The sequence below is a fragment of the Oryzias latipes genome, chromosome 19, assembly GCF_002234675.1.
Source record: "Oryzias latipes chromosome 19, ASM223467v1".
NCBI classification, from domain to species: Eukaryota; Metazoa; Chordata; class Actinopteri; order Beloniformes; family Adrianichthyidae; genus Oryzias; species Oryzias latipes.
The window spans coordinates 20,154,830-20,272,269 of NC_019877.2; the positions used below are offsets into that span (position 1 = coordinate 20,154,830).

At 41.1% G+C, this 117,440-nt stretch overlaps 3 protein-coding genes across 6 annotated transcripts; 2 read left to right on the top strand and 1 right to left on the bottom strand.

Moving 5' to 3' along the window:
• Positions 1-19,218: 19,218 nt before the first annotated feature.
• On the top strand, positions 19,219-22,897 carry LOC111946384 (manganese-dependent ADP-ribose/CDP-alcohol diphosphatase-like). The gene is made up of 3 exons (XM_023949256.1): positions 19,219-19,992; positions 20,633-20,755; positions 22,090-22,897. The coding sequence occupies exons 1-3, from the start codon at positions 19,419-19,421 to the stop codon at positions 22,380-22,382; spliced, it is 990 nt and encodes a 329-aa protein (XP_023805024.1). The 5' UTR covers positions 19,219-19,418; the 3' UTR covers positions 22,383-22,897.
• A 950-nt stretch (positions 22,898-23,847) lies between these two features.
• On the top strand, positions 23,848-42,597 carry LOC101161098 (dual specificity mitogen-activated protein kinase kinase 4). Of its 4 annotated transcripts, XM_011488449.3 has the most exons (13): positions 23,848-25,418; positions 26,830-26,865; positions 30,246-30,278; positions 32,508-32,610; positions 33,576-33,750; positions 34,763-34,882; positions 34,973-35,092; positions 35,595-35,646; positions 35,735-35,862; positions 38,356-38,433; positions 38,520-38,668; positions 38,788-38,833; positions 38,931-42,597. In XM_011488449.3, the coding sequence occupies exons 1-13, from the start codon at positions 25,316-25,318 to the stop codon at positions 39,042-39,044; spliced, it is 1,257 nt and encodes a 418-aa protein (XP_011486751.1). In that variant the 5' UTR covers positions 23,848-25,315; the 3' UTR covers positions 39,045-42,597. The 4 variants fall into 4 exon arrangements, with proteins under 4 accessions (XP_011486751.1, XP_011486752.1, XP_004080717.1 ...); XM_011488450.3 differs by lacking the exon at positions 26,830-26,865 and having other exon boundaries at positions 23,849-25,418; XM_004080669.4 differs by lacking the exon at positions 30,246-30,278 and having other exon boundaries at positions 23,850-25,418.
• Positions 42,598-42,660: 63 nt separating this feature from the next.
• On the bottom strand, positions 42,661-76,152 carry myocd (myocardin). The gene is made up of 12 exons (XM_023949498.1): positions 75,740-76,152; positions 72,351-72,416; positions 59,649-59,833; positions 58,681-58,785; positions 58,301-58,596; positions 56,643-56,772; positions 56,023-56,559; positions 54,300-54,794; positions 52,462-52,608; positions 52,075-52,197; positions 47,762-47,819; positions 42,661-46,050 (listed from the first exon to the last, which is right to left on the bottom strand). The coding sequence occupies exons 1-12, from the start codon at positions 75,792-75,794 to the stop codon at positions 45,434-45,436; spliced, it is 2,814 nt and encodes a 937-aa protein (XP_023805266.1). The 5' UTR covers positions 75,795-76,152; the 3' UTR covers positions 42,661-45,433.
• Between the last annotated feature and the right edge of the window lie 41,288 nt (positions 76,153-117,440).

Consider the following 117,440-nt stretch of genomic DNA (forward strand, 5'->3'; position numbering starts at 1 on the left):
GCAATCCTTTCTCTTGCTGAAGTCTTGAGTTGTTTCCATTTTCTGTCATGCTCCTTGGTTTACACTAGTCCCACACTCAATGAAAACTAAGAGGTGTCAACGAGAAAACCCTTGAAGGAAATTCCCTCCATGGATTAGGGACTGTGCTAACCACATCTTTCCCATTATTCCCATAGTAAGTATTTGATTACTCCATCAAAATCCAACTATTTTTCTGGTATTAATTCTTTCAACCAATTCAAAGTTCCCTATAACCCTTGTGCTTTCTTGTGGGGTCCAGATGACCCCACCCTTACATTAACACGTTATCCATACCATGACAAAGGTGGATAAAGGTGGAGAAGATTTCATGTAATCCATGGAAGATCACAAATGATTGAGGAGAAAAGGCTCAGCGCACTGTCTTGTGGGGTCCAGATGACCCACTGCCTCCAAGGAACGTTAGCGTTGGGAGTGGGGTCATTCTGATTCCAATAGTTAGGCCTTTTAACCCTGGTTGGACAAAGGTCATCAACAACTCCCTGCCATCATCTTCTGTCCTGCATCATCCTTCTAGGTATAAATGGTCTGTTGATCTTTAGTCTCCAGGTCCTTTCTCCACGCGTTTTCTTGGTCTTCCTTGTTTTCTCTTCCTCTGGGGATTCCAGATCAGGGCCTGCAGGGTGATACTGGATGTTGGTTTCCTCTGGGTTTGGTGGATCCAACTCCATCCGATTTCTTCTTCCACTGGTGCATGTTTTGTTCTCTTTTACAGCTCTGTGATGCTGTCGGTTTCCAGCTGGTACATTTTGAGGATTCCTCTCAGACATAAGCGGATGAACGTCTGGAATCTCTTGACGGTGGTTGTTGTTGTTCTCCGTGTTTCAACTCCAGATAGCAGGATAGATTTACTGATATAAAGTCTGTTTTTCTTCTCTAATCATGTTGCTTTACCTATGAGCAATGTTTGTACTTTTCAGAAGGGCAGAAATTCCAACAGGTTTCTGAAGACCCGGTTATAAAAAACTGTTTTATTTTCAAATAATGCTTTTGAGAGACTAGAGAGTTTCTGACTTTAGTGAACTGGAATCACATGTAGTTGCAGATCATATGAACTCAATGTAAATGTGATGGAGTCACACTAGCTTATTGGCTCAAAGCGTCCACTGAACAGAACTTTTAAAACAAGACAATTTTAAAATTTTAAAATTTATTTTACATGTCAAATTTGTGGCAAATACACAGATTATACAGGATAAGCCCTCTCCTATCTAAAAAATGTCTTGAACTGGTGATTCACGCTTTTATTTTTTCCCGTTTGGACTAATGCAACGCACTCTATGCCTTTCACAGCAGAGTGTGTATAAACTCCAGTTGGTCCAAAATGCTGCCGCCAGACTCCTAATCAAGACCAGAATGAGAGATCATATAATTCCAGTTTTAGCGTCTCTGCACTGGCTCCCAGTCCGTTTTAGAATAGATTTTAAGATTTAAATGATTGCTTTTAAAGCACATTGTGGTCTGGCCCCTAAATATATAGCTGATCTCCTTGTTCCTTATGTACACAATCCAGACAGAAGACCAAGGGAGACAGGTCCTTTGCTATAAGAGCCCCAACACTCTGGAACAGACTCCCAGAAGAGATCAGGCTCCCTGAATCACCTACCAGTATTTAAATCTCTTTTAAAAACTTACCTTTATAGGTCTGATTTTATTGCTTCTTAAATTTAAACTTCTATTATTATTGATTTGATTGATTTTTACCGGTATCACTGTTTTGTGTGTGTGCTGTGTTTTATTTTTCGTACTATATACTGTTTTTAATCCTGGTCTTTTGTCTAATGTTAATTTTACACCACTTAGTAAACTTGATTTTGAAAAGTGCTATATAAAAAAAGTTTATTGCTATTATTAAAAAATAATGGGCTAAAGACCTTTTCCAAAATAAAATTAAAAATAGCCTACATAAAATAAATTAAAATAGTATTGGACAAAAATGAGAAGAGTGAAAAACTGCAGGTTTTTATTCCAGAAGCTGCTCTCATGTGCGACTGCAGCATCTTAGTCCAACAGCTGATCTGTGTTTCCTGCCGGGTGTGGTGGCGCGCGCCTGTAATCTGCGCTCATGGAGGCTGAGGCTGGAGGATGGTTGGAGCTCAGGAGCTCTGAGCTGCAGTGGACTGTGCTGATCGGGTGTCTGCACTGAGTTCGGTACCGATATGGTCTTTCTGGGGGAGCCCGGGGAGACCAGGTCGTCTAAGGACGGGTGAACCGGCCCAGGCCGGAAACGGAGCAGGTCAAAGCCCGCGTGCCGCTCAGCAGTGGGATCACACCTGAGAGTAGACGCTGTAGCACAGCCTGAGGAAACATCCAGACCCAGCCTTTTGATCTACTCTGTACTCTTCATCAGACTATTCTGACCAGAACTCCCACAGTTGTTGATCCAGCAGCTCCTGGAAACTTTAACAAATCTCCTCTTTTTAGTAAAAAAACACTGTTTCTTGTTGCTCCTACACCGCCCCCTGCTGGACTGTAGAAGGAACGACGGCAAACATCTGTTTTTTGGAACATTTGTACAAAAAGATCATTTGAACATTTAATACTTGATTTCCTTCCTGATGTAAATATTATAGTGTGTTTTATATTATGTATATATTATCTTTTACTTTAAGTTGTATTTGTCGTTGTGCCATATCTTTGTGTTACTCATTACTGCTACTGTACTTTCAAATAGAGAGCAAATTGAGTTATTTTATGATTATTGCACTTTGGACTCAGATATTTTAGTTTCTTTTCTGTTTTTATTCTGTTTCAGTGGACTGTCTGAAATCCTGCACATATCTGCATATGTGTGTTTAGTTTTTTTTTTCTTGAGAGGAAAAAGTGTTTCCTCAAGCTGAAATAAAAAAAGCAGAAACAGTGCAGCTCTGATCATGTTCTTGTTGAATTCTTCTACAATTGTCTGTATTGCATGTTGAGACACATTTAACAGACATTGCATACGAAGAAAAAGTGATGCTAGACGATGTTCTCTAATTTCAGATTCTGCCTCCTTTGTACAATTAGTTTCATCTGTATCTGTGGATGTAAAGGTTGAGCAACTGGTCAATGCAACTGGTCCAGGTTCACCTGTATTTTCATGCCACAGTTGTTGATCCAGCAGCTTCTAGAAACTTTAAGATGTCATCTCTTTTTATTGAAAAACATTGTTTCTTGTTGCTCCTACACCGCCCCCTCCTGGATTATGGAAGGAATGACATCAAACAAAACAAACAGCTGTTTTCTCACTAAATGATGAAAAACAGCTCCTGTCCACTGTACCTGCTTGGTGGCGTCGTCATGGCGAGACACGTGAGCTGTGCTGCACAACTTCTCTGCTTTGATGATACCCGATGCTCGCATTTTTAACCAACATATCTTCTTTGTTCTTGTGCTGTTTTCACTTTATTTATGGTCAACTTTGATCATTTCTGTTGAGAGTTCTTTTATTTATGTACTCAAGTTGTGAATTTATTTCATGTACCTAAAACCCTTGTGCTATCTTAGATGACCCCCCCCCCCCCTTACATTGACGTGTTCTCCCTACCATGACAAAGGTGGATAAAGGTGGAAAGATTTCATGAAATCCATGGACACCAGTGAGGTTCACAAATCATTGAAGAAAAAAGGTTCAGAGCACTGTCTAGTGGGTCTAGATGACCCAACTCCCAATGTTAAAGTGCCTAGGATAGCACAAGGGTTAGGCAGTATTTCATCCCTGCTGCTAGGAGGCGCAAGTTTTGTTTGTTGAGTTTAGGAGAAAAGAAGACAACATGTTGTTGTATATACATGAAGTTCCTGTGAGCAGTTCAAAAATAAAACCTGTTCAAGTGGAAAAGTTGAAGTGCCTCCGTAAACTTCTTCCTTTTGAGTTCAAGTGTGTGATACAAAATTCCAACAAATTCCAAAGTTTTTTTTTAAGTTTCAAAGTTTGTAACATCTTTCAAATTTTCAAATGATTTTTTTTTTGTAATTTTCCCCACTGCATATTTCTCTTTGAACGTAGCTCTAGTTTTATCTTTTGGGATCCGTTGTCAGTCACTTAGAACCTCATAAATGTCTAAAGTTTCTCTCAAATGTTCAAATGTTGCAGTGTAGAGACAGGTCTGTGATTTGTGACGCTGTGCTTATCCTCAGACTCATACATTGGAATAGCTTTTGCTCTTTTCATTCTGTTAGGAATTCAATCTGACGTTTATTTTTTGACTCAGGGGTCTGCAACCTGACAGAGGTCACCATGAGAAAAAGGAGCCTCTGGGAGCAACACTGTCATAGACCAGCAGGTGGAGCAGCAGTTTGCATTAGAGAAGTCAGTTCTAATATGTCCAACCATGACAGTGGATAGTGACAGGGGGGCTCACTTTCTTGTGTGAGGGACGCTCATGGCAGCAGGAGTCCAAGGGGAGAGAAAGTGAAGGACTGTGTGAGGCCGGACCACAGACTGAGAAGGATTATCTTGTTGGGGTTTTGCTTGACATCAGCAAGTCTCTCCTCTAGAAAACACTTGGGGACGAAAACAAATTCATAACTCCAAACATTTCTGAGAGAGGCCACAGGTCAGCACAGATGGAAAGCAAACTTGGAAGGGGAAAAGCAAAAAGGCAAACCAAATTAGTCTGGTTTATTCCAGGAAGAAAAAAAACGAGAGAACTGCATTTTAGTAATAATGGACTGTACAAGATAATCTATATGTGAGATGTGTTGTTTAATCCTCAGCACTTTGCCATATACACAACATTTTTAGGTCTATCTGAATGTTGCTTCAAGACTTTCTCTGTAACATAGTGGTCTCTTCACAGGTACACTGTCTGTGCTGGACTGCAACATCTCTCCAGGTCTTGGACATGACTTTCTGACCACAGAGGTCAACATCTTCCTCATCCTTGTGCATGAAAGTCATGGAGAGGATCATCTGACTCAGAGGTCTGCACCCTCAGGCTCCAGAGCCATATGTGGCTCTTTAACCCTTCTATTGTGGCTCTCTGGTTAAAAAAAAACAAAAGATCAAGTTTTAAGGTTGGAAAGTTGGTAAGTTGTTAGCAAAGTAAAAAGTTTGGGGTTTAGAGTGCTGGGTAGAGAGAAAATGTTCATGCATCAACGGTAGAGCTTGACATGCTTGACAAGTTTCTGCTTGTATGTTTGTGAGTTGATCTGTGTTTGTATTTGTGGATCTGTAAAGACATGTGTGAAGGTTTGTTAAGCCAATAGGCACGTTTATTGTGTTTGTGGATGTGTTTGCTGTGGACAGGGTCAGCACTTTTGGTTCACATCTATGTGGAAGTCATACTGAGAAATCTCCAGCAACTTGTTGCCTCTTTTGTTTGTAACTGCTCTCCTTATGTTTCCATAATCATCCACCAACTACTTTTCTCGCTTTTCCATTCTTTTAGCCATCCCCCCCCCACCTACCCCACTCTCCATAACAAAGACAAACTATTTATTATTGCTAAAAATATTGCTGCCGATAATAATAAATGAAGATCCACTCTGGAGTCACAGAGCTGGCCCAACCTTCTAGATTCCCTTAACATCAGTTGACCTCAATTTATTTTCATTATGAGTCACAGTTGGAGTCCCTGCATCAGACACGGAAACTTTCACAAATGCTGTTGAAAACATGTTTGATAAGACCTGAACAACAAAATAAGCTGGAAGCCACAAATAAAGCTAGTCAGAGCTAAACTTGCTAAAAGCACGTTTACCAGAGCGTAATGTTCTGGTTAGGCAAACAGGTTAAAACCCAGAAAGGACTTAAAACATGACCGAAAATGTTCCAAAACATTTAATGAACCAAGGATTAGGCAAAAACAAGAACACAACAAGACAGCTCTTTAAATAACGACCTAAATATTAATAATTATTGACCTCTGAAAACATAGAAGAATGTTTCTGCTGTCTGAATAATCAGCTGTAAAAATGGTGAGTGAGCTTCAGGAAAAGATCTTAAAAGGCAGTTTCCTTTCCAACACATGTATAGAGCTCTGCGTCTCTGTCCATGATCACTGCAGGCTTTGGACTGATTTTCAGCACTGGACAGCTCCCGTGTGGCTTCACAATTGCTGCAGAGTTTGAAAACAGCTCTTGTTCTTGCTCTGTCCTCTGAGAGTCATCTCCAATGGATGTTAACAAAGAAAAGAAAATATAAGAGAATATACAGAAAGAGACATAAATATAACTTTTAAGTAAACTTAACACAAAACGAGTGAGCCAAGAACAGGACACTATCTGGTGGGACAGTTAGGAATTAATGAACTTTCTTGGGTGAAGTAGTGAATGAGGATAAAGCCATGAGAATCATTAAATCTCTGGATCCCAACGACAATCTCCTTGAGTTCCATGAGTCATTTAAGAATCAAAATTACATATGAAATTCTGGATCTGAGCTTAGAGAACTTCATACAGAAAAACTCTCTCCGACCGACTCATTTGTGTGGAATCAGAGCAGCTCAGCAGTTACTGGGAAATCTGAACACACTAAAACGTACTGAAGTTTTTCATGATGATATTAAATTAGATGATATCATCATGGTCAAGCAGAAGTGTACATTTTATAAATGAAAAGTTATTGATTTTGGTTTGGCCACGGACTAATATATGAATGTAAAAATGGGTCAAAATGAATGAGCTTTTAGATTTGATATGAGAAGTTGTAAAATAGGATGTGAGAACTTGTGCACCAAAAATCTGAATCTGTGTGTAAAAATCTTCAGCTGTAAAGTTTGATGAACAAAATCCCAACTGACGTTTGCATGTGTTCATTCAGAGTTACAACCTCCAATTGGTGATAACAACTGCTGGAATCTGCTGCTACGAATCACAGCTCGCTACAACTGCGCTCAGACTTTTGACACGTTCCTTGTAAGAAATTTGTGTCAAAACGGATCTGTGTCCGATAATGGAATATGGGGGCGAGGGGGGGTGTCAACCAATCAGAGTGCAGGACTCAGAAGACTTGGTAAAGTTAGAAAGACCTTCACAGATTCAGACTTCCAGCCTCAATAACTCTTCTAATAAACGTTCAAATGTGACAGCAAGTATCTCCATCATTTTGTATGAACACAGAGAGTGAACTCCATTTACAGCTGGAGAAGAACAATTCTCATTAGAAAGCAGGAAAAAACATCTTTTTTCTTTGGAAATGCATTTGTAGTTATTGAGACCAGAAGCCCTCGCTCATGATTTCCTCACCATGAGGCATCTTTCAGAGGACAGTAAGGAGATTTATGCTGCCAAAGAACAAAACCTCATGAGAGAGGCCCAGTTTTCAGGAATGAAGGTAAAGTCTCCAGCAGCTGATGGTGCCGCTGGATGTGAGTGAGGTGCTTGAGGAAGAACTGCAGGATGGAATGTCAAATGCTTCAAAATCACATATCAAAATCTGTGAGGCGCTTCCTGCTACCATTAAAGATGACCTTCAGAAAACAGAAGACATCCTCCCCTGTGACCAAGAATCTCTGCATGGTTCAGGCTTTTCACTTGAGCACATTTTGATTGGAAAACAGATGACTTCTGCCAGTGGAAAGAACACTAGTGACAAGAAATCAACTGACATTGAGATCCAGCTTCAAGAAGAGGAAAAAAACTCAAAGAAAGTTTCCAGGAAGCTGGAAGATGTGGAAGGAGCTTCAGAAGAACTTCCTCTCCATCAGACAGACACAATGACACAACTGTTGAAAATGAACTAAAAACTATTGCTGGGGAAGGTCCATCACCAACAGAAGATCAATCAACACCAGCTGCTTCCTTAGAAGAACTCCTAAACAAAACATTGGAAGAAATTCCTCTCCTAGTTGTCTCGCCTAATATGCTTTAGAGACAAAACAGAAAAGAGCAGAAATAGAAACAAAAGAGATTCTACTTTTTAAAAAACAATTTCTTCCTCTTGACATTTGAAATACAGCAACGTGTCATAACATGACCCAACCTGCTGATGATGTCATCAGGTCAGGTGACATCATTACTAGGTTAGGTATTACTTATGATGGTGATGATGATGATGATGACTGATGATGTCAGAGTCTTTGTGACATCATCTCAGAAATCTTTGTTTATAGACCCCAGGACTTTAGAAAGTTGTTTGACAAAAACAGACGTTTTTGAGCAACTTCAAGCCTTTTTCAGTAAAGCCGCTGAAACTCTTCGTTTCTCACTTTAGAGCCTTTTTCCCTGAAAGTCATTTGCAAATATTTACTGTGTTTTCATCACCAACACATAATATTTAGCCTTTTATTCTGGAGAAAATGGCCTATAACAGGGGATACAAGAAAAACTTTGACGGCCAGAACTTCTGGCAGAACCCTCACGGTGTTGGAAATCCACACCGCCCTCACCGACATCATAAACAGGATTACCGAAATCCTAATCCCAATCCCGCTGTGCATAATCAACATGTGCAGCCGCAGCCAAATTTCCACCACGAAAATCAGCAGAAACAGTCTGATAAGGACTTAGTCATCGCTGAGCTTAGAAATCAGCTCAAACGCGCCCAAGATGAGAACATTGGGATGGTCCAGCAGAGAGTAGATTACATGGAGGAGATGGAAATGGAGCACAACGCCTTCAGATCAGAACATCTGGCCTTGCAACAAAAAAGCCTCCAATTGGCTAAAGAAAACAAAGAACTTCTGGACCAAAACAAAGATCTCAAAGTGTTTTCTCCAGACGAGGAATCTTTCACGGAGATGACAGAAGAGCTGAAGGAGCTGGAAAATGAGGCTCTAATTCTCCAAACCCAAAGAGACCAGGACACAGAGAAAAGGGTCCGTTTGGCAGAACTGCAAACAGCTTTTCAAGACAACCAAACAACCACAAAGATGTTTCAAGATGCAAACTCTTTGCTGGTTGTTAACATCCAGGAGCTGGAAAAGGAAAACCACCAGCTGAAGAGTCAATTGCAAACAGCTTCCCTTAGAGGGGATGAAGATGAGAAGCTGAACTATGTGGATGAACTCAGAAGAGCTGTGGAAGCCACCCAAGTAGAGATGCAATCGTTCATTGATGCTAACTGTCAGCTGATTCTAGAAAGCCAACAGCTCCAAAAAGAAAACAATGAAATGAGGAGACAACTGGAAACTGCTTCCCAGCAAGAACTCCTGATGAAAGATCTGAGAAATCATCTGAAATTCAATGTAGATGAGAAGATGCGGTTAAACAAGCTGCTGTCTGAAGAAGCTGAAAATGCAGATGAACTCAGAGAAAAACAAATTTACCTGAAGAATCAAGAGAAGGAGCTGGAAGCAAAGATCAGAGAAAAAGTTGAAGTAGAAGAAAACCCAGATCTCAGGAATGAGAGCCAGACACATGGAGAAGAAACAAGAGAGGAAAGAAACCAATGTTTGGACATGGTGGAAAATGAAGTGATGGAAGGAAAGGAACACCAGGAAAAAGAAAGTGAAGAAAGAATAGAGCTGCTTATTGAAGAAATGGAAGAAATAGCAAATGATAGAGAAACTGAAATTGTAAACAAAGTTGAAGACCTGAACAAATGTCAGCAAATACTCCAGCAGGAAACTCCAAAGAATGTTAAAAAGGAGAAAAAACAGAAAAAGAACCACAAAGAGAAGAAAGTGAAGAATAAGAAGAAAGTAGAAAAAGTCAAGGAGCCTAAAGAAAAACCTGAGAAGAGGTCCTCTATCACAAAGTTTTTTCGTCGACTGTTTGGCTTCAAGACATAAATGCAGAGAACTGGAAGGAGGCTGGAGGTCGTCTAGACATTAATAGAAGGGTTGTCATGGTTACAGGGGGATGGGGTATCAAATAATTAGGGTCACACAGGCAGAAGTGTATTTTGTAAATACTCCAAATCAGGGCTGCTCAATCCTGGTCCTTGGGATCTACCACCCTGCCTGTGTTTTTGCTTTTGCCTTCCTTCCTTCTTGCTGCTGATTTGCTGACTCAGGTGTTTCCATGTTCTGACTTACTCAGCACACCTGGTCCAGGTACCAGCAGCAAGAAGTGCAGGGAGGGTTACAAACTCCATGACCTTAAGGACCAGGATTGGGCATCCAAAGTCAACTTTTTCTTATAAATTAGGATTATAAATTTGCTCTTAAAGCAAACAAAGAGGCCTGTTCTTCAAAACACAATTAGAACTCTAGAAATATTTCCAAATCTGTTCATGTGACTGATCTAAAATGTAATCATAACCTTCATATTAACATGTTTAAATAAAAAGCACCTTTTAGAACACTGTGGATGATCTTTTTTCTCCACAATTGTGGAAAAAGAACTAAAAAATGGTCAAATAAAAGGAAAGCTGTTCACTATGGGGTGTTTGAAAAAACAGGGCGGCACGTTGGTTTGTTGGGTCAACTTTATTACCTAACAGACCCATGTCTGTGTGGGTTTTCTCTGAGTGCTTCAGTTCCCCCCCCACTTCTCCAAATTCTTTTAATTTTTTTATAGATGGCAGGGATTTTTCAAAGTGTTGAAAGCATTATCTGACCAGACATTCACCTTTGGATTCACTGAATCACTTGTCAGGTACAGATACATGCTGCCACACTAAACACTGGGTTAGATTAGGGATTTGGACGGTTTAGTACACAGAGATTTAGGCTGTGAATGTATAATTGGTGTTTGAAAAAACAGGGCGGCACGTTGGTTTGTCGGGTCGACTTTACGTCCTGACAGACCCGTGTCTGTGTGGGTTTCCTCCGAGAGCTTCGGTTTCCCCCCACTTATAATAATAATAATAATACATTTTATTTATAAGGCGCCTTTCTGGGCACTCAAGGTCGCCGCACAGCATGTATACAGTATAAAATACAATAAACACTTAAAACAACAACAACAATTTAAATAAATACAAAATTAAATAAAAAATATAAAAACGTGAAAAGGTTAATGTTTAAGTGAATAGGCCATTTGGAAAAGATGAGTTTTTAGCTTTGATTTGAAATGTGGGAGTGTGTCAGTGTTGCGGAGGTCAGGGGGGAGTGAGTTCCAAAGCTGGGGAGCAGAGCAACTGAATGCCCGGCTCCCCATGGTGACAAGACGGGCAGAAGGGACAGAAAACTGGATAGAAGAAGAGGAGCGGAGGGAGCGAGCAGGTATGGAGACATGAAGGAGGTCAGAGAGATATGGAGGTGCAAGGTTGTGAAAGGCTTTGAATGTGTAGAGCAAGATTTTGTATTGAATGCGGAATGGGATGGGGAGCCAGTGAAGCTGTTGAAGAATAGGTGTGATATGGTTGATGGAGGGAGTGCGTGTGATGATACGAGCTGCTGAATTCTGAACCATTTGAAGTTTATGGAGGGTTTTTTGTGGGAGACCAAATAGAAGAGAGTTACAATAGTCCAGGCGGGAAGTAACAAGACTATGTACCAGTACAGCAGTGGACTGAGTAGTGAGGGAGGGACGTAGACGTTGGATGTTGCGTAGATGGAAGTAAGCTGATCTGGTGACGCTGTTTATGTGAGAAGTGAAAGAGAGACTACTGTCTATACTGTTAATTCACTTGTGTTGACAAACTAAAGTTTATCTACACACAAAATAATCAGTCACCCAATATTATTGGTAGCAAATGAAGAGGTTGAGCAGGCCTGTGGGTTTCCTCCGAGTCCTTCGGTTTTCCCACCCAAATTATAGGTAATTGGCCAAAACTAAATTTCCCTTCCCTGAATCGCCACCTTATCGTGGTGGAGGGGTTTGAGTGTCTGAATTTACCCCCAGAAACAATGCTGTCAGGGGCATTTGCCCCGCCCTTTTTAGAGTCAAGTCAAATGCATCATGCCGGTGTAGCTCCTGGGGGACTTCAGGCAGGACTAAGGGCGATTCAAAAGATCCTCATGAGAACAGAAACAGAGAAGATCCAGTTTCCATGTCCTAAAAAAAAATTCTAAACCAAATCAAAAGAAAGTGATGCAGCTGGTGGAATGTGCTGCTGCAGTCTCCTCTGTTAGAAGGAGACACATCCACTGAATCCAACCACATCCAGGGAGATGGTTGGATTCAGGGTCCCTCAAAGGATGAATATGGATGGATGGATGAATATGGATGGATGGATGGAGGGATATGGATGGATGGATGGATGAATATGGATGTGTACGATGTATGTGTAAGTTCTGTCGCACCAAAATAAATATGTAGGGAACACAACAATTTTGTTAAACCACATTGTATGCTTCCATCCAGACAGTGGCGCCACCAGGTGTCGGCCAGGGCCGCACCTGGCCACCCCAGTGGACACCACAGTGGCCACCCCAGTGGACACCCCACTAGTCACTATAAACTTTGGCAGCATCAGTTAGGCATTTCATCCCAAATGCACAGCCTGCAGGCGGCAAGTGGCTCTGATCACCTAAACTTGCCCACACCCCCTTCCCTCCCTGTTGCCTTTGCGTGCGCATACATCTAAAGCTAAAGACGAGCCGCTGGATGCAGAACACGAATAAGACTGTGAGGGGGATCTTCCTTCGAGGTTCACTTCCGCGTTCGAACCCTCAGAGCCTCCAGAGCGGGTTAAAGAAAAGTACCAGTCTCAGTTCTTCAAGAGGAACTTTCTTTATTATTTTCTCCTTAACTCCAAAACGGCGACTGACCGTGTTTGGATCTGTCCACACCCTCACACGCGCCCCCTCCCCTTCTTGCATCGTGCACGCACCGGTTTCAGCACACACACACGCACGCACGCACACACACATCCCAAAACATTACATTTCTTTTTACGCCTGTTAAATATTTTCTGTGGTGTCTTTTAACAATCTGTTTACTGTACTTTAGATCACCTGATATACATTGTGTGCAAATACAATTACAAACACACCACAGCATCAGCATTAATGACAGAAGATAATGAGGAAGACAAACATGAGACGGCATCAGCCGAGGGACCGCAGTATCATTGGTCAGAGAAGGAAGGCAGAGTTCAGCAAAAGCAGGGGGTCCACCTGTTCCTGGACCAACTGGTGAAGTTAGAATTATGTTGCCCTAATAATAAAACTGTTTCATCTTTATTAGTCTGAACAGAAATGTCAGATATAATTAATAATTACAAAGGAAGAGTATTATTATTATTATTACTATTATTATTATTATTATTATTTCAGAACAACTGATTTGACCTTTTGTTCATTATAGATATCTCTTAGTCAAGGGTCGAACATCCCAAGTAGACACACCTAAGTGTTACGCCCCTTTTAATGTCTAGGGGTACGTCAAGGGCATAACATAAAAACTAAAGGTTTTGGCTACCAAATTGAAATTTAACAAAAAGAGGAAACGAATGTCTCCATACAAAATATAACAAATGTATTTACAAATAAATAAACAACAACCAACAATAACTAAAAGCGAAGCAAAAAGGCTTCAGGGTGAACCAAGGCCAAAATAACAAACAGAACCACACCTTACTGAAATCTTGTTTTCTTACCTGTACAAAGGAAAAGGGGAAATAAAGACAAACACTAACCTCCCTGGACTAAAAAAAAGAGGAGAAAATACGTACTAAAGAAAATGGCAGTTTAGCCCTACAGCTTCACTTAACTACAAACCAAAAGACTAAACAGAGTTGGCACAAAATCACAAAAACGACAAAATTGGCACACGAAAGAACAAATTTTTTAGTAAATACGATTTATTTTCCTACCTAGACCACTCGATCTCTGAGGCTCCGCCTTTCGCTCCTTGTGGGTGCATTTCATGACATCAACCTAGAACCGGTATAGGTACAATAACTGTTCAGCCTACAACTACCATTCGGGGTCTTTCTCCTAATGATGACGTCACATTATGTGATTGGCTTTACGTCGGTCTGATGACTTTTAAGATAGTGATTGCAGTCTATTACCGTTCCACAGGGCTAACACCGTTCCTTTACACGCTAACACCGACACGCTGACAATGTTGTCCGTGAGAGCCGTTCATCGTGATAGACAATGTGTCCACAGTCAGCTTCAGGAGACAGGCACACTTTCAGTGGCTTGATAGTAAGCACTTTATTTAAGGGTACAGTTGTGTGTACAATACTGTCTATGCCTGTTCTCAGCAGCTCTGTAAAAACGTCACTTTTGGTTCATACTTTGTTTTCCACAGGTGTAGCTACATGGAGCAAGTTTTCTGCATCCTACAAAAAGGATTTTTATGTGATGTACAACATTGGAACCTGCTGTGGGTGTAGACAGTTGTACAAAAACAACACACCTGGTAAACAGAACTGAATAGTTGGATTATGTCATCAAAATTAGTTTTGATTTGAATAATTATAAACCACAAGCAGAGTGTTGAGATCATTGATCAGTAGAATTGTCCCTTCTTTTTCTGCAGGATATGTTGGAACAGGGAAGAGAGGAGTCCTGCAAGGGATTTATTCTGAGGATCCTATTCCGGGATACTGCAGCCACTTTTGCAGTCAAATGCAATAGGTACACTTCAGTCGGACACAGATGTAGACTAAATTCACTATTTAAAGTAGTTATGTTATTGATTATAAGAGCATTTTTATGTGTGTTAATTTTTTGTTATGTGCTTTACATTTTATTATTTGATAATAAATTCAATTTTTGCCATTTTTACAAACTAAATTTATGTTTATTTTTACTCCCTTTTCAGCACATCATCTGTGGCCAGCTGTGGAGACGAGCAGAAATTTGGATCAAAGACATAAAGCATTTGTTTTAGTGCTAATTCTTTGTTTTTTGTTGGTTGTTTGTTTCAATACCTTGAAAAATACATAAAAATTGAACAAAAGAATAAGGTGTGTGTGTCTTCCTTTTGTTTTCTAATTAGTACATCAATGCTTTCAACGTGTTTTGAAAAGTAAATTTAAAATTTGCAATCATAACTGTTATTAATTGACATTTGGGCCAATTAAACCAGACTGCACACCAAAATTATGTATTAAATGTTTCTCATTCATTTACCATGTTGGAAAAATAAGTCTATATTGCCAATGTATGTCCCTATTATACATGTGGTGTAACAAACAATTATGTCAGACACTACTTAAAATTCATAGTGGCATTATTGGTTATGAGGGAAACGAACTTTAGGCTACAAAATGAAATGTGAAATGAAAATACAGAGCCCTGGCAGATGTCGACGCTACGTAGCTATGTAGTTTGCCCAAGTTGTGTTACCGTAGTGTGATGTCATCATTGGACGGACGCTATGTTTGTGTTCTTCAAAACTTTATTAACAATTGAGGTATCATACATAGAATAACGAACAGTAACTATATAAATGTTACCTCGAATAACAATCACCATTGCCGATCATAAAATATTAATAGAACATAAAATAAACAAATGAACATAATACAGACAATAAAAGGAAAGAACATGAACCATCCAAATAGTTTAATACTTGTTAGGGGTTCTCATTAAGTTTATAAAACCAAATAATTTTAAGCCATTCTTCTGTTTCAAATAATTGAGTCATTGGAAACAAAAACAGATCTTGTGGTCTATTAGATGTTAAGTCGGACACTATGTAGTTTGTGTTACAGTAGTGTGACATCAGCATTAGTTGCAGGACTCCGAGAAGGACCCCGAACGGTTATTGTAGGCCAAACGGTTATTGTACCTATTCCGGCCTCAGCACCGTGTTTGTTTCTCCCACGAAAACAGACAACATTCAAACTTTGCAAAGATGGATTTGTGCATAGAAAAGGAACACTACTAGCTCTACGGAGAAAGTGTGTGTTAGCCTGGGCGAAACTTTTAACTTTATAACTTTTTAACTGTATTATAATAAAGTTACAAAAATAAAAAATGGTTTTGCATGGTATAGGCCCTTAAAGACAAAACCTGATTTTTTATATTACTTCATTAGTTTCGTTTGAAGTTTCAGACTGAAGATGAGGGGGTGTTTAGAGGGATGATGGTGATGAAGAGAGAAGTGAGGGGTTAAATACAGAGGGAGGGGAAAAAAGAGGAAGAAACAGTCATTTCATTCATTCTAAACAATTTTTTGCCATTTGAAACATCTTTATTTAAAAAATAGTTTAGTTTAAATTACTTTTTAAATGATTCCCTTTTCACTCAAAGCAAAGAGATACATTTAAGGTGGTAAATAAACCTAGTCTTATTTGATTTGCATTTTCAAATTTGATTGTAATAACTGTCCATCTGTGAAGAAAACATTAAAACAGAAAATCACCTTTTTTTGTTTCCTGAGTTCCTTCAACACAACACCATTAACAACACAGCAGTCAAACTCAAAATGATGGAAAAGTTGAATAGTGCTATATAAATAAAGTTTATAATTATCATTAAAAATATTGGGCCAAATACCTTTTCCAAAATAAAATTAAAAATAGGTTACATAAAATAAAGATTTGCCTTTCATGAATTAATATAGTATTGGACAAAAATGAGAGGAGTGAAAAACAACAGGCTTTTATTCCAGAAGCTGCTCTCATGACTGCAGCATCTTAGTCCAACAGCTGATCTGTGTTTCCCGCCGGGTGTGGTGGCGCGCGCCTGTAATCCGCGCTCATGGAGGCTGAGGCTGGAGGATGGTTGGAGCTCAGGAGCTCTGAGCTGCAGTGGACTGTGCTGATCGGGTGTCCGCACTGAGTTCGGTACCGATATGGTCTTTCTGGGGGAGCCCGGGGAGACCAGGTAGTCTAAGGACGGGTGAACCGGCCCAGGCCGGAAACGGAGCAGGTCAAAGCCCGCGTGCCGCTCAGCAGTGGGATCACACCTGAGAGTAGACGCTGTAGCACAGCCTGAGGAAACATCCAGACCCAGACTTTTGATCTACTCTGTACTCTTCATCAGAATATTCTGACAAGAACTCTCACAGTTGTTGATCCAGCTGGAAACTTTCTGGAAACTTTACGAAGTCTTCTCTTTTTAGTGAAAAAACATTGTTTCTTGTTGCTCCTACACCGCCCCCTGCTGGACTAGAGAAGGAACGACGTCAAACATCTGTTTTTTTGGATCATTTGTACAAGAAGATAATTGGAACATTTATGTAGACACATTTGATGTTTTTCCTGATGTAAATATTATAATGTGCTTTGTATTATGTGTATATTATGTTTTACTTTATGTTGTTTTTTTTGGTTGTGCTACATTTTCGTGTTACTCATTATTTATTTGTTTTTATTTATTTAATATAGGGACAGCTCATATTAATAAATATTTCTGTCAATATGCCAGAATTAGCCAAAGAGCTATTTTTTCATCTACAGTCCATGGGTAGATGTTAAAATCCCCCTAAAAGATCAAAATAAAATTACATATTTACATGACATTACATATATATATAAAACAATGCATTCAATAAAATTAGCAGTTACCCTAAAAACAAATTGGTGATAAAACAATCCAAAATCAGACAAATTTAAGAACATATGCACACATAAAAGACGATAGTAGCGAGGATCGGTGATAGGAGGTTTACTCAGTGTTGACAGCCCTGATTGTCAATAAGCCATTTCTTTAATTGCGTCTTGAATAAATTATATGTGTTTTGATTTCTGATAGTTACGGGTGTGAAGTTCCACTCGGTAGCAGCTCTAACAGAAAAAGCAGTCTGACCAAAAACTATTTTTCTGAAGGGAATGATACAGTCTCCTCTGACTGCACTCCGAGTTCTGTTGTGATCAGCTGTCCGCATGTTAACAAACGGGTGAAGAGGAGGGGGATGATAAGCCATGAATGATTTTGTACATGAGACAGAGATTTGAAAATGTGAAAATGTTTTCCCAACTCAGTAATCCATTTTTTTGTAATGTTGGACAATGGTGAAATATGTTGGGTATTTTAACCAAAGTTTTAACAGTTTGTTTGTATAATGTTTGGAGAGGTTTTAAAGATCTATTGCAAGCCTGTGACCAGACAGGCCAGCAGTGCATCAGAAGAAAAAGTTAAAATTGCATAATTTTGACAGTAAGATTTTGTGATTAACAGTGTCAAAAGCCTTCTTGAGATCCAGGAAAACAGCACCAACAACCCCTCTCGGTCCAGCAAAATCCTGATATTTTCTGTGAAAAAGCAGGTGGTGGTCTCCGTGAAGTAATTTGCTCTAAAGTCAAACTGCATAGGATGGAGAGAATAGAGTGTGGTGTTGAGGTGGTTTATAATTTGTTTATCTCCCAGTTTTTCTGCAATCTTTGACACTGTCTGAAGAATACTAATGGGTCTGTTGGACATGGAATTCTTACTACTACTGTCTTTTATCTATTTTTTTTAAGTCGTTTATTTATTATTTTATATGCTGCTTGCACTGTGGGGTGAGAGAAAAGCAATTTCATCTGTGCTGTATGTCTTAAGGATGCAGCATATTTGACAATAAAGCTGACTTTGACTTTGAAGGTCTCCACTCTTAAAAATGGGAGAGACAAGGCTGGTTTCTAAGTGCTCAGGAACGTTTTTTGTGAGAGGGACAGATTGATGATTTCGGTAATGGGGTGTGTCAGTGATGAACAGAGGTCCTTGAGCATCACTGTGTCCAAACCAAAAATGTGTTTGCATCTGGATGTTATTACTGCTACTGTGCTTTCAAACAGAGAACAAATTGAGTTATTCGATGATTATTGCACTTTGGACTCAGATATTTTTGTTTCCTTTCTGTTTTTATCCTGTTTCAGTGGACTGTCGGAAATCCTGCACATATCTGCATATGTGTGTTTGTTTGTTTTTTACCATAGAAGAAAATGTGTTTCCCTTAAGCTGTCAAAAAGCAGTGCAGCTCTGGTCATGTTTATTTTGGAGTAAATTATTTTTAAAAATAGTTTTTTCCTGCTTTCCTACTTTCTGTCCGCCACAAACAGATGAAGCTTTTTGCAACAGCAGCATCCTCAGAGCGTTATAAAGGGCCAGCAGGCACCACCTAATTTTATTGAGGCATCTGATTGGCCAGTTAATACCTTTAATGATTTACAGGATTGAAAAATAAAAGAATAGGATTAGGAAGATCTTGTTTAAAAAGATGTATTAAAACAAGAACGATTATTCTGACAAATATCTAATAATAAAAATATACATAAAACCAAAATACTATTAAAATTATATAACAAATACTATAAATAATTATAAATATACTAAATAGTATATAAAATAAAATGTACATCTATGGGATTTTGGCTTCTTGGAGCAAGTTGGTACTTCCTGTCTGGAATACCAGAGGAGAGGGTTAGTCAGTTCACCTCTCATATACAGTCTTTGACACCATAGACAGCATATTTGTAATAATTTCTATGATTAGACCTGCCAACAAAATGTGACCCAGCCTAACAGTCGTTTTCTATCATTTTATTTGATCAAAAGTTCATTAGCCTAGCAGTTTTATTTTGAAGGAGGCGACGGAAGCAACTTCTGTAATATCCGGTCTGAACCGGAATGGCTGTCATTTAAGAACTTTCGGAGAGAATGTTGTAAACACAACGACGTAGCGACTGTAGGGTCTTGTTTTTGGTTCAGACATCAGCTGCGGATTGAAGGGCTCCGGGAATGGACGAGTGTCGTCTTCAGGAGCCGCTGTTCACCTTTGGGGTCATCGCTGACGTCCAGTACGCGGACATTGACGACGGTCAAAATTACAGCCGCACAAGGGATCGCTACTACCGGAGCAGCTTACAGCTGCTGAGCAACGCCCAGGACGCCTGGAGGGAGGCGCGCGTGCAGCCTCTGTTCGTCCTCCAGCTGGGAGACCTCATCGACGGCTTCAACGAACCCCGCGGCGCTTCGGAGCGGGCTCTGGACGCGGCGCTCCGGCGGTTCGAGACCGGCCCCGCGCCGGTGCACCACGTGTGGGGGAACCACGAGTTTTACAACTTCAGCAGGAGCGCGCTGCTGCGCTCCCCGCTGAACAGCAGGCTGCACGCGGACAGCGGCGCGGGCGCGGCCCCGGTCCGGCCTGACATCTATGCGTACCGGTTCACACCGGTTCCGGGTTTCACGTTCGTGGTGCTGGACGCCTATGACGTCAGCTTGCTGGGGAGGGAGGAGTCCAGCGAGGAGTACCGCAGTGCCATGGAACTGATCCGGAAGTACAACCAGAACCAGGACCTCAACTGTCCCCCAGGTATGATGACAGCAGACCCAAGCCGGAAACCGCAGCAGACATCGACCACCTGATCTGTTGAACATAAACAGATCACGTTTATGCTGAGGATAAATGTCATATTAGTTAAAAAAATAAAAATCCAAATCTTTTTCGGGTTTAAATTAGGCTTATCTGTCAGAAAAACAGACATTTAGTAAAGGAAAATGACTGATGAGCAGAACCTTTGTTCAAAAAGCATTCATTTTAATTAAAGTTCTACTCCGACCATCTTTTGATTTATTTTCAAAGCGTTTTCAGTGGTCTTTCAATGATGAGATGCTGTTTTTAGCTAAAACCAGAAAATCCTGTTCCGTTTTCGAGGCCATAGTTTCTGCAGAGCGGCAGGAGTTTATTAGAATCGATGCACAAACAGGTTTTTCTGGTATTTACAAAAAGCAGCATCAACGCTTTAATTAAAAGATTAAATGATGATCGGAGTGGGACTTTAAGATGAACAAACTCAAACTTCAGTCTTTTCACATTTTATTCACGTTTTGACTAAACCACAAACCCGTCACAAGTTTGACTTGCTTTGTTCTTGTCCAACAAACCTGAAAGAGTCACATAAAAAACGGATTGATTTCATTTTTACCAGCAGGATTTCCTCTTGTCCTTCCAGCCTTTGAAGACCTCAGGCAGCGGTTCACCAGGTTCAACGGAGGCTTCAGTAAGGAGCAGCTGGACTGGCTGGACTCGGTCCTGACCTCTGCAGATGAGAAGCAGGAGCGAGTCACCATCGCCAGTGAGTGCAGCTGTTTTCCACAGCCGTGCGTCCCGTCGCCCTCAGGGTTAGACTGTATAGAGAGACCCAACTCCTGAGTGGGAGAACAAATGTCTTTTGGGCTACAATCAGACTTTTAGACAAAAAGTAGTAAAGGTTTGTGTTTAAAACTGGGGAAATATTCAGAGGAAACTTGGCTGCAGTGCTTCCAAACCCCCAGGCCGCAGACAGATACCGGTCTGTGGGTCACCTGCTACCGGGCTGCACGGAAACAAAAAGCACAACTTGCATTCATTCAGTTTGTTTATCATGTTTATTATAAGACTGTCTCCACCACATCGGTCTACGACTCACTCTAGACGCTCGTCTTGGCATTCTCCTTGTTCACGTGTCGTCCCAAAAAAAATAAAGGGAACTCCACAAAAACACAACTTAAACCTGAACAAATGAAATCGTCTTTTTTTTATGCTTCATTCTTTACGAAGCTGCACATGTCAAAATGGGATTCTGTACTGTTTCTTCAATGAATCTTCACTAACCAGAAATGTTCTTTTTTTATGGAATCCTCTTCAGTAAACTACCTTAAAACTGTCTTAATCTAGGCTCCTTGTGGGCTCGTTTGTTTTCTGGAAGCTAAAGAAAATCAAATGCCAACTTCAGAGCCGATCTGTGAAATTCTAGTCTGATGTTTAAGACCCACTGATGAAAACTGTGTTTTTGGTGTTTCTAACATGTTCATGTGGCGTTTTTCTTATTATCGAGGAAATATATGAAGAAAATTGAGCTCAAAATAGAAATTCTTGATTATTTCTTCATTTAAATGGTTGTGTATCAGGAGCAGATGAAAAACGGCTGTTGGAAAAAGGTCATAGTTGTGATGTCACAAATACGCTCTCAGCAACAGGGAGGGGAAGGGGGGGTCGGGTTGCTTTGTGCCCACAGTCCAGCCCAAAACCTAGAGGTGAATTTCGAATGAACTCCTGCCGCTCTGCAGAAACTATGTCCTAGAAAACAGCCCAGGTTTCTCTGATTTTGGCTAAATCCTGAATTACAGATTAGTTTGACAAACTTCCATCCAGAACAATTGGAACGGTTTTAACAAACCAGTGAGAACTTTGCCAGCAGACCAGGACCTCGGTGTCGATCTGCAGCCTCCTTCAGAGCTGATGAGGCGTCAGGACTCTGGTTCTGATCCCGCTGTGGGTCTTCGAGTGGGTTCTGATGAGTGTTCTGCAGAACTGGAGGATCTCGGTCTGCCGTTTGCTCTCTGACGGACAGAAAGCTGACTCATTTTTTCTTCAGGGAGTCTTTGATCCGACTGTTGACGGCTTTAATGTCTGTCCCCGCCCCCCCAGGTCACCTCCCCGTCCACCCCTTCTCCACGGACGCCGTCTGCCTCGCCTGGAACTTCGAGGAGCTCCTCGCCGTCATTCACTCGCACAAATGCGTGGTGTGTTACATGGCGGGACACGCCCACGACGGAGGATACCACCACGACAAGGACACAGGGGTGCACCACCTGACTCTGGACGGGGTGATTGAGACTCCGCCCTACAGCGATGCCTTTGGGATCGTCTCTGTGTATGCGGACCGGATGGAGCTGAAAGGAAGTGGGAGAGTGCTGGATCGGCTCTTCCTGTTCTCGTGACCACAGCGCCGCCGTGGAGGAGGAGCCATTACGGAGCAGCCCCTATGGTTTTTAGCCCATCAGCTCTTCCACAGATTTACTCAAATCCTTTAGATTGCTGCTTTTCTTGAAGTTGTGGGTCAGAACCGACCCGGGTCTGCTGATGTCTGCAGCCTCACGGTTTGTTCTGACGGCGAGAATCCTGCCGAGTCAGCACCTCCTGAGTCACTTTAGAGGAAGACAATGTTCCTCACAGAAACATTTAATTCCCTTTTAGCCTCGAAATGTTGATTTAAACAAGAACAATATATTTATTTTCAAACGAAAGCACTTTTAGTAGAAGTGCTGCTTTGATGAAACTGCACTCATGAGTTATTTTCATATTTAAAAAGAGAATTGTGTGAACTGTTGCCTTCTGCAGTTTCCTGTGATGAACTTTTCCAAAAAGATAAGTTTTTATTTAAAAATGAATTGAAGTGAGTTCATATGTTGGTGATTATTTGATCTGCAGCAATAAAAATGTTTTCTTTCAAATATTTCCACTTTTACTTTATCGGGTTTAGAGTCTGCCTTCATGTGATGCATTCAGGTACATCGAGCAGCTTGAACAACAAGTTGTGCCAAAAAGAAAACTACCAGATAGGGAGTTACAGTAGTAAAGTAGGGAATTTCTAGTTTATTAGTTTGTTTTGATCATTTGGTGGAGGAACTCTCATCCGGCATCACAAAATGAAAGTCTGGACATTTTTAAGTCCAATTTGATCACGTTTTATGCTTTTTCACAGTTTTCAATTTACAGTTTGACTTTTCAATCTTTCTGCGAAATACTGACAATAAGAAAGAAAGGAAAAATCGAGCACATCGAACCAATGAAATGTAAAGATAACTACAGAAATGTGGTAAAATACAGAGAAAAATCAACGTTTCTGGTTGTTTTCATCATGAAATGCATCTCAGAAAGTTTAGTGGTAAGTTGTAACGACAGATAAAAGTGATTTAAATGTCAATCTTTGGGGGTTTTTGTAAGTGAAGCAATAAGAAATGAAAATTGATTTAAATTTACAAGTATATTTTTTTAAAGATTTTTTCTTAAAATAATAACTAGTAAAGTAAAATAAAAACCTTAAATATCACCAAAATGAACAAATAACTACTTTTAGTACCTTTCATTGTTACTGGAGTACTTTTTACGCAGGAGTACCAGTATTTGAGTTTTTTTTTACATAAAATCCATCTTTTAGTCATGTAGATGGCGATGCAAACAATAGGGGCTCAACAGATGAAGGACAGTACTTCATCTATTGAGTCAAGTAACTCAAATACCGGTACTCCTGCGTAAAAAGTACTCCAGTAACAATGAAAGGTACTAAAAGTAGTTATTTGTTCATTTTGGTGATATTTAAGGTTTTTTATTTTACTTTACTAGTTATTATTTTAAGAAAAAATCTTTGTAAAAATATACTTGTAAATTTAAATCAAAAGAATGTATGATGAATTGTAAATTTCTCAAATCTTGTTACGAAAAGTATTTTCATTAAAAAAATCAAGCCGAACAGGTCTGAGTTTGATAACGGAGTATTGATCCTTTTTCTCTGCACAGACAGTCTGCAGACCGGATAGAATGGGTCGCCTGCAGCCGCCGTGCCGTTCCACCGTCCTGCATGTCTGTTCCTGACGGCAGAACTCAAGAACGGACTTGTCCTGTTTGTGTGAAACTGGGTTCTTCCTGGAAGGAACAATGCAGTTTTTCAGGACAAACGCAACAGCAGGAGGATTCAAAAGACACGGAAATTAGAGTTCCTGCAGAGCTGCTCCAGTTTATTTTTTGCCTTTTCTTTGCCGTATTTGTATAAAATTCAAATCTAGAGCCAAAAAGCTGCTTTAGAAACTTTAAAAATCACATCTAACATTAAACTGAGTGAGTTGTATTTATTCTATTGTCAAGTTCAGATTCATTTCCATTTTTAGTTTTTTCCCAACATTTAGTTTCAGAAAAGCTTCAGAAAACTGATAAATATGTGAGCCCAGATCAGTACACTTTCACCACCATGCTTGACAGAGTTCATTATCTATCGTTCTAATGGACCTAAACACAAAGACCAGTTTAATTTTTGATTGTTTGATTTTACAAATCCTTTATCCAGCAGTCTGATAAACAACTTCTGATTGGCTGATTTACAATGAGGAGGAGGATGAAGATACCAGAGACCCGCAGACTCTGAGACGAAGATTTCTCTACAGTGTGACGGAGAACAGCAGGAGAACTTCATTTGGAGTTCTGTTCTCCTCTGACTCACTTTGAAGTCCAAAGGGTTGAAAAGTTTGAACAATCCTTCACACTGTTGTGTCGGCCTGGGTCGTCTTATTGATGGTGCCTTTTCCTGAATGTCCCTGAATGCTGCAGAACTTCTTCAAAAATGTTTCACTTCATCAGCCAAAATCTGCACTCTCTGCATTAGAACTCACTTTGTCTAGAACATCAAATAAAAAAATAAATAAAAAAACGACCTGTCTTTAAAGATAATGTTGCTACTCTAAAGTTGTTTTATTTGGTCAAAGTTTCTTGTTAAATATTAAGTAGACGTCACTTGAATTACAAGTATGACTTAAAAATACATTTTAAAAGTATGCCATATTCCAAATAAAGAAAAAATATCCAAATCTATTTTTTTTAGCAAAGTCCAAAAAGGAGAAAAATGATATTGTCAGTGTGTATGGAGCTGTGAAAAAAAAACATTCCTCTAATATTTTTCCATAAAAGGATTTTTCTGATTAAAGATTGTTTGTCTAAAGTCAGGCACTGGATTTTTCCACAACCCCTGAAGGCGGCAGCGCGCAGACGTGGCCGTGCTGCAGCTGCTGCGTTGCGTTCAAGTGACGCAGAGTCCCGTCTGGAGTGCAGAGGACGAAGTTTCTCTAAACTGCAGCCCGAGCGCTGCGGCCGAAACGCATCAATGGCGACTCCCGGTCCTAACGGCAGCTCGGCGATCTCCGGCGGCGTGGTGGGATCCACGTCGCACCACTTCCACCAGCAGACGCAGGGCAGCAGCATGCAAGGTAACCCGCCCCCAACTCTCGACACCGGGCTTCGGTTGAGGGAAAGATGGCTTGTGGGTTCCAGAGGCGAAAAAACAACAACACAAACACACGGGGAAGAAACCCAAACACGTCAATTAAAACCTACGATAGGCGCATTTCCGGTAGGATCTTTTCAAAATAATAGACTTGTGTTTACGTAAATGAAGTAAAAAAAAAGATACGATAACAAAAGTATCTAACAAAATTATTAAAGATATATATAATGTTAGGGTTATTACATTTATGATGTATTATCAATCTTGTGTTTAGTTTTTTGTGTAATAATTTGGAACTTATTGATGATGTCAAAGTTATGGATCCGTCAATGGTCTCAGTAATATGTTGCTGTGATGTCATGTAAACAAAAATTAGTCAGGAATGTAATGTGGATTTTTTTTGACATTTCTTTTGTATATGCCCCGTAATTTACTGTTACAGTTTATTCCCACAGATTTAAAGTTCAATCTGTTTCCTGGGTTTGATCTTTTTTCCATCTATACATTGTGTTTGAAATTGTTTTTCTTTAAATTGTCTTTGTTTTAAGCATTGGGTCTTTTAACTTACCCAAAAATTAGTTGGTTATTCTTTGTTTTTTTGTTTAAGATTTTTTTTTAATGTTGACTTTGTTTCTTTAACTGTGTTTTCATCACTTTTATAAGATGTGTTAAACAGTTACTATTTTAAAACTGATAGGACGCGTCTTTTACTTTGAAGGGCCGCACATCAGTTTCCGTTCGTACTCCGTATTTTGCGCGGGCTTCATCTTGCTCGGTGAGGCTGTGAGGCTACAACATTAGCGGCTCCCGGGTCACCCAGGCCCGCTGCAGCGCTTTCACGCGTCTCACTCCCGAGTTTATCTTTTGCCCAGAATCCCTGAAGTGTCAAACTTGAGAGCACGAGACCGACGCGCTCGAGCCGGCTCGTTCGTTTAAGAATGCTCCAGGAGGCAGCAGGCCTACTCCAAAAATCTATTTCACTCCCAGCTAGGCCAACTTTGCTCCCCCGCCCCGATGTCAAAGGCAACAACAAACATTAAACTGAATTAAGTTTGAAAGTGGGGAACATTTAAGCAATAAACTGGCTTATTTTCGTTTTGTTTTGTCCATCTTACTGCTTGTTTTATCTTTCAATGTTGCCTTTAGGGCCATTCGGTAAATTCTAGTCTGTTCTTAATGTGAAGAAGCTGAGTTTTATGAATCTCCATGTACATCTAGTGTTGCTGCTGTACTTCCGAAAATGTCGATTTTAGTTTCAATGAAGTGATTTTATTTTGAAAATAGCAAGTTTTGTGTTCATTCCGAGACTTACTTAACAAGTCTTACTGATTTTTTTTTTATAAATCAATTTGTGACAGACACCTCGTTTCAAATGTTTTATTTAAACCTTGCAGAAACCAACACCTGCTGGAGATGTCAAAATGAAACAGGTATTCCTTCCTATTATACGATCATCTTTTTTTTAAAGGACTATGTTCAGATCACGTTTTGGTCCATAAATTCATGTTTTCTTTTACAACCCCATCTTTTCCATCTATTGCTCATTTTCTTTAAAATCAAAACTGTCTTATTATTTTTGTGAAAGCCTCCATCTCCTCCTGTCTTTTGCATGCTTTTCCCTTCCTGTTGTACGCTGCAGACGCAGCAGGCAAACCTGCGTCTGCGCAGACCTTTCTGCTGTGTTGGAAACACGCAGCAGTTGGAAATATGGGAAATATCCAAATCACGGTCCATTTAGAGGATTATGGGTAGGGCCCTGAGGATTGTTGATCGATGTGGTTTATTGGGTCAACAAGCAGGTCAAACACCAAGCTGGAACATCATTGTGTGTTTTAGGTTTACTCCACTTTGCCCTGGATTGTAAAAGCGAGCTGCTAGTCACATTGGACAACATGGAATCAGCAGTTTCTTTGCTTTATTATAAATTTAAATAAACTTAAGGCTTTGTCACAATTGCTCTTACGGGTCTGCAGGCGAAAAATGGGCAAACCTGTATGGTTCCGCAGGTGGCCCACACGAAATGTCAAATTCGTAGATTGCTTGGTAAACCTGTAGAGCAAAGATTCTGCGAGCAGCAGGTTGTAGCGAACACTTAAACAACATATGGGGGGGGCACACAGATGCATTTTTCATGTTTTCTCCCCCCTCCAATCCTGTGCACTGCTCAAAGGGCCTGTTGGTGCTATTGTAAGTGCGCAGCCTTGCACGCTCCAATTTAGGAAATTGGACAATAAAGAGTGTAGTTTGTGTGGGCATCTTACGGTGTCTTACGAGCACTTACATATCACGCGCAGGATTAACCCTTGTGCTATTTTGTGGGGTCCATATGACCCCATAAGACAGTGCACTGAACCTTTTTTTTTTTTTCAAATGATTCTATATCTTCACTGGTGTCCATGGATTACATGAAATCATCTCCACCTTTATCCACCTTTGTCCTGGTAGGGATAACACGTCAATGTAAGGGTGGGGTCATCTGGACCCCACAAGATAGCACCAGGGTTATGGAGCCAGAACATGCATCGTACTGACGACTAGAGTGTGGCATAAGGGCGCCGAATGACAGTATCACCAGCTTACATCATCTTTACAAATATTTCAGGATACACTTACCACACGCACAACAATGGTGCGTTCATTTTCACCACCTCCCTAAAAGTGGCCTAGAGGGAACTGCAAGACACACCAGCGCTTCCCACCAAAAACCCACAGCACCCGTGCGGGTGGTGATGGGGGAGTAAAGTGCTGCACAAACCAGCGGTTCTCCGGCTCGTCTGCACCACCCACTGCTCTCTGAAGACCAAATAGATTCATCAACACCTAGGAGACCAAGGAAACTTTGGGAGATGTCACTTTTGTTCGTCGCTTCTCATCATCTCTATGTTCCCAAGAATCAAAAGCCTCAACGAGGCTGTAAAAAATTGTATTCAGCAAAAACACAAGTCTCAAAACAAAAGAAAAAACGGCTCACAAAAGGTCAATCAGCCAGGCTGAGACCAGAGGAAGGAGATCTGCTGCTTCTGGGGAGTCAGCCCATCTATAGGATGAAATTTTAACCCTACACACTTTCGTCTGGGATGTCTGTAAAAGCGACAGGAATCCATCTCTGCTGCTCTCCTGGCATAGGAGTGAAGGGAAATGAAGACTGCTGTTGCTCTGATGGCTCCACAAAGTGGGCCTCACTCCAATTTAACTGCACAGCCTCACCTGTCTTTTCAAGTCCTGCCCATTCCTTTCCTGTGCTGTGAATCCGTCTTTGAGTGGTCCAGTTTCTTGTCAAGAACCTTCTTGAGATTCTATTCGACTGATTCCTGCCACATCATCTGACAACTCCTGAACCTGGTCCCTGAACCCTTTCTCTCTGTTCCTCTGAGAAGGAATCACTGCTAATGGATGTTGGAGGTCAAAGAGGCAGTTGTCTCAGCTGAGCAATGCAGGGTCAGTCAGGAAATGTATGAGAAAATGAACTAATTCTTTTTCAAAAGGTTTAAAGGTGTGCAAAAGTCTAATTTAGCAGCAAAGAAGAGCCTAAACATGCACCAAAGGGTTCCTTCACAGAGTTTGTGATCATATCTGTCCTCGAAATCTTGTGAAGTACATGTTTAATTCTATCTTACTTTTTTTAACATTGTGAGTAAAAAAATGACCTGGCTATGTCCCCTTTTTGTTATTAAAAACTGTTATTTCCGTTAGATCATGTCAGAGGAGCTGGCATGAGTGTGTGAATGTGTGCGTGAATGGTTCAATGGGACCGTGACTGTAACTGTAAAGTGCTTTGAGCCTTCGAGGAAGATAGAAAAGTGCTTTACAAGTAGACGGCATTTACCATAAGATGATAAAAGCACCCATCAAATTTGCGATTTTGTTCTTCTCAAAAAAAAAGCACTGTACATGCAGCTGGCAATGACTTTCAACACAACCTCGCAATTTGAGGACACCACAAGAAGAATCAGCTCACAGGGAATCTGTGACTGTTACCATAGAAACCTGCCACTGAGTTGTTACAATCTTTTGGGACTGAAATCCCCCCAGGGCTGCTTGGTCCAGGTTAATTTCCTAATCATGCTGACGTAAAGGCTCTTCAGTTCTCAGAACTACAAATGAGGGTCAGTGTTCACTTGCCAGTGAACCTTGGTGCAGTTCACTTCAGTGTGAATGAGAAGGTAAGGGGGCTTTTACACTGGCATGCTTGGTTAGTCTCAGTAATTCTCCTCAGGTAGTGTTGTAAATCAGAATTGAAAGCTCTTCTGATCTCAAATTTGCTTGCTAATGAGGGTCAGTGTTTACTTGCAAGTGAACCCTGGTGCGGGTTACTTCAGTGGAAATGAGAAGGTAAAGTCACTGTCACAACAGCATATTTGATTGGTCCTACAGTCGGTCTCCCCTATTAGTATTATTTAGCAGGTGTAAAAGCTCAACGGGAACACAAGGTTAACAGACAAGTAAAATATTAGAACTTTATGAAATCCATGGTTTGTTTTTTACGACAAAAAGAAAAATCATACCTGTATTCTGTACCTCATTTATAATGATAGAAAACCACCAGCAACTGGTGAAGAGTTTAGTAATGGTTTGTTTCAATTTCACACATAACTTTCACCTTACAGTTATAAAGGGCCAGCACTTTAAAAATGTAAGTTTTGTTGTAGTTTCATATTGAAATCTTACTGAAGCATAAAAACCAAACATTTATTAACTGCTTGTTAGAGATGGATCATTTATGATGGTTCTGTGCAGACTTGTTGTGGCTTCACTCCCTCTCATAGTGTTCTGGAGAACATGCAGTAAACTGCTCTTTTTTTTACCTCAGGGTTTCAGATAAGCCTGTCTGGACTTCCCCAAAGTAAGCGTCAGACCAAACACACTGTCCTCTCTCTGTGTGGGAACCTTCAGTAGTCTAAAGTGGTTTCCTTCCCTCAAATCGACTCACTGAGTCGGGTTTGAGACTCCAGATTCTTCTGTAGTGCATATGGGTAATGGGATTACAGAGGTGTGAAGGAGCCACTGTACACTATTGGAAAAGCCTGCGTGGTGTCCTGGTAGCGGGGGAGTCTGTCCACTGTCGTCTGGTTTATGGTCAGTAGAGAATGTGCGTGTTTGCTGGTTGGGCAGATGAAGACGACTCAACACTCATTTTCAGCTGTTGCCTTAAGCCAAATGACGCTGTTCTCTGGACTTTAGCACCATTCAGTTACAAAAGATGCGTTCCAGGGATTCTGTTAGTGCTGTTGGAGTGTTGAGTCCCTTTCATCTCATGGGAGCTCCTTTGGGTTGAGTTGCACATTTTAATCACTGGAGTTGTTGAACGCGGTGTCACCATTCTGCTTCCTACCCTCCTGTTCTGTTGACCACACCCTGCATGGATTTTCTTTAAAGCAAACATCTCAACCATGTGGTTCAACATCTGGTCCTTTTTGTTCAAACGAGAACGTTGCTTGTCTTCAGCTTGCATCTGCACTTCCTCAGTTCCTCTACAAGCTTGAGATAACCCAAGTAAAGTTTGATGTTTTTAGATCATGAAAGTTCCAAATCAAGCCCTTTCGGGGTTATCTCAAGTGTTCTGCATCATGGCATTACTGAACCCAGACGAACGGTTTCTCGCTCCTGCGTGTGTTTGATGAACAAACGCACAGGTGTGTCAACATTGTGGTTGAGGAGGATCCAAATTCAGGTGAAGCAAAGTCTAAAGCTAAAGAACGAAACCTAGACATGAGGAAAAATCTAGACAAAATCTTAGAACAGAGGGAAAAAAAGTTGATAAAACCAAAAAATTAGAATGATTGGATCCAGTTTATTGTGTTTTCCATTCACAACTGTTACCGTTTACTGTGCGGTCTGCAGAATGGTATGTCCTGGTTAGCTGGCATCTAACAACCCACCTGTTAATGATGTGGAGGCATCCAGCCCGGCCTTTTGTTCTGAGGGTGTTGCTGGGGAACTCCTTCTCTTGTCTGTTCTAAGGTGCCTCCATGTTCCAAGGAGGTCTTTGGAATGCCCCTCCTCTTGTCTGCCTCTCCTGAGGGGTCATAAGGAGGCCTCTGGACACCCTTAACCAGATTTTACCCTGTTAGGCTATTGACTGTATAGGAGAACTGGAGTATCTACTGGCTCAGTGAAGTCAAAATCCCATATACAGTACAGGCCAAAAGTTTGGACACACCTTCTCATTCAAATGAAAGAGAAGGTGTGTCATTTGGTCTGTACTGTCTATAAAGAACTAAACAGCTCTTACCCAGTCATTTATTTTGTCAGAATAGCCATTCTTGCTCTTGCCATTCTTTTTTGTTATTGTTGCTAATCTGTTTTTTTTCAAGATATGTGTTCTGTTGTGTGAGTTATTTGAGTTATAAACTGGCCAATCAGATGCCTCAACAAAACCATCTGGTCACAAATTGAACGTTTGAAAAATTTGATTTACAGATTCTCCTGAGGCCACTTTCAAGTTTTAGGGGTGTGGACTTCGAGCAAGCTCACTCCTGATTGGCAAGAGTGGTTGCCATAGAGATGTTGACTCAGACCAACTCGGACCAATCACTGTGTTATCTGGCTCCGTATTGAGAAAAAATGGTGACTGAATTGACTGGAGCTGGAAGTAAACCATTTTTTGTAGGTGATGTCACACTCACTTGGCCCAGTTCTTTTATAGAGTAAATGGGCTAGAGTTGTCTGTAAAAGGTATTTTTCACTCCCAACCTTCTGCATGCCCCCTCCTCTTACTTGGTATAGTGTGTCTTAGGGCGTCTGGGCATTTTTTGAAGGGGGGTATTGTAAAGGTTGTGGTTTCATTACAGTTTGTGTTTAGGTTATTGTTAGTTTTCTGGATCTGTTTCTGTATACCTCGATGACAACTCTGTTTAAGTCTACGTTTATTACAACTCTTGCAGATAACTGACCCTTTTCACATGAAGATTCAGTTCTATGCCATATTTTTTAAAAACTTTATTTAATGAATTTTTTTTAGTTTCTGTCATAAAGTTCCTTTTCTCCTGCACTTGGTTCCTCCACAACCAGAGTTCATATGTGTAAAATGCATGTTTGGGCAACCTGGATGTGTTCTGCTTTGTCCCGGCAGGCAAACGCAAAGCTCTCAAGCTAAACTTTGCCAGTCCTCCTGTGAAGCCAACATCGCGGCTCCCGCTCCAGCCCACAGCTCCATCTTTCCAGAACCCTCACATGTAAGTGAACGCACACTAGGGTTAGGGGGCAGAGGGTTATCGTGATGCAAGATAAACCGCATTAACCAGGCATTATGATTTATGAATATGTGTTATGTCCAGAATCCCTGGACAGCAAACCCAGCGGCAAAACCGCAACATAAGAAACACAAACGGCTAACGGAAAAGCATTAAAATTCAGCTATATTTAATGTGACTCCTCCAGCTTGGGGGTTACTGCCCCAAGTGCTCCCAATACCACAGGCACCACTGGCACCTTCACTTTCCATGCTTTCTCCAGTTCTTCTCTGAGTCCCTGGTATTTCTCCAGTTTCTCATGTTCCTTCTTCCTGATGTTTCCAACAGCTTTCCTGTGTTCTTTATCCACCACTACAATGTGTGGTTGGTTCTCTGTTACCATCCTGTCAGTTTGGATCTGGAAGTCCCACAGGATCTTTGCCCTCTCATTCTCTACCACCTTCGGAGGTGTTTCCCATTGTGACCTTGGGATTTCCTATCCATATTCTGCACACATGTTCCTGTATATTATTCCAGCCACTTGATTGTGGCGCTCCATGTATGCTTTCCCTGCCAGAATCTTACACCCTGCAGTTATGTGCTGGATTGTTTCAGGTATAGGCTGTAAGCACAGGCTACACCTTGGGTCTTGTCTGGTGTGGTAGATCTGAGCCTCTATTGCTCTGGTGCTCAGGGCTTGTTCCTGAGCTGCCAGGATGAGTGCTTCAGTGCTGTCCTGTAGGCCAGCCCTTTCTGGCCATTGGTAGGACTTTTTGATATCAGCCACTTCAGTTATGGTTTTGTGGTACATCCCATGCAGGGGTTTGTCCTCCCATGAGGATCTGTCCTCCAGCACTGCATCCTCTGCCCTCCATTGCCTGAGACATTCACTGAGCGCACTTCTACTGTCCTGCAGCCTCTTCTTTGCAATCATTAACTTCATCTCATTTCCTCCTTTGGTTCTACAGAGAACGTCTTCGGACACACAGTATCGAGTCGTCTGGAAAGCTGAAGTTCTCTCCTGAGCAGTACTGTGACTTCACAGCAGAGGATCTGAGAGACCTTGGGGAGATTGGGCGCGGGGCGTACGGCTCAGTCAACAAGATGGTCCATAAACCCACCGGTCAGATCATGGCTGTGAAGGTGAGTTGCTTTCTCCACTTTCCCAGGGATTACAGGTGAATTACAGGAAATTAGCCAAATTTGCTATAACCTGGCACAGTACATCTTTTCACGATTCACATGATCAAAGTGCTTTTGTGCATTGTCCCTTTATTTAAAATAAATAAACTCTTAAACTTATTAAAATCCATTCATTTGTTCATATCCTTGAGATTGCACACAATGAACAGGCATCCAGGACCAACATTTCACCTTAAAGTCATTTAATTGCTTCTGGTCATTAGAGTCAATGGAAAGGAATTTCAGAATCATATCGACCGTTTCAGTTGACAAAAACTTGATTCTGACCATTGTAACTGATGACTGGAATCTACTTCTTACCTCTGAAAAGAATAGCTCCAACCATATTGGATCCTTTTACAGAGTGCTATGTTTAATGAGTATTTTGACTCATTGTATCGGATTGTTTGTTGCTCTTGGTTCAGAACTCACAACAGTGAAAACTGAAAGCAAATAAGCAATGCTGATGGTGTCAGCAAGAACACAGCATTGTTGTATTGGTTCATTTACAGTGTATATGCAAAAAAGGAGTCCAGGAAAGGAGTACCACATGGCTCTATTTTAGGACTTCTGATGTTCTGCATGTATTTTAATGAAGTTCCTTCGTGAGTGATGTGGACAAATACAAATGTGTTAAGCAAGAGATGGACCTTTATAATGCAGAGGCAAACAGACTTGCTCTTCAGCTTTTGCTTCAGAATCCACTGGAGTTACATTATTTGCACAAACGGTTAAAGAGTTACAGTTGTCTAAAGAAAGTCAACACTGAATCTAAAGCTTAACTATTACAAGGTTAAGTCCACAATCTGGACTCACTTTTTTACCTTTGATTTATTCCAGAACTGTCCCCCAATACTTCTTTTTTACAGAAATGTTATCAAATGTTAAGGCTGGACATAAAAACTTCATTTTTTAAAAGGTTTTCTCTGCTTTGTTTTGTCCAAAAGTCTTTCAGCTCTTCCTGTCTTTGCAGAGAATTCGCTCCACCGTAGAGGAGAAGGAGCAGAAGCAGCTGCTGATGGATCTGGATGTGGTGATGAGGAGTAGTGACTGTCTTTACATTGTCCAGTTTTACGGCGCCCTCTTCAGGGAGGTTTGGCAAACTGAATACAGCCTTCTTACAAAATAAAATGGATTTAAAATTTAATTTCCCCCCAAAACAACCTGTGAATTTCTGCTGTAGGGGGACTGCTGGATCTGTATGGAGCTGATGTCTACTTCATTAGACAAATTCTACAAATATGTATATTGTGCGCTAGATGACGTCATTCCAGAGGAAATATTAGGCAAAATAACATTAGCAGTAAGCAGTTTGTTTTCATGTTTTGTCCTCAAATTTTACAACTCATATTCTGGAAAAGTTGGGACTTCAAAATAAAAGTGGATAAAGTTAATGCTCAAAGACTTCAGATTACACCATTCAATATTTTGTTCACAACCAAATGTGGAAAATAGAAAACATTTGAATTGCATTAACCTTCAGCGGTTCTCTAGTCTCAAAGATCTTTATAATTGAAAAATCTGGACTACTGATGGTCATTTCAGCATCTGAACTCTTCAAGCCATGCTGCCCTGGTGCTGCACTACTGTACATGAGTCCTGTCCTGAAACACTCTCTAGAACATCACATTTGGACTTCTCCAACCACATAACATAGGGGTTGGATATTTTAAATCAGTGTTGCTCCACTGAACATACCACCATATTGAAGACCAAACACAATCCCAACTGTCCCCAGAATTTGGGCTACTGTTCCAAGTTAAAACATCTCAAACTGACCACTCGTTTGTGTTTTGTCTAAATAGACGGTCAAAGCACTGAACCACTTGAAAGAAAACTTGAAAATAATCCACAGGGGTAAGTTACTGTTTCCATTACATCAATATCTATCTTTACTGGTCAACGTTGTCCCTTAAGATTGCATTGTCTGACTGATTCTTCACAGACATTAAACCTTCCAACATTCTCATGGATCGAAGGGGTAACATCAAACTCTGTGACTTTGGCATCAGCGGTCAGCTGGTGGACTCCATAGCCAAGACCAGGGATGCAGGCTGCCGGCCGTACATGGCGGTAGGTAAAGCCTTAGTCAATGACTAGATACTGCAGGCCAAAAATGGATAAACCTGCACAGGGCACACAGGTGGACTGCAGAAAATATCAAGCTCGTAGATCGTTCTGTGAACCCGTAGAGTGAAAATGTTCCTGCATATTTTTTCTCATGCTGCGGCTCATGCAAGTGTCTCGTCGGTGTTGGTTCATGTGAAACTGTGGTTTTCTTGTCTGCTATCTCACTGTTAGAAATAAGAAAATGAGACAATAACAACATAGTTTGATACATCACTAGCACACACTTTGCATGCGGTCAGCAAGGAACCAGTACCCGCACCTTATTAATGACTAGATTGTGGTGTGAGGACACCGTATGACAGCATAATTTTGTATGTCTTAAGTGTGTAGAACTTACATTAGCCTTAAGAATAGCTCAAGAGACACCACACCCATGACTTAACTGAGGAGAATCAGATCCTGAGCATGGTTGTAAAGGCCTGCATACAACCAGGCTTCAAGCTCCTTTTTGTACAATGTTTTAAACTAAGCAACATTCAGTGATACTGTATATGCAATGACCTTCTACACCCATTACTGACTTCCATCTTTTTTAAAGAGGTTGATAGATTTACAAGTAACAACCTTTTATTGGAATTGTCGTAAAAGTATGAAGTCTCCAATAAAAATTGTGTTTTTCTTTTATCACTCATTTTTACTCATGCAGTAAGTGACTCCGCCCCTCCCACGAACAGTTCTTGCATATTTAAATGATTTACTGCCATATTATGATTTATTTACATAGAGACAGTTTATATAAATTTTAAACAAGCGAAATTTCCTGAAAATGTCAACCCAAAAATGTAAACTCTCGTTATGGTTTACACTTTAAGTTCATTTTTATTACTAAATTACCGTTTTAAAAATAAAACAGAGATGGCAAAATACCTAATAAAAAGCTGCAAAGGTGAAACGTCTAGTTTTATTTTATACTTTTTATCTTGTCTACCAGCTGAGAATTAATGTAAAGTCTGTTTTTTTATAAATGTCCAAAATTACGGGTTAGCATATTGTTTTTTGTGTTTCATTCTTGTCATTTTTGACAATTCGAACTTGCCATAGTGACACTATACAGAGCATTCCAAATTGTTATACAAATTTTAAAAGATAAAAAAGATAAAATTGATAAAACTACTAAAATGGAGACAATTTTCAGGTCTTTAAAATCTATCAAATTTTGTGGAACTCTGTTGTTCTACATTATGAAGCAGACAAACATTTCTAAGCAATATGCTAACGAAAAAGGATCTCTCTGCTGCTGGAAAATTACGGCTGCAAAGGACCCAGACTTACACAAAGACTTATTTGAACAGTTTGTTCATTGACGAGTGCCGTGCAACCCTAGATGGTCCAGATGGATGAAATAGTGGGTGTTTGGTGGATGGACACCATCTCCCAGTAAGGCTGCGACATCAGCAAAGAGGTGGTGGAGTCGTGTTTTTGGGCCAGAATCATGGAGAGAGAGCTGGACGGCCCCTTTAGGGTCTGAAAAGTAGAACTCTGAAAAGTAGGTGTAGTTTCTGACTGACTACTTTCTTCAGTGGTCCAAAAAACAGAACAGTGCTTTCCGGCACAAAACCCTCTTCATGCATGACAACACACCATCTCATGCTGCAAGGAATACCTCTGCACCATTGACTCTATGGGCTTAAAAGAAGATAAACTGATGGTGTGGCCCCCATCCTCCCCTGACCTCAACCCTGTTGAGAATCTTTGGAGCATCCTCTAGCAAAAGATCACTGAGGGTGGGAGACAGTTCACATCCAAACAGCAGGTCTGGGAAGCTAGTCTGACACCCTGCAAAGAAATTCAAGCAGAAACTCTCCAAAAACTACAGTGGATGCATGAATTGTGAAGCTGCTACAAAATAAGGCTCCTATGTTTAAATGGAACTGGACTTGTTGAGACGTTTTTGATTGAAATAGCTTTAGATTCGAGTAAATATGACCTCCTAATGCAGCAAATTCAACAAACGACCATTTTCAGGTCTTTAGAATCGATCAAATTTTGTTGTGCTTAAAAATGCGGAACAGTCCATTTGAAGGTTTTTATTGTTAAAAGAAGTACTGTTATCTATGTTCTATAACATTTAATATATACTCTAATTGTTAGTGATTTGAAAATTATGCTGACTTAGAAAAATCATAGAAAAACATAATTTGTATAACAATTTGGTAACTTTTGCAGTTCCTTTTGTACACATTGGGTGTCAGTCTATACACAGGATTTGTTGACCACTCAGTTAATGTTCTTGATTTTGTAATAAATTCCTGCAGCATAGAGCAGAATTGATGATATATTTCTTTTCTTCTATTTCTCTTTAAAAACCACATAAAACACATTCATATATTACATTAAATTTCAGATGCTAGTAGCTGACCATAGAGAGTCGTAAGTTAAATGGGCTTGAAATAAAGCCCTAAGCTGTCTTGTCACTGTACTTTTTCCTTTTTTCAGCCTGAAAGGATAGATCCAAGCGCTTCCAGACAGGGCTACGATGTGCGATCCGACGTTTGGAGTTTAGGAATCACGCTGGTAAGACGATTCTCCGCTCTTGGGCTGTGGATGGAAAAGGGGAGGTCGCCATCAGCTCTACTGAACTCCTGTTTGTTTGTTGTCAGTATGAGCTGGCCACAGGACGGTTCCCTTACCCCAAATGGAACAGTGTTTTCGATCAGCTCACTCAAGTGGTCAAAGGAGAGCCCCCCCAGCTCAGTAACTCAGAGGAGAGGCAGTTCTCCCCCAAGTTCATCAACTTTGTCAACCTCTGGCAAGTTTATATATCGTATATATAAAAAAAGATAATTGGATATGTGCAGTTCAGCATGCAATCGCAGACGTTTGCTGTATTTTTTTGTCTTCAGTTGATATATTTGTCTTTTCTTCCAGCCTTACAAAGGATGAATCAAAAAGGCCAAAGTACAGGGAGCTTCTGGTGAGCTGGCATGAACCGTCAAACAGGAATTCATCTTGTTTTAGACGTTTCAATCAGAATGAGACGCTTCCACGACGTTTGTGTGTCTTTCCTGCAGAAACACTCCTTCATTCTGATGTACGAGGAGCGCTTTGTGGACGTCGCCAGCTACGTGTGCCGCATCCTGGATCAGATCCCCGCCTCTCCCGTCTCACCTATGTATGTTGACTGATGCCCGGGGGGAAGGGGCAGGGTGGCGTGGGGGTCGCTCTGAGTGCAGTGATTGGTTGGGACACTAAGCTTTGGGATGCTCGTCCAACATTGCTTGCTGAGGGGAGGGGGGGGGGGGGGGGGTCCAAAAACCACAAAATATTTTAAGCCAGAAGAACTTGAGGACGTTACGCTCTCTTAGCAAAATGCAACGCCTCCTTTTGCCTGACCGAAGGAGGAACACGTAAATACTTGAAATCACACACACACAAAAAAAAACAGTCTACCAAATAAAATGTTGTAAAACGCGCAAGCCTTTAGAACAAAACAGCCTGACTGTCATTTCATCGTGTGTGTTCACCATGCAGACATACTCTCACATGTGTTGAACTAGAGGAGACTTTGGGGGCGTGGCTTAACCTCCTTATTTGGCCTCTTCTTGCCCTGAATATGCAATCTGTTGGAGCTCAGTTTAACTGTTTGTTGGACAATCCATGCTCTGGTGCTGACCTCAGCGCGTTTTTTCCACCTGTTGGTATTTAGTCACAAAACTAAGCATGATGGTGAAGCAAAAACACGACTCGTTCAGGCTTCCAGCTGCTAGAATCTCACTGGCGTTCGTTGAAACCGATCTATGAGGATGTTTCCGACTTGGTCGATGTTTGGCTGAACGGGACAGCTGAAGACGAGCTGAGCAGCCTGAAGCCCCTTTTGCACAGTTGTCTGCTTTAGTCTTCCTGCCACATTGAGTTTGTAGAGCCCTCGGAGTGAAAAACCTTTGAAGTGTTAGACGTGCGGCAGAAAATTACCACTCATAAGAAGTTTCTGTTACTGGACACTGCAGAAAAGATGCTGTGTGCCGTCGATGCCACGAAGACTTTCCTGGCACGTTTACACCGGGGCTCACAAACTAGCGTTTTGGGCTTCCACATTCAAACCTCGTTTTCACGAGTTGCAGGTTTTTAGGTACATTTTTGGGCTCCATGTACAAAACACACGGTCCTCGAATGAAAGTTAAACCAGTTGAACTTTGACCAATCAGAGACTCGGATTTGGTTGTGATGTACGGATGCCGTCATTTTCAAAACACAGAAGTGCCAAAAACGCTAAGAACCCAAGTTTGGACTGACTTGAAGGTGCTGCACTGCTGGAGAACTTTTTGCCATAATTCACCTCATCAATAGGCCAGAAACACATAGACGTGTTTGATTCTCTTATTTTTATTTTTCAACTTTTCTATTAATTTGTTTTTGATTTGCATTTAAAATCTGAAACGAAAGCCAAATAAAGTCACTTTTACTGTTAAAGCCATATTTTTCTTTTTCTTGAAAGCTGCCTAGCAGTTGCTCAAACGGAGAAACGACACGAAACAAGGAAAGAATTGTCTGCAACATTTGAAGCAACTGTTTGATTTAGCACAGGATTGTCTGTCAAAGCAGGGCCACATGGCGGTTACGGCGTTCTGTCCGCCACTTCTGGAGGCGCTGCAGAGATGAGACACAGCAAACAGTAAAGGAGGCAGAAGGAGGCGACTGTGTGGAAGGGCTCAAACTTATCCACTCTGTTCGTGGGGATTTGACTTAAAGGATCTTCTAGTGTCTTCACCAAAACTAAATACTTTTAAAGAGCAGTTCTGTTTGAGTTCAACATCAAAATTCAAGTATTTTGGCCCCTGTTTACAGACAGCTAAAGGTGATAAAATGTTTTTACTACTTTACAAAATAAAAATAAAAAAAACCTATTATATATTTGTAAAATATTGTTTTTCAAAAGACTATATAATAAATTAAGGGTATAAAAACATTTTTTTAAACTACATTTTTATCTTTTGCCATTCTTTGAACATATTTAACACTAGAGTTCATTTAAAGTGACAGAATTTGACCTAATGAAACTTTTAAACAGTTTCAATTAAATGTGGACTAACCAAAGTAATTTTTTTAGCTTTGATGGAACTCAAGTTAGTTTTACTTTTATTTTGTTTTAAAAACTTATTGGAATTAGTTTTTTGATTGAGATTTCATTTCTGTAAAAGAAGCAGTTTAGTTTTGTGACTAAGGCAAAGCGAACAAACGCCAGAGGGACGAGCGCCTCGTCATCTGATGGTCATTTTCTTTATTTTTATGTAAATGTTACAATAAAAATCCATCTAAGCTGCTGCTCTTGATGTTCTCAGAAGTTGCTCCTGGTTTGTAAAGGTGTTGCTCAGGTGGAGGGGTGAACCTTCTTCCTCTGTGACATCACCGCACAGTTTGAGTGAGCAGTTTTTCCATAGTTTTAAAACCAACAGGCTCCACCGCCGTACGCCACATGAAAAATGGAAATCTCTGCTCACACTGAGCATGCTCCAGTTTTTCAACACCCGACTCATATCTGCCTCCATGTTGAACAGGTCACTGTTGCCAAATGCACTAAAGGTGTCAGTGAGGTTTCTTGGTTTGATCACTGACTGTATATGAGAACTGGACTGAGTGACCCCTCCCCCCGGCGTTCCAAACAGGAAGCACAAGGGGTTATAAGAAGCCAAATCCCATAGACTTCTATTGGAAACAAACAGCTTCTACTCAGTCATTCTGTGAGAATAATCGTCTTCCACTTTTTTTTTCAACATGTTCAGGATAATCAACATTTTTGTCATGCTTTTATCTGTAGTTCGTCATAAGATGGTCAATCAGACACTTCAATAAAAAGATGATGTCTCACGTTGAATGTTCTAGACGTTTGATAGATTTCATGTAGCCCGCTTTCAGTGGTAGGGGTGTGGCCTTCCAACAAGCCCTCACCTGATAGGTGAGAGCGGTTGCCATAGAAACGTTGACAGAATTTAGACTAATCACTGCTCACAGATGTCGTCGCGAAAAAAAACGGACTAAATTGACTCTCGTTGGATCCAGGAGTACATCATTTTCTATGGGTGACGTCACAGTCGGTCCAGTTCTAATATTCAGTCAATAGGTTTGACTGTCGGTAAGCCACGCCCACCAGAGACATTTGTAGGGACATTGGTGTTTGAGTGCAAACGACTGTTTTCATTGAGCTGCTTTATGAACAGCAGTTTTTAAAGACAAGGTCACGCATGAACTGATTGCATGAAAGATGCACCAAAAGTGAGCAAACTCCAGATTATGGGATGGAAAGCTTTTGTCTACAGGTCAAAAGGCCACACACTGCTAAAGTTGACTTGATGTTACACGTGGCTACTTTGATGTGGTTACTGAGGGCTCGATTTTGGAGCGATATTGTATGCAGTTGTATATTTGAAAGAATGTCATTGAATATTTTTAATAATCCCATTAAAAGAATTTGTAGAAGTTGATGTTCATTGCGATCCAAAATGGAAAATGGTCATTTTTCCGAGGGGTGGGGGTCTCCATTGCCTGAAAGGTCTCCATGTCTGATCACATCATGTTTGAAGAAACTTTACTTCCATCTGGAAAACACCAGTTTCCAGAGTCCGTGTTGTATAAATTGCAAAATATTAGAATGTTCATATTAGAATAAGATAATATTAAGGCGCAATGAATAATAATTGTATGTTTATCAAGGGTTACAAATAAAGTTCCCATGAAAGAAGATGGAAACCTGTGTGGTTGTGTTTCTTAAAAGCTGGACACACAAAAAAAACAAAAACCCAGCGATGATTTAAAGCTGTGATGGATTTATTGCTCATCTTTCTGTCATATACAAGGATGCAAATAAAAATGCTGGTTTTTGAAAAAAAGCAAAGCAAAAATGGAGCCAAAGCCGGATGGAAGCTCCTGTCAAATTGAATGCAAGATGGCACAAAAACATTTACACGATAAGACAAGTAGTAAAATATGAACTTTGACATCAAACCATATAACTCGTATTTAAAAAAAACAATAAATCGTCTACACAAAACGCCATTGAAATGTGTTTTTCAGAGGAAACTAATGCCGTACACTCTTATTCTGGGAAACTGCTGTCACAGTTGTATTACTTTTATATTGGCTCGATGGATACAGTTTACAGGAAGTAAGTCCTGACTGAATGTCACACCACAATGGCAGTTTATAGACCGCTACGGCTGCTGCTGCGGTCTGCTTTTACAAATAGAAATAACATTTCATCTTTAGAGACAACCTAAGGCCAACCGAAATGTCTGAAATTGGACTGTTCATTTTCTCAAATGTTTGGTTTGGTGCTTTCGTCACCAACATTCAGACTACTGGAAGAGGTTGAAGCTGACGTCTGTCCCTTTTAGCTCCGCCCTTTCTTGTCCAACAGATCAGATCACTGTATTTTCTAATACACCTGCTGATCTCTGAATTTTAAGAGATTGTCTTTAAGAGCAAAACTGATGGTAGAAAAGTTGTCAATATAAAAAGTGGTATTTTTTTGGCAAATTAACAAAAATGAACTAAAAGAAATGTATTTTTGTAAACCTCATTTATGTACTGAAAATGACAAACAGGGATAAAAAATGTGAAATAAAGGCACCAATATCAATAATATCCATATGATACATTCTCAAAAGTTCGCTTTCTTTTCTCGGTCTGTGTTGTAGCCATGTTAACACGCAATTACAATTCTTCATTTTGAAACATTTTTAACTAAAACAGAACCATCCCTAAAGGTTTGAAGGTTGAGTTTCACGTAAAAAAAAGCATATTTTCAAACAATGTTAGCCGTAGCCACCCTGTATTTTCTGATCATTTGGATGGGATGAAGATTAGCCAAGCTGACCTTCAGAAGCACGTTTTTAGTTACTTTAATTCACAGTTTTGTCATTTCAGGTATTTGCAGTTCGGAGCTGCAGGTGGAGACTGACAGAAGGTTATCAATCAACATCTGTACACTTTATTATTACACTTTATTTTATCATTTAAGAAATTGGGAATCTGGAGTTTAGAAAATTTTACAGGGGTACCCAAATCCAAGCCTCAAGGGCCAGTGTGCTGCTGGTTTTTCCAGGTGTGTTTAGCCGATAAGCAGCTGCAATGGCAGGTTGGGTGGAAAACATGTAGGACTCCGGCCCTCGAGGCCTGGACTGGATCTGACACCTTTTTGAGGTCAAATGTAAATAAATATTGAAGTGACTCTGTAAAGGTGGTTGCCCATTAATGATTGTCTGTCTAGTTGTTTTTGTTGAACAGGCTTAAAAACTGTTAGTTACTTTCTGAGATCATTTTTATTATAATGAGTCACAACTTTGACCGTATTGAATGTTTTAATATGGCTAGGATGAAGTTTACTCTACAAAATGATTGGAACTATTCTAGTTTGAATACAAATACTTACAGTGGGTTAATCCCATTAAATAAAAATAAAAGAATAATGTTTCTTCTTCAGGTAACAAAGAACTGTAGGATGAACAGGCCATAAATGAAGTGTTGTTCATCCTACTGTGTTGTATATAAAAACTAGTTTATATGGAAGTTTCTCCTCAGTTTTGCTGGTTTATCAAAAAGGACAGTCAAAAGGAATGTCAAACAGGATCATGCATAAACATCTATTCAAACAATAAAGGATTGGTCTTAAAGCAAGCCTGCTGGTGTTTGTGACTCCACAAGTAAAAAAAAAGAAGTTAAAAAAGGCTTAATTTAAATATCCGAAGTTTATTGATTTGTTTAAAACTTTTTCAAAAAATTGTGTTTCATAGTCGTGCCTGTCAGGTTTGGCTTTAGTTGCATTAAAAAAACCATATAAAGGGACTCAGCAAATAAGGCTCAGCTTAATAACAAATAAAATTCATAAGACCGATTATTTTTTTGGAAATCTCACTTCCTCTCCAAAATGTTAACCTGTGACAAAAAAAGTGAATAGTAAAGAGTAATAGATCAAGTTTCTTCAAAAGCTTAGAAACATTTCTATACACATACTAACGTCAAGCAAACTGTGAAGGAGTACAAAGCCAGAAGTGCACAGTACATTTTGTTTATATTTACAGATTTCTTAAAACATCCGATTGATGGTTCTTGTCCTCTCCCACACCACTGACAAAGTGTATCGGTGTCAGCTCGTCTGTCGATACGTTTGGTTGTGGTATTTACATTTGTGGCCAATGAATTTGGACAATAATTTTATCATGAAGGGATTTTTTCCAGTAACACTCAGAAAATAAATGGTCCAAATGTGTCTTCAAGTCTAAATGGTGTAATACTGATAGCGTAGAAAATGTTAAGTTACCGTCATTGCCAGTCTTGCTCATTGTCATCCATTGGTTGCTCATTGGTTTCAGGATATGACAAGAGCATGCAAATATCATGCCATTAAAGGTCAAAATTCACTCTGTAGTACACATTCTGATGGCCATCAACCTTTAGATGTCAGTAAGGACTTTTTTGCAACTCAGACTGAGGCTTGAATTGGTGAAATTCAATAGTTCTAAGGGATTGTCATAGCTGCTTTAAGCCACCAGACTTTTGATGACCGTGTTTGTTTTTTCTTTCACCAGTGCTCCAGATGAAGGTCCATGGCAGAGTTCAAGTTAATGTCTGTAACGTCCAGGAATTCTGTGTTAAAAATGCTGGGCACATTGGGCTGAGCCACGCTGAAGGCGTTGGCGGAGTTGGGTGGTGTCAGGTCCAGCCACTCCATAGTCTCCCATGGTGTCTCGCTGAAGGTCATGCTGACCATGCCTTGGACCTCAGGGATGGATGACATCTTGTTGCCAACAGGAGACAGAGGACTGTCCATCACATCTCTGTTTGTCAGGAGCTTGTCCTGCTCCAGATGATGAGGGTGACAGTGATGGCTTTGGGGGCTGCTGTAACCGTCAGCCTCTCTGTTCCTTTCATCTTCCTGGCTTCGGTCTCCTTCAGTCATTTTTCCCGTGCTCACTTCTCCTGCTCGACCAACGGAATTGCCGAGCAATGTCTGCAGATGGCTCTCAGTGTTGTGATTGGCAGCATGGTCATAAGGGAACTGGACAGGGGAGTGGTGGTCGTAGTGCCAGTGGAACCTCGGGATGAGCACACCGGGACACCCTGGGGACACAGTAATGTGAGGCACAACTTTGGTTACAGAGGACTTCTCCCTTTCTTCTCTGGCATTAGCTGGCATCTCTTAAAGAGAAAGAGGAGGGGGGGCAGGGTCACAGCAAGTAATGGCATTTGATTACAAGGTCTCTAAAGCCAGACCAGACAAAACCTGATGAAGAAAACCTAACAGTGTTGCCTGTCACCCACTTGTCGTCAAGCAGGGATGCTATTTGTCTTCTTACAAACATGTCAGCATTGACCGAACCTACAGACCATGAAGCTGGTATTGAAAAGGTGGTAACTTTCCAATGACTCCTGGCTGTTGGGCTCAGAAGTTAGACAGAAAACCAACGATCAAATATACAACTGTTAAGATTGATTGGGTAGAGTTGAGACATCCTACTCAAAGCCTTAGTCACAACTGCCTTTGTGATCAAGGCTGCCCACGCAGGTAACCCGCATGAAAAAATTATGGTCGCACAGCGCCCGCTGAGCCCGTAAAGCAAACATGTTCAGGATTTTTTTTTTCTGCGGGGATGCTACCATCGACAGGTCGTACCAAACACTTAGACAACGTGCAGGAGTAAGTAAAGAATAGGTAAGACGGAAGTGTGTCGTACAGATATTTCCTTTTTTCAACACCCCGAAACCCTGTGTGTTCTGCAAGGGGCCCGTTAGTACTGCTCACAAGATAAGTGCATGCTCCTTGTGTGGAGCCTGACTATTAGAAATTAGGAGATTAGAAGATCAGAGGGTAGTTTGTGTGGACATTCCACAGGCACTTAAGCCTTATTCACAAGTGCTCTTACGGGTGAATACGGACTGTATGTGGGTCACAAATGGGCACATTTTAAGATTGTAGAACCATCTGTTGAGCCCCTGAGGCAAAAATGTCCATGCACATTTTTATCTACGGCATGCTTCGGGCATCAGGTTGTACTGAACGCTTAAGCAACACGTAGGGTTAAGTAAGGGGGAAGTAGGTGAGACGCAGGTGTGTCACAGCACTGCTCAGGCATCCCATAGTGCTGTTCAAGTGAAAAGTGTATGCTCGTCGCACGTCCCTTGCATGTAGCCTGGCTGTTAGAAATGGGGAAATTAGACAATCGGAGCATAATTTGTATGTTTATCCTACAGAATCAGAGATACTTTATTGATCCCACACGTGGGAAATTTGTCACCATAGCAACTGACAGCAAAGGGAAAAAAAAACACTAAGATCACATGAATCTTATCTAACAAGGATTATTTCGTGGAGTTCATCCATCATTGTTGCAGATAAAAGTTTGTCTTACAACAAATGTTTCAGTATTTTTCCCGTTTGTTACAGGAATCTTACGAGCACTTGCGTATATCACCCCGTGCATGGGCGCCATGCAACATCATCCTCCATACTTACATTATCCTTACAAATACTTCATGATACACTTACTGCACGTACAACAATAGTAAATTCCATTTTCACAAGGTGGCCGTACGCGCTTCAAGGGCCGATAGACACACTTCCCCTTCATAGGCAGCCACTTCTCTCTATGACCCTCCACGGGTCAACCTTAAAACCCACAGCACGGTATGGCTCAACCCCCATACAGGTGCATGTCACTAAGGCTTAGACAGGTTCAGTGAGTCGTGTCCTGCTGCTTTTATTGATGCCTAATATTTGGGCGGCTTCATATAACAATTAATTTCTGGCCTATTCTGAAGCTGAGAGTTTGCACCAGTAAACTCCTGATACGTGAGGATTTCACTCCACTGCAGGATGAAATATCAGCGTTGAGTATAGACTTGCTCTTACCTCCACTCTCTATCAGCACATCTAGCAGCTCGTCCATTTGCTGGCTGCGGGTCAGTTGCTGTCAAGGTAATAAAAACAGGTTATTTTAGCAGCTTTTTTAAGATCCAAACCAAGTAAACCTCTTTCTGTTAAGTGTAGATCACAGGAATCTTATATAACAAGGATTATTTCGTGGAGTTCATCCATCATTGTTGCAGATAAAAGTTTGTCTTACGACAAATGTTTCAGTATTTTTCCTGTTTGTTACTTTCCTGCCCTCTTAGACTCCAATCGATCGTGACATCCATCCTCCCCAAGTCTAGTCCTGCAGGAGGTTTCTATTCTTCTTTTTAATTATATTATATTACATTATATTATATTATATTACAGTGGTATGAGAAAGTTTGGGCACCCCTGATAATTTTCAAGATTTTTCTTCTTAAATTATTGGTTGTTCGGATCATCAATTTCAGTTAAATATATCATATAGCAGATGAACGCAGAGATATTTGAGAAGTGAGATGAAGTTTATTGGATCTAAAGAAACTGTGCAATAATTACTTAAACAAAAATAGGCAGGTGCGTTAATTTGGGAACCCCTGTTGTTTTATTGATTTGACTACCTTTAGCAATAATTATTGGAACACAGTATTTGTATTATAAGCTCATTGACCCTTGACCTACATACACATGTGAAGCCAATAATGAGAAGAGGTATTTAAGGTGGCCAAGAGCAAGTTTTTCTCTTCTTTGCATCTTCTCTGAAGAATGTCAACATGGGAACCTCAAAACAGCTGTCAGATTACCTGAAAACAAAGATTGTTCAACACAATGAGTTATATCGCTAGAGGAGACACGCCCGCTTGGGAAGCCTGGCCGATGGTGGCGGAGAGCGACGCCATCTTGGTGAGGTCATCGGTGACCACATGACAATGCTTTCTATGGCCTTTGGTGGGATCTAAGTAGCTTTTATATACTTTATATATATTTATAAAGTATATATATATATATATATATACACATCATTTGTTGTTGTTAAATAAGAGAAAGAGGCAGCCTTAAAAGCTCAAACTTTAATGAAAAATGCATAGTTGCAGGACTTCTTATAAATAAAAGAATTATACCAAAGAATTTTTAAAAATAATTTTTAAACATGTAGAAGGTTTAGACCTCTTTGACATGTAATTTAAATTATTTAGAAAAGCACAACAATAAGTCAACAGTAAGTCAATAATAATAAATGATAACAATAAGATAATAATAAGTCAATAATAATAAATGATAATAATAAATCAATAAGTCCAAAAGTGAACAACAGATTTACCCTAAAAAAAATATATATATATATATATATATATATATATATATATATATATATAGATTTACCACACTGATTCATGTGAGTGTTCAATTTGTGTAACACAGATGGTGCCGGATTTCAAGCAAACAGTCTGGCCAGTCTTATCAAAATGTGTTTCCACAAAATGTTTTGAACATAGCCAGACTGTATTGCTAGTTGGTAACCACAGTGATCCATCTGGGTTAGCTTTTTTTATTGCTAAAGCACACTTTTTCCTTAAGTCAGAATACATTGGAAACCTACAAGAAAAGTTCAGTCTCTAAGTCATAAATGTATAAATATTACAATTATGGCCTAGTCCTAGTATGCTGTATATAGGTTTAAGAAAATAAAGTTTACATTTATTTCGACAGCAAATTATACGTACATCATGCAGCATGTTGATAATAGCCCTGCAGCATCATGCATGTCAAGTTGACTATCAACATGTGTACTATTAAAAAAAGAATATGGTATTTACCTGTCAAATGTTATTCCTTTCTTCTTCGTGGACTAATTTCTGAGATTTTGTCAGTTGAAACCCGCACAATGAACTGGCATTTTGCAAAAAATGTGTTTACATGCATGTACTGCAGCAGTGACTGGACCTCACCAAGATGGCGGTGCTCTCCTCCCATGAGGAACCACGTGATGTCTCCTTTAGCGATATAACTCATTGGTTCAACATCATAGTTTAGGTGAAGGAGACAAAAAGCTTGCTAAGAGATTTCAGCTGTCAATTTCCACTGTAAGGAATATAGTGAGAAAATGGAAGGCCACAGGCACAGTTCGCTTGAGGTTTGCTAATGCACATTTGGATAAGCCAGCTTCATTTTGGAATAAGGTGCTGTGGACTGATGAAACTAAAATGGAGTTTTTTGGACATAACAAGGGGTGGTATGCTTAGTGAACAAAGAACACAGCATTCCAAGACAAACACTTACTACCCACAGTCCCATTTGGTGGCGGCTCCATCATGCTTTGGGGCTGTGTGGCCAGTGCAGGTACTGGAAATCTTGTCAAAGTTGAAGGTCGCATGGATTCCAGTCAGTATCAACAATGTTCAAGAATCAGTGATTAAGTTGAAGTTGCGCAGGGGCTGGATACTTCAACAAGACAATGACCCTAAATACTGCTCTAATTCTACAAAGGCATTCATGCAGAGGAACAAGTGCAAAGTTCTGGAATGGGCATCCCAGTCCCAAGACCTGAATATCATTGAAAATCTGTGGTGTGATTTAAAGCGGGCGTCCATACTCGGAAGCCATCAAATCTGACTGAACTGGAGATGTTTTGCAAAGAGAAATTGTCCAAAATCCTTCAACCAGAATTCATTATTGGAAGCTATAGGAAGCGATTGGAGGCTGTCATTTCTGGAAAAGGAGGATCTACTAAATATTGATGGCACATTTCTGTTGGGGTGCCCAAATTTACGCACCTGCCTATTTTTGTTTAAGTAATTATTGCACAGTTTCTTTAAATCCAATAAACTTCATTTCACTTCTCAAATATCAATGTGTTCATCTGCTATAAGATCTATTTAACTGAATTGATGATCCAAACAACCAATGATTTATGAAGAAAAATCTTGAAAATTATCAGGGGTGCCCAAACTTTCTCATACCACTGTATATTATATTATATTATATTATATTATATTATATTGCATTACATTACATTACATTATCCTCTGATGTAATCAGCTGGTTACGTTACTAGATATTATTGAAATACAGCAAATTGGCCTTGTTAAAATGGTCTGGACTGAACTGCACAGTCATTATCTGAAATGTTTGGAGGAAAGAAAAATAACAACCATAAAATTAAACTGAGTCGGATGTTTCCTGCCTTAAGAATAAGGTCAATGTTAAGAATTGGCAAAATAAGCAACAACCAAACTGCAAAGCTAGAGGCAGGGGGAAAAACAGTGATCAACTGTCACTCAGCAGTGGTAGGAGAACAACCGATGATCAATGATTGAGATTGGAAATCGCAGAATTCAGCCAGGCTGAAGTGCCTCATAAAGCTCAGTCATCTTATATTCTGAGACCAGTTATCAGCTTCAACTAATACTTTAACAACCATTGGAAAACCTAAGGGGGGCCACAGGATAATTTAGAATATCAATGATCCATCCAGGAGAAGAAACTGTGGCTTTACACCTCTTTTGAGGCTTCATAGATCAGGATTCATAAGAAGTACCCACAGATCAAGACTCTGTCGTTGAATTGAATGATACTTTATTAATCCCACAATGGGGAAATTAGGTCATGAACAGCCTATTCTTGATCTTCAGATTATCCAAAACCTGAACCAGAAGGAGATGGATGGCACAAGCCGTCATCAAATAGCAGACTTTCTGCTTTCCAAAGCTTTTCATCAGGTTTGAAAACTTGTTTGAAAATCGTCATTTCAGATTGGGAGAAAGAATCAATTTTCTTTCTTCAAACACAAACATACATTTAAATTGTGTAATTGATACATCTATGTATAGATGTATATCTCTTCTGTTTGTCTTTAGCATTTTTGTTTGATTGCTTGAAACAAATCAATTCAAATCAAAATCTGAGAAACTAAATGTTCTCATTGGTCTCTGATTGTTTCCGCAGTTTTACATCTTTCTTCAGTTGTGGAAGCACCCCCACCATCCTTAGGGATTTATTGGCAAGAACCTGTCAGCTGATTAGTATAATCACTTCCTATACACACCCTAAACTTAAACTCCTAATAAGAAACAATAGATTATTATCTGTGTTAAATCAAATTTTAATCAAAGCTGACATTGGCTTGATAATTGTCTAATCAGAACATTGAAAAAGCAGACCTTTGATGAAATGAACAAAGTGTTGGAGGAACAGAAAAGATGCAAGACTGGTGATGGACATCCGAGAGACAAAAAAACAAGACAGGACAGAGCTGGAGATACAACAACGCCACAACTGTAAAAACCCTCGCCAGCCATCTGTGTTGAGCTTCAGCCCAGCTTGGACTTTACCTGCTTGACTGCATCCTCATAGCATGGGGGCTGTCTTAAGTCATCTGAATCTGAGCTATGGAAGGCAGGGGGACAGACCTGGCATTTTTGGCCAAGATGCCTAGGAGACGGCAATATTGACATCTATATGAGAAATAAGCGAAAAGTGATGTTAGCATTTTGTAGGGGAGCTCACCGAATCTGAGCTGCAGAGAAAAAGACCACAAACGAGGCCCTCATACTGGTGTTACGTGATCACAAGAAAACTTAACTTTAGACGAGTTGGCGTTGTGAAAGACAAAGAGAGGAAAAAAATGAGTTATTAAAGAAGACAAACAAAGAGATGGGTGAGCTGATGTGCATGATCCTGAAAGCAGCCAATGCTTATCTGGTCAACCAGATGTTTACCTTTGGTTGTAAGCTCTGGCTCTCTGCCTTGGTTGAGCAGTTGGGGTTGAGACCACAGTCAGCAGAACCAGGAAAGACCGCCTGGAGGCTTCTTTGGTCCGAGGAAAAAGAGCAGTTCCCCTGCTGAACAGCACTCCTCTGCTGCATCTGCAGGAGCAAAGCACAAATGCAGCATTTAAGACATCAAAGAAGAAAGTGAAACTCATTAAAACAGACGTGTAGCGACATAGACGAACATGGAATTTAACACACGTCATGTTTTTGTAGAAAAAACTAAGGCAACCACAAACTCAGTGTCTTTTATTGCAGACAGGTATTTTTGTGCAAATCAACCATTCTGAAGGGGTGGAAACACCTTATGTTTTTGGTGTTATTGACCAAATGACAGCGAACAACACGCATAATAAAAAAATATTACAATAAATCATCCATATTTAACAGATTGCAAAACTAAAAGAAAATAACATTGCTTCAGTCATGGTGTACCGCAGGGATCTGTCCTAGAACCATTCTTTTCTCATGCTTTTTGACAGGTTGAGAGGTTTGAGACACTAAATCAGATGGAACCACTCAGCTGGTTTTAGGGGCTCTCCTTTAACCCTTGTGCTATCTTAGATGACCCCACCCTTGCATTGAATGTGTTCTCCCTACCATGACAAAGGTGGATAAAGGTTGAAAGATTTCATGTAATCCATGGACACCAGTGAAGATCATAAATCATTGAAGAAAATAGGTTCAGTGCACTGTGTTGTGGGTCCAGATGACCCAACTCCCAATGTTAAAGTGCCTAGGATAGCACCAGGGTTAAAACGTTTTTATTTTTTTCTCTGAACTCTGCCAAATGGGTTTGCTGGTTTTAAGTCAGATTTTCTGTTGAGAACCCGAAACAAGTGTTGAAAAATTTTTTTGCAGTTGGAACTTCTTTTCTTCTCTGAGCATCTGCTAAAACCACATAAATATTAACGCTAGAGGACCATCGCTGGGTGATTTTCACCCGAGCAAAACTATTTACCTGAATTTCATTATGTTGTATTTTTCTGAGTGTCATGGGTCCCTGGGTAGCTTCACCATTTTTTTTGACATCTTTGAAGAGTGGGTGTTTCCCCACCCCAATCCCCACTTTTTTCTACTGGCATGATTTCAGGTGATTTTCACCCAACAATAAGGAAATACGGTAAAATACGTTTTGGCTGGGTTTGATAGTGTTAGAGTTTAAAATCAGGCAATCATGCCGCATGTCAAGGTTGACAACATTTAGGCTCACCATATTATTTACTGTCCCTTGTCGACTACAGCTGTCGTTCTGTCGAAGGATTAGTGTCTGGATTAAAGGGAAGACATAGACTACTTCCTGGTGAAGACATCATGTCTGCTCTATTGACTTTAAACTTGCATTCATAAAAGGATCTTGGTGGCTTAAGCCTGATGTTAAAAACAGGTGGCTGGTGTAATGGCTGCTTTGTCCCTTATCTTTTATATCTTGAGCCTTGATTTTTTTTCTACCTCCTAATTGTGAAGATTGGATAAGGCCTAAAAAAGTCACCAGATGCTCAAACAGTTGAACATTACCTTTGTGTGGTTTGTTTCAGTTAAATGTGGAAAACACCCAGGTGAATAGTTTAGATTGTTTCTCTACATTACTGGTGTCAAACTCCAGGCCTCGGGGGCTGGCGTCCTGCATGTTCCACAACAAACCTGCCACTAAAGCTCATTTTTGGCTAAACACACCCGATCCAGGTAACCAGCAGCAGATGAGGCAGGATTTCTGGAAAACCAGCAGGATGTTGGCTCTCGAGGCCTGGAGCTTGGCACGCCTGCTCTAAATCAAAGGTTTGTACCTGCATGTTGCGTGCTCTGTTGCTGCTATGACTTTGGGGGTGACTGCAGCCGTCTCTCCCCATCGACGGAGTCAGCAGGTAGGAGTTGTTGGGAGACGAAGGCTGTGAGCGACTGGATGGTTTTCTGATGGGAGAATCTTGCGGGGAGCACTGTGGACTGAGGAAGGCAGACATGGTGGAGGGGCTGCCAGCGGAGAGGCCTGTTTCCATGCACTGTGGACCCGCGGGACACCCCAAGGTTGTGATGGAGTTGTTGCAGTGTCCCATGCCCTCCATGCAGGCATCAGGAGGGTTCTTGAGCTGCTTTGGAGATGACAGAGGGCAGCTTGAAGACACGGACTCCTGCTTGACCGTCACCCCAAAGAAGTGTTGGCCCATCATGGCTGGAGTTTGCTGCTGGTGGAGCATTGAGGAGTGAGATGGAGGAGGGATGGTGTCATGTGTTGCTCCGTAGCAGCGCTTCCTCTTGTGAAGCTGCATCTTCAACTCCTCAACCTAAAAAAACACCATCACTGGGAAATTAGTCCAATTTAATAATAGTTCACTGTAGGTAAAAAATGTTTAAACTTTTACCGTTTGTGTGTATGTGTGGTTACAAATTATCTGAAAATTAATACAATCCCTCAGAAACACTGTGTTATTACCAACAATTTGAGTGTTACTCCATGTTTCTCCCAATCTTTTTAAGGTTTTTTATCAATTGGAGCCAAGTTCACATTGAAACTATAAGTATAACAATTTGCCTAATTTTTAATTCAGATTTACTGATTTATGTGAAACTACATGACCTAACTGAGATAGACTAACTGCAGTAAGCAGATAAATCCGTGAGAGGAGCTAGAGGGACTATAGGGGATATACTTTCCACAGACAACTGATTCACTAAAAGGAGGACCTGTTTAGTCTGTGTCTTATTTTCCGGTTGTATTAGCACGTTTTGTTTTGAAAAAAAGCATATCATGAAATCCAGGAGATGCCTTCAACAATGAAAAGACCAACAATGAGTTGATCAATCAGAATCTTGAAATGCCAAATCATCACTACTATAACTCTTCAAGCCATTTCTCACTTCATTCGTGTACATTTTTGACCCTATGTTGTTTGTTTGTACACATCTTGCAAGAAATACTAGGAATCTGGAAAACTTCACCTGCTCTGTTCAGTACCTCTGAGTCACAGTGATTGAAGTTTTGGCTAAAGATGTTCTGGATAGTTTTTAGGTCAGTGAGTCGGATCAGTCAAAATGAACCAATATCAAATGTGTATCAGAATGCCAACCCCAAATTATTATATGAATGGAATCGTTAAAACAAATGGTAACAACCCTATTAGCAATGTATTGTCGCACAAGAAACATCATATGGTACTCTGTCTTTATGATGTGTAGTACATAGTACTACACATCATAATCATACATCATACTCGCAGCACAACCAAACCACTCAAGACTACAGGAAATGTTGCCTTGGCACCAATCTTTAAACAGGCCAGCTGCTCCAGAATGACACAAGTGATCACAGCGACCAGATATACTGTACTTCAAGGTCAATATTGAAGAATACATAGTGGGCTTTGAGAAACAAGAGAAAAGTGAGATCTTGAGTGAATACATTCAAATGTCAGAGAGTTGGAATGCAAGTCTGTTTGATTCCCCCCAGGTTAATAAAAGCTATGTTTTTTATGTATTCCATTCATGAAATGGTCTCCTCAGATGCTCCCTCACCTGTCTCTGTTCCTGGTGAAGCTTCCACGTCAACTCATCGATCACCTTCTGCTTCTCCACCAGCATCTTGTCTTTGTCAGCTTCCGCACCTTCAGCGTCTCCACCCTCCCCCGTCCTTTGTGTCTCCCCACCAAGACTGCTTACTCCCCCGTGGCCATCCTCCATGCCAAACTGCACTGGGGATGGCTGCAGGCCGAACTGCGTCGGTGAGGACATGGGAACGTCGCTGAAGCTGTCTGGTAGTGAGCCGCTGAGAGACAGCTCTGAGGAGGCTGGAGAGATGGGTGGGGTGGACGAAGTGCTGGGGTAGGGGTAGTAGCCCCCCTGCGACAGAGTGCTGGATGAGGAAGGGGACTGGTATGAGCATAAAGACCCAGAGGGAGTGACAGGGAAGGTCAAGGTGGCAATGTCGGAGGACCCTGTGGGTGATGCTTCTACATTTGGGTCCTTGAAGGGTCGCAGCCGCTCAATCAGGGCGGTCTTTGTGCCTGAGACAGGCATGCCACGGATACGCAGGTGCTGCCTGAGCTCAGAAACCTTACAAACAACGAAGAGCAACTTCAATAACAGGCAAAGGTAAAGCGACGAAGAGTGTATCATCATTCTTACTTGATACCCACCTTCAGGTCGTCTAGATTGGCTGGAAGTGGTCCTGGTTTGACGGGTGAGACACTGCTTTGGTTAGGATACGTATTCTTGATCGGGGAGGAACCGCCTGAGTTACAAGCTGATATCTGCTCACTGGCCGCTCTGAGGAACAAAGAAAAAAGTGATTCCAGCTCAGCTTTAGCATTTGATGCATCTGTACAGGAGATGGCCCTGGAGGCTTTTTCACCTACTTCAGTCTTACTTACTCTTGTGTGGTGTATAAATGTTCACTACGGCCGGTCACTTGTGCCATACCAGTAGAAAAAATAAATTGGCGTAAGCATTTTTGCCCTACGGGTTCAGCTGAGTGGTCTGCGACCTTGATATTTTCTGTGGGCCACCTACATGCCCCTTAAGGCTTGTCACTTTTTCACTCACAGTTTCAAATGTAAGAGCCATTGTGACCAAGGCTTCTATTGTCTGATTTTGTTCAACAAAGAGCTCGATAATGAACAAATTCTCAAGCCTGCTGTCTTAGGATCGAACCATTATTGTTTGACAATCTTGCTTCCCCGGCGTCCAACAAGAAGACTATCCAATGAAAATATCTCAATGTTGGCACTTAGCTTAAAAACACTAACAGATTAGGTAAAAGAGTTTAGCTTGAATGAAATTGTCCTACTTGGAACCTGACAAATAAAACAATGAAATGGGGGAACGATACAATTTGTAGGCCAGGACATTTATTTAGATCTGGATGATACTGATGCAGGATTCAAAGAACAGGATGTTTGGAGGAAATTAGCTTATGGAGTCAATGGGCCAGCAGAGGTGTGAAGGTGAAAAGTCATACTTTTACATACATAACCCTTCAAGACTTTCTCCTTGTTTTGACTGATTCATCCAACCAGTCACAGCAGACATTTCTTTACTATTAACTGTATAAGAGAGAACTGGACTGAGCGTAAAGAAAATGCCTTACTTCACTTACTTGCTCCAGCGAAATAAAGCCAATTCAGTCGCCATTTTTCTGCAATACAGACGTCCCCATGTTGGAGACAGATGACAGTGATCGGTCCGAGTGGTCTGAGTCAATGTTTCTATGGCAACTACTCTTGCCCTTCAGGAGAAGCTTGTTGAAAGTCCACACCCTTTCCACTGAAAGCGGCGGAGGAGAATCTGTCACTTGGGAGAATCTGTCAATTAAAAGTTTGAGGTGGGGGCCAGCAGGCACCACATGCTTTTACTGAGCCATCTGACTGGTCAGTTTATAACTTGAATGTCTTGCGATAACTAAATAGATTTAATGAAAAAAACCTGGGATCAGCAAGAAGATGTTAGGAAAAAGGTAAAATAGCAAAATTGGTTATTTTGACCAATAGAATGACTGAGTAACAGCTGCTTATTTCTCTACAGAAATCTATGGGTTTTTCGCTATTTGGAGCAAGCGGGTACTTCCTGTTTGGAATGCCAGGGGGGAGGTATCACTCAGTACAGTTCTCTATACACAGTCAACGGTCACAGCAGACATCTCTTCACCAAGTCTGGATCTGCTGGAGGTTACTTCCTGTAAAAGGAAGTCATTCCTCTCCACAGTCTCTCGTGTTTTTGTAAAAAGATGTCATGGATTGTGAATTGGTGTCTAACATATAAAGCGAAAAACATCAAATCTTCCACAGCGGTTACTCACTTTTGCGAGTGGGAATGTGGGTGAGGCTGGTAGCTGAAGGTGGGCTGCCTCTGGTGGCCATGCGGGGTAAGAGCATTCTGCTGCTGCTGCGACTGAGAGTGTTTCTGCTGGCTCAGGATCTGCAGCTGCAGGAAAAGCTGCTGCTGCTGAAGGAGGCGGGCGTACGCCGAGTCCATGGGAGGAGGGGACTTTTCTGCCTTCTGATCGGGAGGAATGTACTGGTGGTACTTGAGCTTCTTCACCTTTGGCTTCACATCTTTGGGTTTTTTGTGTCGGTTCTTGTCTGATGTTTTGGACTGTTGGGGTGAGAGAAGACTTTCCATCAAAGTGATAGATGATGGAATTGGCTGAAGTGAATTGTAGATCTTGGACCGGCTGACCTTGGTTATTGTGGAAGCTGGTACTGGGGGACTCGCCTGGCTGTTGTTGCCAGCAGACAAACCTTCTTCCTGATCTTGATCAGCTGGGTCTCTGCTGGCTCCGCCCTGTCAACAAAATATAAAGAATCAGCAACAAAAACACCCAAGCAAACATTTTTTGAAAAGGCACTGAACCTTTTGCTTGCTGTGGGATTAAATCAATAAAGCAAATACATTTATTTTCTTCTGACTTCATTTTGGTTAAAGTTACAACACATCTGCATTCATATTCATCCATGATTTAAATTTTTGAGACTGAGGCAAAAAACAATTTTCCATAGATTTCCCCCAGTGTCTTAAGGCCTCTCACACTTCGCATAGAAACTGTCATAATTCCAGTTCCAACAAAACAAAGTCAATTCAGTCGCCATTTTGCCATGACACAGTCACCACTCATATACTGATGATACCAAAAATCGTCAGTTATGAGTGATTGGTCAGAGTCTGTCTGAGTCGTAGTTTTCTTGGCAACCACTGTCACCAATCAGGAGTGAGCTTGTTGGAAGTCCACACCCCTACTACTGAAAGCATGCTTGGGAGAATCTGTCAATCAAAGCCTTCTCAAGTTTGATGTGAACTTTTAATGAGGCATCTGATTACCAGTTTATAACTCGAATAACTTGCAATACAGAAAAATACCCCGAACAATTTGGATTAGCAAGGACGGGTGAAAGAAAGGTATCACAGCCAGAATGATAATTCTGGCTGTGATACAATGACTAAGTAATATCTGCTCATTTCTCTATAGAGGTCTTCTTTAGGGTTGCAGAAATAAGATATTTATCGCCAAACAGTTTCCTCAGTCTGATTTGCTGATGGATGACTGTTGAGTTACAGAAGCGCTACAGAAAAACAGTGAAGTGAGCAGCTGTAGGATCATCACGTCGGTTTGTTGGAAGCCTAAAGATCTTTTTTTTAATTTTACTTACCAGTTGTGCGTTGGTAAGGGCAGGTGAGGAGGAGGAGGAGGCGGTGCTGCCGACAGGCTCAGACGAAGGGCAGGCTGAGCCCTGAGACTCGTCACTGTGGTGATGCTCTGGAGACAGACTCTCACTGCTGCTGTCCTCCTCAAAGGCGTACGAGTCTTCCTGCTTTGGGAACTTACCATGGTTCACTGAAAGAAGATCAAACAGGACAGTTTGGATTTGTTAGTGAATCCTCGAGGATCAGATTTATTGATAGCAGGATTACTTTTCCAAATAAACCTTTGCTAAAAGTCCTGAGTGAATGCAACTTTTAGACCAAGTCCAGTTTTTTTGGGCAAAAATGTGCAGCATCAACATTTTATACAGAAGAGTCATTCAACAACTTAAACAAGTTGGATGTTGGAGCACCAACATGTTTAATACATTATATTTATAGTCTAGATCAGGGTATGCACCCTTCAACACTTAAAGAGCCATTTGGGTGGATTTCTCACTGACAACATCCCAGTAGGAGCCACAAAGTCTAACTTCACCCTTTAGAAAAATAAAACACTGATTTGTATTTATGTTATTATTCCTACTATGATAAATATCAATGAACAGTTGTGTTTTCTGCATGAATAAAACTTAAAGACAACACAGTCTTTGTCCAAAATATGAAATAGTTCATAAATTTTGAGAGTGGCTGATGTGACTTCCCTTCAAAATAAAAGACACCCTGTGTTACACAGGATCGTCTCAACGCCACAAATGTAGTAGTAGGAAGTGTGATGTCAGCAGTGATTAAATGAAAATATTTTTAATTTATTGTTGGTGCATTTCATCCAGAAATGTGTAAATCTAACAAACTAAAATTAAATTATTGCTTATCAGGTGCACTTAAAATCCTTTAATTTGTTCAAAAATAGAAAATCTGCTTTATAATCCGGTGCTCTGAAATCCTGGTCAATGACCTCCATTTAATTTTGATGTCAAATCTGTCAAAATGTTTTTATGCGACTTCTAATGTGTACTGTGCCTCAACTGTTTGTGAATTGGTTAGTTTAATTTACTAGTTACTAACATTTTACTTTAAAGTTACTAATTAAAATCAAAAACCTTTTAAGTTTTCTTTATTGGAGGAGACAAAGAGCCAACTGCGGTTCCGTGGCCGCAGGTTGCAAACCTGCAGACCTCTGGTTTAGATTATTTGGCTTTAGTGGACTGATTTGGACCAGATAAGGGTATAATAATCTCAAATGTTATTTTTTGTTTCAACTGAAATGACAGTAAATATTATTTGATTTTGAACCATTACAAAAACAACTTTGATCATGCTTTCCAATTAAATTGACAATAAAAAGATGTTTCTTTCATTTATCTATTTAAGTTGTTCATTAAAGTACCGTCCACCTCCACATAATGCATCTACATTGGAGCAGTGTGGACAGACACAAAAACTGCACTGAGGTTTTATTTTGGTCCAAAAGTGCTGTCAAACTGAAAGTTCAATGATTTTTGGTCAAGTGTCTGAAGAATTAAGGCACTGACAGGTTGCATGATGCAGTGGTGGTTACATACAAATGACAACTGGTGGGTTTATTTAAGACAACTGACACCAGGAAATTTGTACATGTGTGCAAATCTGGTGTTTGTTCCTTTCCATGCATGCATGGTACCAAGACCAGCTTTTAGAGGTAGACCAGAGCACAGTTCAGAGGACTGTGGCATGGAACATATTTGATTTTTTAAAATGTGGATTTTTTAAGAGCCACTGCAATGAAAAAGAGTGTATCTGGTGTTTTCAACATTTTTCTTATAGGGTACAAAGAAAACTAGGCTCATAAATGCATTTCTGAGTATTTATTTTTTCAAATCTTTGTGAATAAGGAGCAGACAAAAAAATGCACAAGCTTCCGGCTCTGCTCCATTCTGAGGCATCCACTTCTAGACAAACAGATCCATGTACGTCCTTGTTTTCCTCGTCTGAGCTGGACTCTGGCTCCAAACTGGATCGTAGGATAGCTCCAACATTGCTATTTTTGTTACGCTGCTAATGTTAACTTGCGGTTTGGAGGTTGTAAGCTAGCGGGTAAGCGTGTAGACAGATGGGTGAGTTGGGCCTTCTCCACGGCAACAGTCCCGCCCAAAGCTTTCTGATGAGCGTAATCATTATTAAAAGACCACTGGACAAACTTTAAAAAAATGGATCAAAAATGATCAGAGTGGGGACTTCAAAGACAAAATTGAAACAGTGGTGCAGCCATATTGACTGCAGTTAACACCACCCAACTGAACATATTCTGAAAACTCCCCCCTGTAGGACCAGCCTCCTGAAATTAGGCTCCTGTTTTGTACATGAATGGACACTCTGAAGCTGAAGGGGAACTGACTGAATGAGTTGTTCACACCAAACTGCAAATAACAGTGTGCTACATCCAATGAAACACACTTTTAGCTCTGTAGGGTTGGTTTCTATACGCAGACAACCCTTTTTCTTTTCAAAAGGCTCATGGTAAGGCAAGGCAAGGCAAGTTCATTTGTATAGCACAATTCGTACAGAAAGTAATTCAAAGTGCTTCACAAAACAGGAAAATGCATTAAAATCACAATACATAACAGTGCAAAGATTAAAAACATACTAATCATCACAAAATTCAAAGAAAGGAAAGAGAAAAGAAAATGAAAAGAGGTGTGGATAAGGACCCTTCAGTTATAAACACGGCTAAACAGGAATGTTTTGAGTCTGGATTTGAACCTGTCTCACAACCTCAGGGAGACTGTTCCAGCTTTTAGCTGCACAAGACTGAAATGCTGATTCCCCTTGTTTAGTCCTGACTCTGGGCAACCGCAGGAGGCCGGTCCCTGAGGTCCTCAGAGTCCGAGATGGTTCATATGGCGCTATCATGTCAGAGATGTACTTTGGTGCAAGGCCATGGAGAGACTTGGAAACAAGCAGAGCTGCTTTAAAGTCTATTCTTTGAGCTACAGGATGCCAGTGCAGAATACTGCAAAGTAGAAGGTAAAACAGTGGCCTACAGGCTGGATATTCATCAACAAAGTGAGTGCTGAGCCAGGAGAAGTTGGAAGAGGACAATTGTGCTCGGTCGCACAAATCAGTACAGAACTGGTGTGAAGAGGAGAGAAGAAACTAGCTGCACAACCTTACTCTAGGGTTACATGGCCGGCAGTAACCAGCTGTTCTCACCGTGTCACACAGCCACTACAAACATTTTGATCATATTGCATGGATGAAAATATACGTGGAAAAAGTGAGAAAAGTTGTGGTTCTTTTAATTTTCACAGATGTATCATGAATAAACCACGTGAAGAACACGTAAATCAACGTAGAACATGAATCATGCGTTATTATTATGTTGTTTATATGCAATTTACTAGTGATTTGTGCATCAGTTACATAATTTTAATGTGATATCTGCGCCCTGTAAGTGAAACAAAAGTTATACATCGGTGGTACAAGTGTAAAAAGTCTTTCAGACATATGTGGAACAGTCTTGGAAAGCCATAAATTTGCAAATGCATCTTGCAAAAATCATGCACAACTGTTTGTGATTTATGTAACAACTGTGTATAAACTACGTAAAATATGCGTAAACTAAACAAAACTTTAACTTCACCAATTCACACTTTTATAGGTACTTACAAATTAGAAATTACTTTCAGTCCAATACTAAACAATTTCAAGATCTTCCAGCTGAACATGATCTTTATGACATTCTCAAAAGTTCCCCTGGCTCCAGACATTTGGTTTCTAGAATAGTGCATTTATTTGATGACAGCAACATGGTGAAATCGACAAAAATGAAAGATCCTTGGAGCGAGGAGTTGGGCAAAAAAATATCAGAATCAATGTGGGAAAAGTGTTTATCCAAGATTCACTCTTGCTCTGTTAACAGCGGACACCAACTGATACCATTTTAAATCATCCATCGGCTCCACTACTCCAAAGAACAATTGCATAAAATATATCCTTCAATTACTCCCATTTGTGATGAATGTAAAATACCTGAAGGCACATTGGCTCATGCTTTTTGGTCTGGTCCCTCATTGGCTGGCTTTTGGAAGAGAATATTTCACTGGTATTCCAAGGCCTATGGTTGCTTTATTCCACCTGATGCAGAGCTTGCCATTTTTGGCTGCATACGTCCCAGAACTATCCCGACTGTAATGCAGCAGCCACTACAACTTGGGTTGATGACTGCAAAAAGACAAATTTTGCAAGAGTGGAATTTTACGGCTTCTCCCTACTTTACAGTGTGGCTCACTGACATGCTCTCATCCACATGGAAAAAAATTCGCCATGTCAGGACCGCTTCAGTTAATGTTCACAACAATGGACACCATTTCTAAATCACTTAATGGTGATGAAGTTAAAATAATTTAGCTCTGTATTGAGACTGCATTTTTCTTTCTTCTCTTTATGCCCTATTTGGACGACTTGTAAATATTGTTGAATAAAGTGTAACTGGCAATTATTTATTTACTTGTCTTTTTTCCCCATTCTGTTTTGTAATGGTCAAAAGAGCACCTGAACTGTTTGTTTTGCTTGTCTGTGATTTTGTCAATTTGACAAAATCTACGTTGTGGCTGTTTGACACGGCCTTAAGAAATAGTGTCTACCGACAGTTTTAATAAAGAGAAAGCAGATTTCTCAGCTTCAGGTAACCAAGGGTTTTCAATTCAATGATTTGGATGCAAAAACATATTTTGTGGTTTCTGTTTAAGTAACCAGATTACTCTATAAAGTTAAGTGTAATCGGATTCCTAACGTGAATGTAATTTCTCCCCTTGAGTCTGCCACCATCCCCCTCAGCTTTGAGGTGTTACGGCGTGCGGCTGAGAGGTTGATTGGAGCCGCTGAGAGCAGCTATCTGATGGAGCTGCAAGGACAGAGCTGCTGGGGGATGTGGGAGGGGGTGGAATCCACACGTGACAGCCCGGACGCGACCCTGGTTTCAGTCACCGGACCTGGGTTGACCCGCTGACCTCACAGCCCGAGAGCCACTCACTCCCCACCAGCTCCTGCTTTACCAACACACACTGAGAGTGTGAAAGAGCTCACGCTCCTCATCGTGAGAGGGTGTCACTAGATGATTGAGTTGGCAGGATTACAGGAAATCAGCGCCACATGCACTTCCGCTTCTCAAGTGACTCTTTAGGGGACGGCTCATTTCCAAAATTAGCCTGAGAAGCTGAAGCGGGCAGATAGAGGGGTAGGGTCAGGTTGAAGAACCAGATGAAGCAGCAACAAAGGAGGAGGCAGACTGGCGTGCAGGCAGGTATGCTCATGCACGAGGACAGACTTGAACTCTGACCTCTGAGGGGAAAAAAGACGCAAATTCAGCTGCTGCTCATCTCAGTAAAGACTGTCTTCCTGACGCATTGTGTTTACTTAAACTTAAGGAGGCAAACATCAAACCTCCGAAGCAGCAAATCTGCAGACACACATAAAATAGAAAGAATAAAAAAAATAAGAAATAAGAAAATAATAACACAAAATCTGCTAGGAATTAATTATTTAACTAATGATCAATAAAACCTTTTTAAATGATAGAGGCAGGTATTTAAGTAAAGTCCCACTCCGGTAATCTTTTCATTTATTTTCAAGGTCTTCCCAGTGGTCTTAAAATGATATTTATGCTATTTTTAGCCAAAAACAAAACACCCTTGTCGTTTTCTAGGATATAGTTTCTGCAGAGCGGCATTAGTTTATCAGAAATTTGCCTCTAAATTGTGGATCTATTTGTCTGCAAGTGGATGCATCAGAATGGAGCGGAACAACATTAAAGGACATCCACAGGTTAGGGTTACATCCCTACAGTTGGATTCCAGTTTATTCTTCATCAAAACTGAGACTTAGAAAGGTTAGCGTTAGGGTTCTTTCACTTTGCTAAAACAGAGATCTCTTTCAATTTCTTGCTTGAAGAAAAAGGTAATTAGATATTGTTTAGACATTTTTGTTGTAAACAATAAGATTTGATCAGTGTTTGTTCTTCTATAGTGGTTTTAACAGACCCCTCCTCCATCTTATTATGTAAATGACTTATAAATGTAAAAAAACCCGATAATTTTCCCTTGAAAACACGGAAAGTTTTGTGATTTTTCTTCTTACATGTGCCATCTTTTTTGGATTTACGTCATTTTTACTCCTTTTTTTATTTTTTAAAAACATAACCAGCTAAAGCATTTTTAAATGTCTGTTTTTGCTGCCTTGATGTGTAACGGTTGCTTCAACACCACAATGAGTAACGGAGTTCCTCAGGGTTCTGTGTTTGACTTTCACACCTTAGATCCAGTCAATAAAAGGGCCAAAATGGGTTAAAAATTTTTTTTCTTAAGTTCTTTAAAGATCTCTGCTGTTGAGCTGTGGAGAATTAATCTGCTCCTCAGTGCTCTTTGTCTTCATCATTCCTATATGCGGCCTCATCATCAGGCAGCTCAGCTGTAATTTCCTCCTAAACGTGGCCCTCATGGCTGTGTTCATTCTCTCAGAACTCATGTCTGTGTTTGGGGTCAGGTCTGATATCTCCCTCCGCCACGCCGCAGACGCTCTGAGTGCTAGAAAAATAAACGCAGACGTGTAATGAAAAGGCGGCAGCAGCAGAAGCAGCAGGTGCTGCTCTGCCCTATGCTGAGTCCAGAAGAAATAATCAGGACTCGAGGGTTACCAGCCAGCAGCGGGAAATCAAATCAGTTTGATGGTCTGAGTGTGTAGAAAAAACTGGTTTTTGAGGCAGCAGAACAGAAGAAAGTGCTTGGATGAGGACTGAAAATGTCTTGTAGATCATCCTTTCCATTATAGGGGAAGAACAGAACCCTGTGAAAACCACCACCAGGATGACGGAGCAGCTCAATCACGTCACAAAAAGACCTTCAGCTGAATAAAGATGAACGTGTGGCATGAAATATTTTTAAATATTTGAACTTAGCTCATTAGAAATGTCGGTTTTGAGGAAGAATCAGGGTTCAAATAGAAAAGAGGAAAAAACAGCTACAGTCGAGACAATAGGAAGACAAACCTTCGGTTGAAACTGACTCTAGAAATGCAACAGGAGGGGGAAACTAAAATAATTTAAGCATTGAAAGAATTAAAGTAAAAGAAAAAAAACCTTCTAGGACATAGTTTCTGCAGAGAGGCAGAGGTTCATTAAAATTCACTTCTGTGTTGTGGGCGGAACTGTTGGTGCAGAGCAACCCCGCCCCCCCTCCCATCAACCATCCATTAACATGTTCTCCTGCTAGCTTACAGCCCCTAACAAGCCCAAACAACATTAAAGGTGCAACAAAAATGGGGAGCAACATTGGAGCTATCCAGACGTACAGTTTAGATCCAGATTCCAGCTCAGATGAGGAAATCAAATACACCATAGATCTATTTGTCTACAAGTGGATGTATCAGAATGGAGTGGAGCTGGGAGACTTTGGCCCGCCCAGCGTACCTTCTCCATCATCATTACAATCTTTTCCCAATGGCATTTTTCCATCTGCTCCAGATTCACAATGGTTTGATTAAAGGAATACTTAGAAATGCACTTTTGAGCTTAATTTCCTTTATATTTGTCCTCCGTCATCAGAAAAAAACAAACCATTTCCATCGGGGTGTGTCTTTATGAGAAATGAAAAATGAATCAAATTTAAGGTTGTCGGTCATTTTACACGAGTGAACACCACATTTGGTATGTGAAAAGCAAAGTAAAACCTTCAATATAATGATGTAGGCACCAAGAGAGACCCGCTGGCTTTCAGAAATACTCCAGATCTGAAACTACATAGACAGGATCTGCAAAAGGGTAACTGTCTGCTTGACCTCTGACCTTCTACTCCCACTTAACCAAATTCACTTTTAAAAAATAAAAAAGGAAATTACATCAAAAGGACTTTGATCTGTGTACTTGTCCGCAAATTCATCCTGAATGAAGCATCAAAAGCTACAAATTGAAAGAATCTAAGCAAAGAGAAGCAGCTGAGAAAAATAATCTTCAAAACAAAGAAAAAAAAGTGGAAAACAGGAGGGAGTACATCAGTATTATGCAATAAGCGACACATCCTTCACAGTTGTCTTTCAAAATAAAAGCCACATATCTTTAGCTAAAAAAAACTTTCTGTGTTTGGAGTTTTTTTTTAAGCAACAGTTCTTGAAAAGTTTGTGTATTTACCTTGTATGTGGAGCCACATTAATAGTAAGAAACATGCATTTGAGGGATGGACAGCTGATTATTGGAATAATTATAAATCTGCTGCACAGCTGAGGTTTCTGCAGACTCATGCTGTTGGAGCTTCGTTTACCTGCAGCTGCAGCCCATCATCAGAGACATGATGGGATGCAGCTGCCACAGGGGTCAGGAGGTCTGACAACAGTATGCGACACAACTGCAATATATGCATCTGGTAAATAACTCTATATAGTAGAGAAATGTTGAAAAGTAGGTATTTAAATCCACTCATTCTTTTCCGGCTCCTTTTTGCTGTTTTGTGTTTGATAGTTTGAAGATATTTTGCAAAAAAGTACAAGACTAAGGAGCCTCACTGAGTATTTAGATCTTAACACTAGTGAGCTTGTTCACTTCAGTGATGCTTGCAGGACTAACAGCTCACATCAGAAATCTCAAAAAGTGTCAAATTTCAGGACAGAGAAACTAGATGATCTACTGCTGCAGCAAGACGCGTCTGAAGCTACGTCCACACCCATGGTGTTCACACTGGACAAGCAGGGAGGGGCTTCTTCTACGTCTTCTACCGTTCTACCAGCACACATCTGCCAGATGGAGGAGTGTTGGTGCAAACTGTCAAAACCGTGCAAATTTGGCAAATCTTGCTCCAGGATTTTTCATTCACAGTTTTGCTCTGTTATGTTAAATACTTGGTGTGATGGAATTCCAGCCAGACATAAACCACAAATATTGATTTCTCCTCCATGATCAATTCTCAAATCATCGATACTTCCATGGGTTAAGATTCCTCGCTGCCAAATCAGAGTCCCTGATTGGTCAACGTTCTACTGATTTAACTTTTAATGTTAATGATATTTGCTTAATAATGTTACAGTTAACTCTTCGAACTGGTAAATGTGGACCTGTAAGTAGTAGGAATGAACTCATCTACAAAAATGTCCATCCTTGTTGTCAAACCTTCCTTTACTGAGAGAAAATACCTCAGTCCAAGTAACCACATGCTTAGCACAGTTTTTATGACAATGAAAGTACATTTTCATAGTTCTTCATAACAGCTGCCCTACCGCAGCTGGATCAGGTGTGTCCAGCTACTGATAAGCAGAAAGGCAGGGAAACAGGACAAACCCTCGAGGCCTGGAGCTCGGCGTGCACTGTCAGGGTTTTGGGACGACCACTGCACAAGGATGCTGCCTCCTGTCAAGCTAACCAGCTTCTCAAAGGGTTTGCTAAACATCTGAGACTCTGTTGCAGATGAGGAGCGAGTCAAGGGTATGTGAATGTGATCATCCCACACAAGAAGCAGAGGTCCTCTGACACATTGGAATAGGACAAAAAGGAAAGCATGTGAAGTCGTGTCTGCACATGCTTTAGTGAGGCCATACTCCACAGAAGCAAGAAGACCAAGAAGTGAGAGAAGAATGGATGATTAAACAGTTGTGGTGGAGCGGAACAACTATTGACTCTATACCAGAAATGATCAGTAAGCAGCGATTGGTCTGAGACATTGTTTCTATGGCAACCACACTCACCAATCAGGAGTGAGTTTTTCGGAAGTCCACACCTCTACCACTTGTAAGGGGGCTCAGGAGAATCTGTCAAACAGTTTGAATGTTCAACGTAAGACAACCTACTTTTAGGTGGATTATTGATAATTTAGGATTATTGAGAAGATGTTAAGAAAAAGTAGCAGATCAGGAATGGTTACTCTGACCAAAAGAATGATGGAGCAATGGCTGTTTCTTTTTCTATTTGAGTCTGTTGGATTTTGGCTTCTTGGAGCCAGCAGGTACTTCCTGTTTGTAACGCCAGGGGGGGGGGGAGGGGTCACTCAGTCCAATTCTCACATACAGTCAATGGTGAAAACCAGAGAACTAAAGGAGAGTGAGACTCCCTGGAACCCAGCCTGTGAGGGCAGAATATAACTCCCAACATCCTTCACTCTGTCACAGCAGAAATAGCTTCAAGCATGATTGTACGATAGGGGGGAGGGGGGCACCTTAAAGCACAGCGATACAACTCTGTTATCTTCCTGAGGAAACATTTGTGCGTGGACTCCTCTGCAGGCCACACGGCAGTCAGGCTGGCGGGGCAGGGCGGATTCTTCCACAGTCTAATAAACACCAGATGTTCCCGGGTAATATATACACCGCGGACGCCTGCAGCAGCACAAACACCAGCAGGCAGGGCCAGCATCGGCAGCAGGAGGAGCAGGATGCTGCGTCTCCATCGGAACCTGTCACTTTTGGGGTGTAAATGTGAGCAGGAGGGCGGGTGTTCCAGAGAAAGTCCCCGCAGACTCTTTTCCACCTTTGCACCGCAGCTGTCCAGGCATTAACAGCCAGTACAAGCGTCTTTCTTTTAAAGTTGGTTTCCTGTCCACCAAACATGTTTCTCTCTGCTGCTATATCTGTGGCAGACTCTGAGGAACTGATAGGGTCTCGCTGGCCTCTGGATTCCGTTCAACCGCACCTTACAGCATTTATCTGGACGCCAGAGCCTCTGTGAAATGGCAAACGGTGCCAGAGATATCCCTGAACAAAGCCCTGCTGAAGCAGTGTCCGTGTTCCTCCTGCAGGCAGGAACCCACAGAAAAACCTGAAACTCATCCGTTTTTCCTGCTGCTTCAAAAATCGTGACTCACTTCTTTAAAACGCTGCAACATGTCATGCTGCATTCTCGTGAAGATGGAGAGTTCAATTGTCACGTGTCGCGTGCTGGCGGCCCCGGCCACTCTCATCAGAGGACACCATAAATCCCAGGAGTGTTCTTGTTTTAGGAGAACGCCTCCCCTGGTAAATACCAGCTCAAGCTGCACTTCCACTTGTGTGGGCGTGTCTGCGCTTTGATGCAGTGCCGTGCTGTAAACAGGTATGCTCTCTAAGAGCCAATCAGCTGCTGAGTCTGCTCAGAGCTGCAGCATTCCTGAGCGGTCAGTCACAGACCCTGAACTCTCTGCACGTCTGTCTGATCTGACAAAACATAAGAAAAATCCACCAAAATATATACTTTTCCTCCTTCTGGGGCTACATAATCCTTCAGACTTGTGCTTCCTTGGTGAAAATCTCATTTATGGTTGGTGGAAAAGTTGTGTACCCATAATTGACGCACATTCATATGAGATAACTGCCTGTTAGAATTCATCTCTATACATTTTCTAACTCCTGGAGCATCAAAAATCCCATTTCACTTGATGCTGATGCAGCGGGACATGTTGCCATGGTAACACACACCATACAATTATCCCAGGATGTTTCTCTCCACTTATTATTTCATAAAATATGAAACTGTCGTTGTCACATGAATGTAAAGTATGTTTGAATTTCTTTTCTTTTTTCCCTGACTGATGGAATTAAACAGAATAAGAGCACCATGAAGAATCATCACTGAAGGCAAACTTTCCTTCACACTGACATAAAACCTTTCTTTGTAAGTTTAGCAGTAAAAAGCTGCGACGGGGTGAGAGCAATACAAATTCTCATTTCATGTCATCATCAGTGGTCCTCCCGAGCCGCGGGCCAGTACCGACCAGTACCGGACACTTGGTACCGGGCCGCAGAGAATAAAAGCATTACTTACATTTTTCTCTGTTTCATTTTTCATTTGAAGTTTTATTTTGAAAAACTACTGGATTTTTCACCACATCCAACTCATTCTTGACGCATGTCAAGTCGCTCTGTCACGTGTCCAAAATCCATTCACTACCGCTAAACTGAAAGTCCCCAGGTTTGCAAAGCTTAACAAAAAAACGAACGTTTTTTGGAAAGTTTCTTTTTGCCTTCAACTTCAAAATGAAAGAAAACTTAAAAATTTAACAGACAAAAACCAGCAGTCTTTCCTCCAAATGTGGATTCTTTTCGACAGTTGTGAATTCACGTTTATTATTATATTTAAAAATGTACGTTTTAAAAAAGCGTATTTAGAATTGTAAATTCTATTTATTTTATTTAACCGTCACACCTTTGAATTTGCACGAAGTTGAAGATGGTGTCTGATTTTTAGCTTCCACTTTGAAAAAATTGATATTACATTTTAATGGTTCTTACAAGAAATCTAGTGTACACATAAAGTTTAAATCAGCTGCAGATATGTTACAGAGGATAAAGATAAACTTTAGGAGTTAAGAGAAATGTATAAATACTGTAGACATGTTAGGATAAGAAGTGGGGTCTGATTCTTTCGAGCATTACACGCATTTCCTAACTTTAAACACTAGAGGTCTCTGTTTGTTATAAAAGCTCTGTTATGCTAAAACACAGGTCGTGTGACCTGCATCTTTATTAGATTATCGTTGGAGTAACATAAGGTTGGAGCTCCAGTTTGAAGTTGTTTTCATTTGTCTTCGGGAAATCCGAACACGCTGCCGATAATCAGGACCAGACAGAGAGGAGAGCTGACCTTTCACCTCCCTATCTCACTGCTAATTGGGGGATACTTCCTACAGATACTCCCCTCAGCCTCCCTGAAGGCGAGTGTGCGTGTGTGTATGTGTGTGTGTGTGTGGCAGCTCTGGGGGGGGGGAAGGGGTGGTACTCACGAGGCATGATGCCCTGGTCTACCAGCTGCTCTCGTGCCCTCCTCTGCTGAAGTCTGAACTGTAACACTAAAGTTTGAAGGAAGAGGAGGGAAAAGAGACATGGAGAGGCAGGTGAGGGACCAGAACCAGCAGTTTCAGAGCAACACATGACTGAAGCCCCCACTCCCCGACTACATCCCAACCCGAAAGGCCGAGGCTGATGTGCGGTGATTCCACCGGCATGTTCTCCGCCACAGAAGATCTCCTAAATGTTCAGAGCAGGATGTAGGGGCCGATAAACACAGCTCCTGGCTTTTAAACAGATCTGCCGTCCGGTGTGTGGTCCACGTGCACGTGCTCCCCCGTGCTGTGTGTGTGTGTGTGTGGGAGCGGGGGGTTATAAACACAGAGCCTCCTCCATGTCTGTGCCTCTGCTTGTGTCTCTTCTGCGCCCCCCCCCCCCCACTTTTATCTGAAGGTCTCCTGGTCTGATTGTGAATCTGACGCATGAGGACAAAATGTGCCCCCCCCCCCACCGCACATCGCTGCCCTGCTGATGAAGACGCTCAGGTGGTTTTCGTCCAATGACACAAACGGGGGGGGGGGGGGGGGGTGTACAGTCCCATCAGCACCTCCATTATGTAACTGCAGACCCTTCCCTGCATCCCACATCTGCTTTAGTTTACACTGAGCTGGGGGGGGGGGGGTGCATCCAGCAGCAAGATTGCGATGAGGTCAAAGTTTTCTGTCATCTTCATGAAGCTGCAGGAGCTTCTGTCCAGGACAAAAAGCTGGAAGAATCCATGGAAAAAATTCCAAACTACAGCGTTCCTGGATTCTGCTGAGGTTAGATTGCTGCCAGGTAGAAGCCTCATTCTTCTTCACGCAGCAGCTTCTGACTCACGCTTTTTAAAAAAAACTGTGCTTTTTACTGACAGGTTATTAATAACCCAAAGCCTGGCTCGGAAACCTAAAACGCTGGTTCCAGCAGGAGAACAAAGGGCACGAGCCGACCGTCACATTTACAAGAGCTCAGATTTACAGCGTGTGTGAGGTACGGCCTCACGCCACCGCCGTGAACACAAACCAGGGAGGGGATGCTCTGAAGGAGCGCTGCCTCCCCTTTTACCCTTTGAAACCAGGAAAAAGTTTGGAGACAGCTGAGAATTCTCCCTCTTTTTTCTGTTTTGAAAGGGCTTCCTCTCTGTCCTGTCCTGGGTTGGTTGCATCGTCGTTGTGTGTTTTCTTGCGCTGGTCGGTGAACAGGATCTCCAAGAACCTTCTAAAGCTGCTTGGTCGTTGGTTCTCAGTGCATTTTAAAAACGCCTTCAGAAAATGTGTCACAAATGTGATTAATTTTCTTAAAACAAGCAAAATTTCCAATAGGTTGAAAAATGCTCTTAACCAGAACTCTTATCCCAAGAAAAAAGTTTTTCTCACGTTTTCTCAAACTCAGATTATTCTGCTACTGAAAAACTTTCTGGATAGAAGATTATTTTTCTTTTAAGACAAAATGAGATATTTTGTCTTAAAATCTTTTTTTATTATGTTCATAAGATTCAGTTTTTGCCATGCGGAGCTGCTCCTCCTGCTGCTTTAGCCTGCAGTGTAAATTGTTTGGTGCATTTTATAAAAGCCAGTAATGCAGCCTAAAGCGCTGACTGGACTTATGCCCTGGAAAAACGAAACATTCATACAGATTTGATAGTTTCTAAAGCTTAATTTTCATTTAACTCCTAATAAATAGTTGTTTTTCTTGTGTACTATTTGCAGATTGATTTGCTGTAGAATTCTTTGAAGATCATAAAAAGGATAATCAAATCCTTTTGCGACATCATTGAAATCTGTATTTTAGGTTGGTTTGGCGCCCTGCAGTGGACTGGTGACCTGTTTAAGGTGTAGCCCGCCTTCACCCAGCAGCTTGGTTGACTCCAACAACCCCGTCACCCTGAAAGGGATTAGTGGGCTCTGAAGATGGATGGATGGAGTTGGTTTGGTTAAAATCAGACAAATAAAGTTGTAGGTTTTATCTTTGCCAGGTAAAAATTCATCGTCAGTGTCACATTTTATACTACCTCCTCACGTTAAACATTTTCTGTAAAAAGCATGTGATTCTTACATAAAAATGAGAATTCACCTCCGAGTTGTGGCCGATGGCCCAGAGCAACCCCGCTCCCACTTCCCCTCCCCGTTACTGAGAGCTCTCTGTTTACAAGCTCTCCCGCTATCTTACAGCCCCTCACAACCCCAACCTAACATTACCATGGCAACAAAAATGGCCTCAAATATCGGAGCCATTCAGCCTCACAGTTTAGATCCAGACACCAGCTCTGACGAGGAAAACAAAGACAGAAATGGATCTATTTGTCTGGAAGTGGATGCATCAGAATGGAGAGGAGCGGGAAGTTTCTGGCCCCATCTGCATTTTCTACTAAAAAAATATGATAATTTTACAGCTGACTTTTTTTTGGTCTGCTCCTTAATTATGACAATTTGACTAAAGAAATAGTCAGAAATGCAGTTTTAAGATTAATTTCCTTTATATATATATGTCCTCCATTATCAAAAAAAAAAAAAAAGCCACAAGCTTTCACCAGAGTGGGTCTTTAAGACTCCGTCATGGAGTTTGAGCTCAGCGCAGCAGAAGACGGAGGAGCTCCTGAAGGAGAAGTTTATCTTTATCCTCTCCTGGGGCGGAGGCGAGAAGGCGCCTTTTGTCGGGGGAGCTCCAGCTTTAAGAGGACTGTCCCACACCCTCCCTGTCTGTCATCAGCAGTAATCGCGGGGGACCTCACTTCTCTGACACCCCCTCGTGGCTTCACCCATGCTCTCATGAATCAGCTCGCTGGTTGTTATCGGCCGTGTGACTGAAACATCAGGCTGCACACTGCATCTGTGGCGCGTTAGGGGTGCCCGGGTTACAGCAACACAGTCTGGTAGCCACCGTCTCATGCCCCCCCCCAGCACAGATGCCGCTTTCCGGTCGTTCCGAGCAGCTCAGAGGAAAAGCGTCATTTGCCTCTCCATCTCTGTAATTACCACGCTCGCAGCCATGCTGCTTCTCCTGCCTCCTTCCTTCAGGGAGGGGGCAGTGTTGGTCAGACTGCAGCGCCGACAGGCTGGAGCAGGGAAAAGGGACGGAAAAAGACTTCTTTGAAGCGCAGGACACATGCATGCCCTCCATTATCCACATTCAGATGACCTCTGACCTCCACATGGCTGTTTAATTCCAACCCCCCTCCCCACAGCAAGGACGCCGGTTGTGGAGAACAAGTGCAGCAACCTGTGACAACATCCCAGATCTAAATCCATTACAGCTGAAGTCACCCCCCCCCCCCCCCCCCCTGCACCTGCCACTCTCACTGCCAGCCCCCCCCCACAAAGACAGCAGAAACAGGAAGATTCCCCACCTGATCTGAACTTTCTTCGTATGAGGATGGAGTGCTCAGAGCCCAGCAGAGTCATAATGTTCACAGTACAGTTCCAGCGCTTGCAGGTCGCAAAAAGCAGCCCCCTTGACGTTGACCCTGGCGACCTCCGCTGCTGCCCAGACGAAGAAGAAGAGGCCCGCTCTGCCTCATGGAGGAAAAGAGCTGTGGAGAGCCGCTTTCTGCCTCCTCTCCTCTCTGTGAGTCTGTGGGCCGATGAGGCTTTGGTCCCATCCAGCTGAGAGCTCTGAGCACGCCAGGGACAACACACAGATATGCCCCGCTCAGGGAGGGGCCAACCAGCCAGGGTTCCCTCCAAGCCCCTCCCACGAGGCCCGAGGCGCAGCAGGGTTCGGCTGATGACTCCTTCCTCCCGCGCCACCAGAGTAAATATATCTGCCTATCAGCCCAGCTGACTGTCATTAGGGGGGGCAAGGGGATTACTGTAGATGACGAGAAAAAGATCAAGATAGAGACTTGCAGTCTGATAGGGGAGCACAGCAACTGTGTGTGTGTGTGTGTGTGTGTGTGGGGGGGGGGGGGTACAGAGAAGAGGGCGGGAAGCTTCTGGCTTGCATACTGACAATAACATTAAAAAAAGTTAGGAACCCCCCTTTTTTTCTTTCTTTTCATAGCTTTTTCTCTCATTGGTCCCCATTTTCAGTCACTTCTCCGGCTCCAAAAAACAATTTAGAAGTCTTCAGCAAATTTGAAATAAAAAAAACTTTGGTTCTTTTCAGGAAACAACAAAAAGGTCAAATGAAGATTTTCATTCCCAAGGGTTGGAGCTTCTTCCATGCTCTCCATTAGGCTGGATCTTCCCTGCACTCACTTTTTAACCCTTTAACACCTGAGCTTTAGCTCCAGCGTTACATTCTTTGGCCTGCCGTTGCATATTAAAGATAAAGTGTTTTATATCGAACATGAGGTGTTAAATATTGAACTTTAAAGAACCCCTCCAATGAAAATAGTGTTTTTACGTGTTTTTAACATGCCTTTGTAGCATTTTTCTTGCCAATGGAGGACACATCTAAAGAAAATGAAGATTAAAACTGTGTTTCTGAGTTTTTCCTTATTCAAATAATGATAAATCAAATGAAAAAATGCTGTTTCGAAAAGCTTGAAGTTTTGCCACAAGCTCCCTGCTCAGTTCTATTCTGATGCATCCACTTATAGACTAATAGATTCATGAATGTCTTTGTTTTCCTCGCCTGAGCTGGAATCTGGATCACAACTGCACGGCTGGATACCTCTGATAATGCTCGCCATTTTTGTTGCACCGCCAATGTTAGCAGGGTTGTAAGGGGCTGTAAGATAGCAGGAGAGAATGTAAACAGAGAGCTGATTGGAAATGAGCGCTGGCTTATTCCACGCCATCAATCCCACCCACATTAAGAGGTGAATTTCTAAAGGACCCCTGCTGCTCTGCAGAAACTATGTCCCAGAAACAACAGGTTTTTTTTTGGATTTTCTTGGGTCAAAAAGAACATAATTATCATGAAAAGACCACTGGGAACGCTTTGAGAACAGATCAAAAGATGATCAGAGTGGGACTTTAGAGGTTGCATATGGAACGTTAAGTGTTGCGTGTCAAATATAAGCTGAGCCCCAATCCGCTGATTCACAGTGATCGCGTATATAGTTGAAGCGTTACGGCACGTCAGATGGCGTGTGTTCTTTGGTCACCGATGACACCTAACTGAACTTTGACCTCCAATTTCTCCAGTTCCATAAAACAAATATTCCTACTGATTAAAGGCTTCCATGGATTGCCTTTGTAAAACAGATGAACCTGCCCTCTGTTGCTTTCAGAGCCTCCAGAAATGCATTGTTATTCGTTTCTCTATTTACAGGGATGCCGTTTCTTTTGCAGCAGACGCCTTTGGTGTTTAAAATGAGAGTGCAACACAGGGTCTGTTGGAGCTGCACAGAAACTGTACAGACTGGAGGGAAAAGGTTTACAGAGTGACAGCTGTGTGAGTGACGGCCTGTTTAAGGATTCGTAAAGTATGAAGGATTTTCAGCAGAAAAATGGAGGCCTCTTTGGAACTCTCGCTTTGTTTATGACAATTCCAGTGAAAGCTGTCCTGAGTCCTAAAAACCAGCGTTTCTTCCTGACGCTGTGTTTACTCCCCCGCCTTCATCGATACGCTCAGGAACACAACAGCTGATCGGCTGTGTTGTGTCTGCCGCAGCTCAGACGCCATCGGTGTTTGTGGCCAGCCTGAAGCCTTTGAAGCCTGAACCGGAGCCACCAGGAGTCCAGCGACGTCAGCCGGACCTGCACAGCTCCAACAGCTCTTTGTTCTCAGATTTTACGACTTTATGAAGTTTGACACAAAACCTTAAAGAATATAAACAGCCTGAAAATGTGATGAAGTAGAACGTGTTCTTGTTTTTGTTACAGAGCAGAACTTTGGTGCTTCACTCACTGAAACCAGATTTAAAGGATTAATGCTCACAGCTGAAGACGCTAAGTTTCTGGGGGTGGGGGGGTTGTCTGAACAACAAAGCTCAGGACAAAACAGACTTTGTGTCCTGAGAGTGTAAGAAAAAATCCTTTATTATCATTTATGATAAAAACAAACCAAAAAATACATTTGAAACCTTTTAGATGTTTTAAACATATCCAGCATGTAGCTTTTCAGAGGAAGTTCACCAGAATAGCTGATTGATTATTTACAATCAGAAGAGAAACTGTTGAAAAAGGCTCACCCATCCTGTAATAAAAAGTTTTGCTTAACACAATAAAATATAATTTCATCAAAAATAATTTCACAAAAATTTTTAAAAAGAAAATTGTCTTACATTTGGTTCGCTTAAAGTGAAACAGAGTTTGTTTCCCTCAATAACCCAGAAGAAATTTCTGGTCTAAATACACCCAAGTGGACACTGGTCCGGGACCAGGAACCACTCTTGGAGGTGGTCTCATGATATCTATTTCATTAACGCAGGTTTTTATTTCTGGTGTCTTCTTACAGACTTGTGTCTCCGTACAAAGGGTTGTAAGATGACTTTTGTTGTAACTTACTCCTACAAAGCAAGTTAAATTGGTTTGTATTTGCGGCTGAGTGATATGGATTTACGTCAAAGGTGTGGCACAGATGTCAGGTAATAAGTGGTTTTTCTACAAATAAAATGATATTTAAAATGTGGTATTTTAGACCAAAACATCCTTTTTTGGTTAAGCTGTATTTTTTGAAAACAAAACAAAACAAAAAAAGCCTACTAGCTATACTAGGGTATTTTCTGTTTGTTAGCTAGATCTATAACTTATGTAAACTGACACTTGTGGATCGTGGCATTGCTGAAGGACTTAAAAAAAAAAGCTCCACCACATTCATCTGTTTTTTTATGTTTTTTGATTGCTAGAACAATCTTTTATGGCTTTCTTTCCTGGGGTCCTCAAAACAAAATATTTCAATGCTATTCTATATAATTGTGTGGTCAGTCAATGAAGTTAAAAGACTCTGGATTAAGTCCGTTTTTCAAAACTTTCAGTTTATTTTGTGTTTTCAGCTCCACCACCAAGCTAACAAACACATCCACTTTCTCCCCGGAGCAAACGGGCGCCGGTCTCTAATAGTCTTTGATTGTAACTTTTTGACCGTTTACACAATCAACGTGAATCAGCTGATTCTGACCTGGAGAAAAGCGGCTTTTCATATCAGCTTTACCCCGACATGCAACACCTTACATTAGTAAGCATTTCACTAGTGGAAAGTGTGATATATCAACTCAAAGCTGCTTCTCTGCTTCAGACTCAGCTGGAATTACGTTAAGTGCGTAAACGGTTGAAGAGCTAAAACAGTTGAAAGAATGTCAATATGTTGTTTCTCTCTTTCATAAACACGCAGACAGTTCAACTTTATTCAACGTCTTCTTTTCTTGAGTTTTTCTGTAGCTACATACCACCACATTCTCTCTTCCACTTTGTGTACAAGCTGTAGCCACAGAGCAGATCAGTCATTCAGAGTGTTGTCCAGCAGCAGATCACTGCTTCTGCCTCGCCACCATCCATTTTCATCTCTTCACACCATAAACACAGCTCGGGTTTGTTGCTGCGAAGCCTTAAACAGACCAGCGTGATGCGTATGGCAAAACATGTAATATTTTAGCGTAACAAATGACGTGCCCTGTCTGTTTGCCGTTCGTCTGCCGGTTGACGTGTGCCGGAGCGAGCTCCAAAACCCGCACAATATTCAAGTCAAATATTTACACAGAAGCTTCTTTGGCTGCAAATCTGTCCTTGACGTTTGCAAGTGGCTTTGTCTCGCATGAGCCTTAACACACACACAAAGAACATAGGTGCACAAGTACACACATCTTTGGTGTGTTAATTAGCAGGTGGAAATGCTTAAAGGGAAAGTCTGTCAGAGGATTTGACAGTGTACACACATCTTGGAGATTCCTGAGGAGGTCATCCAGCCCTCGCTTAATCCTCCCCTTTAATTGGGCCCCGTGTCAGCGGACATAACAAGTCTCATCTGAACCGTCTGGAGCCACACGCGTGTTTGTGTTTGACTATGATAAAACCACAAAAGAGGGTCACACGTTATACTCTAATTAGACAGAGCCAGGAACAGTGTATCCAGCAAACGTGCAGATGGGTGAGCGCTGACCGTCAAGGACTTCAACGTCTTTGCGGTGGCCGCATAAAAAGCCAGCTTTCAAAACACAACAGTGCGTGTTTATTGGCGATATGTGCAGACTTGTAGATCAAAAAATGACTGTTACTGTTTGGTCTGATTTCTAGTGTTTTAGCTAAAGCAGATGTGATGAGCTAAACTGCCCAAAATATCATAAAAAATGATGTCCGAGCTCAGGGGGAGAATTACAAACAGTTTTATTCTTCTCGGAGCTCACTTCATTGTCAGTATCATCAGTTGAGTCAAGATTGGAATGGTGGTATGTGGGTCCTCCTCCTGCTGGCTGCTTCTGACATTTACACTAAATGCTTTGAATATCTTTGCTCCAATGGCATCTGTGGAGCCCATCTGTCCCTCCGAGTCCAGGAGGAAATGTTCTGTTATGTACCATCCAGTCTAGTCTGTATCAAGTGTCTTTTATTTTTCTTTCAACTTTCTCCATCCTAACTGAAAGAATTCCTCATGGGAGAAGAGGGAACTTTGCAGAAAAGGACTGGACTCCTTCGGGGCCGTAACCCTTGTGCTATTCTAGGTACTTTAACACTGGGAGTGGGGTCATCTAGACCCACTAGACAGTGCTCTGAACCTTTTTTCTTCAATGATTTGTGATCTTCACTGGTGTCCATGGATTACATGAGATCCTTTCCACCTTTATCCACCTTTGTCGTTAAAAACAAGCAGAAGCTGTTAAACCTCTGGTTATAGCTTTTTATAAACTAACACTGAAATATGATAGAACAATTTGTCGATTTTAAATAGCTTTTTAGTTCCAACGTGAAATTTTGGTCTGAAAAATCTATGAATCTATTTTTTTATGTATATTTACAGGAAAAAACATAATATGAGTGATTTTTCAACCAATTTCATCAATGCTTAGTTTGAAGTTTTTTTTAATCAAAAAACATCAAAAGAAATAAAAGACTTTTACTATTTCACAGTGAATGTCATTTTCCAATGAAGCCCAGACCTTTTTGACACCAAAACTAGATTTGTATTTTATTGGCTATGTCCAAATTCCCTCCATAACCCTAACTGCCAAAACTGTAAAGCTGGACTTTAGCGTCCTAGATTTGAAAAGTAATTCAGACAGAATGCTCACTACCTTTTTTTATTTTCATGAATCCACTGTGTTCTGATGAGGAAAACATGGATTGTTTATAAAAAATAAATGAAAACACATTTTCTTAACTGTTAATCTAATACATTGTGGTCTATTTTCATACAATTTTCTCACTTTTCTCACTAATTTTTAGGTCACTCGATTTTGGAACTGCAAATTCTGACAACCATACAACATGGTGAACGCACTATATAGTGCACTAGTGAGTAGTGACGGAATTGAGATACTGTCAAGTTCTGGTCCTCTGGCAATGGTCCAAATTTGCAATACTAACAACTAGAATGTCATTGTTTTGTCTACGTGTCTACATGTGGATTTGTTTATTTTTCTCACTTTATTTTTAATATTAGATCACAACAAACAGGTGAAAGTCAAATCTTCACCAATTCTATGACTTCATGTTATTTACGATTTCATCTTTATTGTACAATTACTGGTATGAAGCCAATTGAGACGAATATAGTTGTAATATTGACTGGACTGAGAGACCCCTTCCTCAGTCTTGCTCCAAATAGGAAGTCACTCAGTCATTCTATTCGTCAGAATAGCCATTCTTGCTCTGATACCTTTAACTAGCATGTTCTTGATAATTCTCATTTTTTGTATTTTTCTATATTGCAAATTATTCAGGTTATAAACTGACCAATCATATGGATGAATAAAAGTAGGTGGCCTCACGTTGAACGTTTGATAGATTTTGTGTAGCCAGCGTTCAAGTGGTGTGGCCTTCCAGCAAGGGTTGCCATGGAAACAATGACTCAGACCAATCACTGCTTACTGATGTCTTCTGGCTCCCGCACAGCGCCGTCTCTATTGTAAAATGTAAAATGGCAAATGAATTTACTTCATGTGGTTGGAGCCTTAAGCAAACTGTATTATATGGGCGACATCAGACTCGCTCGGTCCTGTTCTCTTAAACGGTCAATGCTCTGACCACAAACTTCAAAACATGAAAACAAGTCCACAACATGTTTAATTATGTACAATTATGTTCATTGAGCTTGAATTGTGATTTTTCTTGTAGTTACAAATCCTGAAGAAGTGCTGCACTGTTACCAAACTCTGCTGAAGGAATTTCAACTGTCAAAAACCACGACCTTCACATGTCACCAGTGTAATATAGACAAAAATACAATAGATTTGACTGCAATTATTGCAGTAAGTACTTTGGCTGGAAAAGGTGAGGATCTGGGGCCATTTTTGTTTTCACGGTGGGTGATAACTCATGAGCTATGCAAAGGAGTGTGAATCATTCCTGGAACAGCACAAAACTCTGGAAGAAAGGATGAATAATATAAAATAATGTGTTCTTTGAAATGCAGCTTTTTACTGTTTTGTTGAGAACTTAAATTTTTTTCTATTGTCATGACACTTTGTATGCTGCAGAAGTGTATCATATTAAAGATTGTTGTTTTCACTGCTGTCTTGTTTCTCTTTAAACTTGCCACAAGAAGTAATCAGGCCAGAATATGTTTTTACAATGCAGTTACTTCACCTTTACCAACAAGTTAGCATTGTCTCGTTTGGTGAGGTCAGAAGACCAAGTGTGTATGTACACTGTACGGGAAGGTAATACGTGAACATACCCAGTACTTAGTACTGAAAGTACCATGTAGTCGAGTGGAAATAGGGCTGACTTTCTTACAGTCCAGTTTCATTGTACTTAAGGGGTAGTTTCCATGAAACACACAACAAATGAAGACCTAAAGGTCAAGGTACTTTGTGTGTACTTACCTTGTTCTTACATGTGGTAAGTACCACAAAAGACACCCTTGCATAACATGTAAAGTATGTACCACATAAGTATGAACCAAATAGTACCACATAAATTCACAGAAAGTACCAAGTAAGTACAGAGAATACACAAAAAAGTATGCAGTAAGTCCCATTAAAAAGTACCATGTAAATACCCTGTAAGCGTTGCCGCTTTCATTTATTATTTTGTGGAGCAACAAGGAAATCGTTACAGGCTCTGAAGCCTACCCACATTTTTAAAGTGATTTTATTGATATCTTTTTGAATAAAATTAAATAAAAAATCTTGTTTCCCTTATGGCCACAATTAATGTTTATGAGCTACTGGCTTGGTGGCAACTTTTTTTGTTGTTATTTTATTCCCATTAGATGATCAATAAAGTTTCAGTAAAAAATGTTTTTTTAAGCGAAAGATCTGCCTGTTTCTTTTAATAACAGCATTGTCTCACTTTGCAGTTAATCCTTATGTTTACATAAAATGTTGGGTTTTGTCGGTAAAGAAACTAAAGTGTCTGCAGCTTTTGATTTGAAATCTTACTCTTTCACATTATTTACTTCCTTCCATCTCTTGATTTATTGTGATTTATTCTGTCCTGGACTAAAGGACCAGATTGTTTTTGCAATTTCTCTTTCTAACTGAGACTTTGAGCAAAAATACCCCCCACATGTACCCGAAAACTCACCAAACGTGCTCACACCTAATCTTCTTTCCCTTTCGGCTTTTCCCATCAGGGGTCGCCACAGCAAAACAACCTCACTTTCGAGGATGAGTCGCATGGTTAACTTGGCAACGATTTATGCCGGATGCCCTTCCTGACGCAACCCTCTCAATTTATCCGGGCTTGGGACAGGCACAGAAGCAGAGAAGGCAACAGGGAGCAGCCCGGATTCGAACCCTGGTTTCACGGACAGAAGGCGCCGCAAACCAGCCTGAGGTAAACCGGCTCCCTAAATATGCTCACACCTAGTATTCAGTGAAAATGATTTTTTGTCATAGTATCCCCCCCCCCACCCCCCCACCTCCACCTCAATATGCCAATGACATCATGGTGGGCGAACCCATCCAAAAAATGGTTCCAAGGACTCCAAAACAAGCTGTTTAAAAATGATTAACCCCGGTTTCATACCTGTACAGCTCACAACAGAGAGCCAAGGAAAGAGTGAAAAGACATTTCTCCGCAGTCCGAATTCTGCAAATATGTGTGATCCTGCAGTCTGGCCAAACACAGGATTTTATTGTTAGGTTAAAACTACCGCCAAGTCTGCCCCCCCCGCCCCGCCGTTTTGACATATGATCCATTTCAGAGATCATCTGTTGTGCTGCCAGGACTTAGCCAGGGGTCTTTCTCATGCTAAATGACAGTAACACAGGATATGCTTGCAGGCTGTTGGACCATTCAATGTCTACTCGCACAAACAGCTTCTCAAAGGTAAAAGCCTCTCTCTGTTTGGCATCGGCGCTGAAAACGACTCCGTGCTGGCCTTACCTCTGCCAAAAGTCTGCTTTAAGCACATTGCTCTGCTGTTGTTCTGCAGGGTTTATTTTCTACAGTTTGCACTCCGTCACTTTTCATCATTTTGCTTAATTGTTCTGCCTTCATCTGTGTGTAACAGATCGTTGGTTTCTTTCAGCCAAAGCCTGCATGTTTTGGCTGCGACATTCAGGCCTCGTCTTTGTAAGAAGTGGATCTTATTGACAGAGCGGTGGAGTAATTTTCCGTTATACCTCCAATTAATTTACTCTGATCTCAATCATTCAATGACTTTTTAAAAATACTTCTTTCAAAATCTCAAAAAATGAAACAGAGAATGAGCCCAGCTCATTAGACTCCCACACTGTGTAGACATGGCTTTTTAGAACCAAACTATCTCATAATTATTTTTGTCCCTCAACGGGGGACAGGAGGAATAAATGGAGACGGTCTGAACTTGTGATCCGAAAACACATTTGATTCTAAGAGTGTTCCCTGTCTTGGAGGGTGAACATATTCCATTTATGCAGGGAAATCTGAACAACGCACTGCAATCTCACAAGTGTTAAAACAGTCGGGCTGTTTCAGGTTCAATGTCCATATCTGAGAGAAACATTAGAGACTAAATCCCAAGAGGACCTGGCTGCAGACATCAACGTCCAGAACCAGAAGTCCCTCAATGTTGCTCAAAAAAAACCCTTTATTTTAACTGACGACCCTAACAGTTAGGGGTTTCCCAGTTTATGCTCTGATAAAAAAAAAAAAATTTCACAACTCTGAACACTTTCGGGTTAGAACTAGAGTTGTTGTTCACCTTTCTTCATTTGTACTCATGATTTCTTGAAATGGAGGTCTGTCTTGAAAACAAAATGTTCCATCTTTAGGGGTTTATCCTCCCACTTTAGTTCAAATGTGTAAATAAATAAAATATCCCTTTAGGGGTCACCACAGCAATTAAGCTTTCACAAGTGGTCTGGGAGAGACTCTTCCTGACACATCCCTGTGGTTTATCCGGACTGGGGACTGGCACAGGGAGACCCAGACTGGAGCCCCTTTTTTGGCTACGTAGTTAGGCAGTAGCGTCTTGCCCAACAACCCTCTCTGGATGAAGCTTATTGTGCCCCCTGGGTCAGTCCTACACCGTATAATGTCTGCTTCCAAAATGTTGCTTTCTGGGTTTAGATCTGGACCTGCTAGCTCCTATAATGTCTCCAACACTTGGAGCTCAGATAAAGACGATACCATGCTATCATCGTGGCCAACATGTGATCTTATCAGCATCCAAGGCCATGTATTGTTGAACCCTTGTGCTATCTTAGATGACCCCACCCTTACATTGACTTGTTATCCCTACCATGACAAAGGTGGATAAAAGTGTTAAGATTTCATGTAATCCTTGGACACCAGTGAAGATCACAAATCATAGAAGAAAAAAGGTTCAGCGCAATGTCTAGTGGGTCTAGATGACCCAACTCCCAATGTTAAAGTGCCTAGGATAGCAAAAGGGTTAACCCTTTTAGCTCTGGAGATTTAGCCCCAGTGTTTACGTTCTTTGAATTACCTTAACCTTTTGACCATTTACGCACCAATTAAAACATTTTTTAAACCATATCTTTTACGTCTACTTCTCATTTACAATGCTTTGAATAAAGAAATATTCAGAAAAGCAATTTTCAGCTTATATTCTTTGTAGATGTCCTCCATCATCAGAATAATGTAACAAGAAGCTGTTGAAACACCAAAAACACAATTTTGATTGAAGTGGGTGTTTTAGGGCACGTTCAGTCTGCTTCCTTTGGCAGGTGAGAAGTTTGACTTTCCATTGATCAAAGCAGAAGTGAAGCAAAGTAGGGAAATGGTACTGGTATGAAGCCCATTGAGATTACTATTGTTGTAAATATTGGGCTGTATAAATAAAAAAAGTTGAATTGAATTGAAAAAAAAATGACGAAAGTGTGAATTAAAGAGCTCGGAACAGGAAGACTTTGGCAATTGTAGTGTGGTGAGGAGGTGTTGGGGCTCAGACGATTTACAGTTTTTTTTTTCTTTGTTTCTTATTCTTCAGTCCTGGTCAGAGCTCGTTTTGGACAACACTGCCCCCTAATGGGTAGAACTGATCTTCCAGCCTGTTTGATCCACTTTCCTCCCTGGTTGTGCAAAGAGCTAAGCGTATAAAAACAAAGCTAATAAAAAGTGAGACATTTTTCCGCATTCTCCGCCCTATCCAACCAAACCCACAGGGCAAAAGCAGCTCCACCAAGCAGAGGGGTCATCAAGGGTGGGGCGGAAGAAAGACGGGAGCTAAGAGGTTTGATGGAGCGCAGCTAAAGGGTTTGACAAGAGATGAGGCTGTCAGGTCAGGAGAGCACAGGATGTGGAGGTGGGGGTGTCTGAGAGGGACAGTGTGTCCGTGTGTGTCTGTGTGCATGAATTGTTGGGCTCCAGCAGGTGTGTGTTGTCAGTCTGAGTGCTGCTCTGACTCACAATTCCGTTGGCCGCCTCTCAGGTAAACTGTCTCCTAAATATTCAGTTTAGATGAACTTTTATTCGGTGTAATGATCACGTAATGGAGCAGGCTTTTTATGCAGCATTGTTACAAGTTCCTTATTTTTAGGTCGTCGTTTATGGTTTTATTCTGGTGTAAAAAGAAAATGCTGGAAAAAAAAGGGTTGATGTGAGGTCAGAGAGACTCAATTTTTATCGGCTCCAATCAGCCTTATCAGAAAGTGTGAGGGTTTCTCACGACATGAGCTGACGGGCAGAAAACAAGAAGACGTCAGAAAAAAGTGGAGGCCGTGGAACACAAACAGAGAGCGTGAAAGAGGAAAGGAGTGAAAGCTAAATTGGAGGAGACAGGGATATGTTTGGAGGGGGAGAAGAGGGGGTGACAAAGGGTGGGAAAGACGAGACGTGGAGTCGGACTCCCAGTCCCCCTCTGTTTCTGCGCCTCGTAATGAAGTTTCTTTAGTCAAGGAGCTGAATCCAAACTATTTGTGACAGAAAGACAAACTATTCCAGGAGCCCCCCCATTCACCCCCCACCAGTGGAATCCATCTTTATCTGCTCCGAGGCTCGGTCACCTTCACTCGGAACTCCCACCTTGGATCCATGTGGCGTCCATGTCTGCCGCCAGGTTGGACGCATCAACGTGTTTGAGAGGCAGGGGAGCTGCAGGAGAGTTGAGAGGAATCCCAGGAGTGAGCGGAAGACGGGCCACGTCCAGGCCGGACCAGAAACGCAGGGTGGGGGGTACTGTTTTGTGGTTGTTTAGATTTTGGGTTTGGACAGAGCCTCCACTGTGGACTGCAGACGCTGGCAGACTGCCATGAAAGGAGGAGGGGGTCCACGTCTGCAGACTTGAGGCTGTGATGGGCTTTTTTGGGGGGGGTTCTGATATCAGAAATGTAATAAGGGTGTGTTTAATAAACAGCTCATTCTGTTAACTGAGTTAAAAGGGAAAAAGCTAACCTGTAGTGATTATTAGACACACTGATTTTAGTGGTGAAACTAGATGGGAGTATTTGCTGTTTTATGAGAGAAAAAGCTCCAGGTCAGCAGAACCTGAGCTGAACTATGGATAAAGTGGGCTCCAACTGTTTTAGTCTTCAAGATGTCCTTTTTAGAAACCTTAACCCCCACTCTGATGAAAATTGTGTTTTTAACATGCTCTTGTGGCATTTTTCTCATGATGGAGAACACGTATGGAGAAAATAAAGATTGAAATTGCATTTCTCAGTATTTCTTTATACAAATCTTTGTGAATCAAGAGCACACGTAAAAAATGCTGTTTGAAAAAGATTGTATTTGTGATGTAGAAAATAAGCTGGGCGGGCCACAACCTTTATGCCCTGCTATCAAATAGGGAGGGAGAGGGGGGGGCCGGATTGCTCCACACCAACAGCCCCACCCACAACTCAGAGGTGAATTTCTAAAGAAGCACTGCCACTCTGCAAAAATGATGACCTGGAAAACGACATAGATTAGGGTATTTTGGCTAAGCGGCATAACTGAAAGACCGCTTTCAAATAGACCATAAGATGATGGGAGTGAGACCTTAATGTTCAACAGGTGTTTCTGCTTCTGTGTCACCTGGACCCACCTTCACCTGCAACCTCTTGTTTACTCAGAATGAAGGAGTTTATGCTTCATGAAGCCTAAGTATTAAAAAAAATTGGGTTGTATTTGATGTTTTGATGTATAATTCGAACATTTAGTTTGAGCAACATTTTAATATGTTTACCTTATTTAATATTAACCCCTTTAATGCCAGAGCTATCGGCTGTGACAGCACAATCGTAACTCTATGACAGTTAACACTTATTCATTCATCGCTTTTTCTGTTTTTTCCCTTTCAGGGTTACGGGGCCGCTGGAGCCTATCCCGGCCACTTGTGGGAAAAGGCAGGGGACACCCTGGACAGTTTGCCAGTCTGTTGCAGGGAAGAATGTCCACAATCGTCCACACTCACACCTGTGGACAGTTTAAAGTTGCCAATTGACTTGTGAAGCATGTTTTTGGATGGTGGGAGGAAGCTGGAGATCCCGGAGAGAACATGCAAACTCCACACAGAGTGTGCCCCCCCCCCCATTAATGTTGTGCTTTTCATGTCCCCCAGCCAGGACTTGGACCCAGGGCCCTCTTGCTGTGAGGCAAGAGGGCCCTGGTTTCTAATAATAATAATAATATAATTCTAATGGTTTCTGAGGCAGAGAAAACCAGCTTAGTTTACGTTGATTGTATACTTTGCTGTATACAATCAACGTAAGTCTTGCATTTCAGCTTAAATCTGCTTTTCTCAGAATTATGTTAATTGCATATATGGTTAGAGTTACAGTTACAGTAATTCAAAGATTCAAAATCTCAAAAAAAGAGGGTGGAGTTAAAGCTCCACCAAATAATGGTAAGCAAAAAAACAAGTTAAAAACAAGGAGCACCTGCACTGATCTACAATGACAAAACCCAAGTTACAAGAACAACTCATTTGATTCTCAATTTGATTCTTTCACTGAGATCCAATTCATGTGCTGCTTTGACCAGCCAATCAGATGCATGTATCCATGCCAGGAAAGAAAACAAAAATTAAAACAAGGAAAATGTCTTTATTTAATTTGAAGTAGATGGTCAACCCCTATGTTTTTTTAATGAAATACATCAATTGTCCCCCAGTGAAGAAACAGTTTTTCTTTTTTTCCCCCTAGGATATCATGCAGCTGATTGGCTGATCCACCGATTGGGTGACAGTGAAAGGCAGTCAAAGGTGAAAGTACAAGCGAAAGAATTGTACTTTTACCTTGGGTTTGCAATTGTAGGTCAGCGTATGTGCCCGTATGTGCCTGTGATATTTCACACACTGACAAAGTGGACATACAATTCGGCTTTAAAGTTTGTAAGTCCTCCTACTACATAGCTTTGAATTGTAAAAAAGTATTGTCATGTAACTTTAAACTTTTGTGCTGCAACAATCCAAAAAAATGCCAGCAAAGTCCTGGAAGATCTGATTGTTACAGATGTAGCATATTAGTTCTCTGAGTGGAGCAATTGGAGCCATGTTTTCTTTGGTAAGACCCCACATCAACAGCCTCAACCTCAAAATCTCCATCTCTACATGATGTGAGTCTGACTGCGTAACCATCGCCGGTCCAGACGTTGACTCCGGGTCGGATCAGTGTCCTTCAGCAAGAATCCCGTGAAGCACAGAGTGAGCTTCAGCTGGTGTGAGATCTGGAGCAGAGTTTGAGGTGGCTGACAGACGGAGAGCAGACCCTTGGTTGCCACAGGCCCATCTGATCCGGGTACAGAGCTGGTATCAGCTGGACTGGACTCCACTTGACCCGTCAGGGACAAAGAGTTATTTTTAGGATGGCATCTTTGTGTGTGTCTGTCATGTGTGTGTGCCTGTTCTCTCTGAGGAGAGTATGTCTTATCAGAACCACGCCATGTGCATGGAGAGGGACATTTTCCAAACACGTCGCTGCGTGTACTCATGTGAAGCACTGACTTATGGGCTTTGTCAGAGGGAAATGATGCAATTTGTCACGCTGACCCAATAAATCAAAGCATTTCTTTCTGTATTGTTTTTCGACAGTAACTTAGTCTGTTGGAAAAACGTTTCTTTCTACTGCACTTAGTTTCAAACTTTGGATCAACAAAGGGCACAGACAGCTGCCTGTTTTCAAGGACTCTTGCAGGGTCCTGCTCAGAGTGTTTTTGGAGCTGCTGATGCATGTTTGCTCTAAAGCTTCATACACAACGGGCATTTGTGGCGTGTTCAAAAACGTGCTAAACAGGCATTATTGTACGCGCTTTTGGCACATCGTGCTCATATCGTTTCCCTACCCAATCCTAGTGCATGTCCCCTACCGTTGGAAGCATCTTGGTGCAAAATCTCAAACCGGTACAAATCTCATGAATCTTGCTTCAGGCTTTTTCTTTCACAGCTCTATATATGAAAGACTTGGTGTCATATAAAACCATTATCATTGATTTCTCCTCCATGATTGATTTTCAAATGGTTGGTACTTTTGAGTTTTAAAAAAAGAATGCTATCAAAGAATGCTACCAAATCCAAGCCCCATGATTGGTCAAAGTTCAACTGCTTTAACTTTCAACATATATTCAATGGTCACGCATGTTGTATATGTGTTGCAATGTGTTACTGCAAACATGTATTTACAACCGGCTGCCACTGAAGGTGCTTCTCTGCAGGCAATGGGGGGAATGGAGAGGGTGACTGCTGTTGCTGTAATATGTATCGTGAATACTGAATTCATGTCAGTCTGGTTTATACAAAACTGCTGCTGATGCATACAACGGTTGTAGTTTATGTTTGCTCTCCATCTTTGTTACAAATGAAAAATGAACACAGCTGGAATGAGAAACTGCTGTCCTCTTGAGGTAGAATGCCTCCTGATTGATAAATACAAGTCAAATGTCAACAAAAGCAAAAACTGTGGGAAAAAGTTCAGCTAAAGCTATTTGAGATGGAATCCATGGTTCTGTGTGAAGTCAAAGACTTATGCTCCCTGATGGGAAATTGATTTGATAAAGACCTGGTTTCAAGAGGCCACAAGGCAGACATTACAGAAAATGTAAATATTCCCAAACAAACTAAATTGACCAAAAACCAAAGAGCTATTAACACAAAGAGTGCCAAGTAGAGAATCTGATGTGAAGCAGCTAAACTAGAGTGTATATAGGCTTAACCGCAACTGCTCTTACGGGTAGAACTCTAATTTTGTATGGGCATGCTGCGAGGAGCAGGCTGCAGCTAACATTTAAACAACACGTAAAAGTAAAACAGATACATCTCTCTCTCTCTCTCTCTCTCTCTCTCTGTCTCTCTCTCTATACTGTACTGTACATATACAGTACAGTATATACCTGGGTTTTCTCTGGGGACTCCTGCTTCCTCCCACTGTCCAAAAACATGCTTCATAAGTTAATTGGTTACTCTAAATTGTCCATAGGTGACATATCTATCTATCTATCTATCTATCTATCTATCTATCTATCTATCTATCTATCTATCTATCTATCTATCTATCTATCTATCTATCTATCTATCTATCTATCTATCTATCTATCTATCTATCTATCTATCTATCTATCTATCTATCTATCTATCTATCTATCTATCTATCTATCTATCTATCTATCTATCTATCTATCTATCTATCTATCTATCTATCTATCTATCTATCTATCTATCTATCTATCTATCTATCCATCTATCTATCTATCTATCTATCTATACAGATTCACATGCAGATGTAAAGGATGCCAGAAAAATAATCACACATATTTGTCCCTATACATTTAATACATGAAACCAACATGTCCATGTGTCCACACTGAGTAATTAATTGCTAAAAAAGCAGTGGGAGGAAGTCATTCGTTCATTCACCTTCTAGTTTTTTCCCTTTTGGGCCCACGGGGCTGCCGGAGCCTATCCCGGCCACTTGGGGGCGAAGGCTAGGGACATCCTGGACAGGTCCCCAGTCTGTCGCAGTAGAAGGAATTTCTGTAATCCCACCCACATTATGCTTCACCTGACTATTTTAAGATATTATACATATTTTTCAGATGCCGTTCTTCTCAAAGGAACTGCAAGCTACACCTGCTTTCCCCTAAAAATGCAGTCAGTCATCTCTGTGACCCTTTCCCGGCCCCAAAACCCCACAGCACCACTACGGGTCAACCCGTACAAGTGCATGTTTAAACTATTACTTCACTCGGTTCCCTTCTGGGTTAGATGCTACTCTTGTACATCCACATTCCCAAAGAAAGGGTAAATTTGTGAAAAAGCCCAGATAATACAAGAAAGATTTGTGCAAATGTGTCAAATGAACAGAGTAGGACTGTAAACGTCTTCTTTCCTTTCTGTATAGCAGTGAGTCATCTTCCAGAGAAGATCCACACACGACATTCGAGACTGTTGGGTCTCTTCTCCGGCAGCCTCCCAGACGTGGAATCATGACTGAGTGGAGGACACCACTGAGTCACCACTCCCCTCCGTTCCTGCCGTTTACTCCCCTCATGTCCCTGTCCTCCCCCCCGCTCGGGGGCAGCCTGCAAGGCGTCCAGTCTGCAATTACGCTGCTGATGCAGGACTCACAGGACAGGCAGCCAATGACTTCATCCTCCATGTTGGACATGCGGGAGACAGACAGTGACACCTCTGGTCACCGTGACACACCAGCTCTCAGTTCCAACTGTGGTTCTGAGTTCAGCTCCATTTCAGCAGGGTTCTGTGCTGGTGGGATCAGAGGTGAAGAGCTGGACTTTCTCAGCTGGGTTCAGTTTTGGATGAAAATGTTTCCTCAAACCAAATCAGTAATAAGCAGTATTATTTTTAAGTATTGTGATCATTTCATTTGATCATAAATCTTGCGGATTGGTAAGAACAGATCCAAATGGGGAATGTGTGCTGACACTGTGGACACGGTGACCGAACACGGTGTGATTCAGGGGAAGCGTCTGCGTTGAAAGCAGGAGCAGTTGTTTGTGAAAGCTCAATCGTTTTTGGATCTCATGAAGTGAACTCCCAGTGTGAGCTGCAATTTACACTTCCTGTCCACAGTGATAGCAGTATATTATGAAATACCTCCTGATATTTCTAATGTGACCCAGAACAGCAGTCAGTGATGTTTGAAATCTTTTTCTCCATTCGCTCTGGTTGGTCAACTTTTATCCTTGCTTATAAATCACCAAGTAAAAAAATCAGACAACATGTTGTTAACCTGATAAATAAGTCTCTCAGTCCTTTATAATGAACTGGAGGCATCAGCTGATACTATAAGGGTTCATTCTGGTGACTTGGTCAGATCAGACACTATCAGAAGCAGTGGTGTGTACCAAGGAGGTAAAAATAGATATCAGGTCTATTTTAAGGCACTTCTGCAGCTGAAGTTGATTGATTTCTATGATGACGATCCACCAAGTGGGAAGTCCTCTTACAATTGTGAACCCTCTGCTTAGAAATGCCACGTTTTCTTAAACTCACTTGGTGATGTTTGCTGCAGATGAAGCAAAAAACATAATACACATGAATCAGCAACACCGTAAACACAAGTTCATCATTTGCAGTTACCCCACAAATACTGCTGCTGCTTTATGCTTTGTAGTCAAAGTGTTTGGTGTTTACAGTTCTGCAGGATGCTTACAGGTTTTCTCAGTCGCTTTAGTACAATTCTCAGATCAGAATGAAATTCCCAAAACTATTTGTTCAATCTTCACATCATGATGTCACTTGTGCACATCATATAAGCAGTTTCTCACTTCTTTGAACAAGTTGCAATTGCTTTGGTACATCCATGCAAATGATTATGTACAATTCTCTGCTCTTTGCCACATTATCAATTGTTTATGTCATGTTGATCAAAATGTATTATATAGTTCACTGTGCAATAGTCTTACTCCTCAAAACAACCTAGTCATTAGTTCATCTTAAAAGTCATTAACAGCAAAATGGTTGACCAAGTTGTCATAATGTGACAAACATATTTCGCTGCATTGCAAGAGAGGATATTCGCTGTGATGTGGATGAGAATTTGTGGCCTAACACACAGGAACGACAAGAGGTGTAGGAAGACCACACCAATTCCTACTGCACTGCCTGTACTGTTGTACAGAATATTGTCCTATCTTTTTTTTCCTTTGTGTTACTGTTTGCAGTGGGTTTTTTCAATGTTGGTCTGACATGGTCTGTCAACAAATTACAATATGAACAATAAAAGTGTAGTTTTGAATCTTTTCCAGTCTCTTGCAATCAAACAAAAAAGGTGTAACTTACATTTTACAATAATTGTCATCAAAACTTTAGCCATAGTTTACATCAGAACCTCCCTCTAAAGTACACAGTTATATTGACAACATGACTAAGTAATTTGACTGTCTTGTTCGTAGACAATGACACAAGGACTTGACATTCTGATGGCACTGACATGTTCAATGACATAAAGACTTAGTTTTGAGACATGAACTAAAGATTTTGAGCAAGTTACAGGCTTTTGCAAGAAATCCATAGTGTTTTGCTGTTTGTACAAATTGTTCTGAGAAATGAACACACGTATTTGCAAACTTCAATTCTGATCTCAGAATTGTGCTAAAGCGACTGAGAAAAACTGTAATTCAGAGCAGCTCCTTTGTTGATTCCCACACTTATAGCTTCCATCTGTAAGTTAGTCACATGCACCTGTATGGGGGGGTTGACCCATATGGGCGTTAAAGGTTTTTTGGTTGTCTGTTGAGGGTCATCATGAAAATGGAACATACCATTGTTGCACGCGTGGCAGGTGTATAGTGAAGTATTTGTAAGGATAATGTAAGTTGTGGGGACAGGCAGGGGTGGAGCTAGAACATTTTGTATAGAGGAACCAGAAGATTTTGGAAGGCTGGCAAATTCGAACAGGAAAGAGGTTGGCCATTACAAATAAAATGATCAAAAATATGTATTTCTAACAATGTTGACATTAATATTGTTTTTATTTCATTTCAAACTATTTGTTTTATTTATATTAGCTATTCTTAGAAGCTTATATTGATGATTTCTTAATCTTTATTAATAAAAATACTAATAATAATACTTGTATTGAATCAACAATTGGGGGGGGAGGTAATTCTTGGGAACCTTCGCCCCTAGGGCTCCACCCCTGCGTACAGGTGACAGGTGCAGGGCTCGATTGCCGAATTTAAGTCATCAGTGGGGTGTGCACACTGCCTCCTTACTAAAGGAATGCGAATGCTGCACGCACGGGGCGTCCACGTCATACGTAAGTGCCCACTGGACACCCACACAAACTACGCTCCGATTGTCTCATTTCCAGTCAGGATGCACACATGCGCAGGATTTGGTGGGGTTGAAGACATGGCTGGCTCTCACCTACTTCACCCTTACTTCCCCTTGCATGTTACTTAAGTGATCGCTACAACCCGTCACCAACAGCATGAACATTTTCTCTCTATAGGATCACTATCAGGTCTAGGATTATGATATTTCATGTGGACCTCCTGTGTGCCCCATACAGGTTTGCCCATTTTTCACCTGAATCCCATATTCACCCATAAGGACAGTTGTGACTACGGCTTTAAACCTTTAGTGCAGCAGAACAATAGATCCACAGCACTGACTTGATCCTTTGTTTGGACTGCAGGTCTTCCTGTGTTCTGACTGAGGCAGCTGCATCATGACACACGTCAGGGACACAAATAGACAGCAGTCACAACCCATTCAGGCACTCAGAAACACCATGGTGACAGCTGTCTGCAGGGCCTCTCTGTGGTGGGAACAGACACCTAGTCCCTCCTTCTGCGCTGTAAACACACACTGTCATAAGGCCCAGCGTGTGATGGGAGACACCTTGCTGCTGCTCTGACAAGAAGCACTTTCACTCTCCGTGAACTGCAGACTGACAGCTCGGAAATGTGAGAGCTCCACAGCGGGTCCCAGGAGGCGGGTTGTCAGATGAACTACTGGGCAGCCAGCAGATCACAGAGGGAGGAGGTGAAGCTTCACAACCCAAAAGGAAGGACACAACTGTTTTCTTAATCAGTGTGTTGTAATGAGCTTTGCCTTCTTTCTGTTTTTCACTTTCAAGGAGCACAGGAAAGAGGTTCTACAGAGCATCTCACCATGTCAGTGCAGCAGACACGCTGTTCTGTTCATGCAGGAGGAACCTTCACTTTCTGCCTGGTAGCTCTTAAGAATCCTATCTGACAGAAACCATCCTGCAGGTCGGTGGTCAAAGTAGGGGTGTCAAATTATCCTGTTAATCATCAGATTCACAAACTCTTTTTGCCTTAAAGATAAATGAGGATTAAGGATTTTTTTTTAAATCACAAAAAGACAAAGGTATTGACAATTTTTCGTGATTAAGATACACAAAAGGTGATTTTGTTTCAAGTTTTTTTCTTTTGACATTCTTGGCTACTGTCACTTGTTGCCTTTCTGTTGCCTCCAGGCAAAAACAAATTCAGACAAAGATTTTTTTTTGGGTTTGGATTTTGGGTTTAACAGTAAATGTTCAGGTTTGTGCAACCACAGACAGGTCTATTGGTACGACACATGTGGCAGATGCTATTTTGGAGTGGAAATGACATCACCATAGTCTCTGTCTTCTGATGTTAATCGTAGCTCCGCACCCATGTAAAATTAGGCTAAGTAGTGAGACTGAAAAGCCTAAATTTAAGTTGTAAATTGAGGACTAAAAGTAAAGAGTGAGAAAAAGAAAAAACAAAAGTTGAATATACAATAAATTAACAGTATTTGGCAACAGTTTATTATTATTAAATTTACAATTTCATCTTTCAAATTGTCAATATTCCCTTCAAGTTTTCAATGTGTACTTCTGAGTTAAAAACTCTTCAAACTTTCATATTTTCTTTTCCTCAAATTTATTATCTGGTTTTTCATTTACTTTAAGCTGGTCCTGATTTCAGCTGATTTTACGTCAGAATTAGTGCATTTACTGTGATTGCGTTAAATTTCAAAGACTTATGGTATCAGTGGCATCTCTGGTGTTGAAAGGTTAAACCTTCTCTTTGTGCTGCAAAATCAAAGTAGCCGAAAAGAAAGGATATTTGCTATTTCATCAAAGTTCTGCCTCCTTCTGGGACAGCTTTGGTCTGACATCTATGCTGAAAGGAAAAGAGATTCCATAAAAAGACATGAAAAAATGGACTGGTTTATTTTACTGTATTTACAGAATATAGATAATGGACTAAAAATATCTCCCTCCTCTCTTTATCGGTCACAAAGCTCCTCTTGTCCAGCCAAAAATTGCAGAATGAAGCCATCTACTGCGGTGCTTAGTGTCAGCAGACGGCTGTCTACTCCAGACAAACGGCCCTGAGTCATAAAGCCTGTGGGGGTTGCAGGACATGAGAAAGGTGGGCTGTTTTCTGTTACAGAATGCCTGTGAAGGAGGCTTAATTGTTGAGAGTAAATATTCTGAGCAGATTTCAAAGAAAAAGCTTCTTGTTCATGGTTGGAATTTAGGACGAGTTTGGCTGCAACATTTCATGTCGTCTTTTTATCCAGTGATTCCTGATAGCGCATCACAATATTCAGAACGAAGCTGATCATCACAGTAACGAATAGACGCAGGAGTATGAGATCACCACTTTCTCTGCTGTCAGGATGAAGGAACCTCCTAACTGTAAGGGATCCTCTACTAAATGTTTGGCTCATGTTTCCCTTTCTGCACATTTGAAGAGACCCAAAAAGGACAAGTCTCTCCAGTGCTTTGCCTTCCAAACCAGGTTAATGTTCTTGAATTCAGGAGCAGCACACACCCCAACCACCTAAAGGCCCGTACACACCGGGACGAATATTCGCCAGGCGTTATTCGCCAGCGTTTTTCGCCACGTTTTTTGTGTTCACACCCAGGCGATTTTCGCTCACGATGAGTGGAGTGAACATGCAATTTCATTCCCTGACATTAGATGGCGCTTAATGTAAAACAGAAATACTCCTGTACACAAGGTGGCGCTGCGCAACTTTACGCTTCTTAAAGTCGCTTTTCACTCAGAAGAAGAGAGCAAGTATTTACGCGCTTGTCAGAATAATACAAAGAAAACATGAATATTTCAAGCACCAGTAGCTCCAACTGGTGCTTGGTTCGGGGATGTTTTAGAATGTCCGTCATTATTGCTTCGCGGCTGTGTAGACGCTACTTGGCGTCTATCTTCTTCGCTGGTATGTGTGCTCAGCAAGGCAGTTTTGTGTTTGAGCGCCCCCAAGTTGTGTTTTACTGTAACTTCAGAAGCTCCAGACACGTGAGCAAAAGCGCCATTCTCATTGGTCGAGTAGATTTCGACGCGACGCGTCGAAAAAAAAAAACGAACCCGAGGCGTTTTTTTTTTTTTGACGCTTTAACGCCTGGCGTTTTTTCGCGTCGGTGTGCACACTCTCGTTGGTGCCCTTTGTTTAGTCATGAGGCGTTAAACGTCGGCGAAAATCGCCGGCGAAATTCGTCCCGGTGTGAACAACCCATCCTGAAGGCCAAACTTCAACCAATCCTGTATAATGTCAGATGAGGATCCTCCCAACATTCCTCTCTGTGCTCATCTGTGATCTTCCACATCAGTTTCTAAAGCTCTAACCCACCTCCAACACCTCCTGGAGAGGGTTTTTCCTAATGACACGGCAATCGTGGATAGGGAAATCCATCATAGAGGGAGGGTGGCGTATTTCTTTAGTCTTCACTCAGTCAATACATCTGAAAGGTCTGCCAGCTACTTTAGAGGTTGATTATTCAAAGCAGGGAGGCTCTGACAGTCCTGTTTTCCCATCACGCTCAATACCTGAACTGCCTGTTGTTCACCACAGTGCAAAATAAACGATGCATGAACATTATAGTTTAATGGTGCATTTTATTAGCATTCCAGGAAGAATTGAATACAGCACCATCGATGGTTTCATTCATCTGGGTTATCAAACTCCAAATCTAGATGTCCATGCCTCTGTCTGGCTCAGGTGTGTCAGAAAAAAGTCACAAATGTAGACTTATTCAGAGAGATCAGCAGTTTGACACCATCAGCAGACGGAGGTGTTGCTTTTTGTCTGTCAACAATAACACAGAAATCGATCAAAACTGATCCAAAAGTAATTGAGTTAGGAATTAAATGACACTAAAGTAACCATCTACCTATATTTGCATTGCTTTAAAATAAAGTTAATGTGTGTCAAAATTTGGATTTGTTTTCACAAATGACAGTGTTACCTTAAACAGCGTCATTACATAAACACTGATTATCGCACATCAGGGAAAACGTCGGTGAAGGTTCTTTATCATCCAGGTCGGGTCTTAAGGTTGAGTCATAGGAACTGGACTTAAAATCTTCTTACTTGAAATGTTTTGCTGCTCATCCATTTCAAACCAAGGTTTGAAAGAGGAGAAGTAATACATGTACATGTTAACAACCCCTCCCTCATCAGTGGGGGTGGAGCATCAGATAGAATTTATCTTCTATTTACTATACTGGCTTTTATTGGTAGACCAAAGCTCCAGTGCTACCACAGCCAATGACCCTGTAATGGGGTTAGGAGGGATTACAAGAGGAGAGTCGCAAACTCTGGTTTCTCTTCTTTTTTTTTTTTACTTTTAACGAGCCATACATTTACAGGAATGTGGGAGACCCGCCTGGACACAAATGTGAACTGAATCCTGCACCACCCAGACCGATGAAGTCAGTTAGATGCGGGCCCAGGACTAGCCCCCAAACGTAACGCCATGCAAACGGTCCAAATTTCAATTTTTTTTAAAGAAAACCAGAGCGCTCTTTGCTTTCTCTGGCTCTAACTCAAAGTAGCCGCGGGTTCTGATTGATAGATGCAAGGGAGGGCGTGGCTTCTCGCTTCATCTGCGCTCTTCGTGTCACAGGCCCAGCAGACACAGACATCAGCCGGTGTTTTCAGCTGCTGTTTATCACTGAAATTATTAGATCACTCTTTATTTTAATTAATTTTTGTCCTCTATGTATCTCTTTCTTTGTCCAAGAAACGAGTTTACCATGCGTAGGTTTCTGGTCGCAAAAGCTAGTGCTAGCAGTAGCAGCTACCAGTGCCGGGTCATTAGCGGAGGCAGCAGAGACCAACTTGTCGGGTGGTGCTGCAAACTCTGTACTCAGCCCAAGACATCTAGTTTGTCTAGTGTCACAAGCCAAGCCCCTGCTGTCCCAGTTGCTTCCAGCCCTGCGGTGGCCGCTACAGATGATGTAAATTTAGGCTTGAACACTTTAGCACCGTCACAACCCACAGCTGTGGTTTTCCCCAAGCGTTACTTTGGTAAGAACGCACACCATTCTGCCCTGGCTGGTATTGGGGAAGACCACGGCTGGACTATTCAGCAAAGCTTGATGCATGCTTTTGTTAGGGGGAAACATTGACAGGGATTTGGTTTTCACACGACAAAGATTTATTGATTGGAAAACTGCACTGGAAAAAGACAGGGCACTCACAAAACAATGCATCAAGTCAATGCCACATGAAAAACGCAAAAGCCTGGTCTGAAATATCCCAAAGAGAGGCCACAGGGGAAACCATCAGTAATCTATTAAGGCCCACTCAAGTTGAGAAAAAAATATATACAAAAAGAATTGGAGTAGTAGTTCAGTTCATCACAGCAAATGAACCTCCACTGTGTGGCAGTGTGGAAAGTTCAAATGATGATGATTCCTCTGGTTCTTAAAAATAATTGATACACACTGACAAAGGACCCCAAGTTTAAAGAAATAAAAAAAAAACATTAAACAAAATGCAAAATACACCTCTCACAATATCCAAATATGTGCTTGAAAAATTGGCCAAAATGGTACTAAATTAAATCAAGGATGATTATGACAAAGCAGATTCTGCGGTTTTGCAGTTTTCAAAAGTGATGGAGAATCTGTCAGTCATTAGATTTGTCTGTAAAGGTATTCCAGAGAAACACCTGATTGGTTTTCTTGACCTCAGTCACTTAAATGCAGAATCTATTACCACGCAAATTCTTGAGCCCCTTTCTGCTTCAGGTTATAGTGCAGCTGAAATTGTCAGTCAGTCTGCGATGGAGCTTCTGCCATGATTGGGGTCAGGGGTTGTGTTCAGGCCTTATTGCAAAAGAAGGTAGGGAAGGATATACCTTAAACCCTCTGCTAGACCACCAGCTGCATTTGGCATCGGTCCATGCAAAGTAAGCAGAGCCGTGTGCAAAAACCTTTCCTGATCTATCAGGATCCCTGCACTCTTTTTGATTATGTGTCACAGAACTATGATGTTCCCTCCCTAAAACGACTGTTGGAGATCAGGTAGACAAGCCATCATGATGTGACCAAGTGCCTTATGGAGAATCAGGATGCTTTTTTTTGTTTTTATTCATTATTATTATTATTTTTTTTAAACTTGTCCTGTCCAACAGCTAGGCAGACAGATGAGAGTTGAAGGCCTCTTGTGTTGGACATATTTTACTTTAACAAGAGGGGTTATGGATCTTCTGACAAACCAGAGGTATGTCTGAATAAACCCCTTTTGTAATCTAGGCCAAACTTTATTCATTTTAATCATTTTTGAAAATCTTTTGTGTTGGACCGGACTGAAAAGGAAAGGGGGTAAGAGAGAGGGATGTTAGGGGGAGGATAGGAGGGTGATCATAGGAGGGGGGGGGGATGAAACCATGAAGCAGCATAAAGCAACAAGCTACTGGATGTTTATCATTACGGTAAGGTTCAAATGTAATACAAATCTCAAAGGGCGGGGCCTGTCCACACACACACTCAAATGTTATCAACACACCTGCTAGCTGCAAAAATGTCCACATGTCAACATGTAAACAATACAGACATTGTTCACACATGCACACTTATGGCTTCAAACCAACTAGTGTGAAATATTTCATTCATTCTATCACACAAACTATTGGTGCAAAGGTGAGCTAACACCTGTGCTCAAGTGAGCGTTTATTATCTTCTAAAATGGATGGTGGAATGTGAAAAGAAGTAGGGACAGTGCCCAGCCACCCCCACACCAAGACCCCCGCCGCATCAGCCGCGGCAGCCAGAACCCTGACAGCCACACGGCAGCAGGCAGAGTACAACCGAATCAGGATGCTTTTATGAGTATCCTGTCATTTTTCCTGTCAGAGGTCACAGAGCTGCTGCTGTTCACATCTGCACAGAGGCATCAGGGTTACTGATGATGGTAAGGAGGCATCATTTCTTTGGAACAGGAAAGTTTCTTCTAAAAGTTTTGGGTTCCTTAAAGTCTTCCAATGCCCTGCTGCAGGATCCCTCTGTTGACCTGTGCTGTCCTTCAGAAGTAGTCAGTGCATCTCTGCGGACTCTGAAGCAGATGAGGGATGAGGAGAGTGAGATAGGAGCTGTGGTGGGCCTGGTCTCACCCTGTGATGCTGCGTTTGGCTGGTTATGAAGCTGTTCACAAAGAGGGAGGTTCCAATTATTATTGTTAGCTTCCAATAACAAACATTCTGTTTTCATGCTTAGCCTATTTCCTATTTCTTATTGTCTTTTCCCATCAGTTAGGGGGTGGGAGGTGTGAAAGGGGTGAGGGGTTGTGTGTAGGTATGGGAAGGGGGCACTTTTAATTTTCGTGCTTGTTTTTACATTATTTATTTTTTTTGTTTTAATGTAAAGCACTTTGTGTTATGCTTTCATAGGAAAAGTGCTTTATAAATAAAGTTTGGTCTTATTTAATATTAGGCGGCATGTCCGCACCAGCTGCTAATAGAAAGAGAACAATGAGCTCAGTGCTCTCAGGCAGTGCTGTTATGTCCAATGTGGGCCATGCAGAAGACTCCTTGACTCCTCGCCAGGCTCTGAAGAGAGCTCTTCTCAATATTTTGGACATAGCCATTGTAGACACGGAGACAAGATAAAATAAAAAAAATAAATGTGGCACAAAGCATAAATACATAAATAGGATGTTAAAAAAATAAAAGTAAGAACAGAGATGAATAAACAGACAGACATGCTTAAAATAAATAAATAAAAGTAACTGAAACTCACTCACTCACTCACTCACTCACTCACTCACTCACTCACTCACTCACTCACTCACTCACTCACTCACTCACTCACTCACTCACTCACTCACTCACTCACTCACTCACTCACTCACTCACTCACTCACTCACTCACTCACTCACTCACTCACTCACTCACTCACTCACTCACTCACTCACTCACTCACTCAAAAATAAATACAAAATAAATGATAATAGCCTCAACAGTGCATGATCTAATGTCACATTTGTGCCGGTCCCAAGCCCGGGTAAATGCAGAGGATAGTGACATAAAACACTGAAGAAAAGTCAAGAGCACAGTTAGGGTCTTATGGTTCCGTCACAGTCCAGTTGGGTCTTTCAGATCATCTAACATTAAAGTTCTGTCCAAGAAACACAGACTTTGCCTTTGGGATTTTCAACAAACCATTAAAGTAGCTGTAAGATAACTGGGAGAGCTAGTGGTTTGTGTGGTTAAAGTTTTTTCTCCCCTTTAGTTGAAAGACAGACAAAACAAAAAAGAGCCTAGATGAAGCTGTTTTTCTCCAACAGCTGTTTCACCCATGTTTTATTTTCTGACACCTGTTCAAGATGAAATGTAAATGGAAAAACACCTCAAAAATGTGACGTTGTAAAGGCTTTGGAGCTGATAAGACTCCAGGTTGAAACAAGCCCACATACTGGGCTTGTAGCAGTAAAGCAAATTGTTTTCTGGACCTCTCTCTGGCTTGATAAAGACTGTCTGTGTTGTCTGTCAGCGCCTCATGTGTGTCCTCTGTAGTCCTGTCAATCAGCCAGTTCATTAAAAACAAGCCTTTAGATTGCATGAATGTTTGGATTCTAATTCAAGCCAGTGTTGTTGCGTTCGCTGCGCTGTCCAAAAATGTGTTTCTATCATCGCAGCACGACTCTAATCAGAACCAGGTGCCTCCTGTTCAAATTAACATGTGGTTCTAACTTTCCCCCTGTTTTGACAAACGCATACCTGGGTTTCTGACCAGTAAGACCATAAAACGCTGGAACGGGGAAGAGTTTCAAGGTGGAGCAGAGCAGGGAGTGATTTCACCTTGCATGCAAGCCTCCTCTATTGATATGGTCCGCCATGACACATGCCTGCGATCCTGCTTATTGCAGGACCTATTGTACTTGGCTGATCTGAGTTCTTTTTCGTGTGTGTTCAGTATGTTCAGTATTTGTGTTATTGGTACATTTGCAGAGGGTTATAACACAGACTAGTGAGCCTTTCATGTCGTATTTTTATGATCTCTGACTGCTGTTTAATAGATGAAACGTTAAATTAAAACAAGTCTGTTCTGGGGTTCCTTGGCTTCTAAATATTACGAATGGGATGATATAAAAAAAATCAAGTTGTGCATGGAGTATGTCACTTTATATGTTTTTAATACTCCAAATTAAACATTGAACTCAATCTACAAGATTTTTGAGTTCAGTTTGCAGAATACATACATCAAACTCAGTATATCTGGGCTATGTTGGGCCGTGTTAATGTCTGGTATCAGGTGGAGCTTTAGGTGGACTCAACAAAATTCTCATTTCACTGTTTGTTTACACTATGTTGTGTTGTTAGGAGTAACCAAGTCAATGTCCCCATCCCCCTTTAGACACTTCAGGCTACACTTTTGTTTTTCATGTCTTTTGTCATGACCTTTTCATGTCGGTCAATATTTTCACAGACCGAGCCAAACGACGTTTCATAAGTTCTAGCTACCAGTTTCTGAAAAAACTATTTTTCCCGTTATAATACAACAAGAAATTGGGTTAAAAAAAAATCGAAAAACATTAATAGATTCTTTTTTGCAGATGACTTGGATTCGGTGAAGAAAAACTGCTGATTTTTAGAAGTTGTTGCTGATTAGCAAAAATTCATTAAAGCAACATTTCATTTTTTTTCTTCCATAGAATGTCATTACAACGCTGAGAACTTAACCCAGTGTCAGATCATGTTTCATGGCAACAAGTATTATATTTTGTTTTTACATAAATCCAGATTCATTGTGTAATTATTCTTAACACATAGGAACATTTTCTGTGCTAAAGTTTCTTAACAAATGCTTGCCTAAATCGCCTTTGCTGAAGGAAAATTCATAAATGTCCCTTTTACACAAATCAGCAACTTTATTTGATTGAAACTTCATTCTCTGTTAAATGTTTGCGGCTGGTTTAAATTTAAGACTTTGTGATGAAGATGAAGACTTCAAAGTGGATGCTTAGGACTGGATGCTAACTTTAGCTGCGTCCGACTTTTATGGTGTGATGGATCAATAAAGTCTGCAACTGTATTGTCTGTGTTTTTGAAACATTTGAGAATCAGTTACTGAATGTTAGATGGAGAAGAGTCTGGTACGTGTGAACAGTTGTCAGTAAATCCGTATGTCGAAGAAAAGTCCATGTTTTTCCTGTAAATAGCAACTTTATTTTTCTTTGAAGTCAAAAACTCTTATTCGGTTTCCTCACAGGGTCTTTTGTCCCCAAAGAAAATCTTTTTGTTTGGTGTTTATTAGCTTATTAGTTCTGGGTAGCGGTGTGACGATGACCTCACCGCATCATCGCATGGTTTTCTTTTTTTTTGAACGTTTTTTTTTGAAAGTTCTGCATATGGTGCGTGATGGGAACTATAATAAAAGCATTAAACACATTAATCTTTGCTGAGAATTTTTTCTGCTAGTCCTGTGTTCAGACTTCAAGGGTTTCTGGGGGAAACCTTTTATTACTGTTCTTCTTCACTCCCTGCACGCGCCTCTTACTCCCTCTTGTGCTGCGTGCGCGCGCTCCCTCTTCTTACACACCCACCAGTGACGTGCGGTCAGGTGAGGCAAGTGAGGCAGAGCCTTACCTGTTATAATCGTGGTAAAATAGAAAAAGGTAAATTAAGGAAATATTATTTTCCACTGATCTGTGTTGAATATACATTTTCAGTTAACTCAACACGTTTTCCACAGTTTCTGAGGTTAAAATTGCCGAATTTGAGTGTTGCGCGGTCATAGATGGAGCGGAAACTCCGGGTGAGGCTCTGAAGAGCTGTGCCTCATGTCTGACGGGAGGACTCAATGTTAACAGAGACGTGCGCTGAAAACGCTGCTGTAGGCCTGCAGGAAAGGCTCAAGGTTCATTTCCATTACAAGCTGCGTGCGTTCTTGATTGGGGTGGGGGGGTGTCTCATTACTTTTCTCCTTAACTCCGTAACACCAAACACGAACGCGCACTGTTAGATTTCAATGAATATCACTACACACACACACACACATAGTCATTCTACAACACCTATATAGTTAAAAAATTAAATCTTCCTTAACTATCAGAAAATAAACAAAACGTAAACAATCAAAGTTAGTTTACGCATTTTTTTTCTGCGGCCTGGTACCAAGTGGACCACGGACCGGTACCGGTCTACGGACCGGATGTTGGGGACCACTGGCATTGGATATTATCTGACAAGGTAACGTCTATCTCTAAAGATCGATAATCCAAAGGAGCAGAAATGACAAGAATCTAGAAGAGGATGAAAACTTGCAGTGCCACGGTACTTCTATGACCCTTGATGGTATCTGCGCTAAACATTACCACCAATGGTTAAATGAATAAAAAGCCACAGTGCAATACAAGGAAATGTGAAAAAACCAAAAAGGCTTTGTTTAAGTAAACCAAAAGCATTAAAGACCATAAAAAATGTGTTTTTTGTGGTGTTTTTAACCCTTGTGTTATCTTAGATGACCCCACTCTTACATTGACGTGTTCTCCCTACCATGACAAAGGTGGATAAAGGTGGAAAGATTTCATGTAATCCATGGACACCAGTGAGGATCACAAATCATTGAAGAAAAAAGGTTCAGAGCACTGTCGAGTGGTCTATGACCCAACTCCCAACGTTAAAGTGCCTAGAATAGCACAAGGGTTACTATGTTCTTGAGGCATTTTCTGATGATTGATGACATATATAAAGAAAATCAAATTAAAATGGAATTTCTGAGTATTTATTTATTTATTTATTTATTTATTTATTTATTTATTTATTTATTTATTTATTTATTTATTTATTTATTTATATTGTCGTGGATCCAGAGCAGACGAAAAAAAATGCTGTTTGAAAAACTTGTAGCTGTTACATAAAGTCTACAATGAGCGGGCGAAAAGCTCCCTGCTCTACTCCATTCTGATGCATCCACTTAAAGACAAATAGATCCATGAACGTCTTTGTTTTCCTCGCCTAAGCTGGAATCAAAACTACACAGTTGGATGGCTCCAATATTGCTCGCCACTTTTGTTGGGTAATGTCAGGTCAGGGGTATGGGGTATCAGGTCAGGGGTATCTCTCCCGTTAGCTTATGAGTAAGCTAACGGGAGAGAGTGTAAACAAAGGGATGATGGGAAATAAAGGCAAACTCACTCTGCTCAACAGTTCCACCTAATACTCAGAGGTGAATTTTTGATGAATTCCTGCCACTCTGCAGAAACTATGTCCTTGAAAACGACACGGGTTTCTGAATTTTGGCTAAATCATCATGGTATAATCATAATTAAAAGACCACTGGGACTGCTTTGGAAATAGATCAAAAGATGACTGGAGTGGGTCTATAATGGCCCCTACAAACACCATATATTTTATTGATTTGAATTTTTGTCTGTCTTCTAATGGCCATTCCTCATTGACCTGTCTCGACCAGAACCAACTGTGCTAGGTGTTATGTGCTGCTGCTGCTGCTGCTGCTGCTGCTGCTGCTGCTGCTGCTGCTGCTGCTGCTGCTGCTGCTGCTGCTGCTGCTGCTGCTGCTGCTGCTGCTGCTGCTGCATTCCAACACTCTGCTCACCTGGCAGGTGAAGCCAATAGTCTTGATCAGCACCTGCCAGTTATTTAAGTCAGGGAAGACCTGCAGAGAAGGCAGGCAGGAGGCTGAGGAGCAGTTGTTTTGTGTTGGAGCTGTGCTGGTTGGTTGTTTCTCTTCTGATTCCCTCTTGGTCCTCAGCAGTCTTATACTGCTGGGTTTTGTTATTTTAGTTTGGGGGTTGGACCTTGGTAGTCCTCATTTACGGGCTTTGTTTATTTCTTTTCGATAGATAGATTCTGTTAGGCAGCCTTAGCAGGGAGCTGCTGACTCCGACGGTCAACGTGGCTGGGTCAGTAGTCTTCCTGACTTATTTTATGTTTGGCCAAGGTTCCAATCCCTCTGTTTAGTCTATTGTTGGGACCAGCACAGTAATTATCTATTTTCTTTTGTTTCACAGGATACTTCCTCCTCATAATAAACTGTTCCTTAACTTATTTGGTCCATTGTCCATATGTTTGGCCCCTTTTTGATTTACCCCTAGACTGGGACAGGTCTGCCTGTCGGGGGCCGTAACACTAGGGAAAGTACAACAAATCACAACCAATTTTTCCAAACCATTGTTGAAGAATATTTTGAAAACACACAAAACCTACACTTTGAGTGAAGTGGTATAAACTCTTGGGAACCAGTACATTTACTAATCATAAATTGATTAACTCCATTGACTTCAGCTCAGCTAAATTCAATAGTTTGGATATCTCAAAAACACCATTCCCAGATCATCACTTAAGATTTTTGATTAATCGGACAGTTTTGTTGTACAGTATATTAACTAGAAATGTTGTGATCGTGGTTTTTTTAGGCCAGATCCAATTTTTAGTCTCTGCTGATCCAGAGTCCCGATCTGATACTATTGTTACAAAATTAAAATAGTGAACACATTTCATAAACAGATCTAGGTGGTCCTTGTTAGATGACAAACAAGAATCAAGAAGTCACCTCGAGAGCCGCACGTATATAAACAACATTACAAGTTACATTGCATCTCTGAGAATGTTTTTATTAAAATTGTTGTGAATCAGGAGCAGTTAATAAAAAGCGGTTTGAAAAAGAGCTTATTTGTAAAGTAGAAAATACGCTGGGTGGGCCACAAACTCCCTGCTCTGGGCTCTCAGCAATGGGAAAGGGAAGGGGGGTGGGGTTGCTCCGCAACAATGGCTCTGCCCACATCTCAAGGTAAATTTCTAACGAACTCCTGACGCTCTGCAGAAACTGTGTCCTAGAAAACGACACAGGTTATTTTTTTATATTGGCCAAAAACGGCATAATCATAATTAATAGAGCATTGGGAACGCTTTGAAAATAGATCAAAAGATGATCAGAGTGGAATTTTAATAAGCTGGTGTTTTTCTCTTTCACTGGTCTTCCTTATGGCTGCTTTAAGCAGAATTTCTGCTTTGAGTGCTCAATAGAACAGGGTTACCATAACAATGGAATCACTAGAATCATCTCACACGCTTCTGTGAAGCAGCTTCAACTATTAAGCAAAAATTCTGCAACTATTATCTAGAAAAAACATGGTTAACCATTAACTAGTAAGAATAGGTAATAATTAGTCATATGAGAAAGTTTGGTTACTGTGGCTTTAGGATCTTCCCAGCTACTGTACAGAAAAATGTTCAGCAGCTGGGAAGGGTGAAGGGTGGGTTGAGTATGTTTTTTGCTTTAAATGTTAAATCGCCTCCTGTTGCGCATGGCATGAGAAGCGTTTTTTTTAATATAAATGAAGTATGATTTGATGTGATTTATATATTCATGAAATATTCTTTAAAATTAAAATTTGAAAATTGTTGATGATGATAGTAATAATGACCAGCCCGTTTTAATCTAACCATTTATTAGTTTACATTTACATCTCATTTAGAGATTATCCCTGAGCCTGCACTTTATAGACGGTCCCTTTTCATTTTTAAACTGCCATTGGTCTTTATGCGCCTCCTGCACAAACAAGCGCCCTGTTCTTCTGTCACGATATGATATGCAGACTTCTAGGAGAGTATTTATCTGTTGTGATACGTTTGAAATCTGCAATGCTGATCATAAACATAATAAAAATGAATACCCGATCCCTGATGAGGATGCAACATCCCATTCCAATTAAGTCGAAACTGCCTGATCGGGCCCAATTTCCAATCATGTGATAAGATTGGGATATCCCTAGAATAAACACTCGTGCTACTTTACAGTGCAGATGAAGGCAAGTAATTCAACTAGTTGTTTTTAAACAGGCCTATATATCCCTTTGGTGCCCCCTACTGGCTTGGAGGTCCTCTACATTTGCACTAGTTTACTAATGGTTAGAAATTAATACTACCATTAGTGACCTGATTGGACCCCTAGTTGTTGGAGAAGCTTTGAAGAAAAAGCTTTGGTTTTAGGTAGTAAAAATTAATGTAAAAATTGTGCGTTGGAAACCATTAGCCGTTCGTGCCACAGGCGTCCTGTGTCCTGTTTGTTTATTTATGTGAACTGAGGGAGGAATCTGTTCTTTAAATACCCATAAACACGTAACAGGGCTCAAATCTAAATAGTTGTAACTGGGTTTATGACCGTAAACTATCGGTTCTTGCACCATATGAATGGTTAGTAAATAGAAGTTTTTTTTTCTTTCATGCAGATCTGTTGTAACTTTTCAAAGAAACACGGTGGGCTATTTCTGTTTCTGCTTTCAGGCCTTCTCTATTGACTCCATATGGGTAATTTGCAACTGTAATTAGAAATGGCTCAAACTGAAAGATTGTGTTGGGACCTGAGTGCGTTTGGGCTGAAGTATGTTATTCATATTTCTAACACACTCATCAATATGCAGACATTTTGCTGTAATTTTGAAGCTAGATGATCCATAAATTACATGAAAAATGAATGAAATGAATGATATAAATATCACACGGATAAAGCTAAAGGCTATGACTCTTGGCTTCACCGATAATGCATTTTGCCAATTCTGAATTTTCTCCAAACACGTGTGGAGTGTCAGTGTTTGCAGTTAAGGACAGAGCTTGTATGGAGGGTCTAAAACATTGTTTTTCAGGACAAAAGAGCTACTTAAGCATGAATCTGTGTGCTTTCTTTCTTATCCATGAAAGAAAACAGTTGCTCACTTGTCTCGCTGGTCTGTATTTTCTTCAGACATCACTTTAGACGTCGACTGGTCCTACAGGGAATTTCTTCCAGTTGGATGGAATGTTTTTCTGTGTCACGTAGAGACCCACTCTGATGAAAATGGTAATTTTGGTGTTTTTAAAAGACCCCTATCATAATTTTTTAAAATAAAAACGTACTCAGTGGCGTTTTAATTATGAATATAAAGTTTTAACCAAAATCCCACTACCGAAATGTCTCAAAAAGCCATATTTCATGTTTATCTGAAGCCCCTGTTGCCAAAATCCCCTCCACACAGGCGTGGCCATTGGTGCTAAGCTGAGTAGCTTGATGACCCCTTTCTGCAAGCTGTGACTTGCGTAAGTGTAGAAGGGGGCACAAACTACACCGACTGACAGCCTATAACTGTGAAAATTGTTGAATTCCCTTGCACAGCAAATAAGGTGAAATGCCAGAAAGAAAGTGACTATTGGCACGCAATTCTTGGCCACATGGACTCAGAGGAAGGGTTAAGTTTAGGATTATGGGTTAGGGTTAAGGCGTTCACTGGGGCGGGGTAGATCAGGGATCTTGATTAATGCGAATGCGCTCCTTAGCTGTTTTGACATCACAATGGCTCATTAATTTCAAAACAAGTATATTTGAAACAGATTGACTGACAGCAATGTAAAAGGAGAATAATCAGAAATGCAAAAATGAAATGATTTTTATGACATTTTTTCTCTTTCATAAGAAAAATGCCATAAGTACATGTCAAAAACTCCTCTTCACTGATCATCCTTACGATTGCTGTAAGTAGAATTTCAGCTTTGAGTGCTCAATAGAACGAGTTTAATATAACAAGGGAATCAAAGAAAATGGACGAAGGACAGAAACCGAATTTAGCTCAAATTCTGCTTGAATTCAGCTGCAGATCAGCAATGTTGGAATTTTCAAATTAAAAAGTAATGTTGGGTTTTTATCTGTGGCCAATGAAAGCAATCCAGGCTGACAAACAGTCTGGGGAAGCGCCGAAGATGACGTGAAAAACGACAGAAGAGATCAAGACGTCTCTCACTTGTATTTATGTCCGGGCGTTGGGCAGAGCGAAAAGCTTTCAAGGGGAAAGGGTTATGAGGTATTAGAAAGTCTACCTTGAAGTCAAACGGGTCTGTGGTCCCCCCCCTCCCATAAATAGAGTACATGTGATCAATATTAGGGCAATCCTGAGCTGCTGCTCCTCTCGGCTTGGAATGTGCTCCTGTTCTTTAAGCCATGAGCCGGATCAGAGCTGCATTCAGCGTTACTGTTTTCATTTCTACCGCCAGGATCTCTCTCCTCGTGGAGAAAATTCGCTGCCCAAAGCTCTTGTGTCCACAATACAACACCTGGAAAAAGAAAGTCTTCATTAATCTCTGCAGTCTCGGAGAAGCTGCGGTCGGAGGCTTTCCAAACCACATGTGAGGCGGCACGGCGGCTGCTTTTGTTTGAGAATATCTCCGGGTTACTTTCAGGTCATTTTGGCTGAGTGCTCTCTTAATTGAATCTCAAAGCATATTGTTTAGTGTGCCACTGTTAAAGAGCTCTAAAAATATCCCTGTGGATGCACTGACCTAATCTGTTTGGGAGTTGAGGAGGGAGGTAATCCTCTGTGCTCTTTGTCCCTATGACTAACCGCTGATGAATGAATCATTAAGAAACGAGCCCATGCTGGATCACTGTCAGTGTGCCTCTCATCCCATTACAACATACGTTTATTCTTTCAGATTTCATCATAAACACTCTACATGTGACAATTTAAAGCACCTTGGAATGATCCTTTAAAAACCTTTCCCCCAGTCTGTGGGGGATTTTACTCTGCTCTCATTCTAGAGGAGCCCATGAAAACAGACGTCCCTGATGAACTTTATCAAAAAACAGAAGGTAGTTTAACAAAAAAAAACATTATTTTGTCACAATATTTCATAAAACAGGCTGATGTGTAAAGATTTCTACTTAAGAAAATCACACCGCAGAAGATCGAACAACAAAAGACAGAAGGTGGTTCTTTACCCTGAAAAGCCCATCAAGGAATTGATAGAAATTCCTTTTTTTTTGATTGGGATGGAATTGAGATGCTTTTAAAACCCTTTGATGAGATTCACAAATAAGAAAATTGCATTATTGATTTTTTTAATGAGCTATAGAAAGTATCAATGAGATGTGTTAAGTTTTTGCTACAACAATGATAGCTTAAGATGCAGATTTTGAAGATTTTGACACAAGTGTTCCGGTTATGGCTCCTTATTTACCCACCGTCTCAAAATTGATCCTCACATTTTTAACATGGCATAACTGGATTATAACATATTCATTATCAACACATTTTGCTTCCTTACAGTACAGGAAATAATCATTTAAACAACGAATAACAACAGATACCAAAAAATGTCACCAAACTCTGCATGCGTGTGTGGTTTTCAAAATGGTTCAAATGAGCTCAAATCTCTTCCTGCGGTGCTTCCATCATGGTGGTCAGAGAAACACACAAGAACCCACTCATATTTGATCTTATTTACATCAGTCCTGGTGGGTGGGAATCTGCTTGGAGGCAGAATTAACAGGAAAACCACAAGGGTGTGGCAGATGTCAATCACGATTGCTAAAGGAAAAAAGCGAAATTTATCTTTGCATGGAGATAAAGAAATCCATACGCGTGTTCATGAGACACAAACAAAAAAGTTGAAGCAGCAGCACATCACCAAGGTCATTTGGTGCTCAGTGGAGGATGGAGACAAAGCAGGGGCTTGTAAAGGTAACAGGAGGCGCAGAAGGTAGCAACTATTGCTGCTTGGTTGCATAAAAAACCCACTCTGATCATCTTTGATCTATTTTCAAAGCGTTCCCAGTGGTCTTTTAATTATGATTATGCCGTTTTTACCCCAAATTTAAAAAACCTGTTGTTTTCTAGGACATAGTTTCTGCAGATCAGCAGTAGTAGGCGGGACTGTTGGTGGAGGGCAAGGCCACCCCCACTTTCCATCTCATATCTTTTTACACGCTCTCCCGCTAGCCTACAGTCCTTCACACCCCCAAGCTAATATTAGCGGTGCAACAAAAGTTGGCAAAAATGTCGGAGCTATGCAGCCGTACAGTTCTGTTCCAGATTTCAGCTCAGTCGGGAAAAGCAAAGACGCACATGGATCTATTTGTCTGAATCAGAATGGAGCGGAGCAGGGAGCTTGTGACCCGCCCAGCGAATTTTCGACATCAAAAAATACATTTTTTCATCTGGTTCTGATTCACAATGATTTGCATAAAGACAAACTCAGATATGTAATTTTAATCTTAATTTTTTTTTATCCATTATCGGAAAAATGCCACAAGAACATGTTAAAAACACAAAAAAACACAATTTTCGTTGGAGTGGGTCTTTCAGGTTTGGCTAGATTGTTCTTCAGCTTTTAGAAAGACTGCCACCAGAGGTTGTCACCCTCTTCACTATTTGTCAGTGATGGAGCACAGCAGCAGAGATGTACACACACACAGATCCACCACCGTAAAAGCTAACACGAGCTTCTTCTTCATTGGTGGAAGAGACGGTGACTCAGAGCTGCTCGTCAGCCATCTCTGCAGAACAACAGCAGAGGCCTTTGTTTGGATTAGCCGTGGAGCAATTTTAACTGTACATTCCAGGTAGGTGAACAACACTTGGCTCCAACAGGCGAATATTTCAAAGCTTACCCAGAAAAGGGGAAAAAAAAAAATCAACAATCAGTGTCTAGTTGGAGAACTTGGCACAAGGAGACCCTTTCCTGCAACAAACTAGGATTTATTTATTTGTCTGAGCTCACAGAGTCATGATATAGATTTCAATAAGCTTCACTGTAGTGTAACTAAATATGAAACCCATTACAAACTTGGGTCGGAACTACAAACACAGCGGCTGGGGGTATTTCTAATTTGTTTCATGCTCTGCCTTCTGCTTTTTCATCACATCACAAAGTGGTTTGGTAAATAATAAATCTGTTTACTGCCCACGAACACTGAGGTAATATTTGCCCTCAAAAACGCTCCATCCATCAACCGCTTCTCGTCTGGGCCTCGCTTGGATGATGAATAACCACGGGAGTAATTTCATGGCTGAATTAGGAGCTAAAAAACAACAGCAGGAGAAATGCATCGGCACACCTGCTGCCTGAAACCACAGAGAGGGAAGGCTGCTTTGTTTTGGTGCTGATGCTTCAGGCAGATAGCGGCAGGTCTGCGGAATCACTTTTGATAATTACGACAAAAAGACAAACATTCAGAACTCTCCAAACATGTCTGCAGTTCTATCTGATCTGTAGGTTTACTCAAAGCAACCTTTTGCTGCACTAAAAGTTCAAACTCTAACCACAGGAGTCGGGGTGAAGCTCTTACACAATCCATGATTATCTTATTCATTTCCTCTGATGAAAACAACTCATTTGGGCTGGTGCAGAGCTGATGTTGAGCTGCATGAAATGAGACGTTTGCTCCGTTCTCGTCTGTCGGCACCACAGACTAATCTTCTCCAGCGTCCAGCCTCCTTCAAATGACTGTGGATGTTAGTGAGCTTCAGGTGCTGCATGAGCAGGAGCAGAGCAGTCGGGGGAAGGTTCTGGTTCTGTGGGTGTTGAAGCTCCTCCAGCTGCCAAACTGCTCTCATTTGATCGAGCAAACCTGTAACTCTAACCTGCAGAAGGACCTCTTATGGTTTTAGAATTTCCTCTCAAGGTGCAGCAGATGCTTTCTTCCCACTTCCTGACCTTCAGCCGTACTCAGAACTGCCCAGAACTACGGGCTGTCTACGGGTGAAAAATGGGCAAACCTGTATGGGACACACAGGTGACGTAGCAAGATCGTAGGCCACTTGGTGAGCAGGTAGAGCAAAACTGCTCATGCACGTTTTTCTACTAGCATGCTGCGAGCGACAGGTTGTAGCACTAACACTTACACAACATGCAAAGATAGAGTAAGGGCGAAGTAGGAGAGACGCAGGCCTGTCGTATGCAGTTGTGCGCAGCTGTCCCCCTCACTAACAAGTAGAGTGTGGCGTAAAGACGCCGTATGATAACAGCATCACCCGTACATCATAAGTGCGTGCAACGTACATCAGCTTTGTGAATACTTTACAATACTTTTGCCACATGACAATGATACATTCCATTTTGATGACATCCCATATGATGGGACTGCTACCCGCTTAATGCTTTGTAGGGCGTGCACAGAGGGCATATCATGCACATTCAAGAACTCACTGAACTAGCTTTCTTGAACACACTTTTAGCTCTATGACCGCCACACTGGACTGTACAGATCATTAACAGAACAGGTGACACATAACGATCCTCAATCACAACATGAATAAGGGTGAATCTTTACATCCATTTCCTAAGGGTCAATTATTTAGCTAGGATTAAATTATAACAAAGTTTTTTTGGGTTTACAGTCTAAAATTTATACAACTTAAGAGTTTGATGCATTTTCTTCACTACATCTCAAATGTATCCCCCCCCCCCCCCCACAAGAATTAAAATAAAACAAATACCTCAACACTTATTTTCTTCTGCGAAGGACAACCAAATAATAAATGTGTGATTCCCTCTTTTCTTATTATATCCATGATAGCTTTATTAAAAATAAATTATGCAAAATTCTCAGATGGATGATATTAACTTGAATAAAACAGCTCCAGAGTTCCAAATGCCCCTCATCTCCCAGCAACCCCGGCGCACAGTTTCTGAGTGCTGCACACCTGACTTTCA

What these genes read in the sequence shown, in the direction of transcription:
- LOC111946384 (XM_023949256.1), top strand. Translation starts at nt 19,419, where the DNA reads ATGGACGAGTGTCGTCTTCAGGAGCCGCTGTTCACCTTTGGGGTCATC. An exon ending in GGACCTCAACTGTCCCCCAG is followed by an intron (nt 19,993 to 20,632) that starts GTATGATGACAG and finishes TTGTCCTTCCAG; the next exon opens with CCTTTGAAGACCTCAGGCAG. An exon ending in GGAGCGAGTCACCATCGCCA is followed by an intron (nt 20,756 to 22,089) that starts GTGAGTGCAGCT and finishes CCGCCCCCCCAG; the next exon opens with GTCACCTCCCCGTCCACCCC.
- LOC101161098 (XM_011488449.3), top strand. Translation starts at nt 25,316, where the DNA reads ATGGCGACTCCCGGTCCTAACGGCAGCTCGGCGATCTCCGGCGGCGTG. An exon ending in CCTGTCTGGACTTCCCCAAA is followed by an intron (nt 30,279 to 32,507) that starts GTAAGCGTCAGA and finishes TTGTCCCGGCAG; the next exon opens with GCAAACGCAAAGCTCTCAAG. An exon ending in ACGGCGCCCTCTTCAGGGAG is followed by an intron (nt 34,883 to 34,972) that starts GTTTGGCAAACT and finishes TTTCTGCTGTAG; the next exon opens with GGGGACTGCTGGATCTGTAT.
- myocd (XM_023949498.1), bottom strand. Translation starts at nt 75,794, where the DNA reads ATGACTCTGCTGGGCTCTGAGCACTCCATCCTCATACGAAGAAAGTTC. An exon ending in CCCTTACCAACGCACAACTG is followed by an intron (nt 58,786 to 59,648) that starts GTAAGTAAAATT and finishes TTTTGTTGACAG; the next exon opens with GGCGGAGCCAGCAGAGACCC. An exon ending in TGTGCTGATAGAGAGTGGAG is followed by an intron (nt 46,051 to 47,761) that starts GTAAGAGCAAGT and finishes TTTCTCTTTAAG; the next exon opens with AGATGCCAGCTAATGCCAGA.